The sequence below is a fragment of the Gossypium hirsutum genome, chromosome A05 (assembly GCF_007990345.1).
Source record: "Gossypium hirsutum isolate 1008001.06 chromosome A05, Gossypium_hirsutum_v2.1, whole genome shotgun sequence".
NCBI lineage: Eukaryota > Viridiplantae > Streptophyta > Magnoliopsida > Malvales > Malvaceae > Gossypium > Gossypium hirsutum.
In genome coordinates this window covers 2,994,450-3,115,543 of record NC_053428.1, presented here as the reverse complement: position 1 = coordinate 3,115,543, position 121,094 = coordinate 2,994,450, and the positions used below count along the sequence as shown (strand labels likewise).

At 32.0% G+C, this 121,094-nt stretch overlaps 15 protein-coding genes across 17 annotated transcripts; 9 read left to right on the top strand and 6 right to left on the bottom strand.

The window, feature by feature from the left end:
• Nucleotides 1-2,762: 2,762 nt before the first annotated feature.
• Nucleotides 2,763-4,760, bottom strand: LOC107937713 (heat stress transcription factor A-7a). Its single transcript, XM_016870668.2, has 3 exons — nt 4,094-4,760; nt 3,132-3,980; nt 2,763-3,019 (listed from the first exon to the last, which is right to left on the bottom strand). Exons 1-2 carry the CDS (start codon nt 4,616-4,618, stop codon nt 3,162-3,164), a joined length of 1,344 nt encoding a protein of 447 aa, XP_016726157.2. The 5' UTR covers nt 4,619-4,760; the 3' UTR covers nt 2,763-3,019; nt 3,132-3,161.
• Nucleotides 4,761-7,707: 2,947 nt separating this feature from the next.
• LOC107937725 (uncharacterized) lies at nt 7,708-12,709 on the bottom strand. Of its 2 annotated transcripts, none has more exons than XM_016870680.2 (7): nt 12,501-12,709; nt 11,120-12,219; nt 10,381-10,449; nt 10,048-10,176; nt 9,906-9,956; nt 9,415-9,555; nt 7,708-9,329 (listed from the first exon to the last, which is right to left on the bottom strand). In XM_016870680.2, the coding sequence occupies exons 1-7, from the start codon at nt 12,670-12,672 to the stop codon at nt 8,022-8,024; spliced, it is 2,970 nt and encodes a 989-aa protein (XP_016726169.2). In that variant the 5' UTR covers nt 12,673-12,709; the 3' UTR covers nt 7,708-8,021. The 2 variants fall into 2 exon arrangements, with proteins under 2 accessions (XP_016726169.2, XP_016726170.2); XM_016870681.2 differs by having other exon boundaries at nt 7,708-9,326.
• Nucleotides 12,710-12,964: 255 nt separating this feature from the next.
• Nucleotides 12,965-14,878, top strand: LOC107937728 (30S ribosomal protein S16-2, chloroplastic/mitochondrial). The gene is made up of 3 exons (XM_016870685.2): nt 12,965-13,192; nt 13,326-13,371; nt 14,398-14,878. Exons 1-3 carry the CDS (start codon nt 13,060-13,062, stop codon nt 14,627-14,629), a joined length of 411 nt encoding a protein of 136 aa, XP_016726174.2. The 5' UTR covers nt 12,965-13,059; the 3' UTR covers nt 14,630-14,878.
• Nucleotides 14,879-16,793: 1,915 nt separating this feature from the next.
• On the top strand, nt 16,794-19,713 carry LOC107937727 (nucleosome assembly protein 1;3). Its single transcript, XM_016870683.2, has 11 exons — nt 16,794-17,019; nt 17,116-17,159; nt 17,248-17,343; nt 17,665-17,757; nt 17,850-17,937; nt 18,018-18,079; nt 18,164-18,348; nt 18,443-18,620; nt 18,704-18,747; nt 18,901-19,111; nt 19,339-19,713. Exons 1-11 carry the CDS (start codon nt 16,983-16,985, stop codon nt 19,402-19,404), a joined length of 1,104 nt encoding a protein of 367 aa, XP_016726172.2. The 5' UTR covers nt 16,794-16,982; the 3' UTR covers nt 19,405-19,713.
• Nucleotides 19,714-32,020: 12,307 nt separating this feature from the next.
• LOC107937714 (putative transcription factor bHLH041) lies at nt 32,021-34,890 on the bottom strand. Its single transcript, XM_016870669.2, has 8 exons — nt 34,343-34,890; nt 34,135-34,245; nt 33,941-34,049; nt 33,793-33,807; nt 33,622-33,684; nt 32,800-33,516; nt 32,338-32,712; nt 32,021-32,254 (listed from the first exon to the last, which is right to left on the bottom strand). Exons 1-8 carry the CDS (start codon nt 34,462-34,464, stop codon nt 32,186-32,188), a joined length of 1,581 nt encoding a protein of 526 aa, XP_016726158.2. The 5' UTR covers nt 34,465-34,890; the 3' UTR covers nt 32,021-32,185.
• An 11,758-nt stretch (nt 34,891-46,648) lies between these two features.
• Nucleotides 46,649-49,165, top strand: LOC107937706 (uncharacterized). Its single transcript, XM_016870660.2, has 8 exons — nt 46,649-46,870; nt 46,967-47,039; nt 47,115-47,233; nt 47,428-47,510; nt 47,867-47,988; nt 48,235-48,396; nt 48,614-48,704; nt 48,780-49,165. Exons 1-8 carry the CDS (start codon nt 46,775-46,777, stop codon nt 48,964-48,966), a joined length of 933 nt encoding a protein of 310 aa, XP_016726149.1. The 5' UTR covers nt 46,649-46,774; the 3' UTR covers nt 48,967-49,165.
• Nucleotides 49,166-50,514: 1,349 nt separating this feature from the next.
• Nucleotides 50,515-52,403, top strand: LOC107937709 (transmembrane protein 258). Its single transcript, XM_016870664.2, has 4 exons — nt 50,515-50,703; nt 50,787-50,893; nt 51,979-52,057; nt 52,155-52,403. Exons 1-4 carry the CDS (start codon nt 50,701-50,703, stop codon nt 52,200-52,202), a joined length of 237 nt encoding a protein of 78 aa, XP_016726153.1. The 5' UTR covers nt 50,515-50,700; the 3' UTR covers nt 52,203-52,403.
• A 1,727-nt stretch (nt 52,404-54,130) lies between these two features.
• On the top strand, nt 54,131-60,663 carry LOC107937731 (WD-40 repeat-containing protein MSI4). Its single transcript, XM_016870690.2, has 15 exons — nt 54,131-54,783; nt 55,190-55,253; nt 55,574-55,660; nt 55,763-55,825; nt 56,168-56,233; nt 56,350-56,424; nt 56,561-56,636; nt 56,923-57,139; nt 57,346-57,427; nt 57,898-57,971; nt 58,103-58,214; nt 58,321-58,395; nt 58,755-58,831; nt 59,430-59,529; nt 60,389-60,663. The coding sequence occupies exons 1-15, from the start codon at nt 54,545-54,547 to the stop codon at nt 60,488-60,490; spliced, it is 1,509 nt and encodes a 502-aa protein (XP_016726179.1). The 5' UTR covers nt 54,131-54,544; the 3' UTR covers nt 60,491-60,663.
• Nucleotides 60,664-63,200: 2,537 nt separating this feature from the next.
• Nucleotides 63,201-67,403, top strand: LOC107937735 (probable polyamine oxidase 5). Its single transcript, XM_016870695.2, has 2 exons — nt 63,201-63,425; nt 65,482-67,403. The coding sequence occupies exon 2, from the start codon at nt 65,499-65,501 to the stop codon at nt 67,179-67,181; it is 1,683 nt and encodes a 560-aa protein (XP_016726184.1). The 5' UTR covers nt 63,201-63,425; nt 65,482-65,498; the 3' UTR covers nt 67,182-67,403.
• A 10,068-nt stretch (nt 67,404-77,471) lies between these two features.
• Nucleotides 77,472-79,284, top strand: LOC107937710 (GATA transcription factor 21). The gene is made up of 3 exons (XM_016870665.2): nt 77,472-78,045; nt 78,166-78,492; nt 78,637-79,284. The coding sequence occupies exons 1-3, from the start codon at nt 77,794-77,796 to the stop codon at nt 78,973-78,975; spliced, it is 918 nt and encodes a 305-aa protein (XP_016726154.2). The 5' UTR covers nt 77,472-77,793; the 3' UTR covers nt 78,976-79,284.
• Nucleotides 79,285-90,751: 11,467 nt separating this feature from the next.
• On the top strand, nt 90,752-92,830 carry LOC107937730 (ectonucleotide pyrophosphatase/phosphodiesterase family member 1). Of its 2 annotated transcripts, XM_041112864.1 has the most exons (2): nt 90,813-91,150; nt 91,299-92,830. In XM_041112864.1, exon 2 carries the CDS (start codon nt 91,442-91,444, stop codon nt 92,507-92,509), a length of 1,068 nt encoding a protein of 355 aa, XP_040968798.1. In that variant the 5' UTR covers nt 90,813-91,150; nt 91,299-91,441; the 3' UTR covers nt 92,510-92,830. The 2 variants fall into 2 exon arrangements, with proteins under 2 accessions (XP_016726178.1, XP_040968798.1); XM_016870689.2 differs by having other exon boundaries at nt 90,752-92,830.
• A 2,227-nt stretch (nt 92,831-95,057) lies between these two features.
• On the top strand, nt 95,058-97,093 carry LOC107937703 (thioredoxin-like 2-1, chloroplastic). Its single transcript, XM_016870656.2, has 4 exons — nt 95,058-95,739; nt 95,959-96,141; nt 96,283-96,447; nt 96,672-97,093. Exons 1-4 carry the CDS (start codon nt 95,527-95,529, stop codon nt 96,714-96,716), a joined length of 606 nt encoding a protein of 201 aa, XP_016726145.1. The 5' UTR covers nt 95,058-95,526; the 3' UTR covers nt 96,717-97,093.
• An 849-nt stretch (nt 97,094-97,942) lies between these two features.
• Nucleotides 97,943-99,288, bottom strand: LOC107937702 (cytidine deaminase 1). Its single transcript, XM_016870655.2, has one exon. The coding sequence runs from the start codon at nt 99,000-99,002 to the stop codon at nt 98,070-98,072; it is 933 nt and encodes a 310-aa protein (XP_016726144.2). The 5' UTR covers nt 99,003-99,288; the 3' UTR covers nt 97,943-98,069.
• A 2,086-nt stretch (nt 99,289-101,374) lies between these two features.
• LOC107937708 (tetraspanin-2) lies at nt 101,375-103,084 on the bottom strand. Its single transcript, XM_016870663.2, has 2 exons — nt 102,441-103,084; nt 101,375-101,750 (listed from the first exon to the last, which is right to left on the bottom strand). The coding sequence occupies exons 1-2, from the start codon at nt 102,936-102,938 to the stop codon at nt 101,439-101,441; spliced, it is 810 nt and encodes a 269-aa protein (XP_016726152.1). The 5' UTR covers nt 102,939-103,084; the 3' UTR covers nt 101,375-101,438.
• An 11,695-nt stretch (nt 103,085-114,779) lies between these two features.
• Nucleotides 114,780-116,308, bottom strand: LOC107937711 (transcription factor MYBS3). Its single transcript, XM_016870666.2, has 3 exons — nt 115,618-116,308; nt 115,299-115,495; nt 114,780-115,194 (listed from the first exon to the last, which is right to left on the bottom strand). The coding sequence occupies exons 1-3, from the start codon at nt 115,931-115,933 to the stop codon at nt 114,940-114,942; spliced, it is 768 nt and encodes a 255-aa protein (XP_016726155.2). The 5' UTR covers nt 115,934-116,308; the 3' UTR covers nt 114,780-114,939.
• Between the last annotated feature and the right edge of the window lie 4,786 nt (nt 116,309-121,094).

Sequence of the window (121,094 nt, the reverse complement as noted above, 5' to 3'; positions counted from 1 at the left end):
GAACCAAAAATTCTAAAAATTTTATGGTAAGAAGATATATGAATCTATTTTCAGGGAAAATTATAGGATCTTAATTTTGAGTTCTATAGCTTCAGATATAAATAATTTAGTGACTATGACACAGATAGACAGTTTGAATATTCATAAAAGTAAATAATAAAAATTTTAGATAATGTTACTTACAAGTGTGTTATATACATTAAGGATGTGGAATGGAGAGGAGGGGGAGGAAAATATATTATGGTTAATTTGCATGTTTTAGGCTCAAGGACTAAATTGAATAAAAGTAAAACTTTAGGGGGTAATTTTGTAAAAATGTCAAAATGACCAAATTGAAGGGAATGAATTATTTTATTATCTAAATTAATAAATTTAATGAAATTATTAATTTAAGATCGGGTGAAAATTGGGAAAATGATAAATTACCAAAATGCCCCTAAATCTTAGTATTTTTGCAATATAGTCAGGTTGGTTCGTATAACTTGAATGAGCATATAAATATGTCAATTTAAATATTATATTGTATTTTATATGATGTTTGAATTAAATATATGAAATGTATGGATGTTAAAATGAAAGAAATAATACATGTTCTGAAACTATTGAAATGGATAAAATTTGTTTGAATATTGGGTTCCGGATGGATATAGGTGATTTCCCAAATGAAAGAGTTCCTGCATGTGTTGCAGAAATAGATAACCCGGACGGTTAATCTGACAAAAGCCTTCTCGAGAATATAAAGTGGATAGGATTCGTTCCTGATTCACTATAATACCTCAAAGTGGATAGGATTTGTTTCTGATTCACTATGGTAATTTAAAGTGAATAGGATTTATTCCTGATTCACTATGGTAACTTAAGGTGGATAGGATTTGACCTGAAAAGGTAATCCTAATTCGCTACAGTTACATGATATATGATTCATTATGGTAACCTAAGGTGGATAGGATTTGACTTGAAAATGTAATCCTGATTCACTACAGTTACATGAGATGTGACTCGAGAGAGTGATTGATGATTAAACGTCCTAAGGGTTATTTCTGAATATGAATTGATGGAATATGGAAATGTACGCTTTTAGTGTACTGTTGAAAAATCCATCGGAACTCCAATGATTCAATGGATAGAATATTTGATATGATACGAGAATTATAATATAAAAAGGATGTTAAATGAAACATGAAAATGAATGTTAAACGATATAAATTAATTGAAATTATCTTGAAAATTTCAGTAATGCCTCATATCCTATATCGGTCTCGAGTACGGGTATGAGGTGTTACAATTCATCAGACGCTTAAAAAGCTGGAACAGTGACCCAGGGGAAATAATCTAATTGGGAATAGCCTAGCCAAGATTGTTCGCATTAGAAGTCTAGGCTTAAGATTATTTGTGGATGCTCCTTTGAGAATTTAGCTTGTATTGTTTCCTTTTCTTTCACCCCCGAAAGCAGGTGTTTTCAATTTCTCTTACAAAAATTAAATTATTTCTCTAATTTTGAAAAAAACTTGACCTAATTTACTAAATTTGTTTTAAAAATGGCATATACACCTAATTTCTTCGATGATTACAACCACTGAATTAAATAATTTATTCAATAACTAATTGGATTCAAATTAATTAAGAATCAAATAAAATATAAAAACAACTTACAGATTTACTTAAATTGAAACTTAGACTTTAACCGATACCCAAGCTTTTAAATATATAAAAGAAAGGTTAGGGTGAATTACACCTAATGTGACTAAATGTATTACGTTTTGGTTATTCAATTTTAAAAGTTTTAATTTAAGTCATTAAGTTGTTAATTTTTCTCTTTGAAAGCTAAGTTAGTGAGTTCCAAGTGATAATTTAATAATTAGTACGATGAATCAGCATCCTTCTACGAGTAAAGTAACATACATGAGATCCAAATTAATCTAGCGACTAATGTTGAAGATTGTAGAAGAAAGTTATTTGAATTTTAATTTATAGATTCGCGACGTTTAAAATTATTTAATAAAAAAAATTAAACTATAAAAGAAAAAAAAAACAAGAACTTTTGCAAAAAGAAAAAAAAATCATACATTAACTATTTAAAAAAATTGAGTAACTTAATTAAAAGCTTTAGAATAAATCAATCATATTTTATAATTTTTTCACAAAAATTATAATTACTTATTGAAGAGGAAGAATGGCCCGTATGGTGGAGGCTCCGTACTTGATCCACTTGGGGGAGGCTGAAGTAGATAAAATCCGGTGCTTCTGTTGGTGGGGTCTATTTATGATTATTTAATAATATTGGATATCAAATTTGCTTCTTTAGGAAACAAATTACGTCATCTGTTGAACCACTTTCTTTCCCTTCCCAATGAGGCAAATCTTACCTAAAATTGCTATTAATCACAATCAGTGGCGTGGCATTACTTTTACCTCATAGCATTGTCCTTTGAACCTTCTAGCCAAGCATCAAATCAAATCATGAACATACACTACCCCATTTATATCATGAATCAAATTAATAAAATTCAACTTGCATCCTACTTTTGATGATTATTCCAGTATCCAAATATAGAAAGAACCACCACCACAAACGCCCGAATCCCATAATCACGATTAAAAAAGCTTTTAGGTTCAAACTACATATAGTCAAGTAATATGAATTTTGCTTTTTTCAATTAAAAAAATGGAATCAAGATACGATTTCCTGCATTCACATACGTAAACACCATGATTTTAACCTAAACTGAAGTAGGAGAATATGGTAAAATTTCAAGTGTAGATGATAAAAAGAGTAGATGTTTGTATTTACAGAGTATAGTGTAGAAACTTTTACAACCTTAAAAAGGAAAAAAAAAGAAAAGGACAATACAGAAAGCTATATATGAACATTCTATGACACTGTCACTGGTTTATAATGAAACATTCGTTGCCATCAGCTCCAAATTGCCTTCAACAAATAATCATGGAAGAGCCTTGTTCATGTATATCGATGAAGATGAAGAAAGAAAGGCAGCAACCAAAGCAACCATTCACCTTCCTGCAATCAATAGCAGCCTAATAAGACATCGTATAAATAATATTATAACCATGAAAACACACACACACACACACACACACACATACACACACACATATAAAATAAGGTATACTTTTGTTTTGGTAAGGAGTGGATCTCTAGGTTAGACACAGCCAGTTTGCTCCACCAATTCACTTGCAAAACCACCCCAGTTACATTGCTTCCAGCTGATTAAATCCTCCAACTCAAGATAGATCTTGGAATCATTCACTGATGATAGCTCTTCATTTGTTGCATTCTCAACACCTGAGCTTTCCCCTAGCAGATTTTTGGACATAACATCATAAACAGAAGACATTGCTGGTTCACTGCTCTTTTCATCGTGAAGGGTTTGGTTGTTGTTCTTCTCCTTATAATCAGGCAAAAGCTTTGAGATCTCAGCAGCTTGTATTGATTTCAATCCCTCTTCATTAACTTGGTTCCTGCACTTGACACTTAGGTCAGTCATCCCCATAGCCCCAGGCAAGCACTTTGTGACTTGCGTCTCAAGAAACTTCCTTTTCTTGCTAAAGCTAAACTCCCCTTCATCAATCTCTATATTTTGCTGCTTCCTTTTCTTAGTCAATCGATTAATAAAACTGGGATACTTTGCTATTTTAGCAATGAAATTGCACATTTGTTGTTGCCTACACTTAGCAAAACGAATCCGCTCATGAACAGCACTCAGCTGATGATTTGATTCTTCTTGTTGTTGTCTCAGTTTCAAGACTTCCAGTTGCAGTATACTCCGATCTTTCTTCAATATCTCAACTTCAGCTTCCAAACCAATATTACTAGTTGAATTATTAGCACAATTCACTCCACCTTGTTGTTGCCTATTATATCTACTTCTTCTCTTAATGTTTTTCAGCAAATGCCTCTTTCCTCTTTGAAACTCCTCATTTGCAAATTCCCATCTATCTGAGTCAATCTTTCTAAACCCCTAAAACATCCCAGAAAAGAATATACTCAATGTTAAAAAAAAAAAACAAAAAACAAAAATTTTAAAGGCCCAGTGAAAATTTGATATATAAAGACAGGGTTAAAAGTGCTTACATAAGTGTTGAGTTGGCGGATGAAACTGGAGAAGTTCTTGTGCTTGAAATATTTAGGAAGGAGATCTTCTGAGAACTTATAAGAATCCCAAACGATGAAGCTATTGCGGTTAATGCTCCAGGAAACAATCGGGTCGGTTACCGGATCCTCCACCATCTCATATGTTTTCTTCAAAAACGGAGGAGGACCCGACTCGTTCAATCCTTCCATAGGTTTCGGCAAATCAACAGATGAACTGCAAGAAGACGACCCATTATTGCTGACGTTGTTACAATCCCCGCAGTTCATCATATCATCAATGACACCGGTTTCATCATCATTATCATCTTCTTCTTCCTCTTTAACTGCTTTGATCAACAAAGCCTCTTGATAATCTTCTTCTCCGCTACTTTCAGCTACTGGCTCTTCCTTCACTAGGATATTATTTGACTCCATTTGATTAATCTCGTCTCCGATTTTCTTTGAAAACGCCGTCGTGTAACTCAAACATAACCCTTCTCCGCCTCCATTGTCAGGCACCACCATGTTCACCGTTTTGTTTTGTTTTTGAAGAAGTACAATTTATTTTTTTTAGAGGGGTTTTTAAGGTGGATGCGGCAGCGACAAATGAAATTAACGACACTGATATCGGCTGTCTAACTCTAAACTCCAAAGCATAAGGATAAGTCGCCACGTTTCATTTGCTTTTCTCACTTTTTTGCCATTTGTAGCTATCCTTTCATTGTCTCCACCTAATCTAAACCCTTTTATTTTGGTTTATTTACAATTATTCCCCTTCAATGAGACGGTGGCACGTGGGTGCACAGGGAAAGCAAACGGTGAGCTCCTTGTTCTTTTCTTTTTCTGTGATGAAAATCTTTAACCGTGCAATCGCATCTGCTAGCCGTTGGATGGACAGGATCTTTCGGTTACAATACGACAAGCATTCGGTTATCCCCCTGCATGGTCGCCACTTGTCGGTCCAATTATGTCGTTTTGGGAAAAAAAGGAGTCATTGTGTTGGGACAATGGGTGAGATTCAACCGATAGAATGGTGCCACGTCACAGAGTGATGCGGTGTGGAGGCAAAAGCCGAAAACCTTAGCAACATCACATTCAGATTTAAGCACTACCAATTACGATGGTAGCCGTATAAGTGGCACCGAAGACCGAGTGTCAGATTTGCTAGGCATTTCATTTATTGTTTGGACCCTTTTTAGCTTAAAAAAGGAAAAATAAAGAGTAAGATCGTGGCTTAATCTGCTCCTCTTATTTACTTGCAACATATTTTATTAACTAACTTTTTATATATCCATAAGATAAACTAAATAATTACTATAATCTAAAAGAACTCTACCTACAAGATAAACTTGTAGCCTTGTTTACTTCAATTGATTAACATGCTTTTGTTGTTTTAAAAACTGGTTCATTTATCCATCCAACCGATGCCGGATGGATAGGCATCACTTCAATTTGTTTTCATGTCTAATAGCCAAAGGGATTGGTCTTTAATCGAAATTGATGGAAGATTAGTGTTTTTGTTGTTTTGTTCCACATTTCAGGTCAGTCAAAAACAAAGTTGTAACTATATCAACAAATACAATGAATGGTAGTCTAAGTCCAAACAAATCACGTTGTTTGATAGTTAAAAACACATTAGCAATTTGGCAGGAAGGATAGTATACGCCAAACAGTGGAGGGCGGAGCCCTCATATTATCCAAACTCAAACATCTTCCATATCTCTCTTACACGTAGGGCACTCTTCTTTTTTTAAGAAATGGAATGCACAAATCAAATATTAATTTTAATGATCAATAAATTAGATGAATTAATCTAATCCCATAAATAAACTCGATTATAATTGAATTATGCAACAATGACCGAATATCACAACCTAATTAAAATATGCCTGGGTCGCATAGAATTTTATCTAAAACAATAATGTGACCATATTTTTTTTAGGGTACTGTCACCATATTTAATATGATAGACAAGGGGATAAATTCCTTTTTAAGGTAATGGAATACAAAAATTAAAGGTGGAAGAAGAAGAGCACTTGGGTTTCGTTTCCTTCCTGCTGTGTGCAACTGTAATTAATCCAGTTTGAAACCTAGTCCAAAGTTGTGCAAGCATTCATACCAAGGCTATGCTGACATATATTGGTGCCTATTTGCTGATACAGCTTTCCAGCTTAAAGGTAAGCGACATTCTGGGGCATCATCATTGAAACAATACACGATCAACTTTTGGCTTTCAATACTAATCAACAAGAACAAAAATTGATGTGATGTGCTTATTTGATCATCTAACAATTAATTACATAACAAAGTTTAATTAAATTATAAAGTTAATTTGTTCATTTTCCTTCAAATGCTTGTTTTCATCTAATTACAGTCAAGATGTAAGGTAAGTTTGGATGAACGGTGCATTTAACTGCGGTTAGTGTAAAAATAGAGGTGACAATGAGATTAAATACTATAACGATACTGTAACGTAAGACAAAAAGTAAATTAACTGTACCGCACCACACCACACGAGACCGCCACCTCAAACTCACCTGTGAAGACATTGAATTGAAACAGTGACAGTGGATTCATGATTGATGCTTTCAAAGTCAAGTGTGTCATCCAGCATCATTTTTGGGTCTACCTCTGCGCCTGCCTTTACCCTATCTGTAAATCACCTCCCAATACCATTGCCATGTCACTCGAGAATCATGGTGTCCGAGTTTGAGGAACCATTCACCTATTATTATAAATATTTGTTGACCGTAAATGATTCTGATGTCACTTTCCACCGATCTAATTCACGGATAGTTTAAACAAATTAAGCTTATAAAACGAATGCAGACTTTGTTCCAAAATTAAAGGCAACGGGCTGCACTACACCTGATTATAAGCCGGATTTAGACCAGACAGTATAATTAACAAAAAAATTTACGCATCCAAAACCCAGCATTAAAAACTCAAAAGACCCAAATTAATTATTGATAAAAAATATTTGTATTCATTAAACAATAGTCCAAACTGGACTCAAATCTATTCCAAGCTCGGCCCGGCCGAGTCTAGATTTCACCTTTTCTGACCCATGGGTTACCCCATGGTAGATTCCTGTATACACCAATATTTAGAATCATTTCAAAACTAAGTAATTACGAAGTGGCAGAGACCAACTTTAAATTTCGGTTCCTGAACCAGAGACAACAACAACATGCTAACGTTTCCATTTTCATCGAATCCAAAACTAAATTTAGCCGGAAAAATTTGTAAAGAGATCTGCACTCACAAGCTCATCAACTATGCTTCTTTTGGTTGAAGCCAGTAGTCGGAAAATGTAAAGGTCTTGAGGGCTGCACACCACTAGCTTAAAGCCAAACATAAAAATCAAACTAAAAAGGAGAATATCACTCTTTCTCATGAAAAAGTAATGGCGGGGAGATTTAAAATGAATGATCACTGATAAGAGAAACCCTACTGCAAGTCTGCAGCCGCAGATATTTTGCTCAAAACTTGAGATTCTTGAAGGCTGCTCCATGCTGGATTTAAACTCGTTGGATAGCTGGATATGACAACATTACTACTAGCCTGATTTTATAATATGGAGTGAGAAGATGTCGACTCATGAATTTCTTGGGAAAATAAAGGATTTCACCTCCGTCAATTGGTAAAGCCAGGGCGATGACAACCTGCCTATGCCATGAATTATGTATGCTCAACAGTTGGCCTCAACCCTGTCAATTAAAAACTGAAATGAATGTCTATAATAACAGATATACAGATGGCACTAACCCTAAATGCCTCTTTACAGCTTTAATCAATTCTCATTCACTTGTGCAATATCCTGCCCACCCCAAACCCCAAAATCAAAACCCGTTTTCAAATCAAATGCTTCTGCGATATTAACCATTATAAAGTTGGTATTCATTTCTACTTTATTTTGCTGCCAACACTAGACAAAATGTCCAAAAGCTTCGAAGTTTTTGCTGTCAGTTTTTGTTCCTTCACCTGTTCTGCTATCCCCTGTTTCACTATTAACTGCAGTTCTAATAGCAGACTGATTTTTCTTCATTCCAAACTCAAACATTGTTGCAAATGCTAGAGTAGACATCAGTGCCTTCTGAGATGAATTTGGTGTGCTTTTAGGTGTTATCTTCTCTGATGATTGACCTGTAGTGAGCAGGGAAGCTGGCATCTTCCATGGGTTTGCATTGGAGTCATATTGTTTGTCAGACAACTGTTGACTTCCATGAACAGATTTACCCTTGACATCATCAAACTTTTTTGCCACTGCCAGAGTAGAAATGAGTGCTTCCCGAGCAGAATTCGGCGTGCTTTTATGTGCTAACCACTCTGAGGATTGACCTGAAGTTTGTGGAGAAACCGGCAACTTATATGACATTGCACTTGAGTTGCGCTGTTCACCAGCCGTATAATTAATCTTTGGAAGAGATCCATTGTTAACATTATCTGAACAGTAAGGCAAGCTAGATGATGTACTACTTTCAGAGCTAACCAGTTTTCCCAGAGTGAGATTTATTCCCGGTGGCACCACTGCTGGATGAGTTTTCTTTTTATCTGTACTCGATGTATTTGGGGTAAGCTGACTGCTGAATTTACCTCCACCACCTTCAATATCACTGGGTTGTTGCTTATATCCATCTGCCCCATTCGCCAAACTAACTTTCCTAGTGGAATCTTCTAAAGATGATTTTCCAAACGATAGAAAATTTATACCCCTTGGTACCATTTCTGGCTTTTTCTTTGGACCATCATTCCCATTCTGAATTGTGTGTGATTCACTTTGGTGGCCCTGAATCCCAAGTCTGCCACTTCCATTCATATTCAGAGATGAGCTACCTTGGATAAATTTACTTGATTCTGCCACAGATGGCTTTGTAGCAGGACCACGTACGCCTAACATCCTTTGATTACTTTGACTTCCAACTCTTCCACTTTCATTCATCTTTTGAGATAAGCTGCCTTGATTAAGTTGAATTGATTCAGCGATGGATGATTTTGAAACAAAAAGAGAGTTTACAACTTTGCAAGCAAGATTAGGTGTTTTAGATAGAGAATCTGCCACAATTTGTTTTTTGCTTTTGTCAGAAAAACCTCCTAGAGAATAGGACAAGGCATTAGCATTCTTAGGTGGAGCTCTGCTGATATTCAGTCCTATATCAGAATCACTCTGCAATGATGACTTCAGTGGAAGATCAGGAGCAATGGACAGAGATGCAACATCTCCCTCCAGTGGCTTCTGAAACGAACACAAGGTCATTATTACCCACCCAAAATCAAATAATTGAAAATCTAGTGCTGTTTCTTTTGAGAAATAAGGTTACCTTGTGTGAAAACAAACAATCATCACCTCTGCTGCAGGAACCTTTAGTCGTATAATTGATACAGGGATACTTGGAGAGCTGGTGATCAAATGGACAATCGTTTCCCTTCATGCATGACTGACGTGCAAAATGACTGCAAGGCTGCAACAATGGAATCAAAAACATTGTAAGACAAGCAAAGCTAGAGAGAGAGAGAGAGAATTAAAATTCAATTATTCAAACTAAGGACATAAAAATCTATGCAACTTGTGTTTCTATCAGCTAGTAGGAAATATTCATGTTTTTTCCAGATTCTTAACTAGAAAGATGCAAAATGAATAGAACTACAAAAGTTGTTGCCAATAGTAATTAGCAATAGCAACAATCTATAAGTCAATCTATAACAAAAAAAATCTAACAAACAGGTACCAAGAAAACAATGAATTATAACAGAATGCAGCTACTTGCATAATATAAACAAGGTAACCAAGCCAAATGAGTGATGACTATACCTGAGATTTTGTCAAAGGTACTGTATCATGTGAGAATTTGCACTTCTCACCCTGTGTGGAAAAATGATATTTAGGCCACTTAATACCATACCAACATAGAAAACATGTTTGAGAAAATTAGTTAAAGAAATAGAAGTATAACCTCATGACACCTTCCTTTCAGATAATGGCGACAATATGTTACAGTTTTTGGTTTCAGAACTGTCTGCACTTTCAACCTTTTAACACCAAGCTGCCGGTTTTTCTCTGCTCTTTTCTTTCGTTTATTCTTCTGCAGAACAGAACATAATAAGTGAATCATTTATACCTTTGAAGAGCATTGAGAGAATGTATGGAAAACATGAAAGCTAATTCTTATATGACTAAAAAGTGCAGATTTGATCTTCGGAGAAATTACCTTGAACCATGAGCTGTAAAGTTAGCTAATAAGAGTCTATTTAAAAGTTCAAAAATACAAAATAGCAAACTGAAGTACCTTTTTCTTTTCTTTCTTCTGTGCAGGAGTCAGAATTTGCTTTTTCTTATTGCTGAGACCAACATCCTTCTGAAAAAATAGGAGAAATCGTACTTGTCACATGTCAGAACTCTCAGACCAATACTATTATGACAACATAATTGTAAATAACCTAGTTCATAAGCCCTCATATACCTTCCAGACAAAGATTTCTGGCAGACTCTTGAACTCATTTCATGTCTTTTGGTGCACGAAAATGCAGTTGCTCATATGTGCATTCGTGAGAGCATGTGTGTGAAAAGAAGAGAGAAAGACAAAGAGGTGAACATAGTTTACTGTTTTACTTTTGTTAAACTATTTATCAGTTGGAACTGTTCTAGATCTTTAAAATTTGGCATTGGTCATTGGTCAAGAATGGTGAGAAAGCAATACAAAGGAGGAAGCTATGAAAAGCATTGTCATGTTGTAGCAAAAAATAGCTGTAAAATCATGACCTAACATCCTGTATGTCAAATTCTTAAGTTGATGATAGGAGCCATTCTTGATTTATTCAAATAAAGAAAAGGTAAAATGTTGAAGATCTTTGAAATTCATTTCAAAGAAAATAAAATGGCACCATCTTCATATCATAGAGAAACCTCACATGAAAAGGCAAGCTCAGAAAGAGGATGGCAATGACAGATGTTACCAAACGTAACTAAACAAGTTCATAATTGCAGATGGTCCCTAAACGGAAAAAAATTGCAGGTTAGAGCCATACCTTCGATTTAGTTTCAATGACTTTATTTTTGTGTCCAATTTGCTTCTGAATCTTTCCACTACATTCCTTTCTTTGCATCATTCCTAGTTCATACACCATCTGACCTGTCTCACTTCCTTTAAATTCCCCAGGTGTAACTTTGTTTTCAATTGGAGCAACATTTGTATTAACGAAAGTAAACTCAGAAGTTCCATCATTAACAGTGCTTTCTTCATTGCAATAAGGGTGTTTGTCATCAAAGGTGCCTCCAGAAATTAGCGTCTCTTCCACCTTTTTTCCTGATACCACAGCATCATCTACCTTTTTTTCTGATACTACTGCATCATCTAAGAGTATATCAATTGACTCATTCACAAGCAGACTCTCACCAAAAATTTCTCCCTCTTCAGGTTCTCCTTTTTCAACCACTGGACCAGGAGAACACATTCCCTCATTGGAGGGGATTATGTTCTCCAATTCCATCTCTTTTTGCTGAATTTCATTTTTCTCATGCATCAAGTTAGTCTTCAACGATGAACTTTGGTCTTTGACTTTCCCACTCAATTTTGATACTTCAACTGCCAAACTCTTATTTGAAGAGATTCCAAAGGGGTCGATATTCTTTTGATTACCACCTTCCATGTCTACTTGTGTCTGACCAACTGTTCCAGATTCCATAACAACAGGTGGACAATCATTATGTTTATCTTGATTATTCAACAATATGCCCGAACAATTATCACCCTGATTCTGGCCCAATGTTGCGGCTGAGCAGTTACTAATCTGATGACAATCTTCATTGCCTTTCATGATATTTTCTAAATCAGCAATTAGCATTTGTTCCCGACCAATCTCTCCATCCTGAAAACCGTTGCCTTTCATGCTACTATTAACCATCATATCATTTTGATCAAATAAATCCTGACCATCGTCCATTCCCATTATCTGCTCAATTTCATCTATTACCATTTGTGTGTCATTCAAGCCCTTGTCCCGGAAAACAGCACCTTCAGAACCTCCATTAGCCACCATATTTACAGGCTCCCTACTATCTGAGACAATCGACTCGCCAGGCTCCCTGACATCATCTCCACCTTGTTCACCTCGGTTACCACCATTATCTTCAACAAAAACAAAGAACATAAAAAATAAGAACAACAAAGTCACTGAACCTAAATATTGAAGGAAGTTAGTGTAGTTACTTAAGAAAGCAGGATTGTATTTATCTAAAAGAAGAACGGAGTGAATGATCAATTCCCAAAATCAAATGAAAACAAATTCTAATTGCTTTATCAGCGTGGTAACAAAAACAGATTTACTTTAAATTCAACTCAGCCTCTTTTATTATTATTTCTTAAAAAGAAGTAAAAGAAAATCTGAAGAATTCAAATAAATACATTACCAGGTGTTTGTGGAAGAGGAATAATGGGAGGGGCAGTGGCTAGTGGAGAATCGCCGTAACAAAGGGACATGAGTCGAACAAGATTACGGTAAGTTACACTCCTGAGATGCGATCGGCGATGAGGAGGGAACGAAAAGGGATCTCCTACGCCTGCCTCTTGCGGTTCCTCCATCTTTTCCGCCAAAAATTAACTTCTAAATTCCCTCTCTCACAGTTATTTTAGCGGACTTAAAACCCTACTAAAGGGTTCTTTTTTTTTTCCTTTTTTAAATTTAAACATATTTTCTGTTTTTGTCCTTCGAAGTTAATGCGGGACCGCCATTTCAAGGCTTTTTCTCCAAGGTTCACGAAGCGGTAGCGTTGATAAGCTGTCATTGAAACGACGCCGTTGGGTCCGTTAGAGTTAGACGCTTCGAACCGTTTTACTTTGGGAAGTAAATAATTTTTTTTTTTTAAAACGAACAACAAAACCCAAAACCCTAGCAAAGCAGCAGTGTGTGTTTAACTGGTTATCGAATCATATCGGTAAGAAGCTAAGAGACTATGTGAAAGAAGAAAAATGGTAGTGAGGATTCGATTGTCTAGGTTCGGATGTAAGAACAAGCCTTTTTATAGGGTGACGGCTGCCAATAGCAGATCCCCAAGAGATGGGAAGCATCTCGAGGTCCTTGGTTACTACAATCCTTTGCCAGGTCTTCTTCCTCTTTCTCCGCTTATTAATTTTTTATCACCATTATTTTTTTACCCTTGAAATCAAAGGACAGCTGATTGAATTAGCGAAACTGCTAATAATAAATTTCTGTTTCATCTGTTTCTTTTGTACAGGCCAAGACGGAGGTAAACGAATGGGTCTTACCTTTGAAAGAGTCAAGTAAGCTTCATTCTTTCACTCTATTCTCCACTTCTCATCATATATATATATATATATATATTCCCATTTGGAGATATTACCTTTTGGATTTATCACATTGTCGAGAATTAGAAGTATCTTTCATTGTGAATTTCTAAATTTGTGAGGTATTGTGGTGGATTACAAACGCCATGGATTCAGTTTCAAGATTGCTATAGTGAGTACTGTTTTTCAAATTTTTGTTGAGTAGAAACAACGTAGGGTTTATTTCTTTGGTTGTCTGGCTCTGACGTTGATAGTTAAAGGATAAGAGGGAGCTTACTGATGTGATTTATAAAGAAATTCTTCTGAATGTATACATTATTGTTATAAGGTTAAAGAGTGAAAGGATTAACGAGCTGTGAAGAAGAAATGCTTTCTGGTTGGAAGTTGGCAGGCAATCAAGGTTGACAGAATATGGGAATCAAATAATTATATTTAAAAAAAAATGATATGAACACTTGAAGAGGATGTGCTACGTAAGTACTAATTAGTGTGAATGGAAGCTTGCAGCTCTTATATTTGCTTCATTATTAAAGCATTTTTATACCAAAGGAGAGTCCTAGAAGCTGTAAGAACTATCTTGAGGGGTTGCTCAAAGGAGGATGCAATTCAGTTCAGCCAGAGTTAACTCGATTTAACATAAAATTAGTTCATGGAATATTCAGATTTTGGAAAGCAGAACAAGTTACAAGTCCACATTTTTGTTTATATTAGTTGAGACATTAGGTGCTTCCTGTAGGTCCTTGGATTCCTGTAATTGAATGTCGTATCCCTTGGTTGCTCGATATGTTAAGTTTTGTAGAAAGGAGAGGGGGGGGGGGAATCCCACAGTAGTACTAACTTTTTGTATTGTTCCGGAGAATGCAATGAATTACTTTTAGTGCATAAGCTTAGCAACTTCTGTAGTCTCATTCTACTAATTGGTAGTGAAACCACCCAATATAATAGAACTTTTTTTGTGCTCTGCAATCAATAAAAATTTATAATGTCATTGTTTTTTTACAGGTATTGGTTATCGGTTGGGGCACAGCCTTCAGAGCCGGTGCAACGCATCCTTTTCAGAGCTGGAGTATTGCCTCCGCCACCCATGGTGGCAATGGGACGCAAGGGTGGACCACGCGACATGCGTCCCGTTGATCCTATGACTGGTCGTGTTTTAAACGAAGAGAAACCAATTGCTGGCAACCAAGAAAAAAGTGGCAAAGATGAGGCTGTTGATGAGTCAAACTCTGCATGAAAAGTTTATATTATCCCTAAGACTCCTCACTCTGCAATATCTAAAAGTTGGGAAAATGAAAAGGTGGATTATATTGGATGATTGTAAATTTTTGTCTGAAAAATGACATTTGCCATTTGCAGAAACTGCCAGCTTATTTCCAGTGGCCTGGCCCTGCGTACAAGATTAGTTCAATTAAATGTGATCCAATGACAACTATTTTGGATCTTGAGTTCCCTTTACAATACTGAACCAAACATGTTGAAATTATTGCTAGGTTTCTTGTTTTCTCTGTAGTAGTCGTTTATCTCATGTGGATCTTCCTGCATGATTTTTGCAGAATAAGGTGCTTGCTGCTCGAGTAGTATAATTGCTAATTACTTATTGGGTCTATCAGCATGCTTCATATCAAATAATGATAAGATAATTACCGCCCAAATGTTTTGTTTTTAACACTTGAACCTCTTTTAAGTTTTGAAAATTACTTGATATCCCCGTTTACAGATAAATATGTAAATTACAGGTTTAACCCTTGCAAATTGGTTAAATTTATGTTTGATATGAAATACATACACTAGAAGAAAAATGAAATTTTTTATTCGTACTCATTCATTGTTTACTATTTTGTGTGAATGCAAAGCTTAATTGAGCTTTTAAAATTCTTGTACCAAGTATATGAAAAAAGGTAAGGTTAGCAAACTCACAGCATACGAATCAAGTGTACTTTAGGTAGCATATCTTTTTATGAAAACTTAATACCATTATTCCTTTTGAGGAAGGAATAAGATATTATTCAAATTACGAGATATGTGGATTTTTATCAATTTTTTTTCCTAATGATATTAGTTTAGTTACGTTTGATAATCTTCATATGAGTTTATATACGTGTCTAATTTTTCTTAATTGATTTAACAATTCACTAATAATGTTAGTATTAGGTACTACAATAAAACACATTGATATTTTACTTTATTGGAGATTTTTAAAGTATAACTATCGAATTAACATTTTACGAAAATAAAGGAACCATACTAAATACATTGATAATTTAAATGTCATATCGAACATTTTCAAAAGTATAAATATTACATTAAATAATTTATAAAATATAGATATCAAATATTTGATTATCCTTTTTATTTTTTATATCACTTAGTTAACAGTATACAGCAAAATGATAAAATAATAATAACGATGTGATATTTTTGATGGCATGAGAGGGAGTATATTTTACAAGTAAGGTAATTTTGAATTATTCTCATTCCTCGATTTTCTTCCGAATATGCACGTATAATGCAATATTCTTTTTAGTCTTATTGATGGTCAAATTCTAATATTAGTATCTATATATTGTCTAAATTGTGGATTCAATCTTTATACTTTAAATTAGTTAAATTTTATCGTTTAACTTCTTAAATTAGTTAATTTTAACCTTTGTACTTTTTTAATTTTAAGATTTCAATCCCAGTCTAAAAAGCAGCATTGATTAAATTGTGTTATTAATCTTACACAACGTGTTAAGTTATATATTTAGTTTATGTTATTCAATTGGACCATTCTTACTATTTATACTTTTTCAAAAATTGATATTTCACTCTTGACGCAAAACAAAATATGTTAAATCTATTAACCAATATTTTTTAAATCGGATCGATGCTCAAATTAATTAGGCCACCGGTTTGTTGATCTGACCAGTTCAACTGATTTAATTAAAAAATTAATAAAAATTAAAAACCCGATTCAACTGCAAATTCATCCCATTTTTTAGCCAGTTCAACTAGTTTGTAACAATTCCCAATCTAATTAATTCAAAACCACTCTCCAAACCGATACCCCGATTAGTTCCTAATCCGGTCCAATTCAAATAACACTGCTATTAACTGACTTTTTATGTAAGTAATATGTGAAAATAGTAAGCTAACATGATATTACAAATTATAATATGTTTGTAACATCAGATTTTAGAAAACAGAATTTAACTGTTACTGTCTCGTCAAGATTAAAATTTAAAATTCGAAAAAAAAAATTAAAAATACTAAATTAGAATTTAGAGACTAAATATACAACTTATATATAGTCTAAGGACTAATAATAGAATTTAACCTTTATAGATTTTCCAGATAAAAAGAATATACTTGTTAATAAATTTTTAAAAATCTAAAAACAATAAAATAAACCGCGGGCTCAACAATAAAAAGGAGGGGAGTTTAGGTTTTAATTACGGGGAAAGGATTTGAAGTGAGGCAACAGCTTTATTATAAGCCTCCCACTCAAACCCTTTCAAAACACCCTTCCGCCCCTCACCCCTTTCAATCTAGGGTTTTATCTAAGGTTTTAGCTTGCTCTTCACCTTTCAATTTCTGGAAAATCATCCATGAGTGCTAACGTTAACATGTCCGATCTCGGCGGTGGTAATTTATTTCTCTACTAAAGTTCTACTTCTACTACTTCGCTCTTTTTTCTCTTCACGTACTTGTTATCTATATTCTTCTTCTTCTTTTTTGCAGTTATTAACGAGTTAGCTCGAGCTGATCTCCTGAACGATCTCAAGGTCGGTACCTGCCGACATTTTTATTTTCTTTTTTAAGAAAGATTTTATATTTTTTAGTGTTCTTGACTTTTGATGTTGTGATTTGTAGAATAAACTTCAGAATCTCTCTCGACACCACACCGAGATGCTGGAAAGACTGTCTCCGGATGTCAAGAAGCGTGTGGAAGTCCTCAGAGAGATCCAGGCATGTTCTCACTTGCTCAACTTATTATTATTGTAACTGTGACCTGAACTATTAACAATATTATTACACATGGTTCAATTTGTCTTTCCGCACCAATGGGACTCGCGGCCGGATTTGCTTCCGTACTTCAGAAACTTGAGTGTCATCTGATGTTTATGGTTATGTGCAAGTTTTAATTCAATATTTTGATAGAGCAGAAAGTTGTATGTTCTTGATGCATAGCTACTATTCTTATCTTTCTTGTATTGATTGTTGTAATCTAATTTTAATTTATTTGAGTTACCATTTTGATGGTTTAGGTTCTTTTAATTTCTTTAACAGGGCCAGCATGATGAGTTAGAGGCTAAGTTTTTTGAGGAGAGAGCAGCACTTGAAGCTAAATACCAGAAACTATATCAGCCCTTATATGCCAAGGTTGGCCTTTTCAATTTTGTTTCTGTATGTCTTTTTTCTTTATCAGTTACTGTTATTTATTTCCTGACTGGTTGATCATCTTATATTTGTAGCGATATGATATTGTGAATGGTGTTGGTGAAGCCAATGGAACTACTGATGAAGCTGCCATGGACCAAGGAGAGGATAAAGCTGCCGAAGGTATGATCTTATTTTTTTTTTCTCGTTTGGATCCTTCCTTTCCATGTGTATGAATGTTTATGCAATTATGATTTATGCAGAGAAAGGAGTACCTGATTTTTGGCTTAATGCAATGAAAAATAATGAAGTGCTTTCTGAAGAGGTTGGTGTTATCCATCTGTAATTGCCATCTTGATACATTTTTCTTGTTGGAATCTCATTTTACTTCTCTTGTGTTTGGAATTAGATCACCGAGCGGGATGAAGGGGCTCTCAAATACCTCAGGGATATTAAGTGGTATAGGATAGAGGAACCCAAAGGATTCAAGCTTGAGTTTTACTTTGATACTAATCCGTATTTCAAAAATACCGTGTTGACAAAGACATATCACATGATTGATGAAGATGAACCTATACTAGAGAAAGCTATTGGGTAAATATATACACTCTTATTTTGGAAATTTCTTTTTGAATTTCTGCTTACATGCTTCTTACTTTGTTTAATTGAATATTGACTTAATTTGTAGGACGGAGATTGAATGGTATCCAGGAAAATGCTTAACACAGAAGCTCCTTAAAAAGAAGCCTAAGAAGGGTTCAAAGAATGCCAAGCAAATCACTAAAACTGAAGATTGTGAAAGTTTCTTTAACTTCTTCAATCCTCCTCAAGTTCCTGATGATGATGAACACGTCGATGAAGATGCTGTAGGGCTAACTTCACCATATCTGTTTAGACTTTGATGATTAATTAGTTGTGCTCTCATTTTTTTTTAAACTTTATTGTGCAGGCTGAGGAGCTACAAAATCAAATGGAACAGGATTATGACATTGGGTGCATTCTTTTTTCATCTTACTCTTAGCCTTGTTATTCAGTTTGAACTGCTCCGCATGCTTTATATGAGCTTTTATTCATAAGTCAAATTCTAATTGTAGATTATATTACTTGAAATACTATTTTCGTTATACCATCTGCTAATTTGTGTAGGTCAACAATTCGAGACAAGATTATTCCACACGCTGTGTCATGGTTTACGGGAGAGGCTATTCAGGGAGATGAGCTTGAGTTGGATGATGAGGATGAAGATGAAATTGATGAAGATGATGAGGATGACGATGAAGATGAGGAGGAGGAGGACGACGATGATGACGATGACGATGAAGAAGAAGAAGAAGAAGAAACTAAGACTAAAAAGAAGGTATGGTCGTGAGATAAATTTTTGTTGCATCTTATATGTATATGCACATTTATTCATTCAGAAATTGAATAATAGTTTTCATTCGTTCCATGTTAAATTGCTTGAAAATGTTGCTGCAGTCATCATCTGCACATACGGTATAACCAGTTAACACATAATTTAGGTCCCTATACTTTAGCCCTCGTATTGAAACTATACCTAATAATTTGTGTCTTCTACTTGTGTAGAGGAATGGAAGAGCACAAGGAGATGGGCAGCAAGGTGAGAGGCCTCCAGAATGCAAGCAGCAGTAGATTGTAATGGCTGCACACTATATAGAGATGTTTGATTGGAAGACAAGGTGGGGGAGTGTGGGGTTTGCAGTTTTGGTGGGTTATATTTATTTTTACAATTTTTTTACGTCATTCCATGCATGATTGGTTTGGAGAAAATCCTTTTTCCCTTTTTTATTGGGTCTGGTCTGTTGGTTTGATAGGAACCCTGGTCTGTTAGTTGAGATGTGTTAAAGAATTTTCTTTTACGTGAATTTTCCCTTTAAACTCTCGAGTATGTCTATTTTAGTATTTATTCTCCGTCTGATTATAATTATTATTTTTTTGATCTCTTGCCATGTTCCAGCCTTAATTGATTTTTTGTTTCATAGTTTCCGTTTGATTATGCATTGGCTATTTGCTTTTTTTAATACCAATAGCAAGAAGCAAAAGCATTCTATATTGCTGTGCTAGCACAATGCTCAACTGATTTTATTATTTGAATAAAATGACTAAAGAACTTGTCAGATTCTTGGTCTTCTGTTAAGCTTGGCCTGGTTTGTAGCTTCTTCAATATCCTACGAATTTGACTTGTGTGCAAAATCAAGAAAGAAGAAAAATTAGGGTAACTGATTTTGAAGGGTATTGAATGAAATCAAAATCTATAATAATATCCTAATGTATTTTATTTTAGATATTTGAGATCCATTTACATTTTTCTTTTTGATATTTCGTCAATTCATTATTATTATTGATTTGCATTATGCTTTTATTGTTTATTTTTATTCGTATTTTAAAGCTAGAAAAGGTTTATATTTTCTTTTGTTGGAAATAATTTACCAAACAAAATATTCATAAAAATGGCTAGCCATCGTAATTGTTGAATCAGGAGAAATTAGGTACTAAGATTCATCGAACTTCATTTTAAGTTCATATGTTTTTCTCCAAGGGGGTGTGCTAAATTGTCTTGGAATTTCTTTTCTATTTAGCGAATAGTTTTTTTTTAATAGCTAATAGTTTAAATATGAATTTTAGTACAATAAATAAAATTATTATAAGATAATTAATACCTTTATTATGAATATGAATGAGTCCAATATTTTGAAGAAGAGTTTTTTTTAAATAAATTTCTTCTTAAACCTTTTCAGTTTTTATTGGAAGTTAAAATCAATTTAATTAATATTAATCAACATGATAATTTCAAACATTTCAGTTATGTATAAATTAAACTAACATTTCAGAATTTATCACCTAATGAATGCTATTAAATATTTTATAACCCCTAAATACGTATACTTTTATGATGTTTTTAAATTTATTTTAGATTTTATAATTTTATTTAAACTTAAATGTCATATTCATTGAAAATTTGAATTAATAATTTTTATATTCGAATTTTTTATATAAATTATTATTAAAATATTAATAAAAAATATTGGAAACTTTTATATATAATATTCCAATATTCGAAAATTATTTAATTTTTTAAATTTTAAATAATTATTAATATTTTTATAATTTTATTCTTAGTTTTAGTTTTGAACTTATCTAAAACAAATTTGGACAAATGGTTATCCAAATTTAATTGAACTTGGACAACCATATATTTAAAAAAAATATATTTTTAAAATTTTCCCCAACGGGTCATGCAAAAATATTTTTTTTGAAAAATAATAAAAAATATTATTTATTATATTGTATTTTTGTGACTATGATATTATAAAAATATTTTTAGTTTTTGGGATAAATATAAAAATTTCAAGTTATTATTTCATTTTGGGGCATTTGGGCTTCACTAACGTACTGCAATTTGGTTTTTTTAATTTTTTGGTGATTATGATTCTGAAAAAAATATTTTTAAAATTTTCCGAGATAACAATAAAAGATATTATTTATCATATTTCATTTTTAGGGCACTTGAATTTGTGTATGATATTGCCAAAATATTTTTAACTTTTTGGAATGACTATAAAAATTATTATTTATTATATTTTATTTTGGGGGCAATTGGGCTTGGATATGAGGCTACAATTTTTTTAAAATTTTCAGAGATGACTATAAAATTTATATTTTATTTGTCCCGTAATCTTTGTTGATTCTGACTGGGTAGCTCTATTAATGATCGAAGATCTACTTCAGGGTTTTGCATTTATTTAGGAGGAAACTTTGTTGGTTGGTCCTCCAAGAAGTAGCATGTGGTTGCTCGCTCACTGCAGAAGCTTAGGCTTGGTTTGGGGCGGCGGTGCGGTGCAATTCGTTGCGTTTAGCTTATTTTTTATCTCACGCTACAGTATTGTTACAGTATCTAATCTCACCACCACCGTTATTTTTACACTAACCGCAGGTAAACGTACTGCCCATCTAAACTCACCTTTAGTATCATAGCATTGCAAATGTTGTTGCTGGCATTACGTGGCTGTTTCCTTATTGTCTGAGCTTAGAGAACCAGTAATTGGAACACCAACCATCTGGTATGATACTATGGGGGCAGTCTAGATCTTTGCTAGGATGAAGCACGTTGGATTGGATATGCATTTCATACAAGAAAAGGTGGCTCGTGGAGAATTGCAAATCAATCATGTGTCTGGTCAACATCAGGTTGCAAGTCTCTTTATTAAGCCATCGTTTCAGGATCAGTTTACCAGCGTCAAGTCAAAACATGGAGTATGCACTTTTCTGAATGATTTAGTTGCTTGTCTTTCAACTGAGTTGAAAAAAGGGACATAACAAATAATGAAGAATGTGATACATGCTAAATGTGGTTTGTAAGTTGCTGCTAATAGTGATCTATTGATAGCTTGTTAGTGTGGTTATAAGTTACTTAAGTGTTGTTATTGTGCGTGCTGCTATGGCCTACTATAAATGGCTAGAGCTGTAAATTCCTTATTATGATCACGCACGCACAATAACAATACTTATTATGGCCTACTATAAACTATATAAATACTTTAGCTTTTGTTAATTTTAGCTCATTATTTTTGAGCTGATATGGGTTAATAATTTTTTTAATTATTATATGAAATGAAATTGATGTATATTAAAATTAAAATGTTGAAACAATAAATCATTAATTTAATAGTCACGTCAATCAATTGTTAAGTATTTAACGGTTTTGAATTTTAAAAAATAAAAAAAATAAGCTGGATGATCATTTTGTAACTTTTTAAAATCGGGTGACTTAACAAAAAAATTTTTTATAATCGGGTGATCATTTATATAGTTTACCCATTTATTAATTGCTTAAAAAGTACTTAAAATTTATATTTCTTATTATAGATTAGTACAAAATAGAAGTATGCCTAAAAGCCAACCGGTAAGGATGGTGATTTCTTGGAAAGAATCATGAGTCCAACTAAATACAGATGGTGCCGTTAAGATGGAAACTAATAATGCTACTTCCGGAGGAGTCTTGCGAGATCATGAAGGTAAACCGATTTTAGGCTTCAACATATGTTTGGGGAAGTGCTCAATCTTTGATGCAGAATTATGGGGAATCTAAGATGGCTTGTTCATTTTGCAAAGTTGAAATTATTAGATAGTGTTGATCCAGATAGACATGCATAAAGATTGTGATAGCTATTCAAAACCCGCTCGGGAATTCCTCAAATGCTGCTTTGATCATGTGCATTCATCAACTGTTGACAAATATTGAACAATGGTTTCTAAATTATGTTCATAGAGAAGAGAAAAAGGATATTAACTATATTACCAAAATGAATTTTGATAGAGATGAAGGCTTGATTTTATTTGAAGAAGTGTCACCAGAGATTTCATTTGCTTTAAACTAATGTAATATTTATTTTAATTTTTTTACACAAAAAAAAGTTTCTTATTTCATCTATAATTATTTAAATATTCCTAAATTAATTTAATTTTTAATATTTAACATAATATCTAAAAATAAACATTTTAATTTTCAACAATAATTATTTATAACAATACCATAAACTCGAAATTAACCAATCAATCCTTTTCATAACAATTTTCAAAAACCAAAATTTTCAAATTAATATTTTTTAAAATGTGGCAAACACCAGTAAATTAGATGGAACGCACTCCAGCAAATACTAGCGTCACTCGGCGTAGCTGTCTAAACACAGTGTGGGTTCGGCTCCGGCAATAGGAGGTTAAAAGACAAGTCAAAGAGAAAAGAGGAAAAAAAAAAAGAAAAAGGACAAGACAGCATAAGCATGTTCCAAGCCGAAATTACACGGCTAGTTCAATTTCCATTCCAAAGAAAATGTAAGTCAGAACCGCCATCTCTAAAGTCTTAATAAATGAAGTTCTTGAATTTGTCGGCGTAACAAACGTTCAATTATTGCCCCAAACAAAACATACTACTTTACATATATCTCATCTTAATTGGTCTTGAAAATTGCAATTACAAAAATAACACCAAAATTTCTACACCTAATCCCGTATTTCACCAAATCAGCCGCCAATAACATATTTTTTCCAACACCCATAAAGAACAAAAATGTGTTGCTTTCGTGGATTCTGCCCCAACATGAATAAAATTGCAGTCAAATTTGGACGACACGATTATATATAAAGTAAATATCAAAGTTGTCTTCGTCACAATTACATCACCACTAATTATTTTGTGGCTCAAATTAACAACTGATGACGGACCAGGCTATCAACTAACAACATGTTTGGTTCAGTGTATTACCTAATACAATACAGGCCGAATACGCGCGTTTTACATGACGCCTCTAATCCGGCGTTTGGTTCGCTGTAATAGGCATTACGGGCGTAAACCAATCCCGACCTAATCCCCTTTTTCGCTACTTTTGTAATCCCTTCCCAAATCCCTGTAATACCTATTACGTCCGCCTTCCGTCCCCTGCTCTCTGTTCTACCCTCCCTCCCTACCTGACCCTCTCCTATTCTGTCCTCAAAATTTCTCCTTCCATCTCCCACCGTTTTTGTTTATTATTCTGTCCTCATCGTTTCTTCAGTCTCTGTCTCCTCCCATTTCCTCCCAACCCTATCTGCAACTCTTTCATGCTCTTCAATATTTTCACAAAATTGGAAATACCTGATAGCTGAATCCATTGAAAAAAGAGTGAAGCGTTTTTCGGGTCATCATCTTTAATCCAATATCGGGTGAGTTTTATTTCGAACCAAAATTAATCTGCCAATTCTTTTGTTCGACAATCTTTTATCAAATATTTTTGCATGGTTATGAATCTTTAGTCTTCAGTAGTTTCTGTTGAAATTGCTATTTTATTTTATGAAATTGTTACTGATTTCATTGGAATTATTGTATAATTGCACTTGTGGCTTTTTATTCTTCAGTAGTTTAATGTTGATTTCATGGTTATGAATCTTTTACTCTTCTGTAGTTTTAGTTAACGAAAGTTTTTCTGGGTTTAATATCCCTTGCTTTCTGATGGTGATTTCATATAAATTATGTGCGGTGTAATTTATAAATCCTGATTTTTGAAAGAGCAACATCAAAAAGTTTAAAGCATATACTTCTTTCAGTAAATCATATTTCCATTTTCGTATGACAAATTTTACATTTTGCTGTATAAAATTCATTACAAGATGAAGAAAAGTTTGGAGCTTTTGTTCTATATTCTTAGGTTCCAAGATTAACTAGAAGCAGCAACAGGGTTTTTGGATTAGTTTATCTTATTTCTCATTTTGTTTCTTCCAACTAAGCTTGTCTTTGTTTCTAAGTTTAGCTTCTGTGTATTGGTATTATAGGGAAGAATTTGGGTGACAAGGGCGTCGAGGCTGCGGTCTTCAGTTTGGAAAGTCAGCCATAAGCATCCAGGTTCACCTCTGTAAATGTTAGTATCTTCATCACCTTGTAAGTGATAATTTCCTAATTGTTTGAAATTTGCTGTTTGCTGTGGTGGGTCTTTTATCAGGTTATAATGCGAGTGATTCAGATTCGGATGAAATCAAGGGTGATTCTTGAGTTTAACATACTTGGTCTCTGCATTTCGAACATTTAGAATCGTGAGTGCCTTATTGCTCTGCTCTGATCTTCGTTTCATTAATTTGTGTTCTTCACTGCTGTGAATGTTGTATAAGAATAATCCTATAAGATTTAGAGGTGTGAGTGCCTCATTGCTCGACTTTGGTCTTCATTTGTGTAGCTCACATTTTTCACTGCGCTGAAGATTGTATAAAGAATAGTCATAAGTTTTGTTGCTGCTAGTTTGGTCACACAATTAAGTCTCTATCCCTGACTTTTGGGTGTGTATTTGACCAGAGATTGCTGAAGTTGCACATTTTATATTCTTAGGTTTAGGACTCGGTCCTGTTATGTAATCATTGAGCATGGATAATTTATAATCTAGTTATTTCATATTATTTGCTACAAATTCACCCAAATCTGCACATGTTCTGTGATGAAACTATTTATATCGTAGGTTTGGACTATGGTCAGTCTAGACTATTTTCGTACCTAAATTCATATTCTTCTGTTAGATGATGTTTGTTTTATGTCATTCGGGGACGTTGGTTCTTGTGCTTGAGCCAGCCATGGATTAACTGTTATTTTTCCCCTTATCCCACTCATAGGACACTTTACTAGGCCTGATATGAATAGCACTTGTTTAATGGGATTTACTTGACTAAAGATGAATGGCAAGAGCCTCCATTACTTGACTTGTTTAATGAGCAAACATCTATCCTCATTCTAATTCCTTTTGAGGAATGTAGGGAAAGGGGAATGATGGGTTTTAATTGTGATAAGTCAAGCTGAGCTCTTTCATATACTTGTATTTTGCTCATTTACAAGCTAGATCAAGTAGGCTTACTATACTAAATAGCTTGACTTCATGCATTAGTGATCTCAAATAATGAGGTGAGAACTAATTACAAATAATGAGGGAAATAAGGAGGCAGTTCAGTGTAGGTTATTGAACTTGGAATTGGGTTTAATGGTTTGTCGCCTGGTTTCATACAGAACAAAGAAAATCCAGTGAATCCTTTGAAATTATATATTATTGTTCTTTTTTGAATTTAAATTAGGTTATATGTTTTTAAATAGCATTATGCCTACAAATAATGGGCTTCAAATCACAGTTATTTGTACATGTAAATACAATACTGTTAATAATAAATTTGTACATGTAAATGAGATTAAAGTTATATATTTTTTTACAAAATGAAATTACCATTTAAAATGGTATAAAAGTTTATTAAACTTAAATCTTCAATCTTCATTTTATTTATTTTGAAATTAGAAAACCTTAACTAAACTAATCATAAATTAAAAATTTAATCAATGATCAAACTTAGAACATGCTTTATTAGATCTTAAATTTCATTATACGAAATTGTATTTAAATTTAAATTTAAATGTCCAAACTATAATGTTCAAACATTGAACATGCTTTAAGTAACTAATCAATATATTTATACGATATCATTTTAGGTCAATTAATTTGGGTGATTAATTAACTAATCAATATATTTACGTCAATTATACATAATATATTAAATTTTAATATAAGTTTTATTAAAATAAAATTTAAATTGTTATAATTAAGATTTTATGCACGCAATACATGTTATTTAAAACAAATGTTAATTGATTCAAAACATGACTTTTCCCCTATAATAGAAATAAGGTTATCTTAATTATAAAACAAATCTTGTATATCATTTTAATATTATGGTTAATATGTTTTTTTTCCATATAATGAAAATAATGTTGTCTAAATTATAAAAGATTAATTAGGCTGAAATTTATTACCTAATTCTATCTTAAATTTTAAGTTGATTACATAATACATAAAGCTTTTCTCATTCATAATATGATTTCCTTTTAATACATGTAACATGAATGTGAGCTACAACAAATAAGAAAAACCAAGTTAATTTCTTGTGGATACATGAGTGTGAAGCCTTTGAAATAAATGGAATAAGTACAAGCCGGTGAAAAAGATTTTAATATTAACTATGAATTAGTTTAAAGTTATATTTTTTTCTTCGTGTGTTCTAAATTTGTGCTGTTTTTTTTGATAATGTGTAATTGCAAATTCAATTCTTTGATAGTGTGTTGACCTTATAAAGTGTTGACCTTTTGAATCATGATATTAAAATAGTAATTAATATAATTGTAAGTATTGATGATTGGTAGGCAAGGGGATTTAATAAACTATCTAGATACTGTTTTGATCGATATCATATTTAAAATATGGCTCATGGATGATGATTGGTGTATGGTTGTTCTGTGCTTTGATATACTATATTTAGCTATAGCATAAATATTTTCCCCAAAAAAAAAAAGGTTGATCCGAGCACTTTTCTCATTACAGGTAACATTTTTCCAACACTTCCACATCGCAGTCGTCCCAGATTTGAGCATTACAGGTTAGTATTGATGTAGCAGGTTCTGTTGTTTCCCAAATGAATATGGTTTTGTTTGTATGTTTGTAATGCTCATTAAAGCTTTTGTTTGTATGGTTATGGTTATTGTTGCATGACCATTGTTCTTTTTGAATTTATCAGCCAAGTTATATGTTTTTACTATTAGGTAACATTTTTTTTAAAGAGCATTATGCCTACAAATAATGGGCTTCAAATCACAATTATTTGTACATGTAAATACAATACTGTTAATAATAAATTTGTACATGTAAATGAGATAAAAGTTATATATTTTTTATGAAATTATATTACCATTTAAAATGTTATTATCTAGTTTTAAAACTTCAATTTCATTATTAAACTAAATCTTCATTCTTCATTTTATTTATTTTGAAATTAGAAAACCTTAACTAAACTAATGATCAATAAAGAAAAATTTCAATGATCAAACTTTGAACATGCTTTATTTGATAATGTGTAATTGCAACTTCAATTCTTTGATAGTGTGTTCTAATTTTAAAATGTTGCAGTAATGGCTCGTCTGCCTTTAATTGCACAAAGTGTGAGGCGTAAAAGGATTAGTATTGCTGTGACAATATGGTTGGAAATCTGTAGAATCGCGATTTGGTTCTTATTTAGAATGGGTGCCAGCCTTAGCCTACATAGACCAAGGATTAGGTCCTATACCGTAGATTTTTATGCAAAACGGGATTATGTGAATAGGCTTGTATATGCTAGTAACGAGACCTGTATTGAACAAGTTAGGATGAATAGAGCTGCCTTTTTTAAATTATGTGAGATGTTAGAATCGATAGAGGGATTGAAGTCGACAAGGTTCATGCTTGTTGACGAGCAAGTAGCAATGTTTTTACATATCATCTCCCATCACCTGAAAAATCGAGTTATCAAGCATCACTTTAAAAGGTCCGGGGAAACTGTTAGCAGAGCATTTCATAGTGTTTTAAATGCTGTCATACGCTTGCAAGATGTGTTATTTAAAAACCCGGAGCCAATTACAGCCGATTCTTCTGACACAAGGTGGAAATGGTTTAAGGTATAGGACTAAGTTTTATATATAGCTTCAACAACATTTACTTGATTTAGATTTAAATTAGTATTCTAACTCAAGGTTTTATATCATGTGATATAGAATTGCTTAGGTGCTCTTGATGGAACCCACATCAAGATTAGGGTTCCAACAGTTGATAAACATAGATATCGGACGCGAAAAGGTGACATAGCAACAAATATGCTAGGTGTTTGTACACCTGAGATGCAATTTGTTTATGTTCTTCCTGGTTGGGAAGGTTCAGTTGCTGATGGACGGGTTCTTTGAGATGCCATTAGTAGAAGACATGGATTAAAAGTTCCTCATGGTAAAGTGTATAGTTAGAGGACTTTGATTTATTCATTAAGATCACACTTTGTGTGCTGAATTAATCATTTTTTAATATGAAACTTATTTTATAGGTTGTTATTATCTAGTTGATGTTGGATACACAAATTGTGAGGGATTTCTTGCACCATTTAGAGGACAACGATATCATTTGAACGAGTGGCGTCAGGGTTATCAGCCAAGTTCTCCGCAAGAGTTTTTTAATATGAAACATGCCTCAGCACGTAATGTCATTAAAAGATGCTTTGGCTTATTAAAACTTAGATGGGGAATACTTAGGAGTCCATCGTTCTATCCTGTAAGGGTGCACAATAGAATTATTATTGCATGTTGTTTGCTCCATAATTTTATTCGAACCCATATGAGTAGTGATCCCATTGAAGCGGAGGTGGGAGAAGGGTTACCTACAATTAATGTGGTGGATGACGATGAACCGAATATCACAAATATTCATCCATCGGATGCTTGGGCTACTTGGAGGATGGAACTAGCCAACCAAATGTTCGATGAATGGCAAGCATCTAGAAATTAGTTTGTGAAACTTTTGTATTGATTTTTGTATTGTACTAAACTACAGAAATTATAATATAATTTCTTCTAATTCAGCATGTGTTATAATTTTAAATTTTTTGTGCTATGGAACTTTTGATTCATGATATTCAACTTAATTACTTAGATTTTATAAAGTGTTGACCTTTTGAATCATGATATTAAAATAGTAATTAATATAATTTGTTTTTTTTTGTTCTTAAGATCATTATGTCAGGTGTTACAGAATCAAATGCTCAAGCTTCTCGAGGAAGCAAAAGAAAATGGGTTCCCGAGGAAGATGCAGCATTAGTTTCCAGCATGGTAGACCTGCACAATGTTGGAACATTTAATGCTGATACCGGGTTCAAAGCCGGTTATTTGAACGAGTTGGAAAGAATGCTACAAACGGTTTTACCAAATGCAATGTTGAAGGCGAAACCTAATATTGAATCAAGGATTAGGTTACTTAAAAGGGAGTGGTCAATCGTCTACGACATGCTTAATGGCCAAAACAATAGCGGTTTTGGTTGGGACGAGCATAGGCAGCTCGTTGTTGCTGAAGATGCGGTTTGGGAGTCCTATTTAAAGGTAAGATTATTTCAAGTCTTTATTATATTATTTTTACCAAACTTACGACTAATATGATTTCCTTATTTTTTTAGAGTCACAAAGAAGCCGCCCAATTCAGATTTCGTACTTTCCCTTACTATGACCAGCTTACTACCATATACGCAAGAGATCGAGCAACTGGGAGAGATGCTCAAACAGCTGCTGATGTTCTTGAAGAAATACATGCTGATGATGAACGTACTACAGATATGAATGAAGAGAGAAACACATTCTATGACTGCGAAGCTGACGTCTCTTTAGATGACATGGATGTTTCTGGTACGGATCCGCGAGGAGATCGAGACCAAGGGGTTCCTCATCTTCAAACAAGAGAAAGAAGAAATCTGATGCTCGCGATAATGTGTTTTCTTCATTTAATGAGGCTGCCACTTTGTTCAGGGAGAAAATCCAGGCCGTTGGCGATCAAATCAGTAGGAGTTTTGCCTCCGAGGTGGTAGTTCAGCAGAAGTCAGAACAACATATGGAAGAGAGAGCTTCAAATTTATATTCAGCCTTATGGTCAATTGAAGGTTTAACCGACGATCAGCGGTATGATGCATTGAGTAAAATTCCCGACCATCCAACTCAAATGATCGTTTTCTTTAGTTTACCTTCAGTTGCCCGATTGGAATGGGTTAGGAGATTTCTTTCTTACCATTAAATATCAATGTTCAAACTTTTTGATGTTGTAAAACTATATAACATATGGATTTTAATGTACAATTTCATTTTCATCTAACCTTTTCTTAATATAAGTTAATTATGTTTATGCATAATATAATTCTCAAGTTATATATTGATTTTAGTAAATTCATATAAGAGCATTTTATTATTAAGAATTTTATGAAATTATATATCACTATATAATTATATTTAATATTAATTATTTTAAATTGTATAAATTCATATAAGAAAATTTTTATTATCAAGAATTTTATGAAATTATATATTATTATTAAATTATATGTAATAATTATTATTTTAAATTATACAAATTCATAAACTATAATCATATTAGTTATAATAATTTTAAATTTTATTAAATCATATATTTAATTAAATCATATTTAATATTAATTATTTGAAATTTTCTTTTATAGTATCATATATTATGATTTGAGTAAATTCATAGAAGAATTTTATTTATTAAGAATTTTATTAAATTATATATTTTAATTATAATATATTTAATAATAATTATGTTAATTTATATTTTACAGTATCATATATTATGATTTGAGTAAATTCATATAAGAATATTAATTTTTAAGAATTTATTAAATTATATATTTTAATTATAATATATTTAATAATAATTATGTTTAAATATGATTAAATTATTTATTATTGATATTAATCTTATTAAAATTTAAATAACAATAACAATAATAATTTACCAAAACAAATTTATGCTAATTATTAAGAATTTTATTAAATTATATATTTTAATTAAAATATATTTAATAATAATTATGTTTAAATATGATTAAATTATTTATTATTGATAATAATAATCTTATTAAAATTTAAATAACAATAACAATAAATAATCATTTACCAAAACAAATTTCTGCTAAGGGTATTCTAGTCATTTTAGTTTTTTCATTATGCTATTACACCTCTATTACACTCAACCAAACACAGGATTACTATTACGCCTCTATTCCATTACATTCAACCAAACAGTTGATTTGCTATTACACAGCTTTTCCATTACACCTCTATTCCATTATACCTCTAATCCAATACACCTCTAATCCAATACAGCGAACCAAACGTGCTGTAAAATTGCTAGCTCTCCTCAAAATATATATTTTTTTAAATCATACACTTTAAAATAGTCTACATCAAATAGTTAAGATTTTAAAATTATAGCAAGGGCTTAATTTGCCATAAAATTTATGTAGTATGATTAAAAAAAGTGTAATTAATTGGATTTGATTAATTAGATCACTGTGCCAGGTCAGCTAATATCCTTCTCACTGCTTCCTGGAAGGTGGACTCATCCCAGTCATCGCCCTAAAAAGCATCATTTAGAAAAACAGTATTAATTAAAATTTTAATAAACATCAATTGATTTACAATTGCAAAAGCTTCATTACCTCAATTCTAAATCTCAAGTTAACATGATTAATTGAGCCTAATTCTGCTGTTCGTGTGTTAGCCTCAGTAGACATTAAGCTTATATTTCGATCGAGCTTCAAGAATTGCAGCAACTGGATTAAGATATCCACTATGGACACTTCTCCTCCAACACTGACTCTCAGCTCAATGATTCTTTGTTCTGATGTTGATTCCGGTACGGGTATAATCCGAATATTTAATCTCTCGTTTGATGAACCATTAGCTTCGTCGGCAGAAGTCGCAGAAGCCTGAGCTGCTTCTAATAACTGGTTTTGCCTATTGAGCTCCATAATTTGAGATTTCAATGACGTCAAGTACTCCCTCGTACTTGCCAGCACTGATACTCTGTCCTTCTACAATTCCACCGACAAATTTGTTACAGCTTTTATATAATTAAACCATTGATATGGTTTTTAATATGAAGATTTGATATGGTTTACCTTGGTACCAGGAGGAAGAAGGGATCGCAATGCATCGAAACTTTCATTGAGCTTTTCTCTCCTTTTACGTTCCGATAACATATGGTGCAATTGGTGGACGGTGGGGGCGCGGCGTCGTGGCTGTTGTTCACTCCTCACTAAATTGAATCTTCTGTAGAACAAAATGGCTCGTTTCAACATGCTTTGGGCTCGTAAACTTGCCCTCGCCGCTGCTGTTGTCGGGGTCCCTAACGGAGATCCGTAACGTTTAAACGCAGTAGCTTTGGAGTTTGGCTGGTAACTGGGAGGTAAGTTATGGCTTTGTTGGGAATGATATTGGGATGTTGAAGAGGAAGACGAAGAGGGAGAGGTTAAAACAGCTAGAATGGCTCTAGTCATGGCTGCATTTTCGCTCTCTAATGACGGTAAATTTATATTGCTTCGCATCTCAGATAAGGCTTGCTGCATGGCTTGTTGGTGTGGATCATACATTGAGGAAGAAGCCGGTTTGGCTTGCAGTAAAGAGGGTGTTGTTTCACTGCCGGTAGGAACTTGGGGCCGAGAAGCATTTGGGACAGTGAAAATAAGATAAGAATCTGGACTATCGGTGGCTAGTGACCTCAACGAAGATGAAGAAGAAGAAGGGTTGTTGGGATCAGTGGGTTCGCTTACAGCCACCAAAGATTGCCTTGAAAAGTCTTCGGGGAAAAAAGTTCTCATCTCCATCTCCATGTTAAGCTATTAAACAAATGATGAATAAGTTGAGTGACAAACTATATTATATATTGAATCACAGATTAATTTATGTTATTTGGATAGTATATTAGTATTAGTTTATCTTACATTAACTGCATTGGGTGAACCTAACTCAATCTCGCCACTCTTGCATCCCATGAAAACAGCTGTCTGTACAAAACAGACGAAAATAAGCCGACGTCAGGAGGATTTTTATTAACTATTATTAGATTATGAAGATCGACGGCGCCATAAGCTTTGACCGCAAACTGAACCTACCTTAATTCTTGCTTCCTGTAATAAAGACAAAAAGGTGAGTTAGATTACCATTATATATACACGTTTGTTTCCGTTAAAAGAAAATGCAGTATTTTTGTTTTTTTCTTTTTTCTTTTTAATGTTAAATTGCGGGTTGATCTAATTTTACCCGATAAAATTGTCGCTGTGTCTGATGGGATGCTCGGCTTTGAAGCTCCAGTTCTCCGAGCTCAATGTATGGCCTATAATTCCTGAAAGCAAATCCTGGAACGAGGCCTCTGCAGCGCGCGAAACCCACATATTAATGGCGAAAGTTAATATACAATAGCAAAAAGAAAATGGGTAGCAATACTTTTGGCCTACTGGTTATTTTCAAGAGGGAATGTTAATCGTCGATATTCGAGGAACAGCACCAAAGCTCCGGGTTGGGTACTGTTTTGTTCGTTATACCATCCATCCGAACCAATTAAACAGCTGTTAAAAACCAAAATATATCTGTTACCCAAATCATAAATCATGTTTTCATGGTGCTATAATGAAAGAAATTTTAGAGAGAGGTGGAGAAAGATACTTTGGTTGATGCAAGGAGGAAGAGTAGGACCAGAGGCAAATGTATGTGCAGCCAGTCGACTGCATGAGAAATTGAAGAAAACCAGAACGAGCTGCTCCATCGAGGAGGAAGACAGCATCCATGTGCGAGGTTTAAAAAAAGTTTATAAAGGTTTTTTTTTCTTTCCGCCTAACAAAATGCTAGTAAGAGATCCGTTTTGGATCTCATGTCATCTTGAATGCTTGTTTGAGTCATTTCTGAGAAACTGGGCTGGTGAGATGGTGAACAACAGTGGAGGAGGAATCACGATATTTTAAGAGGAAAAAGAGTTGTCTCAGCCCCTCATACAATGAACGGTGACAGAGGGGATTCACACATGGCATGGGAAAAATTAAACAAATGGGGATCGAAAGACTTGTCTCGTGAAGTGAGAACTTGGAAAAGTATTTAGGATAGAGAATTGATTCACATTGATCCATACTTATACATTCAATCATGCTAATAAAATGACACACAGACTCAGCAGCCAACCAAGAGCAATTTTTAAAAAAAAATAGAGAAGAAAAGTAAATGGGTCAATCTTCAAAGTCTTCCCTCGCTTTGAAATAAGTCAAGGAGGGAGGGAAGGATTTATTTATTATTCTGTAATAATTCTAGTAGTTTTGCTTTTTATAAATAATTTTAGGAATAATTTTATTGTTAGTTTCTCTAGTTCCGTAGACATTTGATTTTTTTATCGATTTTACCTGTCGCTTTGAACCATTTAATGTTAATTTTTTTATCATGTTAAATACTTTCAATCAGTTCAGATATGTCGTGTTTAAATTGTGACATAATTAATTTTTAGTGTGTCATGATATCCTACTAAAATTAAGGTTTAACCTTTTATCGTGTTGACTAAGCTTGTTCTTCACCACCGATTTATTTTCCTTAAATAATATGATCTCATTTATGAAATAAATTAATAAATTTTACTTTAAAAAAATTTATTCTTTTTGAAATATCTTTAATTATTATATATATTTAATGCAATATGAATAGAACGTATAGATATATGGTCCTTTAAATAAAATTGTTTAAATATAATAATGACATATGAAAGGGCAAAATTTTTGGCATTTAAGAAGATTGTAAGTTGGAACCAAACATGTTGAAAAAGTCTGGTGATCGTCCTCTTCTTCTAACATCTATTTTGATGGCCGATTCTTAACAACTACACAAAAAAGGACACATAATTGTTATAAAATAGTAAATATGGTTAATATGTAGGGGCAAATCAGTATGATGTTAAGGTGCGTAACAAATGGTCAAGCGCATGCTCAGTCCTAAGCTTCAGATCCACTTCCTGCCATATTTGGTGTTTATCTTTACTATATTTTAGATTTTTGACGAAACTTGCTCCCTAAAAGGTGTTCATAGACCACAAACTTTACTTGGTCTGCCTTGCTTTCCATTGGGTTTAGGTAAAATATATATAAAAAAAAATTCATATTTTTTATTTATATAAAATTAAATAGTGAAATGGGCCATTTAATTAGGTTGAGGCTTGAGACTTATTTTCTTAAAATCGAGCTTTAACTTAGTTTACACATAAATATTTTTATTAGAGTCTAATTTTATTCGAAATCAATCGAATCATTTTTTATTTTATAAAATTTTAATATATTAAATTAGTATTAATATTCATAATTAAATTTAAATATTTTGATTAATAAAATAGTTTCGAATTAAATCAAATGATGTTAAATTAAAAAGGAAAAAATCCAAGCCTAAAAAGGAAAAATAAAAGGTTTATTAATAGGGGTAGGGATATTGTTTGAGAATTGATCTCAATTAATTTAAAGTTTAAACACAAATCCTTCATTACTTTATAGATAAAAGAAATATATACATTCCACATCTTTCAGGCCAAAAAAACACAAAAACAACAACTTGCACATCTGGTCTCTGTGGAATAATTATTTGGTCGAAAATGGCCTTTTTATAAATTTAGCATTGGATGAATATAATTAACATGATATAAAGTGTTTAGATCTTTCATTCCCATCGCAGCAATCTTTTAGGTAATCGTAAATATATGACCAATCAAGAAGAAGAGTATTATGTTTAATTTAGATATAAATATTTATAGTTTTTTTTAATTAGACGTTATTAATTTTTAGTTAAATTTTAAAAAAAAAGTAAATTATTTTAAATGAAAATGTTAATTAAAATATTAATGTTTTTAACAATATTTGTGTAGCAATTTATGTGGTAGTTGACATGACACTACTTATTTTATATGTCATGTTAATAAATAATTTAATATTTTTATAAATATTAAAACTTAAAAAAATATGAAATTCATATGGTCACAACATTTGGTGGAGTTGAATTCGTCCCAACGACTTCATACCCGAAACCTTGAGCTTCGATTATAACCCTAAACGAATAGCAAAAAGAAAATTCAAAAACTGTTGGTGGTAAGTCTCTGTCAACAGACTCGATTCAGTATGAGACTCTCTCCCATTTTCTTTATTTCAATAATAATTAATGCTGCAAATAGTGAACCGAAGATAGCGATCATTATACCAAAATAATCCATTTCCTATTTATGAAAACGAGTAATTTTAAATTTTATTTATTGGAATAGATAAAAAAAACTTAAAACTAACGTATATGGATCAAAAAACTTAAAACGCGTTTACGTAAAAACATTTTAAGGAAAAGTTTCATAAAAGTATATTGATGAGAACACATTTTCCTCGTATCAACAAAAACGCGCTAACATAGACGCACTTTTGCCTGTTTTCATACTAAATTTTCAAAAAATATCATTTTTATATATTATAAAAATAGACTAATTTTTTTGAAAATTTATGAGAATAAATCTTTATAAATACTCAAAGTGGCAACACCTTTTTTTTTAAGGTGTCATTAATTAACATGAAAATAAAACTTACAAAGTAATTCTTTATATAGATCCAAAGTCTCATTTCACTTATTTTCTTAAGCAATGTGGGATATGAGATATGTGCATATATATATATAAAGCCATGAATAGGTCTGTAACTTGTTCGTAGACAATGTAAAATTTCTTCCTTTTTTTAACTAACAACATGAGATTAAATACTATAATATATTTTATAATTTTTTTACAAAACAATTTCTATTTCTTTTTATATTTTGTTAACATTTTCTCATATTATAAAATTATCTTTTGAGATCTTTAATCTTGTTACATTTTAGAATTGTTAGTATATACAAAAGAACTATTAAAAAAAAAGAACAAATTGCATATACGAAACATGTAATAATCTTCTATTTAATTTTAAATGTTTGAAGTTAATATCAATGCAATTCTAATTTTTAAAATAATTTTCCATTATTTAAATTTAGAAGTTATAGTTTTAATTTTTTTTATATTATGAATGTTTGATTAATAAATAAATGGTTAGTATTTGGTACTCAAATAGTATATTTTTTTGTAATTTTAAAAAACTAATATATCTTTTTTAAATATTTATTTATTTTTAATATTTTACAATACTTATTAATTTTTTAATTCTAATTTTAATTTAATTTTCATCACCTAATGAATACTGATAAATTTATTTCAGATGTATTTTGACTAGATAAATAATCTATTTAAACATAGTATATAATCATGTTAAATAAGTTTTTTTTATAGCAATATATAATATACATAAAATATAATAATTATTTTTCATATTTTTATATCTAAATTAAATTACATTGGTAGTCACTTAACTATGGCTTTTTAGCTATCGAAATATAAAAATTTACAAAATGATCACTCAACTATTAGTAATTTTTTAAATATTTATTTTTTAATATTTTACCATACTCGTTTTGTATTTTATAATTTTTTTACTTATAGAGTTTAAAAGTTTTATTTATAGTGTAACAAATGTTAACTTTTTGTAAAAAAATTTAAACTCTATAAGTAAAAAAATATAAAATATAGTACAGCTTTTAATCCCATGTTGTTAGTTATTAAAGCAAGAAATCCTACATTATTTATGAATAAGCTGCAAACCTATTCATGAGTCTATATATACACATATCTCATATTCTACATAACTTAAGAAGACAAGTGAGATGAGACTTTGGGTCTATATAAAGATTTGTTTTGTAAATTTTATTTTCATATTAATTGATGACACCTTAAAAAAAATGGCATTGCCATTTTTAGCCTTTATAAAGATTTATTCTCGTAAATTTTTAAAAAATAGTCTATTTTTATAATATTTTAAAAAATGACATTTTTTTAAAAGTTTAGTATGAGAACGGTTAAAAATGCGTCCACATCAGCGCGTTTTTATTGACATGCAGAGAGCGCGTCTCCGTCAACGTGCTTTTATGGAATTTTCCCTTTAAACACTTCTATATAGGTGCATTTTAGGATTTTTGGCCCATTACATAAATAAAATTTAAAGCGATTTATTTCCGTAAATAAAATAGGAAATAGGCTCTTTCTTTTTTTTTAAGTAAAATGTTGGAAGATAGCATCACAACTTAGATTCTGCTTTGAGAATTACAGCCAGAATTAATTATTTATTTACAAACATTGGTCAATAGGTGTAACACCCCCTTAACCCCAAACCGTTACTAGAATTGGGTTACGAGGCATTACCAGATATATCAGACAACTTACAAAATAATTCACAAATAAATAATAATATTCATAGTATAATATAATAGTTAAGTCCTAATAATAGACGCTCAAAGCCAAAACGTAAATTTAAAAGTGAAACGGAACTTGTTCAAATTATCCGGAATTTTTTTTTCGTAATTTCGACAACATTTCTGCTTATTTTTACATAAAATCCCCTGCAAACTTTAAACTCAAAAACAAACCAATATCAATACTCCAATCAATGATTAAGTATACTCAATTACATCCAATTTATATTAAAATAATAATTTAATACCTTTGTTTAAACAATATAACATGTTAGTATATATGTATAATTAATAATATTTATTTCATTTCAATTATTTAATACCAAACCTACCATTTCACAACTTTATATCATATTCATAATCCAAAACATTATAATCATTTATATACAACAAAAATCATTTAACTTAATGTATACACATAATTTATATGCAACTACCTAGTACATGCCACTTAACAAAAGGAAGAAATACATCACCAAAATCTTTTTGTTGGAGTCGGGTTTGTTTTGGATTCTAGGCCGGATCCGAAACTCTAATGACCTGCGCACTGAAACAACATACTCAGTAGTATTACTATAAATCAAGATTATTTAACATTAATAAATTACAAACATCAACCATAAATTTATTATTATTATTTTTTAAAACTATTTATATATATAATTATATTACTTCATAAATCTTAAATTCATAATTCATTTTTTTTCTCATACCAACTCAATTCATAATTTAGTTCATACATTCTTTCTCATACTTTTCAATAGTGCCAAAACAAATAATCTCATTTTCAAACTTTCATTTCAATTATTTACTCTATTAACAAGGCTCGGACTTTGACAGATACACGGATTCCACCCAAACACACTAGAATATCCAACCCAAACACACCCGGAATATTATAAATCCTCCATAACACACCAGTAAGGCATTAATTGCCTATTCGGATAAACCGAAGTATATAATAATAGAAACATCTTCTCGGCCAAACTACAATCTCCTCATCACATCACAAATCCAATGGCATGCCATTTGTATCAAATCTAGTCCGACAAGTTAATAGGGTATTATTTTACTTTTCTAATTTCAATTTCATTTACACAAAAATTTTCAATACTCAATCAATTCTAATATCTATTATCTTAATTCATATACAAATTAATTTTCACACATACTTATATTTAAATTTAAATATAATAGTTACCTTATCTTAATTATTCCATATCTATAAATTCAATATACATTTAATAAATAGTTTGAGTTATAGTAATACAAACCCGGAATACGAGTTTACTCCTCAACGATCTTTTCTTTTCCTTTAGATGCCGATGCCTCGTTTTTCTTGTTAGCTACGAAAAAAAATAATAACAATTTACATTATTAATTACAACATTAATTTAATAATTAATTGAATTTTTATTCAATTTATTCCCTAATTCTCATTTAATCCTAATTAACTCTTTTATTTGTTTAAGTTAATTTATACTTCATTTCTACTCTATTTCCTTCCATGTTCACCCTAACAATCTAATGTTCATTATAAAACCCTAATTTAAAATTTCTTTCAATTTAATTTCCTAAAACACAAAACTTATAGCTTCTTTTACAATTTAATCCCTTTTTCAATTTCTAACTTAAAATTCATTCAATTAAATCCCTAATTCTTCTTTTTCTTCAACATGAACTTTGTTTAAAAGCTTTTAAACTTTCAAACTATCAAATTAATTTTATCAAAACCTTGTTTTAAGACTTCTAAAACATCAAAATTAAATAGAAAGGACTTAAATGACTTACCAATCAAAGCTTTAAACCTTAAACTTTTAGTTTTTCCTTTTTCTTTTCTTTCCCCTTTTCTTCCTGCTCTGTTTCGAATGTCTCTGTTCTTTCTTTTCTTTGTTCCTTTTTATTTCATTCTTTTATTATTTTATTTACTTAATTAACATATATTATAATATATTTATTTTAAATATCTATTAAGCATTTAATTATATACACACAACTGTACACCATCAGTACCATACATTTGTCACTATTTATTTTATTTTATTTTTTTCACACAAGTATTTAATAATTTAATTATTTAATTAACAAATATCTTTTACTTTAATATTAAGTAACTTAATTATTTTATTACAAATGTACATATATCTATTTATTACAAATGTACCAATATTTTTATTACAATTTTCATTATTCAATTTGTTTGTCAAACAAAAATCTCATAAATTAATTATTTAATTAATAAATATCTTTAACTTAATATAAAATAATAATAATAATAATATAAAACCATACTAATAATTAATAATAATAATAAAATCTTAGATTTTTTTTAATGCATATGGCGCCTGATCTTTTGTAAATGGTTTAATTACCATTTTAATCCTTTTTATTTTCTATTATTTTAGAATTAAACTTTTACCCCTTATTCAATTTAGTTCTTTTTACTAATTTCTCTAAATTAAGCTAAATTCACTTAATTAAAACCTAATTAGACACGCTACTAAACTCATAAATATTTCTAATAAGTATTTTCGAACTTATTTCACTAAGGCGGAAGTCCTATAACTCACTTTTCCGGTACCCGTGAATTTTGGGTCATTACAATAGGCATGCATGATAGCGGACATTTATATTTCATGAATGTGAATGCGTTGATTTCGGGTTTTTTGCCCTAATAATATAAAAAATAAAATAAAATATTAAAATAGGTTGTTTTTCTAACACCTTGGAAATTTCTATAGTAAGATATTATCCTTAATATAGTAAAATAAGAAAATAAAGTGACAAGAAGTGGAAAATTGAGTTATGTCATTGGGAAGTATATTATGACATATTGATTCAAGAAAGGAATAAATTGTAAAAGTAAATACTCAAAATTTGAGGGATTAAAGTGTAAATATGAAAAGTTGAAGGACTAATAGTGAAAATATTTTAAGGGTGGAATGATCTAGAAACCAAGAAAATTTATGAATTAGGACCAAATTGAATAGGTGAAGAATTATGAGGGACTAAATTACAATTTTACCAAATTAAGTGATAACTCAATAATTGAATTTTAAAAGATCACAAAGGGCAAAATGGTCAATTGGAAGAGAGAGAAATCTAGAAAGTAATGATGATGTTGGTGATATTTTATTAGATAATTATTATTTATTTAATATTTTAATAAGATATTTTATTATTTTATTTAGTCTATATATATGTGTGTGTGTGTGTGTGTGAAAAAAAACAACACACCATTCACCATTTTCACCTACAAATCAAAAGAATTTTCATGGTTACTAAGAGAGAAAAATAATAAGGAGACTATGGGAAGCTAGAATATCAAGTTAGATTCAATAAATATAAGCTGGAGGAGAGAGAAAATTAAGTTAAAAGATTGGAAACAATAAGACAAGGAAAGAACATTAAGATTTCCATGTATTTTTAAGTTTGATATTATTGAAAAAGTATGGAAATTAAGCTAAAGTAGAGTTTTCTTATATATGGTTTTATGTTCTTGATATATTAGTGAAGCGAAATAAGAGAAAGTGGTGGAAAATATTGTAGAGAAAGGAAATAAGGGTGTTATAAACTTAATAATTAACATTTTGCACTAAAACAATTTTAGACAGCAGCAGTAATTTAAATTTCAAAAATCACCAAAAATTGTAAAAATTGAATCAGATAATGAATAAAATATTAAATTAAATATTATTAAGTCTAGTTTCTTATAGAAGAAACCGTGTAAGCAATGGAATTGTGAATCATGAGATATAATAAATTTTGTGAGACAAGGTCAGAATGATTTCGGGTTCCCCTGTTCTGACTTTGGAAAATCATTAAAAATTAGAAAAAAATAATTAGGTTCTTAAAGTTATATGTTTAAAATCCTGGATGATTATATTTTCAATAGAAACAAATGATAACATCGTCTGAATCCTGTATAATGAGATAATTAATTTTTAGTAAAGAAGGGTCGGAACTGTTAGACAGCAGAATAAACTATACTTATTGGTTAAACCAAAAATTCTGAAAATTTTATGGTAAGAATATACGTAAGTCTAGTTTCATGGAAAATTAGCGGATCTTAATTTCGAGTTCTTTAGCTCAAGATATAAATAATTTAGTTACTATGACGCAAATGGACAGTTTTGAATATACATATAAGTAAATAGTGAAATTATTGATAATGTTACTTGTAGCATGTTATATAAATTAAGGATGTGGAATGGAGAGGAGGATGAGGAAAATATGTATGAATATTCAGCTAGCATGGCTAATTTGCATGTTTTAGGCTCAGGGACTAAATTGAATAAATGTAAAACTTTATGGGTAATTTTGTAAAAATATTAGAAATGACCAATTTGCATAAAATGGATTATTTTATTATTTAAAATTGCAAAATTGAATGAAATTATTAATTTATTTCAAGATCGGGGAAAAACATGTTTTAAGGATTAAATTGAAAAGTGTTGAAATTATGAAAAATTCTGATATTTTATAGAATTCATGGGTTGTTATCAATTTGTATGAGAATAGCGGCTGGAAATCAGGATTAAATTGCAAGAATTTTATTTATTTTTAGCCTAAGAATGAAATCGTCATTAATTAAAAGTTTAGAGGTAAAATGGTAATTTTGTTTAGAGTATTAATTGAATGTATTAGAACATGAAATAAATGAAAAAGAAAATCAAAATTATTTATAAAGATCCGGATGACTAAATACGAGACTTGAACGTGAAAAAAAAAAAAGATATTGGATTAATGAAATTATAAACATGAACAAGCAACGAGGTAAGTTAGTGTAACTTGAATTGTATTTTTAAATGCCTAAAATATCGATATAATGAATTACCTGATTTATGTTTATGAATAAATGACAAAAGAATGATATTTATCATGACATGTAAATATGTGATTATCTTTGATACGTTGATACAAAGAAATTAAGTATATTGAGACGAGTAATAAATTCAAGTAAAACATGTTGAGAAAAATAAGTACGTTTAAGGGACAATATGTTTGATTTTAATTAGTTCCAAATATGAACGTTAGATGAAATAAAATATCTGATAAATAAATCGGTAACTCCGGTAATACTCCGTAACTCTATTTCGGTGATGGATTCGGGTTAGAGGCGTTACAGTTTTAAAGATTAAGTACCAAAATGATACATTTGACTTGGTGGAGGGTGGTGCTTAGGCGGAACAAACCCTCAATTTTTGACCCAAAACAGTAAAAAAAATGATTTAAAAGATTTAGGGACCTGTTTTCAATTTTTTCATTTTTGAATGGTTGCTGAAAAGGAAGGGTAAGGGTGTCGCCGCGCAGTGTGGCAGCACTAAACTTTAAATTTGGATAATTGACTTGTAAGTACTCTTTATTTATTATTTTCTTTTTATTCCTTTTCATCTCACTATATTATGTTTAAACAAACTATAATCTATTTTTGTAGTTAAATAAGCCATTGACTTATGGTTTTTACTCATAAAAGTCTATTTTAATATTAAAGTAAATATATATATTTTGAATTTCAAGCTCTTATCTTAATTTTTTGTTGATGCAATAAAAAATTATACACTTTAACATCAACATAAAATCTAAAAAGGTAATCAAAAATTTCAAAAGAGTAGTTAAGAATATCATGTATACAAGCACTCTCAAGAAATTTAAAATTTTTATTTTATTATTTAATAAATTATTCTCATCAAATTTACATCAACATAAGATGTGAATTAGTTTATATATTTTTAAATAGCTTTACTTTGGGTAAAATATATTTACTTTAATATTAAAATATAGGGCTTTTTATGAGTAAAAACCATAAGTAAAGGGCTTATTTAACTGTAAAAATAGGTTAATGGTTTGTTTAAACACAATATTGTGAGTTGAAGGGGAATAAAAATAAAATAATTAATAAGGAGGGCTTACAAGGAAATTATCCAAATTTAAAGTTTGGTGTCGCCATACTGCCAGGCGGCACCTTTTCCCTTCCTTTTCCGCAGCCATTCATAAGTAGACAAATTACATAACAGGTCACTAAATCTTTTAAATCATTTTTTTTTGGGTCAGAAATTGAGGGTGGTGCTGCTTATGCACCATCCTCCACCAAGTCAAATGTATCATTTTGATACTTAATATTTGAAACAACCTATTTTAGCATTTTATTTTATTTTTTATATTATTAGTGTAAAAAACCCGTTGATTTCCTTTTAAGTCCTCTATGGATGTTAACAAAATATTTTTTTTGAGAAGCTGCCCATTTTAAAAATACTCCTATTGTGTCCTTTTAAGCTTCTCAAAAAAAAAAAACTTTTGGGTTAATTTTTTTATTTGAGAAAAATACTTTAAAAAAAAATAGTTTATTTAAGAATATTTTTATTTCAAATATATTTTTTATCCTAAAAGTATTTCTTAAAAGTAATATTAAGCATATCCTTAATATATAAACATCAACTATTCAGAATTTAGACCATAACAAGAAAAAAAAAAGAAAAGTTTGGAGACTATTTTTCTCTTCAGAGCAATTTGTTTATTAGAGACAAATAGAAGAGACATACTGAAACAATTTGACTAGTTGAAATTGAAGGTGCGATTTAGAAAGAAAAGGAAGATGACGAAGTTTAAAGAAATGAATTTTGGTGCATGACGATTGACGGTACGTGGGGGTCCCTAGAAATTGGTAGTTTAAAATTTTTAAATATTAACAAATGTATCATCACATTATTAATTTTTAATTCTATTCAACCAAATAATGTAATATGATTATCTTTTTATTTTATTTTATCCAATCAATTTAATGTTATACTTATTTTATATTATTATAATTTTATTTCATTTTTATTAAATATTTATTTTCAGTTTTATTTCATTATAATAAATTCAATTTAATATTCTATTAATTTTTTGGCTATTAATTAGTATATAATTTTATAAATTATCACTGTGAATTGATACTAAAACAACCAAGATGATTTGATTTTTATTGATTATAGCATATGTTTTAAATCATTGTTTTTCTTAAATATTTGTGTTTCATATATATATATATATATATAAATATAAAACACTCAAAATGACCTTACTATTTTTTTTTAATAATCAAAGTGACATTATTGACAATATAATAATTTAATCAAAGAAAAAAATATTTCTTTTATCAAATGAACAATTTATTAAATAAGAAATTAGTATTCAATAAAAAATTATAAGGTATGAACTAGTATTGATGAATATAAATTAGACTCTTATATTACCATATTCATATCTAATGTTCAACTAAGTTGTTTTATATAAGAGATGATTACAACTTCAAAGCTTGTTTATGTAATAAAAAAACAAGAGAGTAACATACTTTAATGGGCATCTTTCAAAAGATAAATCTACTCTAAAATAATTTAAAATATCACTTTATTCTATGTTACAACTTACAATCGAACAAGCTGAATTATGGACAATTTAGTAATTTAATATGGATTGTGTTTTTTTCTTTTGAAATTACTATGGATTATCAATTGCTTGTAATACGGGCCGATCTTATTTAATACATCACCCAGGGCCAGGGCCCAGGGGCTTTATAGTAGAATGTGTGTTTTGTAATTATTTGCAGCCTTTTTTGATTGACCTCCTTTATTTACCCCCCTAGCAAACTACCTATTTGAACGTGATTCGATCGTATACTACCAAATATCAAAGGTTTCAGACCCAAGCTTATGGGGCCTCTATTTACCTTAACCCACAGCCAGTCTAAGGCTAAGTTTAGGGTCTAGATTTTGTAAGGTTTTAATGGAGTTTAGAACCCAAGTTCATCACATCCACAATAATAGCATAGGAGGGATCTTTCAATGCCTTGTCCTGGCTTGTTACCACTACAGTGAACGAGTAAAACATATGGAAACTCTTGCTTATAATTTTCTCTCATTTACCTTCAATTTGTCAAATTCTCAAACTCTCTCTTTTAAATTCCCTCTTCACCAGGTCCGTTACTCTATCACACCAGCAACAACCTTAAGCTTGAGGATGACTCACTCTCACTCTTCTCAAAATCCAGGTCACCTTGAACTCTTTTTTTTTTTTTTAAAGTTAATCGATTATTGGGGATTGACCCTTTTCGTTATATTTTCAGTGATTGAGCAGCAGAGAGTTATAATTCCAAACAAGCATGGAGAAAAGCTTGTTGGATTGTTACACGAAACTGGGTCTAAAGAAATTGTGATCTTATGCCATGGTTTCAGATCCACCAAGGTTGGTATATTCTTGCTCAAACTTTTTCATATTTCTGTGTTTTGACTTTAATCAAGTGTTGGGAAGATCATATCAATTAAGAACAAATAAGCTTTATATGTTTAATTATTGTTGAAATTTTGATATCTCTGTATGTAGCAGCACTCATATTTTGGGGTTCAAAGTCCCATTCATAAAACCTGCTTGTGCTACAGGCTGATCGTACTATGGTCAACCTTGCTGTTGCTTTAGAGAAAGAAGGAATCAGTGCCTTTCGTTTTGACTTTGCTGGAAACGGGTAAGTTGGATAAATACATGAAAAAACTTGGAAAAATCGAATATACCCGTGTCCTATACACTCACACTCTAATCCGAATCACTTAGATAGGGTACCATAACTTATATAATGGAAGGGATGATTTTCTTGGACTTTAGTTTACCATTTTGTTGATGAGTCAGTTGCACATTTATTTACTGTACTTGCAGAACTAGAATTACTGGATATGTACGTACTTTTGAGAATATGATTTCCAAGTATGCTTCGAGTCGATTGTCCAGTGGCCTAACTTTTTCCTATGTCATTCTTCGGAGTCCTGACTATTTACATAATTTTGCTGCTTTTCACATAATTACTTGTGACTTTCCCCATTTCAGAGAAAGTGAAGGGTCATTTGAGTTTGGTAACTACTCGAAAGAAGCCGATGATTTGCATTCCGTTATCCAGCACTTTTGCGAGGCAAACCGCATAGTATGTGCGATTCTTGGGCATAGCAAAGGTGAGTGGATTGCCTAGGTGTTTTGCTCATTGATTGTTGAACTCACACCCGGATAGAGAAAAAGAATGCCGAGTCTTGGAGGAGCTGTCTTATATATGATGAAGTGCATGTTCTTTCCGTGTTAGATTAATGAGGCTTAAGATTTAATTAGCAACCTATTTACAATGTTCGAGTCAATATTTGACTAATGAATTTTCATATATACACTCTTGCAAGTTCCGTATAACTAAAATAAGATGAATGCAGGAGGCGATGTTGTGCTTCTCTATGCCTCTAAGTATCATGATATCCACACTGTCGTCAACGTCTCTGGCCGCTATGATCTGAAGAAAGGCATTGAAGAACGCTTTGGGAAAGACTTTATGGACAGAATTCAGGATGGATTTGTTGATATTAAGAATAAGAAAGGTAACAGTTTTTTTGCTCGAAGAGTTCCCCATTCCTCACTGTTGTTTTCCAACGGAAATCTTTTCTTCCTTTGCTCGAGTGAGTTCCACCTTTCTAACATATAGTGCACTTATATTGCCTCATCAACGACTAATAGAGTGGCTTCCACCCTTTTGCTTTGATTAGTCAATTACAGATTCGTTTCACATTGATCGAGTATTTGAGATTTTGTCTGCAGGTGTTGAGTATCGTGTGACTAAGGAAAGTTTGATGGAGCGCTTAAGTTTAGACATGCACGAAGTATGTCTTAAAATCCCCAGAGAATGCAGGTCAGACTGAATCATATTCATCTGTATTAGACTTTCTTGAAAAAAAAATAAAAATCATCAAGTGATTATATGCAGGGTGTTGACGGTCCATGGATCTGCCGATGAAATAATCCCTGTCGGAGATGCCTTGGAGTTCGCCAAGATCATACCGAACCACAAGTTACACATCGTAGAAGGTGCCAATCATAATTATACTTCATATCAAACTGAATTAGCATCAGTGGTTTTGAATTATTTAAAGGAAACTTTACGGCAAGACTAGTGTTCCCAGCTACTGTTCATGCCGAGTAAAATTTCAAGCTAATTTTAGCCATGTTCTTAATAAGAATGTAATAGAAGGGACCTTAAAAAAAACAAAAAAGAAAAAAAAAAAAAGGAGATTGTAATAGAAGAGGCTAATGGAAACTGCATACACTGGCCATTGCTGTTTTGAATGTTTGGAAACATGTTTTTTTGTGTAAGTTACATTTCAGGTTTTTTTATTACCAAAGTTGGCTTGAGGATCATAACCAATAATATCTAACTTAATTTCTTTGGGGTGAGGGTTATCAAACTATGATATTGACATATGTAGGTATGTATTAGTAAATATTAATAATTTATTTTTATTTAATATTAACAGATGGTTAGCATAATAACTTTATAGTATCTTTCTAAAACTAGTGAAATCCTTGATTCCAGAGCTGGACAGTCAGAGCTAAATGTCAAAAAGTTTTATGCTAAGTGTTAAATCATGATTTTATTTGTTGGAAGTCGAGTTTCTTCATCTATTTTAGCATTAAATTGCGAGAACATTGACATCCTTTGCCACCAACGAACTACCTCCTCCAAAGAGACATGTCATCTCCGTCACAAACACTGTTTCGGCAGAACTTGGTAAATCACTTCGATGGGATAATTATTGTTTGTCACCTATATATCTTACAACTTCAGTCACCTACTTGATAAGAAGCTTATAAATAATAAACTAGTCAGTCTAGTGTTGCTACATAGATCAACTTATTTAAGCCTTCTCTTACCTCAAAACGCGCATACTCGCTCATTTTCTCACCTGGGTTACTCAACTCTCACCCCTTTGTCTTGCTCACTCTTTCCTTAACCTCATTGCTACCATTGTACGACCTTTTGTCCAACAATGTGAATTTCCTTCAATCTCCACTACAATTTTCTTTTAAGTGATTTTTAGAGGTGCTCCTAGATGGGCCAAGTTTATGCAAGGTATTTATATTTATTTTCAAGTTTGGCCCGACTTGAAAAATTAATTTTTTTTTTTTTAAGTTTGACCCAAATTAAGAAATGTAAACTTGAGTTTAACTCGACTTGTCCATATTTAATTTTTTAAATTAATTTTTATTTAAAAAATATAATGCACTAAATAATAATTTATTGTCAACAATATTTTAATTTTTATATATTATTTATTTTCACCAATATTTTTTTCTATTTTTTAAATATTTGAAAATATTTTTGTTTTTTTATATATTTTGTTTTAGAATTAGGATCAAATTGAGATTATTTGTAAATTTTAAGAGTTAATTTTTAAAATTATGATTAAATTGATATAATATGTAAAAATTGTAGGCTAAATTTGTTATTATACTGATTTTTTAACTGTCACATCAACTTGTTATTTGTGATTTTAACAATAATGGCTAAAGTGACTTAACTATATAACGTGGTTGCTTAAATTATAAACTTTTTTATTTTAGGTGCCTAAAATAATTTTTTATAGTTGGGTGACTATTTTTATAATTTACCCTTTTTTATTATTATAAAACTTAAAAAAATATATATCATCAGATCAACGACGCAAAACACGCCAGGAACGAGAACATAACATTTGATGCGCCGCGATGTAGGGAATTCTAAGTTTCAATGCAAGCGAAGACTTGCAGGCTTCATAGTCTAATAAAACTCAGAAACCTCTTAGTCGCTCATTATTTTTACTCTTATTCGATTAAATTCCAGAACTCGAAGCGAAGAGACAAAGATCGCCATGGTAAACCCCTCTTAAATAAAATCAAAGCACTTCTAGGGTTTTCAATTGTTTCTTTGAGTTTGATTTATGTTTTTTTTTCTCAGGCACCTCCTGCAAAAGCAATAACTAGTCCCGTGCCTGATGCGTGGTATCCAACCCTAGCCGTCTTCATGCTCGCCATTGGTCTTGTCCTCACTGCTTCCTTCTTCATGTAAAAACCTTCATCTGTTCTCTGTCGCAACATTTATTCGCTCTTTTACTATAACAAATTTCATTTTTGTTTTCCTTATTAGATTAATTTTGGGACTTAATTTTCGGGTTTTCCCTATATGTTTTGAAAATTTTATGACTAGATCTGGATTTTTATGTATAAATTATAATTGATATGTTCATAGATTGATGAGACCTCTGGAAGTTTTTTCAATTTTTTGATACAATGCTTAGAACCCCTCCCCAACCCTTAAATAGGAGGATAGAATACAATTGTCATTTCCCGTCGGGTGGAGTACTACATTTCACTTTTATTTACATTTGATTTGTAGGATTAATGAATTATCAATTCGAGCCTAGCATTCCATGTTTGCTTTGGGTCCTTTTGGGTTTCTGAAATACTTGTCTCAATGAGTATCTGGTTTCCCTGATTTGATTGTGGTATTTTCAAGTTTGAATTTTTATACTCCAAGGCCTAGAATTATACACCAACTTTTTGCATGACTAAAACTATATCTGAGCTGATCTAGTTTGTTATAGTAAAGCTTTCATTGTTCACCATGCTTTTGTTGATTTTACTAATTTAGTTTCTTTATTTTCTTGGTTTTAGAGGATGTTGGCATTTTGTGACTGCGCAATTTCATTTGGGTTGGATCTTATAGTTAGTACTTAGAGTCCTCATTTCATTGAATCGTACTGATTAAATCTGCTTGCGCTTGGTTTTGCTTTAGAATTGCTTTGTGTGTGTTGTATCCTTTTAACTACACAATTTCATTTGGGTTGGATGTTACGGTTAGTAATTAGAGTCCTCATTTCACTGTACTAATGTTACCTTAAAACTTACTCGAGTCAAAATTTTATTTTTCGCTGGAGAGTAAAGAATTTGAAATCATTGGATCGAGTTAGATCTTAGAGCTCTATCTTCACTAAATTGTAGGAATGGTACATTTCAATTATCATTAGCTTCCTTGCATTTTATTTGTTTTCTCGAAAAAGCCTTAAATTTGTGTATACTGCTGCTTAATGATTTTAAAAACTTTTAAGTTAAATTCTCATTGAAATTTTCTTTTTGCTCAAAATATGCAGCTACGAAGCAACTTCTTCCAAACGAAATCGCAGTCTTGCAAAGGAGCTCACAACTGGGGGAGTGGCATCTGTCTTCCTGGTAATATCTTTTTCTATCTATTGTGGTTGGATTTCTCATTAATTCATCTAGTTTTTTTTTGTGCATGGCTGATGCTTGATTTTGGATGTCCTTGCAGGGATTCGGGTCACTGTTTTTGCTACTATCAGCCGGCGTTTATGTCTGATTTTCATATATTTTTTCAACCATTTTAAAAATTTGCTGAGCAGAATGGTGTTGAATGGAGGATCATGGCTTCGACCTTGTTACCTATAGACTTTTTCTTTTTTGTTATTAATCAGATAAAGAGTGCTTCTATGAGAATATTTTGATATCTCTTGGGTTTTCTTGGTGCATGCCCAAATTTATAGGAGTCGTAGTTGCATCACATTGTTTAAGTTGCACACTGGTTCAACTTGCAGTAACCTCATTCCAGATCGACTCAAACAATAGTTTGATCCGAAGATCGTGCACAAATCCTTGGATTTGTGTGCTTCATGGTATCAGATATCAACCAATAGGTGCCGAAATGCTTTCAATATTAAACCTTAATAAGAAAACAAAATAAAACAAAAAAATAACACAGTACAAACTATAAAGGTGCCTAAAGCTAATCGGAGGAAGATTGACAAAACTATTTACGTTATGTTTGGTTCATATGAATCAGGGCTTATTTAGGGTGAGTTTGGATGGGCGGTGCGTTTAGCTGCGGTTAGTGTAAAAACAACGGTGGCGGTGAGATTAGATACTGTAGCGATACTGTAGCTTGAGACAAAAAGTAAGTTAAACGCACCGCACCGCAGTCAATCGCCCATCCAAACGAATCTTTAGTTTTGAACAGCGGTGCATTTGTTTGGTTGAAATTTGACTTTGGAATAAATTATTCCATGCGGGCTCTGCATAGCCATTCAGAGGATCGGGTTTTGAATTGTTTATTCAATGCATTTCGTAATTACTTTCTCATTTTTTTTAATCCAAAATCTACTCCCACCTTTGTTCATCATTTCCTCCAATCTCTTGAAGAATGATAAGAATCAAGGAAGAAGATAGGGATTTGAAGAGATAGAAGAAAGAGCAGTAGAATTTCAGGAGTGAAAGATGAGTGAAGGATTAGAAATTCATGTCGGTCGTTTCATAACCATCCTTTGAGGCCTGATTGGTGCTCAAATAGGGACGAGTAATGGACCAAATAACAGAATGGCAGCTGTCAAAATTGCTACCAATAATCTGCATCGTTTCACTTAACAGACTTGACTCAAAACGACGCGTTTAAACTTCTTCCTACGCACCATTTAACTAAAGGCAAAACACATCGTTTTTACCAACAGAAATTTAAAGCCTGAACTGTTGCCATGATGCAGCATTTTTGTTCCACATCAATTATGGGTTGTTCTTATTACAGAGAAACAAAATCGAAGAAGAAAGCTCCCTCCATTATTGGGTACTTATATCTTGATTTGTCTCTAGCATTTTATCTCTTCGCCGAAGTCGTTTAACCATTGTTTATGTTCCACCAGCATCTTGGTTTCTGTTTGTAAACATTGTCCAAACGAAATCCTTCATACTAATTTCCTTTCCGTTGTCATTTCTTATTTCTTAATTGGCAATTATGTTTGAATTTTTTTTAATTGTTTCCTATTTAGTTGAAGAATCGGTTTTTCATTTTGAAGGCCAAAGAAGTGAACAACCAAGCTTTGTCATTGTTAACCAATGACTAAAGGTCTCATCTTTTTTCCTTTCTTTGCTTCTTGGGTCACCAGTTTTCCTATTTCGTTCTCATAATCTGTAATATATTGAATTCATGAAAATTTTGTCATTTGATTATTTTTACATTTTTTTATATTTTACAAAAATAAAAAGTAAAAATTAAAAAAACAATGTATGTCAAGATATGGGAGATTTGAGAAATTTTCATTTAAAAAAAATATTGAAGGTTATATTTGTTATTTGAACATTTTCCTCATATTTTTATCACATTAATTCTTTTGAATCAAACACAAGTTACACAACAATACTATTATAATTTTATCATATTCATCTAATTAAATTATTATTATATTTATTCAATTTTATTACAACTTTATTTTGTAAAATAATAATATTTTATTACAGCGAACGAAATTTCAGGCAGGCTGACGAGCACCCATCATTTACCAAATGTAAAGCCACTTCGAGACATTGGCCGGTCTTACATACTGTTGAGTTCCCGATATCTCAGCTAAAACGTTGGAAAGCCAATCTGACCAGTGCTAAATATAAATGGCAGTGAATTTCACGTCCATAAGATGCTCAGCATCACAGTAACGTCTCCTGGCGCGTGATCCTCACTCCATTTCTAAAGAGCGAAGGCGTGGTTCAACGAAACCCTCATGCCTCACTCAACCAGTTTTACCTATATTTTGTTTTTGTCACTCTTCCGATCCCCTTTACAGTACCAGTGGCGGGTCCCTGGAAAACATTTGCTGTAATTTTTTTCTCTTCTTCCTTTTTCTTTTTTAAAAGTATCAGCAGAACTCCCAATCTAAAAAAATGGAGTCTCCTCAACCCCAACAACAGCAGCAACAAGGTCCTAAGAAGAGAGGTCGAAAACCAAAGCCAAAGGAAGAGAAAGAACAGCAGCAACAACAAAGTGCTAGTAAAATGAAAGAAGGAAAGAAAGCTCACCAACCTAGCGTTGATGAGAAGTACACTCAGTGGAAGTCTTTGGTTCCTGTTCTTTATGACTGGCTTGCTAATCACAATCTCGTTTGGCCTTCTCTTTCTTGCCGGTACACCCAGGACCATTTTAGGGTTTTAGGGTTTCTTTGGTATTTTCGTTATAAAATACTGGGTTTAGGGTTCTGTAGCTAAAATAATATTTCCTTTTTCATTTTAGGTTTAATTGAGTTATTATGATTGATTCTAAAGATCTTCATTTTCTTATGCTGAACCCTAGTGTGCTTCTGCTGAGCTGATGATCTGCTTTCATTTTTTGAATTCCGTATTTATTTTATTTATCGTTTTTTTTAATTGTTAGATGGCTGGGATTAATCGTTTCTTGTTGTTGAGGAACGAGCACCGAACCTTATTATTATTATTATTATTTTTTGCTTCAATTTATGTTAGATTGTTGCAAGTTCATCCTTTTTTTTCCTTTCGTTTTCCTTGATGATAGCTTAATTTGGTCTTGGACAGCTGGGGACCACAGCTTGAGCAAGCTACTTACAAGAATCGGCAGCGTCTCTACCTCTCTGAACAGGCAAGTATTTTCCTTCTCAGAATATATATATATATTTATATGCATCTTTTTTGAGTGCTTTAACAAGCTTGGATAGAAATTATGAACTGAATGAAAGGAGTCTCTATTTTTCTGTTGCTGGTTAAAGCAAAGAGATGCAACATGTAAGAACTCTTTGAGCAAATGGAATTTGAAAGAAAGCTTGGTAGAACAATGATGAAGCATATGATGAGTTTGTGGTTGAATTATTTTATTAATATCAATTTTTCATGGGACATATTTTTATTGTCATCTATTTTGACATGTTATCTTTTGGTTATTGTTTTATGTTATAATGACAGACTGATGGTAGTGTTCCGAATACTCTTGTGATTGCTAATTGTGAAGTTGTCAAGCCTAGGGTTGCTGCTGCTGAGCACATATCTCAGGTACCTCATCTTCAAGGGATTCTTTTCCTTGTTATGCACTTAAAATACTGGTGCAAGTAGCTTTCTTCTCATTATTTACATGGTTGCTTCATGTTTTTTCAGTTTAATGAAGAAGCACGCTCACCATTTGTGAAGAAGTACAAAACCATCATACATCCTGGAGAAGTATGAATCTTGTCGTTCCAGAAAAGACATGTTTATGACTTCATTTATAGTTGTGTGATGACATATCCATCCACTGACCATTTTGTTGGAACTCAGCTATCTTTCTGTAAAGTGATATAGTATTAGATTTCACAATTTAACTCTTCTTTTTGAGTTGGTGCATTAAAATATAAGTTATGCTTCTGATGAATGACATCTGTGAGAAAAAGATTTTCTGCTTGATTAAATTCCCTGTTTTGCATGTATAACATCAAATTCTTATAATACCCATTTTACCTGTTTTCTTTGTTTTTCTTGTTGATATAGTTTATTTTTTTGAGATGGCCAAATATTATCTTGCAGGTCAACAGAATCAGGGAACTTCCACAGAGCTCTAGGATTGTGGCAACTCACACTGATAGTCCTGATGTAACACTCTTTTTATTTCTGTTTTATTAAATTATTTGGAGTCCATATTTCTTTCTGGTTTTCTTTTGAGGATAGATGTTAAAAGTCTGGTTGACACGCGACTTCATTAATTTTAGGTTCTTATCTGGGATGTTGAGGCTCAACCCAACCGCCATGCAGTTCTTGGAGCAACCCATTCTCGCCCAGATCTGGTAAGTTTGTTTCAAGAATTCAGTTCTACTAAACGTTATCTGTGTTCTACTTGTGTGTACTTATGTATGGGGCAGAACAGAGGGATGGAGGTGAATAAACCCTTTTCACTGCTGACTTGTTTTTTCTTTTCGGCAGATTTTGACTGGGCATCAAGATAATGCTGAATTTGCTCTTGCAATGTGTCCAACTGAGCCTTATGTGCTCTCTGGAGGTTGTGAAGTTTCATCTTTCAATTAACTTGCTTGCCTAGGATTAATGCTATTATTAATGTGTTTAGTACTGAACTCTCATGGAAATCATGATCTATATGTCCATATAAGATGATGTGACTTCATCATTACTCAAGTTATTTAGTTTGAGAGCTAAATATGCCCTTTCTCCTCATTATTTTGAGTCCTGAAACGGATGATTTGGGTTTTTTAAAACTGGCTCAAAAAAAGTGAATTTCGTTTTATGTGATTGGCATTTCTTCATAGTGACGGGAACTTTTATGACAGGGAAGGACAAATCAGTGGTTTTGTGGAGCATCCAGGACCACATAACAACAACGGCTACGGACCCTACTAAATCTCCTGGATCTGGCGGATCAATCATCAAACAAAACAAGCCTGGGGAAGGTAATGACAAAGCTGCTGATGGGCCTTCTTTAGGTCCTCGTGGTGTCTTCTGTGGGCATGAGGATACAGTTGAAGATGTCACATTCTGTCCATCAAGGTAGCTTCTTTCTCTATTATAAAATCTAAGTCATGTAATTCTTTATTGTATATGCTTATCAAGTTCATAATTTTTTCTTGTAAAAGTAAGTTTATTTAAATGGATTTTTTCAGTGGTTTGTTTTCCACTGTAGTCTTGCCTTTTGAGTTGATACTTTTGATGATCTATGGCCCTAAAATCTGAGACGTCTCTTATATGTTCTGTAGTGCACAAGAGTTCTGTAGTGTAGGTGATGATTCCTGCCTCATACTATGGGATGCACGAGTTGGCACTGGCCCCACTGTCAAGGTAATTTTCCTATTAATATTTGCATCTCTAATAGTAGTAATAATAACTGCTTGATTCTCCCTTTTCCCCTGTAGTTGTCTTTTTCATACCTGCTTTTCACCCCTTTTATATATGGGTTCAGCTGGAATACAATGCCACTCCTTCAAATCCTTTGCAGAAACTTGTTGAAAGTTCTGTTCGCTGTTTTCTGATTCTAGTTATACGTTGCTGTCCCTCCTGTCTGGGACTTGATTGTTGACCATTGTCTGCTCTATATCATTTAAAGTGGTTTCATTTGATATATCAAAGCCAGCCCTTTAGCTTCTTTCTCCACTTATGAATTCCTCTAGGTGTAATAACTAAAGCTTTATGTTTCTCATGCTTTTTATTATCATCTTGTTAATGTTGTCTTGTTTGTAATTTTTAATTTTTAATTTTTAATATAGTGATGCTTCTGATGATAAGCTAAATTGTTGGTTTATTCTTCCCAGGTTGAAAAGGCACATAATGCTGATCTCCATTGTGTTGATTGGAACCCCCATGATGACAATCTTATCCTGACTGGGTATATCTCCATCCCAAGTTCCTTTCAGTTTTGCACTTTATTTTTAGCATCAAACTCTGATGCACTAGGAGTGTGGTGGTGCTTCATGTTTTGTACTACATGTTATTTATTTTCTTTTGTTGATCTCTCAGGTCTGCAGATCATACTGTACGTATGTTTGATCGAAGAAATCTGACTTCTAATGGAATTGGATCACCCATTTACAAGTTTGAGGGTCATAAAGCTGCTGTTCTATGCGTGCAGGTGTCAAACCTGATCGTTTAACATTCTTAATTCCTATTTTTTCCAAATGTGATTCTAACGTTATGATGTATTTGTTCTTACCAAATTTATAAATCTCATGGTCCAGTGGTCTCCAGACAAGTCATCTGTATTTGGCAGTTCTGCTGAGGATGGGCTCTTGAACATTTGGGACTATGACAAGGTGTGATTACTTGATCTTCTCCTGTTAATTGCCTTTGCATGATGTAACAAATGTGACACAAGGCCAGGCATATATGTTGAACATGGGGCATTTGTTAGCTGGCTACGTTTTTAAGTTTGCATGACAGTTTTCAGTTTGGGAATATTTTTAGATTTTCACTGTTAACTTAGGAAATTGAACTCTCATCAAATAAAGGATGACGTGGTTTGTAAGTTGACAACTGTGCTTCATATCTTTGTAGGAGTAGATATATCTGTAAAATGATGGCAGTGAAAACATGCTTGCTTATTTAGCTTGTTCTAGCTGTACTTTCTACCGTGTAATATAGTGGTTGGTTTCAATTGCTCATCATGTTCTAGGTTGGCAAGAAGGTGGAACGTGCTTCAAGATCTCCTAGTGCTCCTGCGGGACTGTTTTTCCAGCACGCTGGACACAGGTTTGTAACTGTTTTTCAGTTTGTGATATATCATATGTTTGGACTATTCTTTTGAACCATGCCATCTATGTCTTAGTCTCATCCTCAATATACATTTTATATTTTTCTTTATTCTTTTTATTTGCTTATAGTGTTATCTCTATCCTTTTAAATTTGCACACCATTAAACCGGTTTTTGTAATGATCTTGCATGCATTTAGCTGATTCAACATGTATTTTTTACTATTAAAAAAAACAAACATGTATTTCTTACAGTTGTGTATGCATTAAAGCTTTTAACACCTTATGTTTTGATGCTCTTAAGAGTCCTTAATGAGAAATTTTAATGTTCCACCTGATAGGAGGTTTATACTCCAACATCCTGGGTACGGTGATGTGTTTTTTAGCTAATTTGAGGAGTCATGAAACTTAGTCTTGATGCATGGCTAAGTTCTGGTTTCTAAGAAGTTGGTATTGCATGTCAAAGACGATATACCTGATTGTTTTTCCACAGAATTTGGCCTTACCTAATATATGTTTCCAAGTTGAAAATGATGCAACCTTCGGATTTTGTTTGATTTGATGTCATAACCTCTTCAAACTTTTGATTTTGATATAGGGACAAAGTTGTTGACTTCCATTGGAATGCATCTGATCCATGGACTGTTGTTAGTGTGTCTGATGACTGTGATACAACTGGTGGAGGAGGGACATTGCAGGTATATTTACTAGTTTCCCATGTAAAATGTTCTTCGTCAGTAATGCAATGCTTTTCCTTCCCTTGAAAGTCAAAACAGTTCAAGTAAGCAGTGTGATTGTGAAGATTGATATAAGCATAGGACACAGGTAAGTCAAAAGCAATGCATCCGTTGCAAGAAAGTTTTATAAAAATGTTCTGGAGATTTCATGGCCTGCCAATACTGCAAAACATGTTCGCTTATGGTGGGTGTAAGTGTTGGATGTGGGTATATGTTTGACATGGGTATGTTTTAGATTTTTTGTGTGTTTGGAGGGCCATCTCCCATACCCTATACCTGAATTATATTGAACATTGGTGTTAGATACTGATATTTCAAGAAAAAGTAAGTCATAGCACGGTAGCCATGGGATTAGAATCATCGTCGGGGTTGATTTATGGTTAAAATGTGTCACAACTCCCTGTACTTTTCAAAAATTAGGAATTTAGTCCCTGTACTTCTATTTCATGGAATTTAGATTTCAAAATTCAGGTCTAATTGTTAACACTATTAAATTTTGTTGTTAAATTCAAGTTAATGACAAAGTCATTTTTTTAATTATATGGTTATCAAGTGTATTTTTTTTATTTAAAAAATGTCACAGTAACAAATTTAATAGTGTTGCTAGTTGGACTTGAATTTTGAAATCTGAAAAGTAGAGGGGCTAAATTTCGCGAAATAGAAGTATAGGGACTAAATTCCTAATTTTCAAAAAGTAGAGGGACTTGTGGCACATTTTAACATTGATTTTTTGAAAGCCAAACCGCCCCATTTAGTGATTTCCTTCAAAGTGTTTTGTTTTATTTGAAGAAAGAATAAAAATGTGAATGAAATGATGCAGATATGGCGCATGAGTGATCTGATCTATAGGCCGGAAGAGGAGGTTTTAGCTGAGCTGGAGAAATTCAAGTCCCATGTCATTTCGTGCGCGACAAAGGCATGAGAGAGGTTGAGTAGCCCTAATGTTATGCCTTTTGAGGCTCCTTTGTAGTGATTGTAGATTTAGAGACCCTTTGCTTTACCTAATCAACGAACACTGTCAAACAACCTTACTATTAAATCCAGGGATTCATCCAGCGTTTGGGAATGGAAAAAGAACATGGATTTTATAGATAATTGAATTTCAAATATATTAGATGTTACATTTTGAAAATGATTACATCAATCGATTAGAAGCCCGGTTTTAGTTGAACTATTTCTGAACTTTGAAAGTGTTTTCCTTCAGGGGAATGAAATACTTCAAATATATAATTTCTTAAACTGTCATGATCACGACTGAATAAGCAAAATATAAAAGCATATATGATTTACTTAATTGGAAAAAACTATTAACCAAGTGTCTTTTCATTTTACTTAATTTTTTATTATTATATAAAATTAATTTAGATCTAGAATAATACCCCAGAAGTATGGAAATGGGGATTTGGTAGGATGATAACTCAATTTCATATAATATGGACCTTACAACTCTATGGTGAGGGCATAGCAAGAGGATTGAAAACGGTTCATCTTCAAATATCTGTTGGAGAGAGTTGTAAAACCTCAACTCAAAATAATAGGAAAAAAAAGGTGATGGTTGATGGTGATGGTTGAAAATTGAATGAAGAGTGATGGAAAATTGGAAATACACTTCATTTGGTAATTAAAATGAAGAAAATTATTTAGTATTTCATCCATCACATTACAGTTTGTTTGTATATACATATCTTTTCTCTTTGAAAAGCTAATTTTTATGTAAACTTCCTCCCTCTTCCAAAATAAATCCAAACAATTTGATTCCTATTCATTTTAAAAGACAATATTAATATTTTTCATCAAATTGACATTATTTATATTGATATAATAATAAATTTTAGTTCTCAAAACTTCACATTCTATCTATTTATATACATTTGAAGCTAAAATTTATATATATTACAAGTGATTTTTTTAGAATCATGACCAATTTGATAAAATATGAAAACATTGAAAGCTAAATTTGTTATTTTATCAATTAAACTTATGTATCATTGACCAATTTTTAGAATTTTTATTTTGATTTTATTAAAAAGAACTAAATTATTCAATATCAAATAAAAGAGATATTTTTACTACAACTCCAAATATATGATATTCGGACACAGGGAGTAATCTCATCTTAAGAAGCTGAAATGAAGTATGGATTAGCAGTTAAGAAAGACTAGGGACAGTTGGTGGCTCAAGATGACTCTCAAGCTTCAACTTACAAGACTTTTAACCCTAATCACATTTCTTAATTAAAAGAAAGAAATAATGACCCAATTTAATGATTGGTCGGACAAACAAATTGATAAAAATTCTCAAATCTAAACGTAATTTACATTTGATAAAAAAAGGAAAAAGAAAAGTGAAGAGATGATGTAAATGAGACGCACAAAGAAAAAGCAAAACCCATTTGGAAATAATAATTTTGTAATGCTTTTTACCCATCAAATCAAAAAAAGAAGACTCTCTTTGCAAAAGTAAATTACATTTATTTTTCTATGGTTTTTTAAAGTTTTAACTTCCCACTGGGTTTTTTTGGGGATTTCACCTTCAAATGCACGTGAAGCTATGCCCACCATACGATTTTGGGTCCATTTTTTTAAAAATAGTTTTGGTCACCAGAGACGATGTGGATGTATTGGAGAACTCAACCAATTTTGACTTGTCTTTGTTTTAAGCCTTGACAGCGATGCATGTTCTTTCCAACAACTAAGATGCATGCCCTCCTGTAATTATCGTTTTTATATAACCTTATAAGTTTTTGAGTTTTGATCCTCATGCATCCTCATTTCATACAATTTGGTATGTTAACAATAATTATAACTCCTTTTTAATCATCATTTTTATTTTATTTGCATTTTAGAATAGATTTGATACTTAAGATATCCATCCGCACCACCTTTAATCAAAGTTTGAGCCACACCTCCACACACTTTCATGTTTAACATCAATTTAATTTTGTTCTTTTTTTTAAAATTAAGGTATGAGAGATTAGGGAGAATGAACGTATCATTTTTTTATTAGGTTATTTAGGTAATAAATTTATTTTTTAAAAATAACATGATTTTGGTTAAAATGATAATTATATATTTTTTTAAAAATTATCAAAATATAATTAAAATAAAATAAAGTTGAGATTTGATTAATAAATAATATTAACTTAGTCAAATACTCAAATACTTAAATAATAATATAGATATTTATCATGGCAATTAAACTGTCTTCAAAGTGTTTATCTTCACTGCCTCTTAAAAGATTTCATGGTTCCTTTATCTCACATCATTAGACTATGCCAAATTCCATCTCTTGGGCCAAATTCAAAACAAAAAATAATATATCAAACCCTCAAAAGATTTCAAGATTTTTACATATTTGGTACATCTTAGATTTTTTATTTATTTTATACAGATACGATCCTGATTTAATGGAATCTCAATTCAAAATTTATTTTGATTTAAACCTCACCATGTATAGCTCATATCTAGATTTATTCTAATCCAAATAAGGATATACTTTGATTATTGTTCCATTCATGTGTACATTGAAATTTTGTAATTTCTTCAGGTTTGTTTTATATATTCATGAAGATTAATCTTTTCAAGTTTCATATTTTTTTTTCTTTTGAGTAAAATATCAAGGCTTCTTGTTATAACTCTTAAAGACAAGAAAATTAAATGAAGAGCCTTGATCAAAACAGAAAGGTGATTCAAAACACAATAGATAAAACCTATTCAGTTTTTCCTGATAACAAAATTTAGCACCAATTGCCTTTCTACAAAATTTCGTTCTTTTGATAGATTAATACGTCGCTGCAAACGAACTAGAATCAAACATCCACCGTCGGTCTCGTTCTACCAGGTCCGTCGCTTCTCCAGGTACGTTCTCTACCCAAAATTGAGGGCTTTCACAGTTGAAACCTATTTGTACAAGCTTATGAGCAACTGCATTTGATTCTTGATTTGTGTGCTAAAAAAATAGAATTGAAAATTAGGGCCTTCATTTTAATTTCCTCAATATAGGTCCCAATCTCAGATCTATCTCAGGTCCCTTTTTGGATCTTTACTACGATTGTTCTTGAATCCCCCTCCATTATCACCTCCCGGAAAACTCATTTCTATCGAAAAATTCAATGCTTGGAGACATGCTAAGGCTTCCGCCAAGAAAGCATCCGCCGCATGGTTGTTTACCACCACTCCACTGCCCATGACTAACCCTTGATTATCCCGAATTACAAACCCCAAACATGATTCACAATTTCAAAGTTCGTAGTTGTTTCTCTTTACAATGTTATCTCTAAAGTATAAATCTGAACTCTCTTTCTTAAATTACAATGTTGCATCCAAAAGCTAGCTTATAATACAATTAAACCTTATAATGTAATTAAAATGGTAATTAAGTTAAAAGAAAATACTGATTAGTGGAATAAAAGGAAGTAAAGTGATGGGGGATGAAGACGTCAAAGTCAAGTGATCTTAATAAAAAGCATTTTAAAATTACATTAGTACTTTGTTTTAAACAACGTAAGTTTGGATCGAGCTAGAAATGACAAGATAAGAGAAGAGAGCTCAAATTCTATCTAAATCGAAAAATCTTTAATTTTTCCATGAAAGATTTATTTACTGTTTTCTTTTAAGAAATGGATTATTAGTAGATAAAAGTTGAAAAGGCTAGGGCTTCAAATCAGTGGATAACTCCAAGGCAAGGCATGTCACATTTTTTGCCTTTGGCACCACTTCGAACATCTATCTGTTCATAATAATCCTCTTCACTGTTTTAAGTGATCTCTGATGTTTTCTTGTTATAAATCCGCCGTATGATTCCAAACATTAATCGATGTCCCACTTGTCCATTCTATGTATACTTGTATTCAAAGACAACAACATAAAAATTAAATTATGATTGAGATTCGAATCTTAAATTCACTCAACTTTATTTATTAATATTAAAAATAAATATATTTTCTTTACATTAAAGATTTATGGCTAAACTAATTAAATTATTGATTTTTAATTAATCAATTCAATAATCATGATTAAAACAAAGGTTGAATGACCAACAATATTATCAAATAAGCAATGCTTTTCTTCCTATTATACCTTCATTTAAGTTAGTTTTTGTGAAAATCTTTACCTAAATCTTACAATAAAGAATCATTCTCCAATGATATATAACTTTTGGGATGCAGACAGAAATGAAGGGCAGAAGAAGCTCATGTAAGAATCGAATATTTCACGATCAATTATGTAATAAATATTTGTACTACCAAAATCTTTTTATATATCGTATTAAGAAACGAATATGAGGAGAAAAAAAGGTAAGGAAAGGGTGATTATAAATTGTTATTTCATGTGTATGATTACTAAATTATGGGCTTAAGAACTAGGCTCAGTTGGTGGGCCGTTCTCAACCCTAGTTTACATGTGAGGTTGGTGAAAGGCACTGTCAACCTTTTATTGTCCTTTCCAACAACTCCCATAATATCTCCTCTCTCTCTCTCTTCCATATATTATTCATTTTATAATGTAGAGTAATTAATGCTACTGCTAATATTCTTGAAATTATGGCAGAGTCAAGGGGTGAAAAATAGTGAGATATAAACAGTAGTGTGATTGAGGAAGACTAGGAGAGGATTTGAAGAGTGAGTGGTCATTTAAGGTATAATCTATATTTGTAGCATGTAGAGTTCAATAAAAAGTAGAGCCCTGTCTTTATTAGACAAATTAAATAATGTGAGAAAATCTAAAAGAAAAAGTCACTGACTTTAATACATTATACAGTATACAGTATAAGCTCCCTTATAAATTCCTTATCAGTAACTCAATATAACCTCACAGTTCTTCTTCACTCTTTCACTCCTCACACTCTGTGTTCTTTCTTTTGTCCAAATCTTGTTCAAATTGTTGTTTCCTTTTGTATCTTTTCTGCTGCTAGTTGAGGTGGAAACTACAATGGGAAAGAAGCCAAGAATTGTGATAATTGGAGCTGGGATGGCTGGTCTTACTGCAGCTAACAAGCTCTATACTTCCACTGGCTCCGACCATTTGTTTGAGCTTGTTGTTGTTGAAGGTGGTGATAGAATTGGTGGCAGAATCAACACTTCGGAGTTTTGTGGTGACAGAATTGAGATGGGTGCTACTTGGATCCATGGTATAGGAGGCAGCCCGGTACATCAAATTGCTCGGGAAATCCATGCGCTTGAGTCTGATAAGCCATGGGAGTGTATGGATGGGTTCTCGGGTGAGCCAAAGACTATTGCTGAAGGTGGGTTCGAGCTAAATGCCTCCATCGTTGACCCCATATCCACCCTTTTCAAAAACCTGATGGATTTCGCTCAAGGGAAGCTGACTGAATACAGTGCAGGCAGCGGAGGAGATGCTTGTTACTACAATTTTGCAGCTAAAGCAGCCTTGAAAGATTGTACGAGCAATGGTGGCTTTGGTAACCAGAGTGTCGGTGCGTTTCTTAGACGAGGCCTTGGTGCTTACTGGGATTCTTGCAAGGACCGTGAGGAGCTGAACGGATATGGTAAATGGAGCAGAAAATTGCTTGAAGAAGCCGTTTTTGCTATGCATGAAAACACCCAGAGAACTTATACTTCTGCCGGTGATCTGTTCAATCTAGATTACGAGGCAGAAAGCGAGTACCGTATGTTTCCTGGTGAAGAAATCACCATTTCTAAAGGCTATTTGAGCATAATTGAACATCTTGCATCTGTTCTTCCTCCTGGCGTAATCCAATTAGGCCGCAAAGTCACAAGAATCGAATGGCAACCTGAGGGTCATAAATCAATACAAGTTCCAAATGGCTATGATTCCAGACCAGTGAAGATTGAGTTTTGTGATGGATCTTCTATGTTAGCAGATCATGTGATAGTCACAGTTTCATTAGGGGTCTTAAAATCTGGAACTGGTCAAGATTCGGGTATGTTCAATCCTCCCCTTCCTACTTTCAAGACAGAGGCTATATCAAGACTTGGATATGGAGTTGTTAACAAGCTGTTCCTTCAATGGAGTCCAAATGGTAATCGACCCGCCAATGATAAAGAGAAGTTCCCTTCCTTGCAAATTGTTTTCCATCCCCCAGAATCCGAGTTAAGGCATGAAAAGATCCCAGGGTGGATGAGGAGGACAGCTTCACTGTCTCCTATTTATAACAATTCAAGCGTCCTCCTATCCTGGTTTGCAGGTAAAGAAGCACTTGAGCTTGAAACACTTAGCGATGAAGAGATTATAAATGGAGTTTCAGCAACAGTATCTGGTTTATTACCAGTATCAAAACACCACAAGGAAGACAAGTATAATTCCCCTGAATTCTGCAATGGGAATGTGGAGAGCTGTGATGACAATGGAGTGAGATTTGGTAAGGTTTTGAAGAGCAAATGGGGCAGTGATCCATTATTCTTGGGATCTTACAGCTACGTGGCTGTTGGATCAAGCGGTGCTGATTTAGACACAATGGCTGAACCCTTACCAAAGCTTGGGAGCACTGACTCAGACCACCATCCACTTCAAATATTGTTTGCTGGGGAGGCTACACACAGAACCCACTATTCTACAACCCATGGAGCTTATTTCAGTGGTCTTAGGGAAGCCAATAGGCTTCTCAAACATTATCGTTGTGTTGGGGTTTAGACTTAGCAATTTAATTTATTTTTGAAATACTCTATTTTCCTAAATCCTTCTCATATTCTATCTATATAAAACCATCTTTGTTTTCTCTTTCTTTTAAGTAAAGCGAAGAGTGAATGAGAGCAAAAGAGAAAAAAAAAAAAGGGAGGGGGGTTAATGGGAAGATATAGATGGGGACATTTTTAGATGTATGGCATGAATTAAAGAAGCTTCTTTTCAATTTTCTATAGGTTTTCTCTTTGTTTTTGTGAGTGCCCCAGGGATTTCCTTTTCGTGTGTGTATATATATATATATATATAATCTTGCTTTGATACTCAAAGCAAAACGATTTTAAGATTGGCATTGTTGTTGTGTGATAGTTGGGAGTTAAAAGAACAAAAGAGAGAAAAAAAGCTTTGGATCCCCACCTCTCAGCTGATTGCTTTGGCTTTTGGTCACTGGACAGGATCCGCCAAACCCGGCTCTTTTCAGCTAGGAATCTCTCTTAAATAAGGCTTCTTTTCTGCCTTTCTCTCTATGTTATTAATATCCAAACAAAGGTTAATGCCATCAAATAAAGCTGTATTCAGGATTATAATTATGACCACTATATGAGCGATGTTATGGCGATCAGAAAGGGACAATGAATGACCTGGCTGTTGATGTAGTAATAATAGGACAGCTTCATTCATGCATCAAAACAGCGCAGTTCTGAATCTGAGTTGAAGTCCATCACCATTTTCTTACCAAAAAAAATATCCTAAAAAATCAGACAGAATCAAGAGATGCTTATTGCCATCTCATAGGTTTGGGGGTATTGGTGGGGGAGGGGAACCTATTCCATTCGGGTTTCATCTCATGGTACCAACTCCAGGCACACGTGACAGTGCAGACATACACAAAGGCAGTTAGCTCAGCCTCACTAACTAGACAGCACCAGTGGCCTACGGCCTACGGCCTACACCCTCTTTGTATCATAGACATAGAAAATGACAGTCCATGGACATACAATATCAGCTTAAAAAACACCACAGATTTTTCTGTCTGGGGCTATTTCTCTTCTCTTCTCCGTCCCGTTGATGCCCCTTGGGTCCACCACTCCCAAATTATTTGACCTCCATCTTGTGATGCACTTCACCTATATCTATATTTATACGGAGAATTGAATTGAAGAAGCCAAATCTGTAAACAAACAACAACAACAAAAGCAAATCTAGTGATGGCTTCTTTAGCTTTGGGGTTGATTGATATTTTAAGTTGAGTGAGAGCACCCAGAAAAACAGCAAGCACTGTATAGTCAAATCAGTAAAACTATTCATTGAGACTCCATTATTGTGGGTTATGAGAGATTTTGCCAGGCTCTCTCTCTCTCTCTCTCGCCCAAAGAAATAAAAAAACTTGGGAATGGCCCACTTGCTGTCTCTTTTTGCCTCTTGTGGGCTTCAATCACCCTTTGATCATTGTGCATATCACAGACCCCTCCTCTGTCAGCAAGTCCTTGTCTGGTTCATAAACAAACAAATGAGAATCTCCATTTCCCAACCCACCCACCAAACCCACTGCCCCATTTTAACCCATCTATCTCCCTACTAATATACTAATTACTTTAATAGGACCCCCTCTTCTTTTGCTTCCTACTCATCATTATCATCCCCCCTTTCTTCTTCATAATTCTCATGATCACCCCTCCCCCAGTTTCACAATTCTTTGCAATTATCAATTACTAAAGTTTCATATTTCTCTCACTTTGAATCCAATGCTTTCAACTTTTTTTTTCACTGTTAGATTGCGGCCCTCTCATGGAGAAAAAAAACCCATTATTTAAAGATTAATTAATTAATTTAACTTGTTGCTTCTTTTTTTTTGAGGTTGTCTTTTCGGATTTTCATGTTTCGTACTCGAGATTTTAGAATATATAAAAATTAGTTTTCCTTCATTTGAAAAGTCGGAAAAGGATAATATAAAACAGTAATATTATGTTATTTGTATTACTTTTAAATAACTTTATGTGATATCAATTTTTTTATTTAAAAAAATTAAATTTAAATAAAAAATTAAAATTTAAGATAAAATGACTGATGTGATATTATACTATTAAAAAGTAATGATATTTATATTTTATTCTATTTTTTTAAAATCTAATTAAAAATAAAAATATTTAAATTTAGAATATAATGATTGACATAAAATCATTAAAAAATAGACAATATCCGTTTCTCTTGAAAAGCTACTAAAGATATTATTGATCATAGCAATCATTTCAATGAAAACTGTCAAAATGAAACGTGGAGCCTAAAGATTGAACCGTGGTTGAACAAAAAAGCAATCATTTTTAACTAACCAGTGACCAATCCCAGCTTTGTAAGTTTTAACATAGCTAAACAACAACTCAATTCAATTTTAACTTCCTTTCTTGTTCCTTTTGTCGTTCTAACAAGTAATCTTCAGACATGACAGACCATAATATCCTCAAACAAGTTCAAAGTAAAAAAAAAAAAAAGTTTCCTTTTTTCTTGTGGTTTTAACATACCCAGGCTGATAAAAAATTTCAGAAAAATTTCAAGTCAGAATAAGCTTGGGAAAACCGTACGTACGATTCATTCCAGACATTGTCTCAATACTTTCTGGTTATTCCGTTTGAATGATGAATTGAATCACTTTGATGTTTGAAATTCCAGGACTCATCATTGTCCACTTCAAGACAATATAACTTTTTTTTTTTTTCTTTCTTGTGGATTAAGAGTCGCCAAATTTTTTATTTCTTTTTTTTAATCAAATGGAATCCTGTTTATTACTTGGAAAATCTTATATTATAATGACACAAAAAAGGAGGGAGCTGTGTACTTTATTCCTTCTCAAATGATAAACTTTTCTATCCTTAAGAGACCCAATGATCCTCCAAGTTGGATATTTGTCTGAATTAAGTAAGTTATCATGTTGGCATCTCAAACACAATTTTCACTTTATAAAGGTCTCCTTGTGATGATAACATAGCACAAAGCTTTTAACTTAAAAAAAAAAAAACAAATGACAACATGTCAAGAAATTTATGGGAAGAAGGAATCTAGAGAGCTACTTATAGGGATTATAGGCTTCTTTGGAGGGCTGTCCTTCGTTGCCATGCTCACAGAAAAAAAGAAAAGAATTCATTAGGGTTAGCTGATAATCAACTCGTTTTAGAGTGTGTGAAATGTTCCATTTTTAAGTTATGTTTTCACTGATCTTAACAAGTGTTCCAATACCCCCCACTGGATTGATTGTTGGGTTTTGTCTTTATAATGAGTGTATAGGGTCCAGCAATATTTTAAAACAGTGAGGTAACAACCGGTAGAAAACAAAATGTCCATGATTTTGAAGAGCCATTTTTTGCCGGTGTGGGACATTGCTGGTAATAATTTTCAGAAGGAAACACCCTCTGTGATAACAAGCATTGATCACGGTTGCTTTTATTTATTTATTTATTTTTTACTTGCTCAAAGTCAATGACACTACCATTGGACTTAAAATCCCCCCCCCCATGGTGAGAATGTGAGATTGACAGTGCATTTTTCTCTCTCTCTACTATATATATTGTGACTTTGCACGTAACATTTCAGATGAATGCGCACTAATTAACAGAAAGAACACAATTTATTTACCATCACCATTCCCTACATCTTAGAGACTATGTTTGGACAAGGGTGAATTAAAAGAAACCTTTACTATGCTCTCAAATTTGAAATTAAGGAAATTGGTCTTTCTAAAAAATCAAAGCAATTAATCACTACATTAATATTTTTATTGATATAGTGATAAATTTAGTCTTAAAAATTTATACATTTTGTCAATTTGATTCTAATTTATTGAATTTTTTAGAATTAAGGTCAAAAGGACAAAATATGTAGATATTAAAGGCTAAATTTATTACTATATCAATCAAAATTATTTACAATTGACAGAATACATTAACGTTATAATTAATTATTCTATTAAAATTAACAAAAATTAAATTATACTGAACTTTTAAATAGCTAATTTATTTAATTTCGAAATTAAAATATATATATATACGATTCGTTTTGATGTGTATAGATTTGTGTGAATAGTAGCAAGATCTCCTTGCCTAAACAGTAAAGTCCTATATATACTGAAGAGCAAACTAATATTCATAGTGCATAAATGAAAATTAATTTGTTTTTATGAAAAGATTTGATGCTCAATATTCACACCAATCATGAAGTATAACAGTCGGTTTTAAATAAGCGGAATATGAGCTTGTCAACTTTTGTAGATCAATTTAATAAATAAATAAATCTTGTATTTGTAACAAATAAAATCTATATGTATTGAAAAAAAAAACACATGCAATGTGTCCATATGTCACACAAAGACGTAAATTTATTAAAACCATATCCTAAAGTGATGTAATTCAAATCAAACTTGTCTATCTTCAGATTTAAGTTTTAATCCAAAATAGAAATTTGTTAAATCTTAATTTGTCCAGTACTTTCCCAAGTACAGCATGATCAGATTTGATGTCCCTTAATGACAATAAAGCATTAACATGAAGTGGAAAACCATGCCAAGTTTTATCTACATTAAGGTTTTAATTTTAGGCCAATTACATTCTTTTCTTCTAATTCTGTCATTATAGTATCAACTAATTAAAATTTTAGAATATTAACTGAAAACTTTAAAATTAAGTTTCTTTAATCTTTTTCTTAAGTAGGGTTTACCAATTAAAATTTTAAAAATTATTTAGAAAAGTAATATTTCTTAATACCAATACACTTGTTAGTAATGAATATGAAATTCATTTTTCATATATATTAAAACCCAAACTTGTTAAATTTTCGAAATATCTATAAGTATCCTTCAAATATCTCCCATAACCCCTCATCCATAACCTATGCATTTTTGAAACACCAAACATCAAACCCGTCGCATGCCTTCATAAATTTCATATTTTGAGTTTTTATTTACTTATTTATTTCTTGTCACTTATACTGGTTGGGAAGCAAACAATCTTAGCCTCTATCCAAGGTTATTTCTCGTTTTCCATCATACAAACCAATGTAATTATATAAGTATCAGTATCAATATTAATCTGTTTCAGTCTACTTGTTTAGACTTATCGATTTTTTTTTAAAAAATATTAATATACATAAATAGGGAAATAATTTTTAATTTTTAATATTATTTATGTACTAATTCATGCATAATGTTGGACAGGTTTAAAATTTTAATTGATGCGAGAAAAGAAATTGATTGTATGTGGAGGGATAAACTAATTATATTAGTTTAGACAATTCTTAATTGTTGATGAGATGCAGATGTGGATGAAGATTTGACAAGGATGAGATGAAGATAATGATGAGTTGTTTTTCTTTGATATTAAAAAAGAAAAAAAAAGGGTTTTGTAGTTAAAAGTTGAGTTTTTTTACTCTTTTTTTTTTAAAAAATATAATGGTGAGGTGAAGATAATGATGAGTTGATTTTAATTTATTTTCTGTAAAAAATAGAAAATTTTTATTTTTGTGTTTTAGTTTTAAATAAATTTAAATCTTATTTTCATAATTTTTAAATAATGATATAAGACACATGTGGTAATCTCTTACTTGCTATATATCTTCAACATATCAATGACACATAAAATCATCAAAATGTTATTTAGGAAAAAAAATTAAGTAGTAATTTAAAAAGAGATCCCAAATTTAAGGGCTAATTACGTAGTTAAGGCAAGTAACAATAATAGCATAGGTTATCTTATCAATCACCAGCGACGAGCTTTTCTTTCCATTTTTTAATCTGTACCCATCAAATCAACAAGATTTATTTGATTAGTTTACCCCTCTTTACACTTACTCAATGTGACCCACCACGCTAATTTTCTATCAAAAATAAACATAAGTACCTCAAGATATTTCCCCACTGATGTGACTACGGGCGGAGTTTACTCACACTAACACTCAAGTTTTTTATGGATTTATCCCAATCTCTTCAATGGCTTCCGACTAATTATAGATAAATTAAACTGTTCTTCTTGCCCCTATTGTAACAGAAATATTATCATCATATGCATGCATATATTCCACCATGCTATTTATGGCACAGTAGCTCCATTTAATTCTTTTAAACAGAAGAGATTTATCTTATATTAAATATTGAAAATTTTATCAGCAAATTCCACACTAAAAAAATAAAGGTAATTTTAAACTTGAAAGAAAACGTTGAAATATAAAAGAGAATAAACTTTAATGAATGTTGCCCAATAGCTAGCTTGGATAATGTGAAATCAAATGGGCCAATTCTAGTAACCCAATGCCCCTAACCCCATTTTTTATGGAGGTAGATAAGTTAAAGAAAATATTTATTTTAGATACGTCAATAGATAAGCTTACAGTGTACCAATAATATGAAAATTTAAAAATAATATTAACCGAAAATAAAAACAAAGAACGGTTACATATAGAGATAAAAATGGTATTAAAATTGGGGATGAAAAAAATAGCAGGCGGTGGCACCATTACTTATCTAGAGAAATGAGAGGGGATGGGGATGAGGACGCTGGGACCTAAATTTGGCATTAAGGAACAGTGACATGAAGGCCTTTAAGGGGCAATGGCCCCTTTGCCGATCATTGACAACAACCCATGGTTGGACATACCTTCCCTTAAACTGACACCAATTCATCCTCATCTTATATAATTTTTCATCGAGTCTCCATCCTTCACCTCCAACCAAATCTTATGAGATTGATTATCCCACCCGCCTACGTAGCCTCCTTCCTCATCATAGAAAAACACTGTCTACTAGTAATTAATAACGCAACAACGGAATAATTAATAATATTATCAAAGCAAGAAAAAATTAAATTGGTTTACCTTGAGAGCAATGCTATCATTTCTCCCAGACACCCCAGGACTTGGTTTACCTCTGCTCCAATCCTCAACATAAAAATGAACTATCCCACCACGCGGATCCAATTACAACAAGGCTCCAAGTTGAAGAGCAAAATTTATTCATCAACTTTTCTTATTTGCTGCACTTCAAAACATAAAAAAGAAAGGTCTTATTTGCTAATGAAAAATAAAGATTACTCGACAAAATGTTATTATCCACACGAGAGAGACTAATAAATGCCTTTATTACAGGCTTCTTATTATATTATGATTGAGTTAAGTATTTTAATTTAATTAATTTTAATTATAAATATATTTTAATTTAACTAATAAATGCCTTTATTACAGGCTTCTTATTATATTATGATTGAGTTAAGTATTTTAATTTAATTAATTTTAATTATAAATATATTATTATATTTTAATATAAAATTTAAAATTACATATCATTCCAATTAATTTTTATATATAATTTAAAATTTTATTGCACAGTCATTATTTTTATATATGTGATTTGCTTAGATTGATTTGACAACTATTAAGGATGAGATAGATCACCGAAAAAAATCATTGTCAACTTTATTCATGGACCGTCATTTAATTCATGGAAAGTCAGTAAATCTTAAAATTGTAAATAAATTTTAATCTAAGGTAAGATTTAATGTATAAAATTTAATTTAGAGTAATTATATATAAAATTATTTTACTGTGGTTTACATGTATAAATGAAATGTTAATTTTAATTCAGTCATATATATTTAAAAATAACAAATATATCAATTTATTTTTATATTAGATAAATTTAATTATTTGTATATACAATATATAAACATAATATGATGCTACACCGATAATTATGTTAATATTTTGTAAGAATTGGAGTAAATCCAAGTTTCATGTATAAAATTACACATTAAACAAAAATTCATTTATAGTTTTAAGACTTATTCCAATCAAACGACACTCTGAAACATTACTATTGAATTGTTGGATTGAATCTACAAATGGTTGGAATAAATAGCAATGAACTTCCTTCCTTAAGTATTTCGATGTTGTTTGAATTTTAGAGTTATCATTGATAAGAGGGCTTTACCTGAATACCACCCCGCCCGGTTATACCAAAAAAAAAATTGTTGACTTGAAGTTGTTCAACAATTTATATACAAAAAATTAGCAAAAACCAACATTTAATTCATTTACCTCAAAAACAATTGGACAAACTTCTTAATTATCATAACATGCACACGGTGGTTAAATTTTGATAAATTAAAGTAAAAAGATTAAAATTTCAATTTTCATAAAAGGGTTAATTTCATATACCAATTAAAAAGCAGTTGAAGTATTTGAGAGGTCTCTGTATTATAGAGATTGGATCAAATTAGTCTGTCTATCATTAAATGGAACAATTTAGTCCATATACTATTAAAAAGAATCAAATAAGTTCAAACTATAACATGGTTAACATTTATTACATAAAAAATATCTTGAAAATGATTTTTTTCCAATTGCAATTCAATTCTAAACAAAAGATTTCATTTACACAATCATTAAAATTTTAAAAATATTTATTCTGTAAATTTTTTTTTGAATTTAATTCTTAGAAAAATTAAATTAATCCTATCCATAGAGTAACCTACATTTACATTAAAAAAAACTCAAAATCTTGAATAATGGAGAGTAAGGATAGCTAATCCGTGTCTCGTGCATGTAGCTTTTTAGCAGCCATCTTTTTCGTTTGTGTTGTTCCTTTCCTGGCTCAGCCTTTTCAATTATTTTTTTCACCTCCTCCTTTTTCATGGCCAATGGTATACGTTCAGAATTTTTTATTATCAGCCTACCCACACAGTGAATAGTAGCATTTTGTTAGTGTAAATTCAGCGATGTGAAAGCACTTCCAAACAGAGTTGTTAAAATTTTCAAACATGAAAAATCTAATTTATGAAAGGAATAAAAATTAAAACGTTGTTTAAAGTCAATTAATATATAATTTACAGAAATTAAAATATTGTATTAAATATAGTTGAAGAATGTGGAGAATTAAATACTAGAACATGTCTCTAGAAAAGAAAACAAAACCAAAATGACTTTTGACAGGGAAGAAGGATTGCAATTGTTTGCAGAAATTTCTTATAATTTGATTTAGTTAAAATTAAAACGTTAAAACATATTTTTAGAGAAGAAAACAGAAAAATGGACCGAATAACCAAAATAAAATTTGATAGGGAATAAAAATTGCAGTTGTTTGCAGAAATTCATTTTAATTTAATTTAGTTGGTTGTAATCGTTTTGTTTGTTTTTCTATATATATACATTCTAGCTGACATCTGTATTCTTTAGTTTTCATTTTTAATTAGGTGAGACTTAACTCACAGTTGTATAGTTACAGACAAATGTCAGCCGTCAGATTATTATAATAATTGTAATTATTATTTTAAATTTAAGATATTTAATAAATAATTTAATACGCTTATAACGTTCTAAAACTCTAAAGTATTAAAATTTTAAACTCTAAAATCATAAATGATAATCACAAGAACTCTAAACCCATGGTTGAGGACAGTCCATAAGTTTACGGACTATGACCTTAAAAATTCCCTTTTTAATTCACCAGATAAAATATTACTATATATATATTTTGGCGAAATATTACTGTATATAAAAAATCTTAAAATTTACTTATATTATATATATGCTTTTTCTCTTTTTTGTCCTCTAAAATAATATCTACCCAACTACGGATATCTTAACGGTTCTTTGCTATATGCAACGATAAAAACATGAGGCAGCCAGTAAGTATAGTAAAAGAAATATATATATATGTGTGTGTGTGAATGCATGTAGCATGATGGTAAAGATGTGGGGTGCTGCATTTGTCTCTTGCCTGGTTAAAGCATTCAATGTTTTTTGGCAAGACTAAGGAGGTGACATACATATATGTATGAGAACGAGATATACTTTGTATATACCTATTACCCTAATTAGAAATATATACATTCTGTATATATTTATATGTATGAGGATACATGCTGATTGACTATCTGTCTGCTTCTTATTATGAACAGAGAAGAAAAAAAAAATTATCTGTCTTCTTATTAGCTAGCTCTTGATGCTGTTTTCTTTCTTTTCTTGTAAGAAACTATATATAAATGGTAAAGTGAAGCAAATCAGTCTATAAATCTGCGGTTTGATAATTTCATCAAGTTGACATGTTGAAGCTAATAAAATTTGGTGCTTAAATCACCAGATTAATTTCAATCATAAATTATAAGTGGTACTTAACTTTGAAAAAAAGACAAGTGTGTGGAGATGAGAAATTTCGATAAGTGTATGATTAATATGTGTGGCTACAATGAAATCAAGTCTATCTTTTGGTTTTGGAATTATTACAAGTGGGGTTAAATCTGCAGATAGGGTTCCTTTTCTTTTTGAATAAGATGGAGCATTACAATTGCATAGCATTCAAGATCAAGACTTCACATTTTGCTTTGTACCCTTTTTAACTTGTTCATTTGGGTATCATATTGTATATGAAGGCACGTGAACCTCTTATTTCCCCTTTATAAGTGAATTACCACTCGATGGTGTAGGCCCTCTTTTGCCTCTTTTTATTTTTTTTAATGATTAATAATATTATTATTAATCTCTATCATTCATCACCGATCCGATCTCTTCCTTCCTTATTATCTAAAACATAGATCCTCCACCTTTAGTGGACGAAGCCAACACCGTCGCTTCGATTGCTCCATCTTTCCCCATGACTTCTAGTAATTGTTATTCATCTATTTATCCTTTTCCTATTGACCTAAACGAAGATGATCAACACCAACACCACCAGCTTTTCAACTTAATATCTCAACCTTCTTCTTCTTCTTCTTCATCATCTTCTTCTTCGTCGCCTTCTACTTCACTTACTTGTCCTTTTTCCTTCAGCCCAACTGTTCAACACCAGCAAGCAGCTTTCTATCAGAGCCTACCCCAGCAGTTCCATGATGATCAACAAGATCAGGTATATATATAATCACCACTTCATGTTATCTTTCTTTTATAACCTAGGGTTTTCTTTGAGTGACTTTTTAGGGGAAATAATTATTGATTACTTGCATATATATATGTATATGATATACAGGAAAAAATACATATTCCACAAGATGGACCATTGAGGAGTGACTGTGAGCTCAGGTTATCTATATGGAAAAAGGAAGAAAGGGTTGAAACTCATCATCAAAGTCATGATTCTGCTAAGTGGATGCCTTCAAAGATGAGGATGATGAGGAAGATGATGAGCTCCGATCACACCGATTTATCAAATAGCCCTACACCGAAATCCGAAGATCACCAGGAGCAGAAACAACCATCATCTTCTCCAGACAACAACAACAGCACAATTAGGGTTTGTGCTGATTGCAACACTACTAAGACTCCTCTCTGGAGGAGTGGACCCCGGGGCCCCAAGGTACTTAAATTTCCAGTCTTCTTCTTCTTTTTAATCCAAACCCTTGCCCTAAAGTCAAACGTAAAGAGCATAAAGGCAATTGCCACTCAATTTCTTTTAAAGATATTTCATTGATCTTTTTTACTTTGGTCTATCTGGCTGCAGTCCCTTTGCAACGCCTGTGGAATTCGTCAAAGAAAAGCAAGAAGGGCTGCAGCGGTGGCGGCGGCGGCGGCAAGCAGCGTTGTTGCAGCTGAGACACCGCCAAGTATGAGAAGTGAGGTTCAACTTAAGGCGAAGAGATCAAGCAACAATGGTGTTCCACATTTGAAGAACAAAAAATGCAAACATAATTCTCAATCTCAAAGTAGAAAGAAGCTGTGTTTCGAAGATTTAAGGATAATATTGAGCAAGAATTCAGCTTTTCATGGAGTTTTTCCTCAGGACGAGAAAGAAGCCGCGATCCTACTCATGGCCTTATCGTATGGTCTTGTTCATGGTTGAAAATTCTCCCCACCACCTTAGCCTTATATATTGTTGTTTTCTAGGTTTAAATAATTAGTGTTGGGAGTGTAGTAGCTAACTAAGGTCATAAACGTTTGAAACTAGAATTGTCATTGAGTGTGAAGAAAAAGTAATTTGTTAAAATAAAGAAAAAGAGATTTGAAATGCAAAATGCATGTAGAACTTTAGAGCTTTGATTATCAGGTGAATTTGAACAGGTTGGTAACCATAATTATGGAGCTCTTGTTCTTCTACGTCTTATTCTATATATATTATGTCGTGAACTTAATAAAATTCTATGCTTTGATTTGTCTCTTGTTCATTTTCTCATATATGGATTAGGGTTTATTAATATTATTAATGGTATTTTGTTTGAAAACGCCGCCTATTGGAGTCACGTGAACAACAGTGTTTCACCGCTGACATTTTCTTTTCTTTGTATTTGAATCTATCATGTTTTATACGTCATAACATATGAAATTACTTTTTCATTTTCAGTGGGTATTTCAGCATTTTAAAATCCTAGGGTTTTCAGTAGAAGTAATTAGCAACTGTTGGTTTTTAAATTTTATGATGGTGATGAATCAAAGGGTAGCTAGGGTTTACAGCTTTCTCTTTCTTTTTCCTTTTTTTTTTTTCTGAAAGTCGCCTAGAAGAATGTAATTTTGTCTTTGACAGTGTCTTTTATTCATGTCTGATTACAAATAGTATCATTTCATAGATAGCTTGTAAGTGTAGTACCACGACAACAATAATAAATGACTGCATTTGTCCCCAAGATGGTAGATTTTGATTGTTGATATGCTTTTATATGAAATATATTTGATAAATATTCCGCAACTGGTATAACTTTAGTTGTGATATTAAAAAACTTATGGGGATATATATAACAGTAGCAAAGGACAAAGATTTTATTACAAGATTTAAAAAATATTAATTTGTAGGACACTCTTGTAAGTAGTAGCTACTTAAGTTGTTTCAATGTCCATCACCTAAGATTTGTTTTTTTTGGTAATAGGAAGCGAATGTAATGACAACAAATTTGTTAGAAAGTAAAAATCATGAAATTAAGATTAGTCTCCTATAATAAGATTAAAGTTTTTTTATATATTTGTATCTTATATAATTTCTGCTTACAAGTTACAAGTTTAGTCATCTAATTAATTAATATTCAACATTATTTAGCTAATAACCAAAAGTAGATTATTCAACATTATTCAGCTAATTCCCTAAAAAACAATTATTCAGTTAATAAGGTTTTGATTTTGTTATTAAAATTGAAATTTTAAGTGTGAGTATTTAGGTTTAAATTTCACTATTCAGTCAATCATAAATAAACTTAAATTTCGCAACATGTGTTTTTATTTAGAATTATTTAAAATAAATTTTATATATAATTATATTTGCATTCATCTTATAAAAAGAAGACATTGTATAATTTATTTGTTTTATATGTTTGAATTTGAGGTTTATTATACACAATAAATTTCAGGGTGAATTTAGATTTTAACTCTCTTTATACAATATTTAATTCTACTCATAATTCCTTCTCAATTTTTAAAATGAAATAAAAAGATGTTTATACGTATTCAAACTCATGTCTTTCTCGTTGTTGCAATTATAATGTTGTAAATTAAGTTAAGGTTCAAGTAACTATATTTAAACTTTTTTTTAGTAGTGACTAGTTCTGTAACATCCCGAAATAAGGCCTAAATCGAATAATGGTTGCGAAACCACGAATCCGAGGTCAAAAAAATTTATTCCGATTAAGTTTTAAGGTTTATTCATTGATTGAATAATTGTGTGAAAATTTCGTGAAGAAATTTTATGTATAAGTGTCTAATTTGATAATTAGAACTAAATTGTAAAATTAGCAAAATGTGTGTTCTAGATAATAAAGGAGATTTAATTAAAATGGGTTCTTAAAGTGGAGGTCATTATTTAGTAATTAGACCATTATATTTAAGTTTGGACAAAAATGGGAAAGAATAGGACAAATTTGAAAGAAAAGCCTTTAAGGGCATTTTGGTCATTTAGTAATTAAAAGAATTAAAAAGGGAAAATAAAGCCAAAATTGGTCCATCTTCTTCATGGAGGCTGAATATAGCATGGGGGAAGCCATGGTTAGGGTTTCCAAGCTTTCCAAGCTTAATAGTAAGTCCGTTCTAGCCTTATTTTTAATGTTCTTTATGTTTTTGGAGTCCCGGTAACTTGACTTAGTTTATTCTAGCAATAATTCTTGCTAGGGGTTCATATTTGGAAAAATACCCATAGGTTAAATGTGTTTATTTTGATGTTTTATGGTAGAATATGAAGCTTGAAATTATGTAAAACAACTTTTGCTAAGCGATTTTAAGTGAAAACGAGTAAAATGACATAATCGATAAAAATACCTGATGTTCATAAGTACATGATAGAGTGGAAATTTGATGTTTCTATAAAAGGAAAAAATGTTTAGCGTGTCATAAAACATAGTAAAAATGGATAAATTTTAATTTCGGAGCCTAGGGGCAAAATCGTAATTCTGTAAAGGTTTAGGGGCAAAATTGTAATTTTTCCAAAGTTTGAGTTAGGGAATGTTTTGAATAGTACATTAATTAAATAAGTGAAATATGATTTAGATCCCGAAAAGTGAGATTTGGACCTAGAACGAGAGAAAAATCGAAAATCGAAAATCGAAAATCGGAAAAGTTGGTAAAATGGTTGTTATGGTATCAAGGTAAGTTCATATGTTTAATAAGCATTTAGTTATGCATATTTGAATGATAAATTGATATTTTGGCCATAAATACTTTAGTATTGAGTTTCAGAAATAATGATTAATGTTCGATAATAATTCGATATTGGAAAGAGAACTTGCATAATTTATATGTAAGACCATATTTTGTATTATGGCTCTGTATGATAAAAAGAAAGTATTGACTAGCATAGTTTGATGAGAATAAGTTAAGTTGATGATATGATGAGATTGAGAATGTAAGTATGTAAGTTGAGTAGCATTTTATTATTATGCAATTATTGTTATTAGTATTGTTATTATTGAGTTATGCGACTAACCTTGAGAATTTGAGCAAGTATGTTTCAGCTATGACTTGACAAGGCATTGATATCTCAAAGTCCATGGTTGTACCATGGCAATTAAGGAAGAATTGACGAAAAAGTCCATGTTCATAACATGGCATTTAAGGAGGAATTGACGGTTAAGGATACCATATAAGACCATGTCAAGACATGGCATTGGTAAGGCAAGGATCCCGTGTAAGACCATGTCAAGACATGGCATCAGCATTGATTAAGGACTCCATGTAAGACCACATCAAGATGTGGCATTGGCACTAAGACAAGGATACCATGTAAGACCATGTCAAGACATGGCATTGAGGAGTTACTATAAGGCGAAGGTCCCATGTAAGACCATGCCAAGGCATGGCATTGGTGAGTTCATAAGGCAAGGATACCACGTAAGACCATGTCAAGACATGACATTGGAAAGTTCAAAAAGGAAAAGGTTCCCGAGTAATCCAAAGAGTAAGTCAAAGAAACGACAAGGTGAGAACATGAAGAAAGAGTACAGGTATGCATTTAAGGCTTATTTAATATTGATATTGTAAGTAATTGAGATTATCAAGTATTAAGTAAGTGATGAGTTTTTAGTTATGCTTGTGACACTTTATGACACGATTGGTAATATGCCTATATTATGAAAGAGTACTCATGTGTTAAGTGAGATGTTGCAGGTATGTAAATAAGCTATTAAGTAAGGTGCCTTTTGTATTCTGAACCTTTGGTAAGGTTACTGATGAGTAAGATGGGAAAGTAAGAACTAAACATTATTTAAGCAAATTATGACAGCATAGTAGTAAGCTAAATTGATTGCTAATGCTTATTATTTTACATGTGAACTTACTAAGTGTGACAGCCCGATTTTTACCCTAGTCGGAACGGTGGTTTCGGGACCACGAATCCGAGTAAAAAAAGTTATTATTTATTTATTATTTATCTATGTTTTGAATGCATGAATTTGTTTGGCGTGAAATTTTATTTTAAAATTTGCATCATTTGAATGCCGATTTATTGAATAGGGTCTAAATGCATAATATTAAAACTTAATGAGTTATTTGGTGATAACCAAATTATGAGGACTATTATTAGTGGAGGGATTTCATAGGAAATTTTGCCATTTCCAAGTGTAGTGGACGGCACTTGTTATTGTTATTAGTTTTATATAATGAATATATGCATTTTACCCTATTAGTATTATTATATTATATGAAATGAAAGTAATAAAAATAAAAGAAAAGGAATAAAATAAAACCACTTGCCTTGTTCTTGTCGAAATAAAAAGAAGAAGAAAATAGAAAAGAAACAAGACATTCGGCCTTCCTTGATTCAAAATTTAGGTATGTGTTTAGCTTTAATTTGAAATTGGTTGCATTTTTGAGATGTTAGTTGTCTTTTGATCATAACCCATGAATTTATTTTCCTAATTGTTGAACATTGAATGTTCGGTCATGAGGTTGATATGAAGAAATGCTTTAGTTCTTTGTTGAATGTGTTAGAAAATAAGAGTTGGTGTTTGATTATTGAGGTTTAAATTTAGATGTTAGGTGATTTTGTGTTTATGGTATGAAAATGAAATAAATTGTTAAATGGGAAGTTAATTGCGAAATGAAGATATGTAAGGATTCATATAGGCATATGGAGCATTCGATTATGGTACATTGAAATAAAGAATTGATGTATTTTAATTATTAAATACTTTGGACTATTTAGCAAATGTTGAATACCATGAGGAGCGAATAAGTAAACTTATTAATTATGCATTAAGAATTGATTTGTTTATAAATTAAATTGAATGAGTTGAAATTGAAATTTTAATTAGATCAAGAAACGAGGAGATCGGAAGCGGATAAGAGAAAAGCGAAATTAATTGAATAGCCGAGAAACTTAATCCGTCGATAATCGAGGTAAGTTTTAAGCAATTGAGTTGATTGAATTTAATTATAATGTAATTCATGAATTCAATGGAAGTACATAATTATATATGTATAGTTTGGTATAATCAAAAGTGAATACATATGTATGGTTTGATATCACCGAAGGTGAATATATATACATTTATTTGATCTAGCCGATTGTGGTAGAAGTATGTGTATATATATTCAAAATGGTAGTAAGCTTGAGATGAGCACTAAGTGTGCGAAGTGAAATTGGTAATGAGTACTAAGTGTAAAAAAATTGATCATTTGGCACTAAGTGTGCAAACTGAATTTATACCGAGTACTAAGTGTACGAGATCGGTTAATGAGCACTAAGTGTGCGAGTTTATCTTTACGTATCAAAGATGGATTAAGGTGAATAAATGTTTATTTGTTTGTTTGAATTAAGCTCAAGAGAAAAAGGAGCTAAATTCCGAAAGGGGGAAAGCAAAAGTAGTTGATTAATCAATCTGTAATTGTGCAATGACATTCAAGGTAACTCCTTAAGTAATTAAATTTGATTTGCTGCGCGCTTAAGATTATATAATATGATAAGAAATTATTTGACCTTTACAAGTTCGATTTGCAATAAGTGTATTGAATTTAGGCTATAAAGCCGAATATGAAATGGATGATTTATGTATATAATGTGGCCGAATGACTATTAAGTAATGATGTGAAAGTGTGTAATATGTGTGTACAATTTTACTGTACTTGTTTGTATAAAGTCGAATGTGAATTGAATGGTATATATGTGGTGACCGAATAGCTATTATGAAACAAAGTCAAAGAATAGGATATTTGTATAATTGATGAATTGTGACTATTGTTCCTACTTGATCGAAGTTGTGTGTGAAATAATTTGTGAATATGGCATATAGTCGAATGGTTATTAAAAGTGAAACTGGGATAGTGAAAAGATTATGTGTTCTTTATGTATGATTATTGAACCAAAAGTTAAAGGGTAGGTGTACATTTTGTGTTTATATTCGAACGAAGCAATTGAATTACTAATGTGATATGTTATGTTAAATGTGTTAACATGTGAAAAAAATATGCAAGATACTGGAAATGTATCCGGGCTAAAGTCCCGCAGGCTTCGTGCTGAAAATGTATCCGGGCTAAAGTCTCGTAGGCTTCGTGCAGGAAATGTATCCGGGCTAAAGTCCCGCAGGCTTTGTGCTGGTAATATAATTTCCGGTTTTATACCTAGCAGGCCAAGTGCTGATGAATTTGATAAAAGTATACAATTACAAGATCCTACACTAAGATGACAAATTGAAAGTGTATTACATATTAAGTTGGTCAGGTATGTATCATGTACTCGTATGTGATTTTGATTTGAATTAAATTATAAATGTATAAAGTGATGCATCTGTGAATAAGTGTTATGACTGTAAATGTGATCGTGATACATTCGGTAAATGTGTGAAGTTATGTGAAGTGATTTTATGTTTATATTCAAATATAAACACTTGGTCCTTGTGGAAAGGTTTGTGGAAGTATATGATTTTATTTTTAGGTGATTACGATCATGGAAAACTAAATGTGAATATGATATTGTATTTTATTCGTTTCAATTGAACTAAAGTTGATAGTGAAACATTTTAATGCCTATGTTATATGAGTTCGATCTTGAATGGCATGATATACATGTTTAAATAATTTGAATGCAAGGAATGTGTGAAAGAGCAAATTTGTAATAAATCTGCTTGGGACAGCAACAGTAGCGTGATTTTGGAAAATAACCATAAATTGTGGAAATTAAATTAGAAGCTGAATAAATTATGTAATTAAAGCTTAATGAGTCTAGTTTCTTATAAAAGAAACCATGTAAGCAAAAGAATTGTAGATAATGAGATATTTGAAGTGGCGTGACATAGAGTCAAAATGACTTCGAAATACCCTGTTCTGTTTTTAGAAAATCATTGTAAATTGTACAATTATTATTATAAGATAAAATTTATATTCTTAGACTCCTTAATGAGTCTAGTTTCAAATAAAATAAACGAGAACATATTTTGAATTCTATACAATGAGAAATCTGATTTATAGTGAAGAATGGTCAGAATAGTCAAACAGTGAAACAGGGGAAAATTTAAGAAAAATCTGGTATTGATTGGTCAAACCAAAAATTCTGAAAATTTTATAGATATAAGATATATGAGTCTATTTTCAGGGAAAATTAACAGCATATGATTTGGAGTTTTGTATCTCCAGTTATAAAAAATTTAGTGACTGCTGCTCAGCAAGACAGCTTGTAGTGATTATGTGATTATGTTGTGAACATTGAATAAACTTGGTCAGATGTATGTAGTCCATGTGAAAATGAGACGTGATAAATAATAGATAAATATATGCTATATGTGCTTGACATGTGACCTTGTGGTTCCATGAATCAAACATGGAAAAATATGACATGTTTTGGTTGGTATGTATTGGATATGTGCAAGTTTTGTTCATACGAATGAATTGACAGTTATCACACGAATTTAAAATCATAGTCATAAGTTATTTGTAAATATAAATTAGTGAAACTATTTAATAAGGTTATATGAACTTAAGATACTATGAATGTATATACAATTGAGATTATTTTTCAATTCGGATTAGTGATATGGAATTTTCATAATTATTGAAATGATTTATTTGCTTAAGGCTTACTAAGCTTTCAAAGCTTATTCTGTGTGTTTTTTCTATGTCTATAGGGCTTTAGAGAAATTGCTTGGGTTGGAAGTCGAGGAGATTTCATCACACTATCGAGTTATCATGTGAGTAGATAAAGTTTGTATATCATTAAGGTTTAAGGCATGTATAGAATAGACTAATAGTGGAAGGATATTTTGGTTAACGTATTTAAGCCATGAGAATATGGCATCTTTTGGATGTTTAATTTTATAAGTTAGAAATTCGATCACTGGTTGTGTCTAGCATTTATATAAAAAAAAATCTTTATTTCAAGAGAATGTTCAAAATTTTACTGTTAAGATCTGTTTTCTGATTTCCGGTAACGCCTTGTCCTATTCCGGCGATGGTTACGGGATAGGGGTGTTACACTAAGCTTTATAAGCTTACTTCTTTCACTTTCCCATGTTTCAGAGTACTTAAAAGCAAGCTCAGGTTGGAGGTCGTCGGAGATCACTTCACACTATCGACTATCAAGTTACCAAATGGGTATCTTCGTTTATAAACGTTCTAGTTTATGGCATGAATAGGGACTTAGCCATTTTGTGTGTATGTCCTTATGATATGGCTAAAGAATGGTATGTAAATATTTGATAATGATTAGCTATTGAAATGGCTAATGAAGAACATGTTTCAGTGTTGTGTATGCCTAAATGGTAGTTAATACAAAGAAATCAGGAAAAAGTGAAATTAGCATTAAAACAGTATTGAACAACAGCAGTGATGTGATCTTGAAAAATAGCCAAGAATAGTAGAAATGGAATTAGGTGATGAATGAGATATAGAATTAAAGCTTATTGAGACTATTTTCACATGAAAGAAACAGAGTAAGCAAAAGAAGTGTATATTAAGAGATATTTGAATTTTAGTGAGACACGGTCAGAGTGATTTCTGAATCCTCTGTTCTGACTTTATAAATTCACTAAAAATTGTACAAAAAGAATTAGGAGTTATAGTTTATATTTCTAGATTCCAGACGGCATGGTTTTTTGAATTCTGTACAGAGAGAAAATTGATTCGTAGTGAGGGGAGGTCAGAGTAGGCGAACAGTGCAACAGGAGAAACTTTAACTAATAAATTGTACTAATTGGCTAGACCAAAATTTCTGGAAAAAAAAATTAGTAAGAAGATACATGAGTCTAGTTTCAGGGAAAATTCACGAATTTAAATTTTGAGTTTTGTGACTCGAGTTATGATTTATTTAGTGACTATGACGTAGGTGGGCAGTTTTATAAGGAATAATGAAATAAATTGTTTTGATTTGTCGAAGTCTTCGGAAAATTTTTAATGTTCTCGGTTTGGTCCCGAACCATTTCAATTGCATGTCTTAGGGTCTCGAGGGCCCTTTTTAGGGACATATTGAATGAATGTAAATAAATTAATTTTAAAAACAAATTTTATGTCTCGAATTAGTATGTTAAGTCAGGTAACGCCTTGTGCTCGACTCCGGCGACAGTCTCGGGTAAGGGTGTTACAAGTTCCCTCACCGTAAGTGCTCTCCAAAAAGGTAGATGGTTGGTTATGAAATATAGACATGAGCAAAACTCAATTCGATTCAAAAAATTGGAAAAAAAATTCAAATTTTAAGTTATTCGAGTTTCGAGTTCCTAGTTCGAGTCGAGTTGAATTTTACAATTCAAATAACATATTGATGTAAATACCTATTTGTCCTTGTCAATTTTGAAAATAAGCAAATTGGTCTCTCTCCTAACAAAAATTATAAAAAAAATCAAAATTATTTTTAAAAATTCAAAATATTTATAATTTTTTTTGTATTTTAAATATATATATAAATTAAAAAAAATCTAAAAAAATACAACGAAAGTTAGAATTTTAAATTTTCTAAAAGAATAATTTTAGGACCTAAATAAGTTAATTAATGATTCAATTTTATCACACTAAAATATCTTCTTCTTTTTTTAAATTATTTTACTTTGATTTTTTTCAAATATATATGGTTTTTCAAATTTATTTGTTCTAACATGGATTAGTTATGCTATAACAAAATTTTAATTTGACATGTTTAATTTTTTAATTTAACTCGAATAATTGTACTTGATTCGACCCAACTCAAATTTCATTTCATTCGACTCAAATTGAAAAAATTTCAAATCAAATTAGGATGATAAAATATGATTCGTTAACTCGATTATCTCGAAATTTTTTCACTCAATTCAATTGAACACTCACCCCTAACAAGATGTGCTCCATTCTCGTGAGTGAGGACTGAAATCCTGATCACTTGGTTAAGGGATGAGATAAGCAACCACCACATCACACCTCGTGGTTTAGATTTAAACTATTTTGATCATTTGAATTTGTTTTGTTTATATGAATAGTGGAGATATGATCTTATATAATTTATTTTTTTATATTTAAAAAATGTAAATTAATTTTTCTCTTGGAGATAATATTATTGGGAAGAGTAGCTCCTCCTAATATAGACGGTAAAATGAACATGGACAACCAAAAAAATATAATTTAATAATTTTGATTATGCAAACGACTTTATTTTATAAATTAAATACTGGCTCGTTATATACTGTATCAACACAAAAGAAAAGGCTTAATTATTATGTAAGTATTAAAATAGTTTTTCCTAACAAATAGAACAATTAATTTAAACTTAATGTCATTTGCTTTTAACATAATATTAAAATGAGGAGTAAAACTCTAGTTAAAAAAACCTTACAACTTAAGTAAAAAAATCCTTCATTTTGTTGAGCTAAAAATAACCAAGTAAAATTAATCTGTTACTAATTCTTGTATTAAGATGTAAGATAAACTATTATCAATGTCATTAAATTATTAGTAAGTTTAGTTTGGTCACTCTACTTTATTTAAGTTATCGGGCAGTTCAAATTGTTGTTGTATGGCTTTTTCTATTCGCATCATTGCATTAATCGAAAGCTCTTATTCCCGATCTATTTTACAATTGAGTTTTTTTTACAAAACAGTTTTGAGCATCACGAATCTGCGAATAAAAATCCAAACAACTTTCTTTTACGATCTTCAACACCGTTTGTTAGATTGACTTAGATCTAAGGTATATACTCTTCTACTCGTCGATAGGTACTGACACATCGTACCGATTCTCAAATCATTACTTATAGCTTGCTAGCTTGACTAAAAAAAAAGACCTTAATAACTTGGTGACTTAATTTTTTTTTAAAAATAATTCAATGTCTATTTTATAACTTTGTAAATTTAAATGGATAAAACATAAATTTATTAATAATTTAATAAACTTGGGTTTAATTTACCTAAAAATGCATAGAAAAAAATAATACTCCCATCTAATAAAAAATAACTAAATTAAAAAGGAAAATGTGAGACAAAATAGAACTGGCATTGGTGGGCCTTTAAATTAATAACGGCAGGCTCATCTATCAACCCATATTAATGGCTACGAGAGGGGCCATTTGGAGTAAAAAAAAATTGTCAAGTAAATTTCAAATTTTAAGAGCGTGAAAAAAACTTATAAAATTAAACTAATATTCCAATGAATAAAATAGGTTATTTAATTAAAAAAGTTTTAATATCTCAGTCCATGATCTGCTATATTTCCCTAATAAAAAATAAATATTTTTATTCACTCCAATCATTTTGATGCTTGCATTGAAATTTACCTATTTGAGTAATAGTACGTATAGCTCAAGAAAATAAAATTAAAAGAAACGAATTATACAAAATCTAATCATTAATTTACAAAAATATGTTTATATTTTTTAAATCTAAAAAAAATCTCTTATTTTTTATTCATATATGAATACAAACCTTTAACCGTATAAAATAATTAAATTATTTTTTAAGTATTACATAATGTTTAAATTCATAATTATCCCTTTTAATAATATTTATTTCAAAATTTAAATTTATATTCTCCTTTTAAAATTACAATTTATAATCATTTCATAATACTTTTTGCTGCTCCCAAATGTACCTTTTAGGTTTGAAAACAACAAGCCCACCTTTTTTCCTTTGAGCTACTAGGATATTGGAAATTGACATGATAAACGACAGCGTATTACTGAAATACCGACGATAATAGAATTGTTAGACCCACGCTGCGTTACAGCCGCACAGCTGCACTTAAAGTAATGGTGACCGTCCGATCCTTCATCGATTTATTGGAATATTCCCAATAAAGAAACGCGGCAGTGGCTCGTTTGTAAAAGACTGAAGTAGAATTAAAGCCTCTTTGATTTTATCTTCAGGTAGACTCCATTGGCGATTGGTCCAACTCACCTTCCCAACGAAGGCTTCTTTGGGCGACTTGCCAACCAACTATCCGTGAAACACCCCCACTTTATCATTATACTTTCTCAAATTTCTTGATTTCTCTCGTTCCTTTATGAGGCCTTGATTGTGGAGAAAAAAAGGAAGAGATCATGGGTTCCGATTCATTGGCTCAAACAAAGCCGATTCCAATACCGACCCAAGAAGAAGATCCCTCAAGTCAATCTACGGCTCTACTTGCTTTCGACACTGATTCTTCTTTAGACTCGGAGGTAAAATCATCCCCTTCAAACCGCCACGCTTCCATCATCTTCATCGCTTTGATACTCATCACTTGCATTGCTCTTTCGGCGGACTTCGCTTTTGCTTTCCTCTTTTATTCTTCTTCTTCTTCTTCTTCTTCTTCTTCTTCTTCTGCAGAGAACAAATTCTCTCGTCCTTTGAAGAAACTGGAAAAACCGGTGGTTCTTTTGGTTTCATCCGATGGGTTTCGATTTGGGTACCAATTCAAGACCCCAACACCAAACATCCACCGTTTGATTCAAAACGGGACTGAAGCTGAGATGGGTTTGATTCCTGTTTTCCCTTCTCTCACTTTTCCTAATCATTACTCCATTGTTACTGGTCTTTATCCTGCACATCATGGTATTATAAATAACCATTTTTTGGATCCCAAAACTGGTGAGTTTTTCCATATGGCTAGTCATGAACCCAAGTGGTGGTTAGGTGAGCCACTTTGGGAGACCGTGGTCAATCATGGATTAAAGGCTGCTACCTATTTTTGGCCTGGAAGCGAGGTGAAAAAGGGCACTTGGGGTTGTCCTGAAAAGTTGTGTATGAAATATAATGCTTCTGTTGCTTTTGAGGATAGAGTGGATACTGTTTTAAGTTATTTTGATTTGCCTAGTAGTGAGATCCCTGTGTTCATGACATTGTATTTTGAGGATCCTGATCATCAAGGTCACCATGTTGGACCTGATGATCCCGAGATCACTGAGGCTGTTGCTAGAATCGATAGAATGATTGGGAGGTTGATTGATGGTTTGGAGAAAAGAGGGATTTTTGAGGATGTTACTATAATTATGGTTGGAGACCATGGAATGGTTGGTACATGTGATAAAAAGCTGATTTTCCTTGATGATTTGGCACCTTGGATCGAAATTCCGGCTGAATGGGTTTGGTCTTATAGTCCGTTGCTCGCTATTCATCCACCTCCGGGTCAAGCAGCATCGGATGTTGTAGCAAAGATGAATGAAGGACTGGAATCTGGAAAGGTTGAGAATGGCAAGTATTTGAAGGTTTACCTTAAGGAAGAGCTACCTAGTCGGCTACATTATGCCGCAAGTGACCGAATTCCTCCCATAATCGGGCTGATCGAGGAGAGCTTTAAGGTGGAACAGAAAAGGAGTAAGCGAAAAGAGTGTGGAGGATCACATGGATATGACAACGCAATTTTCTCCATGAGGAGCATTTTTATTGGTCATGGTCCTCAATTTGGCAGGGGGAAGAAAGTGCCATCTTTTGAGAATGTTGAGATATATAACTTGGTAACTTCAATTCTCAGTCTACATGGTGCTCCCAACAATGGATCTTCAGCATTTCCTGTATCTATTCTTTTACCCAGACAGTAAATATTATGTCCTATACATGTTTTGAGTGATCTTAGCTGCTGAAGTATGCAAGTACAATTTAGCAAGATGATTACTGCGAAAGCCAAATGATTATTCGTTTATCGGCGAGTTCATACATAACGAGACGGTGCAGAAGAAGGATGTTTAGTGAAATAGGATCCATTCAGATGTTTGTACTTGACATTTGTTCCTTGACTCCAACTTTTCCTTGTATCTGAGCTGTACCATGTCATCTGAAACTCATCTTACCATTTTGGTTCTATTATGATGTTTTAAAATTATAGAAAAATACAGTACATTGGCCAAGAGCAAGTTATTCTAGCTTTTATCTATGCTTCTGTCCCCCACCTTAGATATTAAAACATAGATGTTTTTATTAAATACATGCTTTGTCTTATCTGCAGAGAAAATGTTAATGGGCTAACTTGCACCATAAGATTTAGCTTTTTTTTAAATAAAATGGTAAATTACACCAACAGTCACTCAATTTTAGGCTAATTAATAAAATAGTCATATAAATTTTATTTCAGTCACCTAACTTTTGAAAAATAATAAAACAGTTATTAACGTTATAAAAAAGTGACAAAATAGTCACTGACTAACAATTTCTGTTTGTGTTTTAACAGAACTGCTGATGTGGCAAGTTAACTAGCTGATGTGGCCAGTCAACTTGCCACGTTGGATGAAGAAATTGAAAAAAAACACTAAAAAAACCCCTTTAATAGACAAGAAGAGACTGTAGAAAGAAAAGTCTTATTTACCTAAATTGGCGGGGTTTGATTTTTTACCATTGAAACTCCATGTCTTTGCTCTTCTTTTACGTTTGCAGTTGAATAGCAGCATCAATTACCAAATCCTCTAAAATGCTGTCAATTAACTCTGTGAAAACTTCCTCCATATCGAGTCGGTTATCCATCCATATTCCAAATTTCTGCCCATCCTTTTCTACAAGTTGTTGTGATGTCTGTTGGGGCAACTCCAGAAGGAGTTGCCAATCGACATGTCTCAACACTTCATGAACCAGATTTTTTGATAACATAGCCGGTTGAAGTCGTGGATAGAGAAGCGAAATCCATGGGGAGCATCCAAAATAACATTGATCTATCTCCAAAATGACTTCACTGATATAGCCAAAAAGTAGCCTACGATCGGTATAGGACTTCTCAAGCCATACTTCAACATTATTGAACAAGGATGCATCAGGCATTTGGTCTAACAAAAGCCATCTCCTAGATAGCTAACCCCAATTGAGACCAGAAACTTGGAGAACTGCTCTTATGCTTTCAGACAAAGATCCTTACTTATCCTTGGAAGTACCTGCAGTACTCTTCAGATCCAACTGGGATTCCAATAGCGAAGTTGCATTGTGTTCTTTGATATCTATACAAAATGGTTCGACCGGTGGTTCAGCTGCACAAGATTCAGATGTTAATTCACCATAAAAAACAAAACATATGCCCTATATATAATAAGCAATTTCTACCGAAGGAATTCATTCACCTGCTAGAGATACAGTGCTAGGAGAGTTAACGCTCTCTTCGACAAAGAACTGTTCAAGAACCGATACAGGACTTGGCGGTCCGTCTTCGACTGTATGATCGTCAGCTCGATGATAGGGCTGACAGAGTAAGATTTGAGGTAAGTCACAGTTTATGAAAAGGAAAATTGAAATTGATTTCCACCATGAAAACCCAAAGATTTATGAAAGGGGAAATTGAAGTCTAATAGGATTTACGGAGGGAACATGTTTTTCATCTGTTTTATGTCCAAGCATCTCCATTTTTTCTCTTCTTCTTCTTTTTCTTCTTATTATACTATTATATAAACCCTAAATTGTTGCTAACCCATCAGTTGGACGCCGTCATCTGTCGCGTCATTTTACCGTTACGTGTGTAACAAAAAACGGTAAAAAAGATTATTTTATCTTTTTTTAAAAGTTGAGTGACTGAAATAAAATTAAAGTGACTATTTTGTCAACTACTTCAAAGTTAAATGACTGTTAGTGTAATTTACTCTAAATAAAAAATCAACTATTTATTATAACAATAATAGTTGGATTTAAAGCAAGGTTGGGATCTGCTGGTGCCTAACTTTTTAATTTCCCAGCAAACGCTGTTGACAACATTGCACAAACTGGCAACTCCCGACCGGAGGCGTAGCTAGGGGTGACGGGCCCCACCCCTAAATAGAAGTTTTTTAAAAATGATAAAAATTACAATTTAATTTTAATTTTTCTTAAATTTTTTTTGACTTCGGTGCCTTGTTCAGGACGTACGCGTGTACCTTGGAGAACAAAAACCCGGATTTTTTTTTTGCACGTTTAAAAGCATAAAAGATACTTGTGCAATTAATTCTGGCCTCACAAAGTGTTGAATCTTTCCTGAATCTTCCAAAGAAATGTAGTGTTCCACGCGTTCCAATAACTGGTTTCGTCGAAGCTTTGCAAATTATGTGTTCAAAGATGTCCATTTCAGGTTTAAAAGACTCTAAATTGGTTTGTTTTTTTATAGTTTTTACAAATGTTTAACTTTGAATGTTCATGGGATGGAGGAGAAAGAAACAATTTTTGGTTGATCAAATTTGGTAGGTCGGATGATAAATAAATGACAAGCCTTTGCTGGTCTTGCTTTTGGCAGTTTCTGTTTATCAGAGGGGAATTTCCATTCTACTATTCCGCTTTTACACTTCAGAATCTTCTCCCTTCAGTTCTCAAATGGAAAAGTTGATAAATTTAGAATTTTTTTTGGAAAAACAATTTCGTTGCCATAACATTTTTAATCCCAATAATAAATCTGTAAAAGAATTGTAAATTAGCCTAATTCCTTAATTTGTCTTATAATTGGGTAACAAACAAAATTTTAGAAGTTTTTCTCTTTGCCTTTTCGTATATGTGTTTCAAAGTTTGACCTTCCACTTTTTCCAACTCCAATCCTTTTTTACTTTCGCCTATATAAATCAATGCTTAAATCCCACCAAAAGTATACCAATATCTTTCGAATCTCTAGACACTAGAGTAGATGGCAGATGCTATTAGATTATCGGCGTCGTCGTTTCATTGTTCAACGTTTCTCACTTCCTCCTATGCATCCACCACCTTGAACTCTCCACAAGCGGCTTTTTCTCTTTCACCCAAATTTAATTTTGATAGGAAAATCTGTAATCTTTCTTCTTCTTTTGCCGGCGTTGCTCCTCTTCCTTTGAATTCCACTAAGCATTTGCTGTCTTTCAAGGTAATGGAGTTTGCATTTTCTATTCTTGGTTTTTAAATTTTATTAGTTATATTATGAAATTATGATTACCCATTTGTTTATGCTGTTTTGTGTGAAAACTGATGCTCTGTTTCATTTGAACTTTGTATTTGTAGTATGAAAACCCCATTGGTTTTATATCTTTTGGTCACTTGTTTTATATGTAGAAACCATTGAGATTGACAAGTTGTTGTTTTGCAGGTGCATGCAACTATGACTGAAACAAGCAAACCCAAATGGTGGGAGAAAAATGCAGGGCCGAATATGATTGACATTCACTCTACTCAAGAATTTACGACTGCCTTAAATGAAGCTGGAGATAGATTAGTTATTGTTGAGTTTTATGGAACTTGGTGTGCTTCTTGCAGAGCTTTATTTCCCAAGGTAAATTCATGCCTTTTTCTTTACAATATTTCATATTTTCTCTAATATCTCAAGTATTTATGTTTTGCCCCTTTTGAAGTTGCCTATGTTGTTTCTGAATGAGTGAGTTCTTATGATGTTGCCTTGTTATGAATATGGCAGCTCTGCAAAACTGCCCAAGAACACCCTGAAATTTTGTTCCTCAAAGTCGATTTTGATGAGAATAAGGCTATGTGTAAAAGTTTGAATGTTAAGGTGCTTCCTTATTTCCATTTCTACCGTGGGGCGCATGGACAACTCGAATCATTTTCGTGTTCGCTTGTCAAGGTATGCCTTTTAACCCCTCTGTGCCTGTCGACTATCGGTTCACTACTAGAATCTTAACTTGCTTGAAACACATTAGAAGTAAAATGGTCCGGAACTGGCATGGATAGATGATCGACTTTCTTACGCAACTACATCAATTATCAGAGAACATCCTAGATAAACTTATTACCTGCTCAATCTTCATCGTCTTAACTATATCTGCTTCGTTTCCATATCATCTGCAGTTTAAAAAACTTAAGGATGCTATTGAAATGCACAGACAACCGTGAGAAAACGCTAGTCCATTTAAGGGAGTTGGAGACTTGAATGCTGAATCTGTATCAGCTCCGTTCGAAAAGCCTGCAGCATCAAACTAAACACGTACGTGTTTCGTTACATAGTATGCTGATTGCCATGATATTTGCCTCTGCAGTATCAAAATATTTCTGTATGTTCCCATTTTTATAAGTAGAAAAGAATATACTAGGTAGAAATTCTTAGCTAGCTGCATTCTTTTTCAGTCTTATTCTACCCCTTGTAATGTAACCTCGAAATTCAATTGTAAATCAGATTCACATGTCTCTGTTGGATTAGTATTTGTTTTTGGTACAGGGGTGTAGGCTACCCAACTTGTTTTATTTATATATACACAGCAAAAACAGACGCCTGGATCTGATCTTTCACGAATTTGGAGTTATTAAATCTACTTAAAATCTGAAAATTTACCGTGCTGGCTGGCACTTGCCTGACAGCAATGAAACCTAGCAAGGAGATCAAATATAATAAATTATATAAAAAAAAAGGGAAGAATTGCTGTGAAGATATGTGGCTAACTTTGAAGGCAAACTACAATGTTTTTTGTTCTCTTCTAGTTGGCTTTGCCTTTCTTGTGTGAACCCTCAATTTATTGTTGGAAGAGTTTGTACTTTCTCTACTTTTTTTTTTTTGCTCCTCTCCCTTCATTAAAAGCAACAATATTCAGACAAAGCCAAACATAAGAATCGGCACTTTTGGTGGTTAAGAACTATCAACTTTGTTTCTGATCCATCATTGTATTCACAATTTCAGCATTGCCATTTAATTCAACCACACTCTGCGGTATCTTGTACGAATATCCCACTTTCTGATTACAAAATTCTAGACCATGGATGTTTGATAGGCCATTAACAACAGTTTCCAACTACATGCATGTCGTCACAGATTGAAAAACTGTCTCAAAAGAAGATGAAAATGGTGAATTTCATCCACCACCCACAAACACAAAATTAAACTACAGCTGGAAAATGGACCCCTTTCCACTTTCCATACAATGATATCAAGTCCACTCCAAAAGAACAGAGGAATCTTTGCCCCATCCTTGAACTTTTAAAAGGATCATCAATCATATCAGCTTAGCTGCCTCTCATTTTCGTTTTTCATTTATTAAAAGCTCAAGCATCTCATCCAAATCCATGAACACGACAAAAGATAAAACAGAGACAATAATTTAAAGTTGCAGCAGATATTACAATGCATCTTCACAAAAGATTAAAACTTTTTATTAAATGGCTGATTCCGTTTTCATGGTTGGACTTGGTTTCCTAAACCGATTCCGTTTCTTCTTCGTCAATAATCCATATCATGCTTAGATATAGCTTATATTATTAAGAACTGAAATCTTTTAACAAGTTTTTGTACAATGGAACACTTTGAAACTCACACTTTGGCGAAATGCACTGCAAAAGCAGCCTTGAAGTATGTTCTTGTTTAATAACAGCATCCGCTTTCTCCACAAGAACCGCCCCAACAATCCTCTCGTACCCGCCTCCGCCACCGCCAGCCACGTAAGCGACGAGCGCCGCCTGAGCCGGTGGCAAACTCGGATTATAAGCTGCCGATTCCATGTAAGACCCTTTGTATATATTGCCTTCAACATCCAGCAACGCCATCCCAGATGGACAGCCGCTGTAAGGCGCGTGTGACATATTGGCCGCATCAAGAGCCGCATGTTTTAAATCATCGACACCGTTGATTTTGCCGTTGCACAAATCGTTGCAAAAGGACAAGCCGTTTCGATGAGGCTCGAGGAGAAGAGGAACGTCTTTTTCTAGCAAATCGTCTGGGCCGAACCTATGAGGTAAGAAATGGGACAACGGAGTAAATTCTTGGTCTTTATCATTACAATTATTGTTTATTTTGTTTTCTTTTTCGTCTTCGGACGAAGTTATGAGGATCTTGACATCGGAGGCGCCACGGAGCTCTTGGAGGAATTGGCGGCAATGGCCGCAAGGGGCGGCGGAAACAGCCAGGTAACTAAGACGTGGTTCCGCATTGAGGGAAAGGTTGGTGATGAGGAATTGCTCGGCGTGGACGGACTGGTTGAGGGGAAGACCCGGGAATTCAAGGTTGACCCCGAAAAAGATCCGACCAGACGGTCCCATTCCGACTGCTCCGACGTGGTAGTTCGAGATTGGCGGGCGAGCCAAGGTCTGGGCGGATTTGACCAACGACGGGAGGAGTTGGAGCACGGTTTGGCCCGATTGTTTGGCCATTTGTTCAGCTTCGGCAGACTCGATCACGAATCTGGGTCGATCCATTTTGAGAGAAACGTTAACGGGTTAACCCGTTTACAGAGAGGGCGGACCGGTTTGGGTGATTTATGGATGAGAACGATGAGAGGTCGTTAAAATGAGGAAGAAGGGGAGGGAAGGGAAGCTGTGAGTGGAGGTTATTTATAGTTGAATTGGCTTCTGGTTGTCATGAAAACAGTAATTAATTGTTTACTACAGTACTTTTAAAAAAAATTATTACTATAACTCCTTCAAAAGTTAACCCCATTCATTATTAGAAAAATAAATAAATTGCACTACTCCTTCTAATGTTGCTTATTTTGTTTGCATGTGTTTTGTTACATTTTTTTTAACTTTAGCCTTATCGTGCCTGTATGAAAAACCACAAGTATGCTTGAGCAATATTTTTTAAAAATAATAATAGAAAATATAAGTAATTTTTTTTTCATAATTAAAGTATTCATCGTTAACAGTAGTAATTAACTCTTTCGTTATTGGTACTTTTTTAAAAAATAAACTTTTAATTATGAAATATATTCCATTCTTATGAGTATACTAGTTTTGATTAAAAAATTATATAGTAATATTTTTTTAATTAAATGACTTGTTTAATCTTATTAATAAAATTATTTTTTTCTCTTATAAATATATCATTTACCTAACTAATATTAAAAAAAAATAAATGTTTTGGATTAATATAAAAATAAATCCTTGCAATTGGCTATTTTACGAAAAGCATTTGACTAATGAAAATTGAAGCAATTGTGTTAGGTCATATATTAAGCGATATAGTTCCGGTTGGTATAATTAATCTATAATATTAGTTGTGAGAGTGACGTGCACAGTCAATATTTATTTATCACTTGGATCCCTCTTTTAGTTTAAAACTAATTCAATTATTTATCAACGTTATGTTTTGTAGTAGAAAAACCCAAAGCAAGAATCAAACAAAACAACTTGGGTTTGTTATTATATTGAAAATTCTTATATTTGTCAATTAGTCACCAAAAGGCATTAAAAATCCAACACAAGGTATTTGATTTTAGTTCTAGTTTTTGATGGTGTCCTTTCGTAGTTTTTCGAAGTATATTACAATATACCTACCATTTCACTGTTTAGCAACGTCAAAAATATTTAACAAATAATTCTCACCAAGTAACTTTTACCTACCTTAGAACACACTAATCAATTGAAGTTACTAGTAATGTTGTTGATCATATTGTACATGTGCAAAATGCTAACGTCCCATGTTTTATTAGCACTTGCGGAAGGGTCGAGGAAGGAACAAATCTCTGTTGGTTATAATTTTATAAAGCTAAACTATGGAAAAAGTCAATAAACCAAAAAGAAGGAAGGGAAAGTATATATATATATATATATATATATTTGTCAGACACAAAATTATTTGTTTGAGTGAAAGCAAGAAATTCAGTCAATCAAACCCATGCCTTGGTTTTTTTGTTTTTTTTTTTATGTTAGTTCTTATTATTTGGTAAAAGAGAAACCGCAGTTGCTGGGGTCATATTTTCCATTATGCTGGTGGATTTGAATCTATATAACAGGTTATTCAACTTCACCTTGAAGCATTTTTCATTTTGCAGAATAGAATCATATTCCTAATCCTCTGTGTTGGTTCTGTATGTAAATATGTCATCTGATACAACCGGAATATTCCTATCGTCAACAAGCCTCAAAGGCTGTAAATGTGAGAGTAGCCTTTATGCTGTATTGATTTGAACCCATGTGCCTTCATACGGACATATCATCCATTTTAAAATACACCCTAATTTGAGCTTTTTAGCTTTTACAAGAAACAAATAATATGAGTCCTATCTCCAGGCTGTCCTAGACGCTAGATCCTATGTATTGTTTACTCAGGCTGAAGATTATGAGAAAGTTCCTCAAATCAATGAGTTGCTAAATTTTTAATATATATTTTTTTGCAATTTTTGGAAGGAAAGCAAAAGTATAAAATTAGTAAAATAATTGTGAAACCTTATGTATTAGGAATTAGATTACAAATTGATATCTGTTAAAATTTTTATCTATTTCAACTATTAAAAATTTATTCTTATACATTAACATAAGGTACACGTAGTACGTCATATATTATTATCTGATTATTTTATCAGCCACGTTAGTTTTTAACATTACAAATAAATGAATTTTAATAGACTAAGTAAATTTTCTCTTTAATTTAATGTATGGTGACTACTTTTCTCATTTTTTGACTAAAGAGAACAAAATGTATTTTAACTTTTAATATAATGAGCTCTACGACACTTTTCATATAACATCCCTTTATTTACATTTTCTAGATTTTTTTTAAAAAAAAAACCCATGAGAATTGGAATATATACAAGACATTATTGACTAACAGATGCATTGAACAAAAAAGATGAAAGTAAAAGCAAGCAACTTGCAATGGAAAAATTACAAAGTGGGAGGGTTTTGAAAGATTCATTAAATCCAGCCCTGTTTGTAGCGACGGAAAAGGTCCTCCGTTTGAGCATTCTTCAAAGCACTGCAGGCAATTACATAGACGCATATCAGTACCACCACTGCCACCATGAGAATTATGTTCACTTTCCTCCATTCACTCCTCAAGTTCCCCAACAGACCAGCTCTGCACGATTTGCAGTTATAGCAGAGTTGGGTCTGGTCATTGCTCCACAGATAGCAGTCAGGGTCCCCAGTTGGGTTCGTCGGGTTCGTCCACACGGTTGGGTTCACAAAATTGTAGCCACAGGCTGTAGGAGGCTTACAACATCCTGACTGCCAAACAGAACTTTAAACTAATCAGAAAATAAATATACACTGGATCGCAAACATGATCAGTCAGTGTGTATCCATATATTGCCAAAACTAGCTACTATAAATTTCATACAGATTCTAGAGACAAAGATATTACATTTTTTTTATTTAAAAAAAGGTGAACTTTTAATAGCGTCAAAATCCCATGATTTCATATTAATAATTCGTCTGTTAGGCACTTATTACTCCATTGACACTACCTTCTCCGACCCAATAAATGAAAACTTTTTCATCTAACAATTTGTTTTCCCCAGCTGCTCCCACAGTTCAGAAAAAAGAAAGCATTATCACAAGCTATGAATTGATCTATGATGAAGATAGCAAAACATGTGTATAGATAATCTTGTGGGCATAACTTTGATTCTAAGTTTAATTACAGAGTTCAGTGTTCATTGTTTGGAAACTGTTCAATCAACAGTTAAAAGTGGACATATTTATGGGATACTTATCCTATGTTCTTACGGTGAGGGAATGAAGATCTAAAGACCAGTTTGGTTGTCTGGAAAACAAGAGTCCTCGTATTAATTCTCTAGAAGGGTACTTATATTTCCATAAAAAGATCACGATAATTGAGATAAATATGGGCATAACCCACAATTGAAAGAAAAAGATCAAAAAAAGAAAAGAAGAAGAAGCAGAAAGTGGACTTGCCTGAAGAGGAGAGAGATGAGCGGCAAAGAATTGATCAACGGTGATGTATTGTTGATTTAACTTGGGACAAACATCGGTGTCAGCTAGACAAGCCCTGATCTTATACCAGCTCTTGGAGTCAACTATGCGGTTTCTAAGCCAGCTGGAGTAGCCATCAACCCTATACTCCTTGTAACCCTTTCCAGGCACATCGTAGCTGCCATCAGGCCTAGTAACTACGAAAGCAAATACCAACAAGATGAGGAGGAGAGCAATGAGAATGGCCATACAGCAAAGATAGAAGGCCAAGAGAGTCTTCTTGTAGAAGCAGGCGCCGACAAAACCAGCAAGGGAGACAAGGAGGATGAGGAAGCCAAGGACAATGACAGGCCATCGAAAAAGGTGGATGCAAACGTTGTCAGGCTTTTGGGCGAACCAGATGCCGGCTGCAATGATAGGGATGGAGCAAAGGAAGGCTGCGAAATTGAGAATCGCTGTTATGTAATTAGCTAATCCCATAATTGTTTAAGGATGAGAGCAACGAATAGGAGTTTGGAGAAAGGAGAGCAGAATATCTGAATAAGCCTGAATCTTAGAAGATTGGGTTTTTTGGGCTGTTTTGGACCTTTTTTTTTTTTTATCGGTTCACTGGTTTAGTCAATATTACTTACTAAAAAGTAGCAAGGTCTGCTCTCACTCCCAGTTCTACTCCCACACTCCAATTTTTTTCTCAATCTTTTTAATTACCAAAGGAATTTTGTTAAATTAAATTATTAGTATTTTTATATAAAAAGATATTTACTTGTTTGACCAAAATTCATGTAAACAATATATATATTTCAAATTTTAATTTGCTTCTCTAAAATCAAGCTCATATTGAGAGTTGAAAATCATACAACTCCAAATTCAATAATTCTATTTGCTTATTTAGCTTTTTATGCGTGTAATATTAGCCATATAAGTAATTTTCTTTTATTTTGAAATTTTTTTATGGTATTATCAATTAAATTTTTTAATTATTATGTCAAAAAAAAGGGAGAGATCAAGTTCCTATAATTAAAATAGGGTGATTAAATTTAAAACGTGCAGAAAGCACATTAACTGAAAATAGGAATAACAAAACTCGAATGATCCAATTTATTTCGAATTAATCCTTACTTGATAGATTGAGTTTTTTTCTTTTTGAAAAGTGGATGTTGGGTGAGATAAGATAAGGTGAGGTGAGGCATAACAAAACTCGAATGATCCAATTTATTTCGAATTAATCCTTACTTGATAGATTGAGTTTTTTTCTTTTTGAAAAGTGGATGTTGGGTGGGATAAGATAAGGTGAGGTGAGGCAGGATGAATTTTTTTTTCTTTTGAAGTATGGGCGTAGAACGGTTATCCTGTCCCACTATATGAAATTACCATTTTACACTTACACATATATAATTATTAGAAGGTAAATTATAAAAATGCATCATATATAACTATTAAAAAATAAAAATATTTTATATTTAAATTAAGACAAGGGAACAGGCTGGCTAAAGCATGCAAAAATGGATATTTCTAATATTCATGGAGTTGATAGTAGTTTTTAAGATCACAAGGGTAAAATTATAAAAATGCATATAACTATTGAAAGGGTAAAATATTTTGTGTTTGACTCTTTTTTTTAATTATGTTTAAATTAAAATAAGATAGTGCTAGGTGAGGCAGAGATGATTGTATTCAATATTCATGAAAATGGTAGGGGTTTTGAAGATCAAACATTCACTATAGAATGTATAGATTAAAATAAAGATGGGTGGTACGTTTACATGCAGTTAGTGTAAAAATAATGGTGACGATTAAATTAAATATTATAACGATACTGTAACATAAGGTAAAAAATAAACTAAATGCATCGTCTATCCAAATTCAGGCTAAGATTAGAAGTTATCCTACATATTACTTAAACTTGGGTTGTTAAACAAAGTTGAATCTTGCAATTATTTCATCCATAAGTGCATTTGATAATTTCGAGTATTTCAGAACATTATTGACAATAAATGAATAAAATTTCGCATATAAATTATTATTTAATCACTTTCCAAAGAAAACTTATTTAATCAAATTTATTGCGTTACTATCACCGATATTCGCATAGAGAATTAAAATATTGCATTTTTTATTTTTGAAAATATGACGTTATTAGTTCAATTTTTATATTTTCATATAAGGGTTAGCGAAATTAAAAGATATTTTTTTTAGAGACTCATCTCACAATATCTTACAATTTAGAGAAAAAGAAAACACTCGATCGTTATAACTTATAAGTGGTAAAAGATAATATTCATCAATACAAACATGACATATTTAAAGTGATTGCAAGCACTTAATATAATAAGAAAATCAACTTCGAATGGTCCAAAGTGACGAGTAAAAATTGGCAAAAAAATCGAATATCCACCAAATTAGAAAGGAGAATGACAAAATCATCCTAAAATCACTTGCAAAAAGCAAGATTACATGTATAAGTAATGTAACGTCCCCTAACCCTATACCGTCAGGGTTACGAGACATTACCAGTCAGTACAGTCCAATTCCGGTCATTAATTAAAATAAATATTCACACTCATCCTAGTTTTAAGATGTCGTCCCATTAATGGGCCCTCGCGATCCAATATGAATAGTAAATTCAATTTGGAACTAATTTAGAATCACTACAAATTTTTAATAAATTTCAAAATTCATACTATATACCGTTGCCAACCATAATTTACTTATTTCATCAATACTTTTACAACCTAAATGACTCTCATTAAATATCCTAGGTACATGTCATTATCAATACTCAACATACTTTACCTCATTGAATTCAGGATCGGCCTGGGATGCTGATTCAACAGTCTAGCCTTAACTTAACCTGCGCACGGAAACAAACCGTACGCTGAGTATACACTCAGTGGTATTTCTATAATCCGAACACTTAAACAATTATAAAACTTACTAATTTATATATATTGAACTATTCAAACTCAATGAGTATTCTAACATTCACTTTCCAACCATTGTTTTGGTCTACTTTAAATTTCAAATCATTTATTAATTTCAATAGCAATTAATCAATCAGTAATGTTCATTAACAATCAGAACAATTATTTATTCAGTAACAGCCACTTATTCGGTAACAATCAATTATTCAATAATAACCAGTTATTCAGTATCGATCAATTGATCGGTTATCTAGTATATTCGGTAACAGTCAATTATTCAGTAATAATCAGTTATTTTATACTTTTATTTATCCCTATTAACATGACTTGGACTCAGACGGATACACAGATCCAACCAACACACCAGTACGACACATAGTGCCTCATCGGCCGAAGCCGAAACAGTAACAGTAACAGTAGCAATACGCTACACAGAGTACCTCATCAGAACAAATTCAGAACAGTAACAGTAACAGTATTCAACACACAAAGTGCTGAATCGATAACGGTAACAGTAACAGTATTCGACACACAAAGTGCCGAATCGGTAACAGTAACAGTAACAGTAGCCGACACATAAGTGCCTGATCAGTAAGCCAACAAAACCCGTACTCTTCCATATCCTATGGCATGCCAACTATATCCGACTAGCCCGACTAGTTAATAGGGTATTTAATTCACTTTTCAGTATAATTTCTATCTTAGTTCAGTATCAATTATAATTCACTTTCTCAATTCAATAATTCTTTCCTTAATATACCATTCCAATAATTACATATATTCACACATTTTCACAATCTAATACATTTTCATTCAATTCAATATATATATCTAAATTATTCACATTAATTTATAATTTAATACAATTCAATTCACTTTTCATTTTCATATAATTAAATTCCACAGTAAGCACATGTTCATAATTATTTCACCACATTTTCAAATCAAATCATTTCAATAAAAACACAATACCAATAATTCATACTTTAATTATTTACCATAACATTCAATTAAAATACAACAATTATTAATTAAATTCACCCTTCAATTTCAATCAGTATTCATTTTATTTCAAATAATCTAATCAATGCACCTACCATACATAATAAATTCAATAATTAAATATTAAGTTCGGATTATAGAAATACAAACCGTAGTTTTCGAGCTAACTCCCGTTGACTTTGTCTTGTCCTTTCTTACCCGAGATTTCTAGTACCACATTGACTACGGAATTAATACAATTCATAATCTTTAATACATTACTAATTTATATCTTGAGTTACAGAATTCTAAATTAAGATTCGCTAATTTTTCCTGAAACTAGACTCACAAATCTTCTTACCATAAAATTTTCAGAATTTTTGGTTTAGCCATTAAGTACAGTTTATTCTTTAAATTCACCCCTATTCTGCTGTCTGACAGTTTCGACCCTTCTTCACTAAAAATTAATTATCTCACAGTACAGAACTCGGATAATATTCCCGTTGATTTCTCCTGAAAATAGACTCATTAGAGATTCTAAACATATAACTTTAAGCCTCTAATTATTTTTATCCAATTTTTGGTGATTTTCCAAAGTCAGAACAAGGGAACCCAAATTCATTCTGACATTGTCTCACAAAATTCATTATATCTCATAATTTACAAAATTGCTTACACTGTTTCTTCTATAAGAAACTAGACTCAATAAACTTTAATTCGATCTTTTATTCATCCTCTAATTCAGTTTTTATAATTTTTGGTGATTTTTCAAACTTAGACTACTACTGCTGTCCAAAATAGTCTTAGTGCAAAATGTTGATTTTCTACTTTTAATTTCAATTTAATCCTAACTAAATTCACTTACTTTTCTATTTTAATTCATACTTTATTTCTACTCAATTTTTAACCAAACTCATACTTAACTATTAAATTTCCAACATATTTTCCATTTTGAAATTTCATCAATTTAGTCCCTACAACATAAAACTTATGAATTACTTTACAATTCAATCCTCATTTCATTTCTAACTTGAATTCCTATCAATCTAACCCCTAATTCAACTTTTTATTCAACATAAACAATATTTAGAAATCTAATAACTTTCAAAATATTCACTTAATTTCATCAAAACCTTGTCCCAAAACTTCCAAAACATCAAAATTAAGTAAAAATGGCTAAATTAACTTACCTAATTAACTTTCAAGCCTTGAAATCTAATTTTCCCTTTTTCCTTCTTTCTTTTTTCCCTTCCTTCTTTCTTTCCCCTGCTCTCTGTTTCGTTTCATTCGTTTCATCCTTTCTTTCTTTTTCTATTCTTTTTCTTTTTATTCCTTTACTTTTTTTATATATATATATTATAATAACTTAATAATAGCTATAATAAAATATCTATTTAATATCCAATATCTATTTTACATTTGCATACACATATATTATTATATTTGTCTTTAATCTATTCATTATATAAATATATTTTACTTAATACTAATATATAATTTAATAATATACTTATATAATAAGTAAATATACATGTATTTTACAATTGTATGTACATTAGTATTACACATGTCACCATATGCACCATACATTTGTCGACTTTTTATTTATTTTTCACATAAAAATCTTATAATATAATTATTTAATTAATAAATACCTTTTATAAATAATAAATATCTATTAATACTAAAATACAAGCATTACAAGTGTATGTATTTTTATTAATACACTTGTACCCAATCATTACCACACATTTGTCTTACTTTTATTTATTTTTGCCATACACTTGGCACTCTTCTTGGCTTATTTACTTATTTAGCCCTTTCAATTTTCTTTATTCTGTAATTAAACTTTCACACTTCATTCAATTTAATCATTTTATCCAATTATCCTTAATTTAAGCTAATTCACTTAATTAAACTCTAATTAACCACTCAATTGTCTTCGTAAATATTTTTAATAAATATTTACAAATCTATTTTTTCAGAAACGGAGACCCGAAAATTTACTTTTCCGATAACCGTAAAATTTGGGTCATTACAAGTAAGAGTAAAAACCATGCTAGAAGTGTAAACAAAAACTTCTAAAAGTAGAGATTTATTAAACAGTGACAAACAAATAACAGAGTCTAAATTGACTCGTGAAATCATTTATTATTCTGAAAAACTCTCAAAAATAAAAATAGATTTAGAAGCCGATATAAAGAGTCACCCACTTTTCAAAAGAAACTGTTAGTGGCTGGTGGAGTTTTAACAATGATATTGATAGACACCATCATTTGTCCATAAAAATTTATGAATAAAATAGATTTGCAAATTGAAAAAATAGAAGACACGTTGAGTGAATAAGGAGAAGAAAAGAAATGAAGAGTTGGTGGAGGAAAAAAAAGGCGGGTAGTAACCAGCTTGGAGATTAAAACCGTCACTAAAGAAAATAACTTGAAGAAAAAAAATGAAAAGTTGTTAGTACTTTTCCAAGTAAATTGTTGTTCTTAATATAAAAAAAATTTGTTTTTTCTTTTATCCGAAATCTTAAGGTGTTAGTTGATAAAACAAAATATTTATTTTAATAATTTAAAAATTATTCAACAATGGTTAATAAGACGTATTAATATGATTAGTTGATCCTATATAAATTCATACATTTTCATTGCATTAAATTCAAAAAGAACGGGTAGAGTCACTAAGAGACTCAGGGGCCATGCCCCTTAAAATGGCGGATTTTTAATTTAGGTTTTTTTATAATTTATAAAATTTTAAATTAGTAACGATAAAATTATATTTTATTTTTGAAAATAATAAAATTTTAATTTAATCTTTTAAAAATTATAAAAATATAAAATATTAAAATAATAAAATTATATTTTACTATTATAAAAATATAAAATTTAATTTTAGCTTCTGAAAAGAATTTTCTAACTCCATCACCACTATTAACTTTATGTAAAATATGCAAAGACCCATATGTATTAATCTTAGGACAGGATAAAACCAATTTCGGGCTTTAATAGAAACCCATGTTTAGCCCAAACTTGAAATTTAGATGAATAATTGGACTTGGACTAACGGCGGGCTTCTCTTAACTATTACAGCACACTGTAATCTACACAATACTAATTTTTTTTATTAAATTAATTGAACAGAAACTATTAAAAATATTTCTCACATAGTGAAATGTAGCATAATCTAATATATATTCCCAATAAAATCACTTTAGTAGTGCAATCCCCTTTTTAAATTGCTTTTCACAACCCTCTAACAACGGGACTATTTCATTCCCATAAGAAAAATAATGGCAGTATCGTCGGGTTTTATAAAAAACAAAACTGAGTTATTGGAATGCCCTTCAATATGATGTGATGGAAAAAGTAAGAGAATATTCCAAAAGAAGTGCGGTAATAATGGTGGAGATGACTCTTATGCTAGGTATTGAGGTTGCGTTGAGGGTTGCCTGTTACCTGTAGGTGAAAGGGATTAGTTAAACCTATTGTATTGGCAATACAGTGCAAGAGCCATTTTGTTGGCTCTGTAGTCCCACAATATTTACTTATCTAGTTGAAGCCGATGTCGAGTGCACTCAACTAGGATATCAAAGAAACGGGTGGTCACGTCATCTCCCATGCCCATTTTCGCCAATGAATCTGCAACATGCAACACTTGTATTTGCCAATCTCGCTCCAGCAGCCTCCAAACATTCCTAACTACTACAACAGAACAGACTCTGAGAACTCCTGTTGTTCACCACCTGGACGGCCAGTAAACAGTCACTCTCCAACAGCACTTTTCTATGCCCTTTATTTCAGGCCAGGTCCAGGCCAATGTAAATCCCCCAAATCTGCATAACAAGGACATCGCAAGAATAACAAGTTCTTATTCTTCCATATCTGCCAGCAACCACTCCAAACAGCACGTTCCACTCAACCCTTTCAAGCATATGATCCTGTCCTACCCGTACGTTAGACAATAACGAGTCCGATAGCACGTTGTTTCGTTGCTAGAAATAATCACTCCCATATCCCTTTCAAGCTGCGCACCACACACAGCACAGCCGCTATTGTCGCAGAGCCCTATTTGAAATAGTTCAGTTTTGCACAAGATCCTCTCCCGCAATACCAACCATAAGAAAAACCGTACTCTCGGAAGTAAGGCACTTTTCCAGACCATTTTCCACTGCCAACTCCCAGCACTAGCTAAAGTACCTAAAAACCTGCTATATGCCCCTCGAATTGTGAAAAGACCTAGAGAGTTGTCATTCCAACATGTATCAGGCCCTGCTAATGCACTCTGTGTTGGTATTGACCCTATCCGGAACAAAGTCTCTAAATCTAACAGTCGACCAAACTTCCCTCAGATCCACGGTCACCATGCATATCGACATATCACGCACCCTTGCATTCTCCAAACGATCATTTAACCTCAAGGCTAAGTTTCGAAACGGCCCAAGATTACCATCCCATGCATCATCCCAAAGCCAAACGTTCCTCCCGTCACTAACATTCTACCTTAAATTCTCACGTAAGAGGCTATATACATGATGTTGATACTCTGAGTATCAAGGCCTAATTTCAAACCCATAGATGTGATGGGCTTATGCTATTTCAAGGCTCAATAACAAGATCAAAGGTTGAACAAATCAAATCAATATTCGATCAAAGACAATAAGTGAAAATGAATCTTTTCACGGAATGGGAAAATGATACATTCACAAAATAGGTGGAATTTATTAAAATCAATTCAACCAAGTTGTTAGTTTTCAAGCTAAAAAAATTAGTCAACCTGTCATGAATTTTTTGACGGCATCCAGACATTTATTGGCTTAGATGTCTGCACAGAGTTTGAAGAATTATCTTTTAGCTTCGAAGTGCACTCTAAATCACTCAATTTTGAGTTCGGAAGCCCAAATTATAAGCGTTTTAGTGAAGACTGTGTGAGAAGAATTTCTATACAGGATTATTACGAAAATTATGAGTTTCGGGTTTTTTATTCAAGTTTAAATCATATTGAGTTCGAGTTTCATGGTTAATTTTTATTATATACGAGCTCAATATTGTATTTATTAAGTTTTATTATTTTATCATTTATTTATTCTGAATTTTGGATAACTTTTAAGTTAGTTAAGAGTTTTATATGAATAAAAAAATTTAATTTAAAACTACTTGTTATTAAATTTAGTATACTTTAATAATTTTATTTAGATATACTTAATTAGCCTATATAAAGACCTCTTCTTTGTACATCTATCATTTTTCATTTACTTTTTTTGCCCCGTCATCCGAGATTAGGTTTTTACCTTCTTTTCTTTAAATAATTAATTAATAGAAAAAATTTTATTAATATCTATGATATTTTTTCTATAAAAAAAGATATCTATGATATTTTGTTAATTATAAAAGTTAAACTTAAAATAATGGTTTAAAATTGGATGCCTGACTTGTGAGTTAATCCATGGATCTATTATTTTAGATATATTAGAGTTAAAAAAAAATCTGACTTAAGAGTGATAAAAAGAAATTCTATGCATATTGGCTACAGAGTACAGATTCTAAATAGGGGATATATACACCTCTTTAAACAAATCATTTAATTTAAATTTGAAATCACAATAATTTAATTTTTAATTTTTAATGCACTTTAAAAATAAAAACAAATAATTATTTAAATATTTTTAAATAATTAAATTGAATGGATAAAAAATTTAGAAAGTAACATGAAAAAAAAATAAACACCACATAAAACCATCAATATTTAAAATATAAATGATCTCAATTATTAACTTAAAGAATAACACAAAACTAATTTTTATCATTTTTTTTCTTTTCCTTTACATTCTCCCTATTTTTCTTCTTTTATCAGCTCTCTCCTTTCACTCTCAGGTAAAATAAAAACAAAACCACTTGGTAAAACCTCAAACCCCAACATTTACCGTGTGTTTATTTATTTACTTTTTACTAATAATTATAAATTATAGATGTAAGGAATGGGATTGCTGCATTCAACTGCATGGATAACTAGTGATTATAATTTAATCCTTTAATTACAATTAATTATGTTTTCTTCTTCCAATTTTATTTATAATTATTAATACCATTAATAATAGGTTTCCACTTTTCAGAGAACAGAACTTAACACCTCATTGATGTTACAGATAGTAAATAAAAACATGTCTGTTTGTTGAAAGGTCACTGTCTTAAAAATTTATATAATAATTACGAAAAATGAATTTCATATGAATTTTTCAATTTTGGACAAACCAATCCATCTTATTCATACAGACACAAGACACTAGTGTTTTGAGTGGATCTTACTCCCTTCTTTTAGGGTTAATTCATAAGATATCCTTAAATTATAATTTAAATTTAAATTAATCCTCCAAATTTACAATATTTTTATTAAATTTACAAAATTTAGGATTTATCTAAGATTTGATTAATGATCCATTTAAAATATTAAATAAACTGAAAATTAATATTTCGATGATTTGATTTTTTAAAGCATATTAGATAATTCATAATGAAAAATAATAATAAAAAAATTTTTCAATAAAAAAAGTGTGAAAAATGATAAATAGGTTGTGAAATTTTTTCAATTTTTTTTAACATTATCTTAAAATATTTTAATTTTAAAAATATTAAAAATTACATTTTATCAAACAATATAATTATATTTTCTACTTAATTTTAAAAAACATACTAAACAAATTATATAGCTTAAATTTAATATATAATATTTTAATTTATGAAACAACAGCTAAGTTTGAACTATCAACTTAAGTGAGGGTGCGTGGAAAATAACTAATTTACTAATTACAACACCACATTTTAGTAATAAAATATTTGAACAATAACAGTGATTTGGAATTATATTATTCCTATTTTAACAATAACATGACATTTATTATTAACCATAATTTTACAAACCGAATATAGCGCAGACAGTTTTGATACGTCCCCTTCCACTGTAATACTAATCATTATATTATTCCAACTGAAATTGAATGTCACGTACAGTTATATATTCGATACCCAATTTGAAATTCACTAATATTTTAATACAAAATAAAAGATTTTGGTAACAAAATTCAATGCCGGTACTGTTATTGTAGATCATTGGAGGCATGTGGTGGACAAGCTTCATTTCCTTATCTTCATAAAAAAGGGTGGAGTCCAAAAATTGCCTTGAATCGAAGGTGTGCCAATTTCCTAGTCACACAATCTCTTTCTTTGTATATATATGTATAAACATTGTACCGATTTTGTTAGAGTCATTTCAAGTGATGATAATGCATGCATGTATGTACCACCACCAATTCAATGTACATGAATATAAAATTCCAAGATATTTAAAAAAAAAAATACTTGGTAGGTTGAATTAAGAAAAACACTGTAAAAAGGTAAATATATTCATTGAACTTTCAAAAGATTAAAATTATGACTTTCAAAAAAGAAAAAGTCAGCAGTCAAAATTTCATTTTCCTTTCCCAATTTGTAAGTTGGGTTTCTTTGGGTCTATCTTTTATTAATTATTGGAAATTCCAGATTAATGTTTTTTTCTTTATAGGTGAAATTTCAATCTATGATGAAGCCAATATAGCAAATGGTCCCAGATTACCTGCTGGGACAAGATATACGTTGTCTTTTCTTATGTATTTATCCACCAATGTCAGTTATGTTATGTGCCACAAATACACCTTTCTGGAAAAAGTGCAGCCTATAAAAGAACAGAAGAAGGATCTGGATCAGCTGTTTAGAAAAAAAAACACACAAGTTACAAATGTTTCCTGTCAAAGCAGAGGCCTGGTATTAAATGTAGATTTTTCAATTAAAAGTTTAATAACATGGGTTTTCCTCGTTTTAATTTGGTCAATTTTGATAAAATCTCACATGCTGGGATTCCATTAATTGTCAAAAAAGAGAGATTATTTATCTTCAATGATGATCAATCAGTTTGGTTCTTTTCCACAACTGTCGATGTTTACACAGCTAGCACCAAAAAATGAAGCGATAAAGTTGTCACCATTGCAAATCATAGATTGAACATAAAGGTAGTTTGATTTGGCCAATTTAACATGCATTGAGAAAGAAAAAAGAAAAAAAAAGGAGGAGGAAATTCTGGGTTTTTTCGATGAGGAACTGATGAAGATGATGACTTAATTTAATTTCTATATATCAATATGATGCTATTTCCCATACTAAAAACCGTCGGGAAATTAGGCTTAGGCCCATAGGAATAACTGATTATATATAATCGCCAGCAATAATCGACAAATTAATGAATTAAGCCGAGCTTCTACTAATAATAATATTGCCGCCCTGTTATAACATCATCTCTAGACAAAAGTCTGAGAATACCTTGATTATCCAAAAGAAGAAAAAAAAAACCATAATGTATCGTCCACAAAACTGGTTGTCTAAATAGGATAATATTAAAGGAATAATTATTGATCATTTTGAGAAAATATTTACTAATCTGGAAAATGTCCATAAATAATGCTACTAATCACTAGTATTAGGTGGCTTCATTTTAATCAGTCTAAACATGAACTACATGGTTATTCATTTCAGTTTTGTTCTTAGCAGAAGTTGTCAAGTAACGCTAATAGATCTGATAAGGAGGGTTGTCGGGGATGACTTATTGTTTTCTTCTAAACCCGGTCTTGGGGCGGCAAGTTTGAGTTCCAAATCGGGCACCAGATTTGAAGACATGGATTCTGCTGTTGCATTTGATGTTTTTGTCTGAGAATCAATGCATCCGTACTGCAACTTATCGAACATGAGATGATGATGATGCTGGGAGTTAGAGGTATTAACATAAGGTGCAACCATGCTACTGCTTCTAACCTGTCATGTTCATAGGATGTCTCTGGTTAGATTTTTAATTAGGATGTAAACTGAAGGACCATAACTAGGGATATGATAATTATATAATTATATATAGTATATACCATGTCAAACAAGCTGGAACGGCGCTTCTTTTTGTTGAGAGTTGACTGTCGAAGAAAATACTTTTGAGCATGGCTTGCAACTTGGGTTGGAGTTCTTGTAGTAACGAAGTTTTTAGAGATGCCTCTCCAGTCTCCTTTCCCTAGCTTCTCCAACCCTATTAAAAACACTCGATGTTCCTCCTCTGTCCATGGAACTCCTAACCAATCCAAACAATTCTGGTTATTTATTTTTCTAGGGACAAAAAATCTTACCAAACACAACCTGATATGAATAGTATGGTTCTATTTTAATGAGTTTGTTTGATAAAAAGAAACAAACCTTTCTTTCTTTCATGAGATGGGGCCATGAGACCATCAGATAGATAACCAATATTGGAAGTAGTTTTATCAGAAAGTTCATCCATGGAGATTCTAGGAGAAGACAAAGAAGATGAAGGAGAGGGAGATGAAGGAGAGGCTGAGGACGATAAGCAATCCATGCTAATACTCTTCTTCATACTGTCTGATGATGATGAAGAGATGCCAAGGTGAGCACCGAAAAGCCTAAGTCCTCCCACAACACTAGACCCTCTAAAAGTGGTGCAGGTCCTTGAATTGTGGCCTATGTTTCCACAATGTGAGCATTTCCTGCCCATTTCTGTCCAGACAAAGCTCAAACAAACCAAGCACACCCAAAAATAACAACCTCAAACAGACACAGAGATCAGAGACAGGAAAAAAAAAGGAAAAATAGAAAGAGAGAGAGAGAGAGAGAAGAAGAAGAAGAATTAAATAAGAGATATGTTGGGAGGTATATATGATGATGGAGTAGGTGTGGGTTTATGAAAATGGAGGCATACCTAGAGAAGGTGATTGGATGGACATAGTTTATTATTGGATATTTTTTTTCCTACTTGGGGTTCCAAACAAATGAAAAATACAATACCACACTTCTCTTAATAGATTTCTTTTTTTTTTTTTTATATTATCTCATGCTCCGCATCTTTTCTTTTCCTTTTTATTTTTCATCCATGGATAATGTAGCAAGCATGATATATACATATATGCGGTATATGTTTTTGAAAATTAAATCAGAATATGTTGAGATTCGCATTCAAGATAACAAAATAAATAAATCAAAATTGAACTTCCGGCTTAGCTTAATAATATTTTATATACAATTTTTTATAAACATAGATAGGATTAAATAAAAAATAATAAAATTTAATACGAGATCAAATTATACATTGCTACAAGAGTTAACTTGTAATTTTCTTATTGTATTGACTTGTATCTTTATGGCTTTCAAAAGAATTAAATTAAGATTTTAACATGTGAGAATTATAATTTTATTATATATTAATTTAAGATTTTATGTATTTTGAGGTCTAAAACTATAATTCTTCATTTTAAGGGGGTCATGCCTTACCCTTGCCTCCTCCTTCTCGACCACAGGTATTTTCTTTCATTTTATGATCTAAATCTAATCTTATTTGAGTTGAGAGTAATATTTAAGTAAAATCCTTTCAACAATGTCAAATTAAATAATTTATATACATTGATACACATACATATACATATAATTTCCCTCTAATTGCTGACTCCAACAAATCATTCCTATAAACTAACAAAACATGAAGACATAGAAGAAAATTAAAATAATAATGAAAAGAAATACGAGAGAAAGAAAGGGGAAGACGAAGATCCTCCAATAGTTTGGAGGCGTGGACTTGAGAAAGAAAGGGATAAGAAGTATCTTATAAAATCAGGTGTTTCAAACTTTGAACCCCCATAAATTGATAATTAAATGAATTAATAAATATATGTGGTATTTGTTTCTTTCGCATAAAAAATAAATAATTTATATGCTTAATGTTATTGTGAATTAATTCTAAAAATAAAAAAATGTGAATGTCAATTCGACTATTTTTTTATTATCAAACATTTTTCATTTATTTCATTATAATGAAATATTAGAATTGTGAAACAATATTTGACATTTGTTATAAAATAAAGAAGAAAGAAAATAAAAAGGATTTTTATATTTATAAATTAAATAAATATAAGGGTTAAATATAAATTTGTTATTTGAATTTGTCCATTTCTCCCATATTAGTATTTATAGTTTTTTTTTGTCTCAAATTGATACTCAAACTTTTTTTTTGTCCACTATATTGGTACCCGAGTCTAACGCGTTACTTTTTTGCTGACGTGGCAATGCTGGTCACTTGTGCGTCGCTACGTGTTGTGTCCTCTTTGGCCCTCTTTTTCTTTTTATTTTCTTTCTCATTTCCCCTTTTTTATTTTCTTCTTTTTCTTGTTCCTACTATAGCTCCTTGCTTCTACACAGTTGGCCACTGTCCGATCTCCTCCAATGAGCTCTCCTACCAACAACGACTGCTGTCCGACCTGTTTTCTTTGATTAGGTGAATAGAAGGCACCAAAATGGTGAAAGAGAGAGAGAGAAAAAAATGATACAAATAGAAAGAGTGTATAGTGTTGGAGGTGTGGGATATGAAGAAAGGGGAATTGACATGGTAAAATCAGATAGAGCTAAACTCTCATTTCAATAGTTCACTGTCTAGAACAAGAGAGCATCAAGCTTTCTCCTATACTTTACCATGTTCGACAAGAATAACATGAAAAAAAAAGCTCAGAAAACAACAGAAATATTGCAATTATGGGTAACTCAAGAGATTGACCAAAAATGAAAATAGAATTTCTTATGATTAAAAATTATCCAGTTCAACTATGAGACACAAGGGAAATTATGGGGGGAGAAAGAGTATGAGTTGCACATCCAACAAAAACAATGAAAAATACCCAATTCCCAATTTGAAGTGGGGCAAACATATGTACCTATTCAATATTTAGATGAAATGGAGAGAAATAGAGAGAGAGAGCGAAAATAGAAGCTTTCATTTACAAATAGAAGCTTTCATTTACCTTTTGGCAAATATGTATGCATTATTCAATGTGAAAATTTTCACTTTCTCCCCCATTTTTCATGTCGGTTTTTACTTATTTGCAATCCCCATAGAATATTAATTTGCATCTCCATTTGGGTGGTATATCTGAGAAAAAGAAGAAGAAGAAGACAACAAAGAAGCAAAGAAGAAGAAGAAGAAAGGTGAAAGAGACAACATTTGATGTTGTTTAACCCATTTCTCAAAACCTTATATGTAACACCCCTAACACGTATCCATCGCCAGAATAGGGTTACGAGGTATTACCGGACTCATACACTAGCATTTATACAAAATCGAGTCATAAATTTGCATTCCAAATCAAAACTTTTGAAATTTCACCATAAAGTCCCTAATATAGGCTTACGGGGCCCATTACATGCTTTAGAAGTGATTTGGAACTAAACCGGTAACTTTGGAAAACTTTGAAAAAACTTTCTTGAAGTTAGGGGCACACGCCCTTGTGGCCAGCCCGTGTGGCTCCCATGGCTGTGTGGCCAGCCCGTGGGCAGTTCTGACTTACAACTTCTTAAGCAACAAAGGGGCACACGGCCTGGGCACACGCCCATGTGGCTAGGCCGTGTGGTAAACTAATTTTTCACCATTTTTAAGCCATTTTTACATGATTCTGACACACTACTATCCTTGAAACCCGTGTCCTTCACACGACCAAGACACACGATCGTGCCTTTTGCTTGTGTACTATCCTGACTTCACATTTAAGGATGCAGGGGACACACGGTCTATCAACATGCCCGTGTCCAAGCCGTGTGTCTCACACGGTCTGATCACACGCCCTTGTGACATGCCTTGTGGACTCAAAATGAACCTTAGTTCAAATGTACCAACCCCACACACCTTGATTAGTAAGCAATTTAAAATACAATCTTTCAACCAGTCCAAAACATGATTAAACATATCTAATACACACTAAAACCACTAGTACAACAATCTATTATATGTATTTTATTTATAAGAACCATTGAAATTAGATCAAAATGAATTATATTATATCATACACTTTACATTATGAGCCAACTATCAACATTCTTTACTAATATCTTTTATACATAAAATAACATCAAAACAACCTAGGTACATGCCATTCTTTAGGTTAAGAAGCTTCACCAAGTATTTGAGTTCAGAAGTTGGCTTGAATGCTGAGACGTTAGTTATGTTTGTACCTAACCTGTGCACGGAAACTATAACACCCTTAACCCGTATTCAACATCGGGACAGGGCTCAAGGTATTACCGAAACTTTACACTTTCAGTATACTAACTCGGGTCACAAAATTTCATTTGAATTTAAAACCTTTCAATCATGAACATCTCGTCCCTTGTATAGGCCTTCGAGACCTATAACATATCGGAAGACAATACGGGACAAATACGGGCACGTTTGATTAACCTTAGGCTCCTCAGAAAATTTTTTCTTAACATAAAGGGACACACACCCGTGTAGGTGGGCTGTGTGGACTTATGCTCTTCAACCGTGGGCAACACTGACTTATCAACACGGCCATGGAACACGCCCGTGCTGCCTGCCCGTGGACGAAACTGTCATTTTAACACAGCCATGGCGCACGCCCGTATGGCCTACCCGTGTACAACTTTGAGCTAAAATTTTAAGTGCAAGGGACACACGGCCATAACACACGCCCATGGGAGAGAACCATGTGTCCTACAAGACTGGGCGTGTGTCTAACCATGTGGACCTTAATAGGCTATTTTCCAAGCCTTTAATCACCCCTTTCTACTACTTGTGCCTAATGGTTACCAAGTTTATACACTTGTAAATAATCTAAATGAAAATAGTTATATGGAAACTTCATATCATTAGTTTCATACATAAATAGTTATTTCCTATTTAGTGTCATGGGTTCCCATATTACATTAATCCATCTGAAATTGACTCATTCATGTGATTCATTACCAATTGATAATAACCCATCATTTGTAATTAAAATCATACATAAAATCGTACGTCATAGCCTACTTAAATTAAGCCAATTTTCATGGCCATATACAAAGAGATAAACATGTTTGTACATGCCTTTACTGGGCAAATCAAATGACACATATAACAAAATACTTAAAAATACTATACCTACCATTGAACAGAATAAACAGAGTCTTTATACCAAAGCTTGTTTAGTTAATAGTGTGTTGCTTCTCCCACCCGTCTTTCAATCCTTATGAGTCATCGAGCTTTGTAAAACAGGGAAAAGAGAGAGGTAAGCATTTTCATGCTTAGTAAGCTCGAATAACCGAAGAGTAAACTTACTGAGTAATTAGCATACATCCATGCTTAAATCATGAAATCATTCAATATGAAATGATTTCCTATCACATGCACTCAATCAATGAGTTAGTCACATAATCATGTATCATGTAATTTAACTAGAGCTCATTCAACATTTCATTCATACATGTATCCTACGTTAATCTCGTTGAGTTTCTAGGAAATCTCGATGGAATACCCATTATCCGTCAATTCATTCAAATGATCTTTCCATATATGTGCTCCCGCGAACCTCACATCATATGGCGGGATTACCAGTCCAAGCTAAATCCCCCATTATATGAACTCATAAAATGATGTCGGGATTGCCAATCCAGGCTAAATCCCTTATAACAACAAACACTCTTAATGAGCTCGGATCTGAGTTACCAGTCCAAGCTAAATTCAGATCCTAATTGGATTACCCGTCCGGGCTAAATCCACAATGCACTCATATTCTTTGGGAGGCTTGATCATTCAAGGAACACCCGCCCGGGTTAGATTCCTTTCCATACTCGAGATCACGGATTACTCGTCCGGGCTAAATCTTTGCTGCAACACATGCAGG

Bases quoted from the DNA above. Each gene is read 5' to 3' on its own strand.
- LOC107937713 (XM_016870668.2), bottom strand. From the start codon at position 4,618: ATGGTGGTGCCTGACAATGGAGGCGGAGAAGGGTTATGTTTGAGTTAC. The intron at 3,981-4,093 runs GTAAGCACTTTT...GGGATGTTTTAG, and splicing joins TCCGCCAACTCAACACTTAT to GGGTTTAGAAAGATTGACTC.
- LOC107937702 (XM_016870655.2), bottom strand. From the start codon at position 99,002: ATGGATCGACCCAGATTCGTGATCGAGTCTGCCGAAGCTGAACAAATG.
- LOC107937710 (XM_016870665.2), top strand. From the start codon at position 77,794: ATGACTTCTAGTAATTGTTATTCATCTATTTATCCTTTTCCTATTGAC. The intron at 78,046-78,165 runs GTATATATATAA...TATGATATACAG, and splicing joins ATGATGATCAACAAGATCAG to GAAAAAATACATATTCCACA. The intron at 78,493-78,636 runs GTACTTAAATTT...ATCTGGCTGCAG, and splicing joins GTGGACCCCGGGGCCCCAAG to TCCCTTTGCAACGCCTGTGG.
- LOC107937735 (XM_016870695.2), top strand. From the start codon at position 65,499: ATGGGAAAGAAGCCAAGAATTGTGATAATTGGAGCTGGGATGGCTGGT.
- LOC107937727 (XM_016870683.2), top strand. From the start codon at position 16,983: ATGAGTGCTAACGTTAACATGTCCGATCTCGGCGGTG. The intron at 17,344-17,664 runs GCATGTTCTCAC...TTTCTTTAACAG, and splicing joins AAGTCCTCAGAGAGATCCAG to GGCCAGCATGATGAGTTAGA. The intron at 17,758-17,849 runs GTTGGCCTTTTC...TTATATTTGTAG, and splicing joins ATCAGCCCTTATATGCCAAG to CGATATGATATTGTGAATGG.
- LOC107937728 (XM_016870685.2), top strand. From the start codon at position 13,060: ATGGTAGTGAGGATTCGATTGTCTAGGTTCGGATGTAAGAACAAGCCT. The intron at 13,193-13,325 runs GTCTTCTTCCTC...TCTTTTGTACAG, and splicing joins TTACTACAATCCTTTGCCAG to GCCAAGACGGAGGTAAACGA. The intron at 13,372-14,397 runs GTAAGCTTCATT...GTTTTTTTACAG, and splicing joins CTTACCTTTGAAAGAGTCAA to GTATTGGTTATCGGTTGGGG.
- LOC107937725 (XM_016870680.2), bottom strand. From the start codon at position 12,672: ATGGAGGAACCGCAAGAGGCAGGCGTAGGAGATCCCTTTTCGTTCCCT. The intron at 9,556-9,905 runs GTATAGTCATCA...CCATTGTTGCAG, and splicing joins TACCTTTGACAAAATCTCAG to CCTTGCAGTCATTTTGCACG. The intron at 9,330-9,414 runs GTAACCTTATTT...TGTTCGTTTCAG, and splicing joins ATTGTTTGTTTTCACACAAG to AAGCCACTGGAGGGAGATGT.
- LOC107937708 (XM_016870663.2), bottom strand. From the start codon at position 102,938: ATGGGATTAGCTAATTACATAACAGCGATTCTCAATTTCGCAGCCTTC. The intron at 101,751-102,440 runs GCAAGTCCACTT...TCTGTTTGGCAG, and splicing joins CTCATCTCTCTCCTCTTCAG to TCAGGATGTTGTAAGCCTCC.
- LOC107937730 (XM_016870689.2), top strand. From the start codon at position 91,031: ATGGGTTCCGATTCATTGGCTCAAACAAAGCCGATTCCAATACCGACC.
- LOC107937731 (XM_016870690.2), top strand. From the start codon at position 54,545: ATGGAGTCTCCTCAACCCCAACAACAGCAGCAACAAGGTCCTAAGAAG. The intron at 57,428-57,897 runs GTAATTTTCCTA...TATTCTTCCCAG, and splicing joins GCACTGGCCCCACTGTCAAG to GTTGAAAAGGCACATAATGC. The intron at 57,972-58,102 runs GTATATCTCCAT...TTGATCTCTCAG, and splicing joins GACAATCTTATCCTGACTGG to GTCTGCAGATCATACTGTAC.
- LOC107937706 (XM_016870660.2), top strand. From the start codon at position 46,775: ATGGAGTTTAGAACCCAAGTTCATCACATCCACAATAATAGCATAGGA. The intron at 46,871-46,966 runs GTAAAACATATG...CCTCTTCACCAG, and splicing joins GTTACCACTACAGTGAACGA to GTCCGTTACTCTATCACACC. The intron at 47,511-47,866 runs GTAAGTTGGATA...TCCCCATTTCAG, and splicing joins TTTGACTTTGCTGGAAACGG to AGAAAGTGAAGGGTCATTTG.
- LOC107937709 (XM_016870664.2), top strand. The intron at 50,894-51,978 runs GTAAAAACCTTC...CAAAATATGCAG, and splicing joins CTCACTGCTTCCTTCTTCAT to CTACGAAGCAACTTCTTCCA. The intron at 52,058-52,154 runs GTAATATCTTTT...ATGTCCTTGCAG, and splicing joins GAGTGGCATCTGTCTTCCTG to GGATTCGGGTCACTGTTTTT.
- LOC107937714 (XM_016870669.2), bottom strand. From the start codon at position 34,464: ATGGATGCTGTCTTCCTCCTCGATGGAGCAGCTCGTTCTGGTTTTCTT. The intron at 34,246-34,342 runs GTATCTTTCTCC...GGTTTTTAACAG, and splicing joins TCCTCCTTGCATCAACCAAA to CTGTTTAATTGGTTCGGATG. The intron at 34,050-34,134 runs GTAGGCCAAAAG...CGCGCGCTGCAG, and splicing joins TTCCCTCTTGAAAATAACCA to AGGCCTCGTTCCAGGATTTG.
- LOC107937711 (XM_016870666.2), bottom strand. From the start codon at position 115,933: ATGGGCAGGAAATGCTCACATTGTGGAAACATAGGCCACAATTCAAGG. The intron at 115,496-115,617 runs GTTTGTTTCTTT...TGGATTGGTTAG, and splicing joins ATCTCATGAAAGAAAGAAAG to GAGTTCCATGGACAGAGGAG. The intron at 115,195-115,298 runs GTATATACTATA...TGAACATGACAG, and splicing joins GTTCCAGCTTGTTTGACATG to GTTAGAAGCAGTAGCATGGT.
- LOC107937703 (XM_016870656.2), top strand. From the start codon at position 95,527: ATGGCAGATGCTATTAGATTATCGGCGTCGTCGTTTCATTGTTCAACG. The intron at 95,740-95,958 runs GTAATGGAGTTT...GTTGTTTTGCAG, and splicing joins AGCATTTGCTGTCTTTCAAG to GTGCATGCAACTATGACTGA. The intron at 96,448-96,671 runs GTATGCCTTTTA...TATCATCTGCAG, and splicing joins TTTCGTGTTCGCTTGTCAAG to TTTAAAAAACTTAAGGATGC.